This window comes from Pagrus major, chromosome 21, assembly GCF_040436345.1.
Source record: "Pagrus major chromosome 21, Pma_NU_1.0".
In the NCBI taxonomy this organism is placed as follows: Eukaryota; Metazoa; Chordata; class Actinopteri; order Spariformes; family Sparidae; genus Pagrus; species Pagrus major.
Window position 1 is genome coordinate 23,235,075 of NC_133235.1, and position 120,039 is coordinate 23,355,113.

Below are 120,039 nucleotides of genomic sequence, written 5' to 3' on the forward strand. Positions count from 1 at the left end.
GAAACCAAACCAAAAGACGACAGGGAGATGAGACATCACCGATTATTTATATCCTTTGTTTTTGCAGGGAGACCTGATATTTCGCTAAAATCTGTGATGCAATAAAAATATTTGCGTCCTAACAAAATGTAAGGTTAAAGTGATTCCAAGTTTAGTTTTTATGAAACTACCATGGAAAAGTTTTGAGAATATTTTAATGATTATCGGGATTATATCTAAATATTGTAAAATTATTTTGGACAGGATAATCCTGACTTGAAATGTTCAGAAAACACATTACTCTTCTGATAATGTCCATTACTGCAGCACCTCTATTCACCCTCCGCCTGAACACTGTCTCTTTAAGAACTCTCCCCCTAAAAGCCCAGTCTGCTCTGATTGGTCAGCCCTCACAGGCTTTTGACTGTATAGTTGTGACATCATAGCTTGTCTGAAGTTTTCATTTGCATTTCTCTGTGGATTGAATGTTATATTAAGAGTATTTATACAGCACCTCGACATGGTTTATAATTAAAAAAGGACCATTAGTACAAATTTTATCAACTAAAAGGATGTATTATTATAGATTAAAGGGTAACTCCACCAATTTTACACATTAAAGTGTGTTTACAGGTCTTGGGAGTTTTACTGCATATGTGACAAAAAGTAGTATTAAGTCTTTTGTGGCTCCAGAAGAAGCTGCATGTAATCTGATAAATAGCCTCCAGTGATGTCACTCAGTGGTTAAGTTGCATTGTGGGTAATGCAGGCGCCAGGTTTTTGAAAAAGGAAGAAGAATGTATGGAATATAAAAGTTGATATCTCTGCTTCTGCTGTACCCACGAGTTTCCTGATAATCGTGGACACTCATGGACAATCTTGGCTTCAGAAGCTTTAGCTAAGTGGGCTAAGCAATAATTATAGTCTTAGTAGTATTAACTCAATAAAGTCACTAACCTAGATCTTCATGAATGAATGATACGCTGTGCCAATCACGCTAAGAAACAGGATTACTGCTTGTTATCGTGGAAAACGTCTGTTCAGGTTAAGTGACGGGATGCGTTGCAAATCACGCACATAATTCATGCAAGGTATCACGGGGGTGAAGAAGGTGGCTAGATTTGAAATTTAGTTTTTAAACTGTCAAAAAATAGCTTTCATGGGAAGGCATTTAGGGAATCTTGAATAAATTAGTGGCTTTTATCATTTTACTCTCACTCAACTTCATCATCCCACAATGTTTTATAATCCTGTTGTATTTTTAGCCTCTTTTTAAGCCGTCGTTTGTTTTTGTTTCTTTTCATTTTCTGTGAAGCTCTTTGTAACCTTGTTTAGAAAAGTGCTATATAAACAAAGTTTATTGTTTTTATATTATTACTGGATTGTGGGTCCAACAGTGTTATGGAGTGTAATGCCAGACCGGTGGACCGCTTTTCAAAACCTGGTGCCTACATTACCCACAATGCAACTCATCCGATTAGGTGCAGCTTCCTCGGGAGCCACAAAAGACTTTACACTACTTTTTCACATATGTAGTAGTACTCACCAACACCTGTAAATACATTATCATCATCACTTTGGAGCTACAAAACAGCTTATAAAGTATTTAAAATTAGCCCCAGCTTTAACAGCTCCAACATTAAAATCATACACGCCATAATCCACCAAATTATAGATTAATGATCTGTGAAAATAATGTTGGCCTACATTATTTTGAAATGGGTCGTTCTGCAATATCAGTACTTTACTTTGAGTATATTAAGTATGTTTTAATGCTAATACTTTTGTTCTTTACTCTACACTGTGGTACTGATACTTTTACTTGAGTAAATGATCTTAGTACTTCTTCCACCACCGCTTCCTGTATGTTCAGCTTGTGTTTGTTGAGGAGAGAAACAAAAAGACAAAGTCCTCCTTCAAAAAAACAACTCATATTTATCTATGCAGGACATTCAGACATTCAGTATCAAACATAGCCCGACCCACATGACACAGCATGACCCAGAAAAACAACACTACAAAATATCCATAGAAAACCAACGCAATAGCAACACATGACTCTTCACACAAATGTACAAAACTCAGTTGGAACAACAGTTTTACATTCTGGTTGAACTCTCCAATATATATATATACATATACTGTTTACAGCAGCGATAAACGGTGGACGAGGTCAGTGCATGAAAGGCCTGGAGGAGGAGAGACAGAAGGCAGCGAGTGGAGAGGAGATGATCAGAGGAAAGGAAAGGAGGAGGAGGAGGAGGTGGAGAGAGGTCAACAGTGAAAGCAGAACAGATTGTGTCAATCAACACAGAGACATAAAGATGGACGTCACATCACATCAAGAACTCCTTCTCCTCCTTCTTCTCCTCCTCCTCTTCTTCATACCTCTCCTCCTCTTCGTCGAAGGACGCTACTCCAGAGGAGGCGCGGTCAGAAGAGAAGAAGCTTCTGCAGTGCCACACTCGGACCTCGTGAAACACGCTGCCATCTTCCTCCTCGTCCTCCTCATCGTCCTCTCCGGGAGACTCAGAGGTGGAGTAGCAGGAGTCGAACCTGCTGCTCCTGGTTCGAGGCCTCCACTCGGGCTTGTTGTAGATGTAGACTTCGCTGCTCTGCTCCTGTGAGGTAACATGCTGCTTCTCATGACCACCCAGCCTCTCTTCCTCCTCCTCCTCCTCCTCCAGGAAGGGGCTCATGCAGTCGCTGGGTAAAGTAGGTGAATTGGTCTGGGATGAATGTGGGTCATTATGAGACACAGATCTACCACAGAGCAGGCTGCTGCTGCTGGAGCCCAGGGGACTGTCGGAGGGCGGAGCCTCACTGCCATCAACTTCAGGCTGGCTTGGCGGTCCTGTGATAGGATTGGTTGTGGCGGTGTCTGAGGGAGGAGCAAAAAGTCAGAACACCTGGGGATGAATGGATGGATAATGGGGGGAGGGGGAGGGAAGATGAGGCGTTCTGTCAGTGATGATGCAGGAATGAAGAGTGAAATGAGATGAAAATGATCAAAATGGCGGCGACTGTGGATACCTGAGCTCTGGCTGGAGGTGAGAGCCTGTCCGTTGGCGTGGGATTCTTCATCGTTGAAGTCTTCCACGTCATCATCGTCCATGGACGCCCAGGCACGCAGCTTTGCCTCGGCGATGGCAAACTGCTCAGCCACTCCTAGCAGGAACACAAGACAAATAAATTCATTAATGCAGAAACGTTTTTGGGCTTGTGACCCTTTAAAATGAAGAAATGACTGAATGTGTGAAACTGACAATTTAGAAAAGAAAAGAAAAAAGCACAAATCCTGTAGTAAGAAAGTGTTTCTCTCTGCTTTTGCATCCTGCTAATCATCTTTTGACGCCTCAGACTTGTCCTGTGACTCATTAAAGGGGGGTGGGCAATGCTGACTTAAAGGTGCACTATGCACCTTTTTTTAAAGGAGACCTATTGTGCTTTTTTAGTTTCTTCACTTTCCTTCAGTTAAAAAGCTCAAAGTCCACACCAACAGAAGCTCCTCTGTCCCACAGAAAACACTGCTCCTAAAACGCCTCGTCAGTAGTCCCGCCTTTAATTCCTTGACTTCATGACATCACACTACGTCACCATGTCACACACTTGCGTAATTCTTGCCTCACTGCTAGTTTGGCACGTAAGAATTGATCTAGCACAGTTGTTGTTAGCGGTGCTGGCTCAGGCATGTGTGAGCTGACCAATCAGAGCAGACGTGGGTGTACAGGGGGGGGGGGGGGGGGGGGGGTCTTAAAGAGACAGGAGCTAAAACAGAGCGTCTCAGACAGAGGGGGAATACAGCGCTGCAGCACTGGACAGTGTTGTGTTTTTTGAGCACTAAAACATGTAAACCATTCTAGTAGTAACCCAAAATAAAATGATGAACCTGAAAATGAGCATACTGTGTCTCCTTTAAGTTACGTAGTCATATTCTTGATCTCGAGGGCTTCTAGACGGGCAGTGGGCTCTTTTTGTTCTCACCCCACTGTAACTCAAAATAAAAGCCTACAAATACAAATGTAAACACAAAGTACATCGAAAACTCACGTTAGCTCTTGCAAACTGCTGCTCATACATCAAGAGCTCTGTCTCTGTTTATAGGCCTGTAAGAAAGTTGCAAAGTGCACCTTTAATGTATCTTACAGAGACCAGTCTGCTAGTTCCAGTGTTTCAAGCAGGATATTAATAACTATATTAAATTAGGTTCAACTAATACTTCTACCTCGTCTTATACCTCGTCTTAAAAATCGCCCATCACAATTAATAAGAGCTCAGTTAGACACTTAAGTAGCTCATTTTGTCTGACTAGCAGTCCAAAATGTAACAATATTCTGTTTACAATGATATAGAGCAAAGAAAATCCAAAAACACACATTTAAGGAGCTGATTATAGCATATTTTTTAGTATATTTGCTTAAAAAGTGACTCAAAAGATTCACCAATTATCACAGTAGCTGACGTCAATATTTATTCAGTTTCTTCTGCTCTGATCGTCTCTTTGAAATGCAGGATAAAGTATTTTACTGTGGAGAATTGATCAAGATGTAAAGAAAACGATATAAGGGACAGTAAATACAAGATGCACACTCACTATGAACCCTACTTCCCTCTCTCTCTCTCTCATTCTCCCTCTCGATCAAACTGTGCCGATGTCAACCTGGCGCCAGAAAAGGATGAGTCACAGCAAAACAACAGGAGCTGGTTGTACCATTGGTGGGCAGTGAAGTGTTCTGGGAGAGTGTCTAATAGGCCACCATCTGCTGCCAAGACAAGCTGTCACCCAAGAGACAGCGCGGTGGGCGTGGCGGACCGCTGACATACAGGAGTTTTAGGGGGATTAGGTGTATGACAGAAGGTGGAGCCTGTCAGGAGATGATGCTGCGGCTTAAACCGAGTCGGTAGCAGGATGGCCAAACAAAACAAGTGACAACCAGGTCGTTAAAGCTACATTCAAAACGTGCCCTCGGTTAAAGGGTCACAGGGACAAATACCTGCAGCGAACCGAGCCTCCTTCTCTCCTTCAGTAAGGTGGCAGTAGGAGCTGAGGTGGGTGTGAGCCGGCGGCGGGTTCGCAGGTTTGGGCCAACCTTTCCACTCAATGAGGTGGGCGACCCGGCCTTGAGCCAGGGAGGTGGGCTTTGTCACATGGTCCCTCACTGCCTGAGAGATACCTGGAAACACACAGAGAGAGAGAGAGAGAGGGGTCAGAGTCCGAAGGCGCAAGATCTGAGTGTAAAAGCAGACAAAGTTGTTTTTTTTAAAAATCACCATTTAAGGAGGATCTGGCAAGTGCTGCGAACTCATGGATGCCGACACTTTTCCTGGAGTCTGCTGGAGATTTTCCTGACTTTGGAATCATTTCACTCTCCTCGAATTTCACCTGCAACAGAGAGCGAGTTTTAAAAAAAAAAGCAGAAACTGTTTTGTGTGTCCCATCCAGCAGTAGTAGGCTATTTCAATATTTCCCAAAACCCAGTAAATGTTTACTCTGCCAATATTTACACTGTGAGAAACATTCTAATAGCATCTAAATGAAAAGCTCAAAATCAAATATGAATCACAGGACAAACACGCAGCTCTGTCCTCTGTGCCAGAAAACAAAAAAAAAAGACTCTTCCTACCTCGTCCTCCATTTGTCTCTCCCTTCTCTCTCTACTCCTCGACCTCAGCCTCATGGTGGACATGCAGAGATGTTGTCACAGCGCAGCAGACCAACACAACTAAAAGTCACAGCCTGGGATCACTTGTTTAAACCACCGGGCAGACAAGCAAACAGCTATGCCCTACATTTACCGCACAGATGCTAAAGCCACGGTAAGCCGGCGAAACCGGTTTGTATGGTCGGGGGTTTAAGGCAGCGGTGACCGTCTACATGCGACCGGGCAAACATATGGCGTGTGACCAGCTTCCGGTAAGCAGCTTCAAGCCAGGCCTGCTCACCCCAAAGCTGCTGATCCCTATTAAAAGTGATAGTGCCACCTAACTAACGGCATGTCCAAAAAATAAATACACATTGTAGATCTGGTGGGTCAGATGAATCCATGCATGCTCTATATGGGAGCAGCTGGGAATATATCTCCTTTATAAGGCAGGAGAGTGTTTCAACCAGCAGGAAACGTGTTGCCAGATCACAGCTCGGAGCACGTGCATGACTTGACAGATATCCTTAAGCAGATTGGCTACCAAAGCAGCTAAGAAAGACGTGTTAAAGGCTTAGTGAAGTCAAAAATGACAGTGAATGTTTTATACTGTCAGTTTCTAACAACAAATTTGAGAAAATGCAGCAACTAAGGCTGCGACTGATGATTATTTTCTTGATTAATCGATTGTTTTGTCTATAAGATGCCCTAAACTCTGATGCTGCTTTTACTTATATTGTTTTTTTTATTTATTAGCTTTTATCTTGTTGTCTTCGTTCTACATTCTGTTTACAGTTACATGTCAGAGAAGCCAAACAAAGTTTCGTTGTACCGGCGTATAATGGCAATAAAGATGAATCCAAATCTAAGTCAGAAAATCTCCATCAGTGTTTTCCAAAGCCCTGAGACGACGTCCTGGATTGTCTTGTTTTGTCCACAAAATGAAGATATTCAGTTTTTTCAGTCATAGAGGAGACGGCTCCAAGTCAAGTGTGACCAAAGATTTTCACTGGTCGGTGCGCCGGAAATTTAGGTCTCATTAGACACAGAAAAAGTAACCTGTAAAAATAATTTTGAGGTTATCGCAATTTCTTGTTGCATGTGCTGTGATTTAAATGAAGAGACACTTTTATCTGCACCTTTACACACGTTTAAATAAAATAAATTCAATTAAAAACTAAAACATATTATTGGGTACACCTAAATTATTATGTGCTGGCCGATCTAAATGTAAAAGTTATGAGTACCAGAGCAACCAGTGTATAAGTTAGTCTGGAGCCCTGGAGGAGTGAAGAAACCAGAAAATATTCACATTTAAGAAGCTGGAATCAGAGAAATTTTTTTAAAGCATTACTTAAACCAATAACTAGATCATCAAAACAGTTGGCGATTAATTTAACAGTTGACAGCTAATCGATTAATCGTTGCAGCTCTGGTGGCATTTTCTCCTGAACTACACTGAATCTGAGCTTTAAATCTCCTCGTATGTAACTTTAGCTACAGTCATTGTCATTATTTCCTGACACGCACATCAATTCATCTTTTATTCTTTGTCTTTTATTAGTTGAACTACCCATATTTTATTGCTGTCTTGCTGAGCCTTAGTCTAAATCCATTTTTAATTCCCCATATTTTCAATCACTGTTGAAGCACTTCAAATTGTATTTTAATTTCTTTGAAATGTGCTACATAAATCAAGTTTGATTGATTTTCATATTGAATTCTTAAGCAACCTATTTTGGTTGTGTTTTTAATCTTCTATCAATGATTCATTCCTTTTCTCTTCTCCTCTCTCTTTTTCATTGAACTTGAATCTGTAAAACTGAAAACCAATAAACGCACTAAATGACAGTAAATGTGTGTCATTGGCACACTCGGGCTCGGTGCAAACAGCTCTCGGCACTCCTCGGAAGTGAAGCTTTGGCTGCAGCACACACCTGTGAGCGCCGCAGACGTCCCTCATGCTCGACACCGATAAACGCTGCGGCACATGTTCAGCATGAGGAGCCCTGCTCAGCTCCCTCCTGAGACTCCACGGACAGCTCACCTCTTAAATCGTGTCTGCAAAATGAGACTCGCTTTTACTTTGCACTATAACTGCAGGCAGTCTTAGAGGTGAGGATCATGTTGGGTCGAATACCAGTTAGCAGCATTTGTTACCAGAGTGGATAAACATGTTCTGCCAAACATTGATTTTCTTCTTCAGACGCTCTCGACTGGTTCTCTCATTTTGATCTTCTTAAATAAAAAGAGTAAAAAATTGAGAAAAGTCACAAAAAAATCAATATAAATAAATGTAGCAGAGCAATTTCTTTTCCTCTTTTCTCTCATTAATCATCTCACGACCGCTTAGATTTTTCTCGTGACGCAGCGGAGGGGTCACGACCCATAGGTTAAGAGCCACTGCTGTGGATGGTATATGTAGGTCACACATGGCGGTCATTTGGTTCGAGCTTGTGAACTCAGCTCATCTGCTGATGCAGTTTTTTTGAGTGGTTTAAAGATCAGTCAGTAGATGAGTCAACAGAGGACAGCAACAGTTTTGATAAATGATTAATGGTTTTAGTCATTTATCGAGCAAGAACGCAACATTTTTAACCGCTTCCTGCCTCAATCGTCTTTCTGATTGAATATCTTGAACAAAACATTTGCAGTCGTCACTCAGAAAAAAATGTGATGTGTATTTTAACTTTTTTTTCCTAACCTTTAAAGGCTGAATAATTCATAGGAGAATGATTGACAAATTAATTAAAGGATAAATTCAGCGTAAAAAAGGTAGCAGGTAATTATCTGCTCACCCTCATGCTGATGGGAAGTCAGGATAGCCTACGTTTCATAGTCTGCAAAACATTTCTGGAGCTTCACAGCAAAACAGCGCTGCAGCATTCTCCCTAACAACTGAAGTAGATGGGGACTTTTTTAAAACATAAACAAAACAACAACAAAACAAACATAAAATGGCTCCATACAGCTGATCTAGCATAATCCAAGTCACCTGAAGCCCCCGAGATCCCAAACTGATATTGATAAATTGTTATTTAAACCCCCTTTTCAAGCTGAAGTCTTCACTGTAGCTGCTACGCTAAAATGCACCGCAGCATGTAAATAACGCTTTCTTCAAATGAATTTGGGATCCCGTGGGATCCCACCGGACGAGCTGTATGGAGTCATTTCTTGTCCCCGTCTACTTCACTTCTTTAGGAGATCGCTGCAGGACCGTTCTTCTGTGAAGCTCAGGAAATGTTTCGTGGACTGAGACACTTCACCAGACTTCCCATTGAGCAGATAATGACTGAATTTCCATTTTTGGGTGGACTTATCCTTTAACATCCTTTTAAAACAATCATCTACCTGGTTGTTTAATTGGCCCTTCTCTGTTTTTATATCACCCTGCACCTGCTCATGATTTGGCCTCTCTGGAGCTGTTAATTGTGTGATGTTGCTTTTAAAAACCTCTCTCTTTACCATGCTGATTACCAGCCCCTCTGCTGCAGCTGACACATGCTGCTTAATTGGCATCCATCCTGATAACAGCACGTGTAGCAGCAGCGGATTGCTGATTATTACGAAGTTGCTCGAGGTGTTTGTATTTTTCTGCAGAGATCTGCCTCCACAGGACCAACAAGTGGGATCGAGTGTGACTGCAGCCCTGTGTGAGCTGCAGTGCTGATGTTTTCTGGAGGTGATTTTTTTTTGAAGCGACACATCACCCCGCCATTGATGGGTGCAGGCCTGTATCCTGCAATTATTATGGAGAGGGGGGGAGAATAAGGCGCGGATGCTGCAGCGGGTCTCCTGGCAACCTCTGAGGTCTCCATCTGCATCCCAACAGCTCCATCCATCCCTCCATCCCTCCATCCATCCATCCCTGCAGCGGGTAAACACCAGCAGCTCCCTGCCCTCTGTGTGCACCCTCGGCTCTAACGAAGCTTGTTTTCTCCCCCTCGGTACCTACCTGGATGTCGGACCGCGGCGGCTCATCATAATGCGCTTAATTGTCTCCGATCCGATCAACAGATGACACCGCGCCGTTTGTCCTCCTGCCGCAGCTTCTGCAGTGGGTCGTTAAAGCCACACGGTCGGCGGAAACATGCTCCCAACTCCAGCATCAGGTCTCCGGATCAGACGCACCATTTGTTGCTCGGTATATGGGTTACACAGGCTTGTCCAAATGTCTCCCGATGGCGAGCGTCATCAACGCAAGGCGGTGTCACATCCACCCTCCTCCTCCTCCTCCTCCTCCTCCTCATGCAGCCAAGATCAGGATACAGTAACCTGCAGCAGCTCTGGCCCTCCTCACAAAGCACTGCAGCTGATTTTTATTTTATTCTATTTTATTTTGTCTGATGTGAAGGAAACACTGCAAACATCCCCCCCCAAAAAAATCATGTTGTGATGACTCAGAAAGCCCCACATTCACTGTGACTGCTGATTTGTTAAGGCACAAATAAGTTTTAGGTAACACCCCCTCGTTTATATGTACAGAATGAACATTTAATACATGGTTATAACACTATAATGTAGTTGTGAAGAGATGTGAGCATGTTAAGTGTTTATTAATGAAGCAGTGTTGTAAAAAGTACCCAAAAGACTTAGTAAAAGTAGAGTTATTGTGTTAAAATGGGGCTTAAATGAAAGTACTAGAGTAAAGTCTTTAAATAGCTGACATTAAATTTACTTAAGTCGCCTACATCAAAAGTAAAAGTACAATTATACACGTATTTGAGCGTACGTACGGTATGTTATCGGTCAATCGATCATCGGTTCTGATATTCTTCATTTTTCTGATTATTGGAATCAGTTTTGATTTTATCCTATTGCTGAAAACTGATTTTAAAATGTCTAACTTTGGATTAGATGCAACATGCGATTTGCAAAATAACTTGTAACTAAAGTTATTTAATTTAATAAATGTAGTCGAGTGAAAAACTACAATACTGCTGCAAGAATGTGGTGGAGTGGAAGTATAAAACAGCAGACATAAGAAAAATACTCAAGTAAAGTACCTTGAAATTGTACTTGAATACAGTACTTGAGTAAATGTACTTAGTTACATTCCATCCCTGACGTACAGTGAAGTATTTTAAAACATAACTTCTGTGTAGAAATGTTACGATGACATCTGAGTTTTAATATTTTGTCATTCATTCTGTTTATGCACAAGCAGCCAGTTAACGGTGTGTCACAGCTACAGTTATAATTAAAGTAATAATTATTTTTATCTGCTTACAACTACATTATATTGTGTAGTAAACCATTTATTAATCATTTATATACCGCTTATGAATACGAAACAAGATGATTAAACAAAAGTGCACCGTGGGAGAATCTAATTTTACGACCTCTATTTTTCCTTCATATTTCATTACGTGTGAACGCGTGTGAACAGGTGAATCTGAGCTTCGAGCGGCTGCTAAGACTAGAAAAGCAGCAAGCACCACACACATGCAGTCCATTTAACACACAACAAAACTGAGGCCAGATTCCAGCAGATGGGATAATCTTGGTGATCACTGGATTATTTTAAGTCATTTATGAAGCAAAAAAAAAATCCAAATGTGAGGATTTGCTCCTTTTCTTCTGTTTAAACTCTGTATATTGAATGTTGTTGCTTTTTGGACAAAATCTGAAACCGTCTGTCTGGAATCTTCTTCCTGACATTTTACAATAAATAAAAACTCCAGATATTTGTCAGAAGCAGCTCTACAGAGGGTCAGTGGAGGGTTTAAAGCCCGTTTCTCCCCCACAACGGTGACCTAGTGGGTTATTTCAGCCATGATATCACCTATACAGAGGCTCCAATCCAACTTTTCCTCTCTATCCTCACACTTTAATGACTGAATACATCGTTTGTTCCCAAAACAACATGGCCGTTGCAGCATAACGGACCTTCAGTGCACGGTCGCAGTTCGGTCAGTCTTTTGTAAAACATCATGGTAAAGGTTAGGATTAGTAAGTGTTGTCCTGTGGAGGCTGTGGAGGAGGAAATGAGGAGTAGTATACGAAGAAGGAACCCCGTCGAGGGAGAGGTACGGGGAAGGTGGAGGGATTAAACAATTCAGGAGGCCGCTGTTTGTGTCAAGTGTGAAACCAGAAATCAACGATGAGTTATTTTAATTTACTAAACCGTGATGTTTTCCTAAACCTAACCAACCAGCCATGCGCCGGAGGTCCAGGTCGTGTTGCTCCCAATTGTGCTGTTTACGCTGCAACGGCCATGTTGTTTTGGGAGATGCTGACCACTGACCTACGCAGTCGTTTGGGTATGAGGATGTGCGAGGTCGCCGCCTGACAACAGACGTAAATATGGGACTCTATACGTATTGATCGGATACCAGCGTGTTATTTTCTCCAAATTAAAACTCTATACCTTAGTGGCTGTAACTTTTCAAAGGAGACATGAGAGTCGGGGTTGTGAGAAGCCAACGGACAAATTTGGGTAAACACTTTATAACATCATTAATAAATGGTAAATTTATAGTTTTCACTTTTAAACAAAACGCTTCGTTAATCTTATATTAAGCGATTGTAAGAATCAATTGCAACTTTATAACGGTCCAAATGTTGGTAGAGAAACTGTATCCAATGTTTAAATTTAGAAAATAAACAAAATGGCTTCTAAAGCACTTCATTGTTAAAAAAAGTGTAATTATCTATAAATTTATTAATGATGGATTTCACAATGTGTTACCCAAGTTTGTATCTAATGTTTGGTGACATCGCGGCTGACACCCACTCCCCTTTCACAAGGTCAGTATCAGTGCAGCTACTCGTCCGGCTCTTTCGACCACAACATACACAGCCATTAGGACCTGCTGGTGCCTCAGGTGACATGTTTCACACAGACTCTGCTCAGCAACTTAATAAGTCCTTTATTTGCAATGTTCCGTCACCTCATGTTTCCAGTTTCCGATGCAAAAGAAGCAATAATTTCTTAAATAAAGAAAGCAAAAAAATATTTACAAAATTCCAATACAACTAATAATCAATGGATTATCTAAAGCGCCTCTCTGCATCCGGACAACTGCGGTTTCTGTTGGAAAAGGACACACTGCAATTACATCAGCAATTTATCGTTTCTGAAAAATAAAACTGAGAAAAAAAAAAAGTTTTTGTAATTATTATTATTATTATTATATATTTACAGAACGCTCCTGAAATAAGTTTCCACTTGAAGTAGAAAAGGCTTTCGGATCATTTCTGTGTTGTTGGTTTTTTTTTTTTCCGTTTTTCTTTTTTTTAAACTTTATATATTTCATCAAGTCAATTTTCTGTAGATTTCAAGTTTCAACGGTGATTGGGTCATTAAGTGTCCTCTACGACAGCTCAGGTTAAAGTACAGAAGAGGTAAAGATGAAGAGTCAGTCAGTGTGGTACACTACTGGGGATGGGAGAGGATGGCTTAGAGGAAGCATTAAGACCACCCCCTAGTAGTCAAGGTCAAAGGTCAACATCAGTCCTCCGTGTTCCTGTCCGTCCTAAGTTCATGGTGGGAAACAGGAAGAGAAAATAAATGACCTTTTGCTTTAAAAACTCCATCCATCAAAGTCATATTAGTTCATGTACGTTCGTCTATCAATGTGTCGGCCACTGTATCATTAATAGAAACACACTTCAGTCATGCTGCACACTCCAGTAAAAGGACAAAGACATAAGAGCTGAGTTTGGATTGAACACACATGATGGCGTGACGATACCCAGGGAACCCACTACACCACACACCCCGCTGTTTATTCTCGCTAGATCACATCCGATGTTAAGCATCATCAATATCTAGAACAATAAAAAAAGCAGCCTGTTGGTTTTGTATTATTGTGTGAGAGAGAGAGAAAAAGTTTTCGTAGTGATGTGGGATGTTTCACACCTCGTTAACAAGCAATCCTGCTGAATCAGTTTTCAAGTTTATTTGATGAGGACACTTGCTGTCACAAGCAGGTGGGGAAATAATGAGGAAGCAAGAGAGGGAGGGGAGAGAGAAATGATTGTTTCGAGTCCATCCCTCAAAGGAAAAGAAAACATAATAAAGATTTATCCTCATTGAGGATTGATTGAGTCTTCCTCTCTCTGGGAATATTGTCCGTGACTCTCCGCGGCTGCCTGCAGTGCCCGCGCCTTGCCAAAGGGGGGGGGGGCGGCGGCAGCCTTCAGTCCAGTCTTTTATTCCTTGTCAGACTCCTCCTCTGCCTCGCGGAGCCAGGTGAAGAAGGCGGTGACTGATTTCAAGGCCACACCTTTGCCTGTCTGCTCCGCGGGGTCTTTGCTGGATTCCCATTTGTAGAAGGCTTCCTCCTTAATAACGTCCTCATCGTACAAGGCGTCAAAGAACATCCGCAGCAGGTCTGCAGAGACAGAATACAAAGGTCAAAACTGATTGAGCATTGGTGGTTAAACCTCACCCACAGCTTCCTGCACACAAGCCTCAGAATATAACAGCCCTGCGGTAAACTGAAGCCCACGCTGTTTAGTCTCTGCTGCTTGCTGGTATTACTACAACCACTGACTCAATATAATCAATAGTCAAGGCCGTCACTTGTACCATTTTTACATTTTTTACTTTTTAATTTAGAAATCTATTGACATCAAATCCACTGGCAGTACTAATGGATACATAAATCAGGAAGAAAAGTACCTTTACAGAGCCAAGTGTAATAATAAGAAAGACATAACACAACTATATTCATCCAGAGAGGAAAAGGTAAAGGGAAAAAATGATAATAAAATATAAATGGAGCCGTTTGGCTTTGTTCAGTTGGATAAATGTTACAATGAGACACTTGGATAACAAGGAGGATTCATTAAGGAGGGCGTTAATAGCAAAAAGTGGACAATTCTTCAATTCAGTTCTATATTAATCTTCACTGTTCAATAACATTTCCAATAGTACCTTTATAATAATCAATATTTCTGATAACATGATATTGTACATACTAGCTTTAATAATTCGTTGTTTTTTTAAATTGTAGTTTACAAATAATTGTTATTCTTGTAGGCACTGATGTCGGGATTTCCTCCTCTAACTCTTTTTATTATTAGTGTGTTTGTGTTTTATTCTGATGTTATTATATTTCTTAGCATTCTTAGGCATCCTTCGGGATTATTAAAGTTCTATCTTATCTCATCTCTCATCTTATCTTGACAAGATCAAGTCTCAAAGGTTTGACAAACTGCACTCATTTTCACAGTGTTGTGTGAAGATGTCCATCTTTAAGAGAAAAAGTGGTCCATGGTCACATCTATCCGATTACTTTTCCAAGATCCAACATGCTTCATCCATCTTTTGGTCTTTTCTCTGCTGCCAGCAATGCACCCATTAAGTATTTGTCAAAAGCTTTCTCGTCCTTGCCTCCGGAGGGATATCGCCTAAGTAAATGATTTTGAAAACTAATAGTACGTGTGTGCTAAAGATGATTTTTTTTTTCTGTATGTTCGGTATTCCCCCATCTGTACTGTTTTTAAGACAAATATCCCATCAAGTTACGTTTAGTCAGTTCAAAATCACTTATGCAAATGAACACGTCCTGTGTTTGGTGTAAGGCATAAAAACATTAAGACTTTTCCCTCATCACATTGTATTATTTTGCATTTGCAGTTGGAAAAGGGAATCGCAATGAAACTGTCAGGGAATGTGTGGCAATGAAGTTAAGAAGAACCTCAAACTTTCTGTGAAATCTCTGTCTTAAGTCAACATTACCATTCACAGATCAAACTTTTTAATCCAACACCACAAATAATGATCTTAATAATGGCTACATTTAATATTGAATCTATAACCTGAAAATGATGAGCTCCACCATCTTTACAGGGTTATTGTATTGTTAAATATTTGTCATTTTATCCGCCTCTGTGCGATTAGTCCTGACACATTACTGCATGCACCAAGATTACTAGCAGGACACTCACTTGCTGGCTGCTCCATGTGCACCATCAGAGCCTGGAGGGCGTAGAGGGCCTGCAGCTCCTTCTGCTCATCGCACAGGTACTTCTGCAGCAGACTGGCCCTCAGGTTGATCTGCCGTGCGTCCACCCTGTACGGGTTGTCACCTGAAACGAGGAGCAAAAAATGTTTACTTTCCAGGGCTGCAGAGTCTACAACACAATGTGCTTTCTACAATTTAATCATGAGAATCGATTCTGCCACTGTGAAATGACGGTGGTGACTAACAGATAAAGATAAAGGGTGATTTAAGCCCTTACTTTTACATGCTATATTAGTCATACTTACATACGATGGCAGCCTGACACACTGATGTCATCAATGCTCGTACAAACTGGTTGGAAACAGCTTGCTGCTCCTCCAAGTTAGCCTGATAAAAAAAGAAAGGAAACATAAATTACTCATGCCACTTTTATATTGAATAAATAACTCTGTGTGAATTATTCAAGCCTGAGAAAAACATGATCACTAGGACGGTCACACACCTCAACCCAGTCTCTAATTCGCTGGTTGTTGGCCTTGTCCTGCAGGAGTCTGTCCAGCTGTTTGCCGAGCTCCTCTCCACTGAGGACCTTCTTCTTACCATCTTCCTTTGACTCCGTCTCCTCTCCTGTGGTGAACTCCACTTTCTAAATTACGTAACAAACAAAGAAAATTGAAGATATTCTTGTAAGTGACAATCAACTTGGAAGGCGTTTGCTTTAAATTCTGTATTTTAATGGAAACAGAAAAACAAAAACAGAAAAAAGCCCCCAAACAAAAACTTCCATCCGTTACCCTGGCTTTTGTTTGTTTTTTTCAATGATAAAGAATGTGATTAAAGTACAAATATTCAGTGTCATTGCCTATTTTTATCTTTTTGATTTATTTAAAGGGGCGCTGTGAACGTGCATAAAGTCACAAGTCCTTTCCAAAGAAATCCACAGTCCAACAGCATTAATCAACTTAATCATTGGCAGGCTTGTATAGGCCACTATAGAGACAGGGAAGGTCTCCTTTGTCACTTCACATTACAAACTGCTCACATATGGTCAATAAAAAAGTGATGAATGCATGTAAATTGCTATTAATTGTTACACAGAGCCCGTTTAATCTTCCTCCTTACTACCAATGAGGTTCAGATGCAGGGCAAAAAGGACAAGAGGGTCTTGAAGTTGATAATATGATGCAATTAAACATTTTTATTTCTACTGTCATAATATTTAAGATATATTGGCACATTATGCGTCTTTTTTCTGAGATGTATGAAGGTATGAAGAATTTTATTATAAAAGTGTACATTCTATCTCTCCTTGTTATTTGTCTGTGAGAAAACAAACAAAAGACAGAACCAGTTGATCAGGAAAAACTTCAACCTCACACCCTCAACACAGAAACTGGTTGTTTTCAGTAGTTTGTGTTTTGCTGCCTCAAACTAATGTAGCCTACTGACCTGTTCAGTGACAAACTTGTTGACATCTTCATCCTCGGGCAGGAAATCTCTCCAGTTCAGACCGGCCTCTGTCCACATGGCTCCCACCTTTTTAGGTGTCTGATGGACGAAAAAATACAAACACATTCAATTCAGTGGATCTAAAATGTCTCATTTTCATGGACATACAGGGATTTACGTTGGACCTACCATTCCTTTGCAGAGCAACTTGAGGATCTGTACCAGCAGCACGCCAGCCTGCCCCAGAGGCACAAGAGGCTTCGAGATCTCCCTGAAGACACAATTATACTGAATTAGGCTTTCCAGTTTCTTTGAACTACATTATTATTCAGTTGCTTTATTTATTACCATTGCTGATAAAATCATAGTTATACTTGAGGGTTAAGGTTAATTTCTGACAGACCTTAATCCAAAGAAACTTGGCTTTAGACTTATTGCATTATATAATTTTTGCTGACTTCTGCTGCATGTAGCTCACCTGAAGAGCTGTCCCATAGGGATGCCTCCCTCATGGAGCATGGGGGTAATGAGTTCAGCCAGGTAAAGCCAGATGTGAGGTATATCTATGGCCGTGTCTTCTGCAGCCTCCAGGGTGTCTTCTAGCCTACAGTCCCCAAAGGAAAAAAACAAAAACAAAACACAACACTCAGCATTGCTTGAGTAAATGGGGACGCACTAGAGGTGAAAACTTTTAAAACATTGGCAACAGTGCGATGATGTTTTTCCTGTTAAATGCTCACCCTTTGTAGTACTGCTGTGTGGGCAGTGTCCCTGCCTTTACAAGGTGGTGCAGCAACAGGCCCACGTGCTCTCGAGCAATGGTGCTGCGCTCAAGCGTTGATTCCACGCTGTTCCGCACAAACACGTAGAGCAGCGAGGCACTGTTGAGTTCTGACACACACTGCAACGCCTCCTACAACACCAGAGGAAGATGATGTCCATCAGAGTGGGTTCATGCTCCAGGCATTTGCTGGTAAGCCTGATAAAATGCATGCATTCAAGTGTGAGTGTGCAGGGTGTCGTGTTTGTACCTTCAAGTCATTGATGTGGAGGTATTCTTCAATGATGGCGTTCGACTTCTTCTCCACCTCCTCCTCAGTCAAGGCAGGTTTGGGAAGAGAAGGAGGAGGAGTGGGAGCACTCTCACGTTTAACCACTGAGAAGAAAAGGGGACAATGCCAGTTAAACGATATTCCTCTTACATCTCTCGTCCTGATCTCTGTGCGTACACGTCACACCATCAGCTCATCCTATAACTCACCTGTGAGATCTTTGCTTGGACCCCTGTCCCGGCTTCCTCTGTCTCTGCTTCCTCGGTCTCTGCTTCCTCTATCGCGACTTCCTCTGTCCCTGCTTCCCCTGTCCCGGTCGTCGGTCATGCTGGCCACGCGACGCACGGGCTCATTCGTTGGCCGACTGTCTCCGCCCCTCCCGCTGTGCTCCTGCGACTCTCTGCTGAAGCTTCTCTTGCTGATTTGGTTCTGGCTGCCCCTGCCATCGCGGCCTTCCCGTCCCTCACCGCGATCGAATCGATCAAACCGATCCCTGTCGCGATCGGCCCGGTCTCTGTCGCCACCGCGCTCACGGCTGGAGCTCGACCTAAAGGTTGTGAGGAAAACAGGTCCAAATTTATTACAATGTTGTGTCAACACATTTTAACACTGGTCGCTAAGCAGATCACATGAACAAACACCAAAATGAAAATACTGCAGTTATAAATTCAGTGGATATATTCATGGGTTAACTATATAAAATGTCTAATAAGTAAAATAGTAAAAAAAAATCTTTAAGCCATTTAATCTTGTCAATAGTGAAGGAGGTAAGAAAGAAAATAGGATCAAAGCATAAAGACAGAAGATTTCACTTGGTGAGAAGTAATTGCTGATTACCTCTGAGGAGCTCTGCGATCAGAGTCTGATGAAGACAACAACGAACCAGACTGCTGCAGGGCGGAGAAGCGGTTGAGGGTGCTGGTTGCTGGACGACCAGAATCTAAAAAAGGGGAAAAGGAGAGATTAACACCCCACCTACTAAAAACAACTTAAAACCACACTAATTATTATTTATTTTTTTATTAAGTTGTCTTACCCTGCTCTCCACTTGCTGGTTTAGCTCCAGTTCCTCCACTGCTGCCTTTGCCCCAGCTGCCCCACATGCCTTTTCCCCCTGGAGCCAACAGTTGATTGCTGAAGTCCACAGCACCAGGCTTAACAGAAACATGAAAGTTACGTTTAAAAGCAAGTTACACACACACACATTTACTCAAGCCCTAAAACATTAGGTTAAACTAAAAACAGTTTGATTCTGAAGGCTCTTGAATAGTGCAGGCTTTTCTCACTGTGCACCCAAAGGAAACACACACATTAAAAAACTTAGAAACTGAAATCAAGACTCGAAACACTATATTTGACTATACTGTATATAATAGAATGAAAACCTGAGGCTGAGGGTTTCAGATACTAAACTCAACTCTGTTTTCAGCGTCTATGTCTGGATGGGCAGATTCTGAGATTTATGAATACTCGTGTTCGCCTCCTAATTGGGACTTTTCAGTGTTTGTAGCATCATTGGCAAGTGAGAACTTGGAGTATGTGTTATGTTATTGGATTATTTGAGTTTGTATGTGGACTTGATCTTATATTGATTATATTAACAAAGACAAACTGAAACTGATAATATAACAATGGAAAAGAGACATAAATGGCTACTGCCAATGTTTTAATAAAAAATTGCATAATACAGGAGGTTTTTGTGAAGACCTTCCTTGTTAGACTTTAACATTACCTTTGTGATCTTGCTAAGACGGGTGGTGTCGATGGGTCTATTCTTGGAGATGGGCACCGTGTTCCATCCCTCATCCTGGGGCTGATTTGTCCTTCCACCTCCAGGTGTGTGAGGGCCTCGGCCCCCCATGTTCCCTCCCATCCTGCCGCCTCCTCCTCCTCCTCCTCCTCCGCCTCCTGAGTCTTTCTTGGACATAAGCTGCTGCTGGACTTTGATCTGTTCCCGGTGCTCCTCCAACTCTGCCTCCTTGTGGATCTGGTCGATTGTTTTAGGACCCTGGTCTCCTCTACGAGGCACCCAGTTATTCTGTGAATCACAGGTGGAAAATGGTTATACAACAGTTTTAGTCTGACGTTTTAATATCTACATTCAGGATTCCCATTTGACTCATAATCCCTGTGGATTACTTCAAACACAGCATTAAACAATACTGCTCATCCAGGAATACTTCTGAGCATTAGTCACTACTTTAAGTGCTTGATAAAACCTTTTCATACCAATATCTTATTATAGGTTTATTAATATTTACCTTTCTGAGGTCCAGGACATCTTGCAGCATGAAGCGGATTCTGGATGAGGTCTTTCTCTCTTTGATAATCTTGTCCATCTGGTTGAAATACTGATCCATACGAGGCTAACAGGGACACAAAAAGCAGTTTTTATGAGTCACATCTACAAAAAGGTCTAGTGTAAATTAATAAGAGGGACTGATGTGTATGTAGAGAACTGTATAAACAGTGACTGATTTCCAACCGTGTCAATGCTTTGCTTTACCTTGGCCTTCTCAAAGTCCAGGTCTTTGCCAATTGTGGAGAGCAGCCTGCAGAGACACTCCAGAGACTCTTCATCATGATTCTTCAGTAGTTTCACTACACAATCGTGCATGATGGCCTCTGTCAGCATCTTGAGCTTGAAGAGCTCGCCAATAAACTTAATGTTGCCCAGAGAGCGGCGTCGGGCCTGGTCTTTGGATTCCTCCAGCTCCACCCTCAAGCGCTCACGTTCCTCTGGCTGAGGGCAGAGACAAGTGGGTGTTTGTGCTTAGTGGGTCGGGTAAAATTATCTACATAAAACAACAGAAACGGTGGTGGTTGGGACAGTGTGAGTAAATGTTTCTTACATCTTTGGCAGCCTCCAACTCCTTCTGCTTTCTCTCAAATATTTCATCGTCATCTTGGTCCTTCTCAAACTCTTTCTGGCAGCGGTTGAGCAGTAGTTTGCGGAAGTTCACAAAAAGTCCTGGTTTGTCTGAGGTGGGGACTTTCAACTGAGGGAGAAAAGCATCGAGTATTGGAACATTTTTAAATAAATTTTCATTTTCATTGTCATTAATAATTTTATGGTATAAAAACGTGATTAAATGATCAAGATTCAGACACAATCAAAAAACTTACCCCCATAAGGCAGCGGCACATGTTGGCATACGCCACAGAGAAGTTGGGCTCCAAGATGGCCTTCTCGAAGATGAGGTCAATGGCTCCCTTCAGCCTTTCCTCGGTGTCTATCGTCAGCTCTGTCACCTGCTTCATCAGCTCCTGAAACTTTTGAGGGGTCAGCTTGTTGAGAATACTGCGCAGACGCTTAAACAGCTCTTGTGTCTTCGCCTGCTCGGGATCATCGTCTACGACTTCCTCCGCGGCGCGGCTGCGAGTAGCCTTCTTCCCTGTGGGCTTCCAGGCCTTCTCAGCCTTGTTGAGCTGCACGTCGTCGCCGAGAGACATGCTGCTGATGATGATTTTCCTGGGCTCTTTCCTCTGACCCTGCTGAGAGCGACGTGGCCCGGGCGGCTAAGTGGTGGGGAAGGAATGTATATATAGAAAAGTTAGAAAAGACGCCTTATTCAACAAAACAAACACATTGAATTATGATAAGGAAAAAAGGGACAATGGTATGGTCTCGTAATAAACCACCAATTTACTCACCGGGCCTCGTGGTCCTCCTACTGATCCCCTCCCAAGGTTCCCCAAATACGAGGGCGTAAAATCAGGGCCAACATTCATCATTCGAGATGGGTCAACAGGCCGCAGTGGATTCTTGTTCACCTGAAGAAAAATTAATGATCTCAGTTATCGATACAAAAATACAAAACACTGACGAGAGCTAAGTCAGGATTCTGAACTCTGTATCCTAAACACAGAGATTTATTCACAAACTAGTTGTGCTGATGAGAAAATAAATAAACACTTCACTTCCATGCAACTTCTAATTCAACGTCCACTGACATGCGACTAACATTTTTATCGCACTGTACAGCAAAATGAAATAAAATATCACCTACCTTGTCCAGGACAACATCACTGATGCTCGGCAGGCCCTCAGGTTTGTGCATACTGGCGTTAATAAACTGGCAGCCCAAGAGGAATTCCCTGTCGTACCGCTTCTTGTCCTCAGGGTCAATCGGCTTCCAATTTTCTGAGAAACGTACGATAGACGTGTGAATGCAAGGGATTAAATACGTGAATTTTATTTTTTACGTGACATATGTTTATGTTGCATTGACATAGTTGCAGCGTAAAATTGAAGCACTTTTAACGAACCTAAACCAAAAACTTTTAGACTCTTGCAGGATTTATCAGCACATCTACATTGTTACTATGAATGCATTTGCGAAAAACAAAGTTTAAAAAAAATCCCTTGATACCTACAGCAATCAATTTATATTATGATTTTATAACTAACTCAACTACAAATGTACATCAAACACAAAAGCTTTCCAGTGTCATTTCTGTACAATCTTAGTCACAACCTACCCCCTTTGTACTGGTATTTCTGCCCAGTTGGCTCAGGTGTGGCTTTAGACCTGTCTGGTTCTGCATTCTGCTTGTCTTCTTTCTCCTCCCAGGTCTCATCTGCAACCTCAGCGGGAGGTTCAGCTGGAGCAACAGGGACGGGGTCGGCCTGAGGGGATGAGGGTTCGGGAGCGGGCTTGGCATCCTGCTCCTGCAGCAAACACAACAGGAAGAGATGAGTAAGTATTATATTAACCCAGTTACTCTTCAGAGAATGTCCTAAAACATATTTTATTGATACAGCTGAAGCAAAGTTCCCATGAAATCAAAATCGATGTTCAAGTGTTTCTATCACGTCTTGCTCTCTATCTCACCTACTCGTCAGAATCGGGCCCGACAATTGTAGGAAAGTAGTTTTCTAGGTATTCTGATTGGCATTCAAGAGTTTTAATCTCCTGGAAAAAGTTGATGACTCATACCAATTTTGTGTCCAATGAATGCTTTTGTAATTTTTATGTCTCTGCCACGGGTGTATAAAAGAGAAGGACACCACCAGAGCAGAGTGTTTCTGGGGCCTTGGCCTCAACACAACTTAATCACTTTTAGTTATTTGTTAGAAACTGGATCAGGTTTTATGGAGAAAATATTTTGGCTTTTCCCTCTGCTGTCCTCCAGCTGCTCTGCCTCAACTATGGAAAGATAGCTTTACCTGTTGCTAAAGTAACTGCTAACGGCTGTTAACCCAGCGAACAGGGTGTCAATTTCAATCTGTCATGTTTTCATCCGAGACTGATACACACCTCTGTGAAGGCATCCAGGAGGTCTCCAATAGCCTCCTTCTTGTTGATCTCCTTCATATTCTTCCTCTTCTTTGGCACAGACGTAGCAGCTTCAAGAAAAAGGACATTGACATTTAAATCTCACATTAGATCAGCATGACACATATAAAGATCATAAATGCAGGTGAGAATCAACTCCACACTACCTTGCATAGTAGTAGATTCCTCTGTAGGGCAGCTAACAGCGGTAGAAGGGGCATCCTCACTTTTCTCCTTCTCTTCTTCTTTCTTCTCCACCCTCTCCTCCTCCTCTTCCTCTGCTGCTGGCTCCTCCTCCTGGGCTGGCACTGCCGTTTTAGCCACAGGTGTGGATTCCTGAGATTTAGAAGCATCAGGCTTGTCAAGGGTTGTAGTGTCTGAAAATGCCTCAGAGAGTTCCTCTGTGTCCTGAGGGAGGCCGTTGGAGAGAAGAGGCTCTGCCGTTTCAGCAGGTGTGGGTTCGAGTTCAGGTTCGGGTTCAGGTTCAGGTTCGGGTTCGGGTTCGGGTTCAGGTTCGGAGCTCGGGGCAGCGCTCTGGGTCTGTGGAGCAGCAGGTTCCTGTGACGAGGGTGGAGGCTGAGGGACTTCAGTTGCAGTCTTTGTAGCCGTTTCTTCTTTCGCCATGTTAACGGCGGTAACCGTCGCGGCAACCTCAACTTCAGGCTCCAACTTCACGTTGGTCACTTCCTCCTCTTTTTCCAATTTCTTCACTTCTTCTGTTTTCTTTTCCTCCTTTTCTGGCACCTTCTCAGCTGGAGCTGGGGCAGCCACTGGTTCCTCCAACTTGACAGGTGCCTCTTGTGCTGCTAATGATGACGGGCCGACAGGAGCGTCTACTGTGTCACCAACTTTAGTATCGACTTTATTTTCTTCCTCAGCAGGAGGTGTTGTAGATGCTGCTGCTGCTGCTGCCGCCGCCGCAGGGAGGGAGGAGGAAGACTGCGGGTCCTTTATCAACGGGGATGGCACCTCAGTAGCAGCTGCAGGGGCGACAGATTGTGTAGCCAACTCAGCAGGTGCTGCAATCTGGTTGTCCACTTCCTGTTTGGCCTCCACCACAGGCTCTGTAATTGCTGTGGCAGGAGGTGGTGGGGTTTCAGCGCTAGAGGGAGGATCAACGTTTTCATCTGAGGAGTGAAACACATGAAATAATCACAATCAGGAAAATGTGGAATACAGTCATCTTCCTTTTTTTAAAGTAATACCTTCTGTTTCCAAACTTCACATAACCTCACCGACTCCTGGATTCATGTTGTGTGAACAAGCCAACAGAGTGTCGTAGCCAACTAGATGGCTATGCTTATTGGACTAATTACTTCACATGGCTCTTCCAAGATTGCAATTTAGATAGCAAAGCCTGGTCGCCATTAAACAGATTGCGAAATTATTTTTTGGCCAGATCCCCCACCCCTAGCTGAGAAAAAGTACTCACCTCTTCTAGTCACTGTAGTGACAGCTTGTGTAACTTCGCCATTGGTCTGTGCAGGACTGACATCTGAAATGGAGGCCTACAGACACAAAACAGCATTTAAACACTGACTGAAATGGAAACACAGATTTCAATCAACTTTAGCAGCTTTATTAGGTCATTTTCACTTTTAGTAAAAACTGTATCAAAGAAATGTTGATTAAACTCTTAAGTCATTAGTAGGCTGAAGTTTGTCTTGTTGAGTTGTCGTGTTTTGACCAACCGTCATCTCAATGAACTCTGAGGTTAAGGCAAACATGCCTGAAAAACATAACCATAGCTCATAACAGCTGTGCATATTTGTGTGCATTTGCTTTCTGCTGTTTGTTCAGTGAAATGCCATGCTAGATTTGTGCAGTGCTGATAACAAGACCCAAGAACAGCGATGTGAAATCCTGCCATTACGTCTATGAAAAATAAATTGGGAACTGGTGGGCAAGTATTCCTAAACTGTGCTTTGTCTTCTCCGACAATGTGTCCTTTGTTCATACAAACCGACCAAATGTCAGTGATAATCTGCTCGAGCTGTACGTTTTTAAATCAGTTATGTTGTTATGTGTAATTAAAGTGTATGACATCAAACTCTTAATAACACATTTTTGCTCCACTTTTGGACAAATTACTACCTTCTCAGAGAAGCTAACTAACAATGCAAGACAAAATAAAAGTAAGAGTTGCAGACTGAAACTTTTCTAGTTTCACCAGTTTGGACTCCTTGACTGTTCGCTCACTTTATTTTTCACATGAAAATTACCTGAAGTCAGTACAGAATAACCAATAACAATGTAGATTTCTAAAATAAAAACTACACCTCACCACCACCAGTTATACAGACATGAGTCATTATTAACACTTGAGAATTAAAATCAGTAATACAACCAATAAATCAATGATGTCTTTAACAATATACATACAACTCTAGTTGCATGACATCAGAGTTAAAAATCAGTTAACAGAAACCAGTTTTCCCAGAAGCATCCTTACCTGTGGGGGAGTCGGTGTGGTGGTGGACCTTCCACCTGACATGATCTCCTCTGTGATATCGCGCCCGCCCTGGTTGGGGTCTCGTATTCTTATCTATCAGGAGACAGGGTAAATATTGGTCAAGTTTCCACAAAACATGTGGACAACATTATAATACCAACAGTATGTAACGATCCAGTCACTGCTGATCTACAGCTGCCACCCAGCATAATAAATACTATTGTTATTTTCCGGTAAAAGAGAAAGTTCCACACTGAACAGACAAAACACTTTCTGTCCATTCAAAATTTTTTTTTGACCTCAGACAAGGGGTGCGTTGCCCTTTTGTTGTGACACACTACCGGTTTGCGTTCCCTCTTTAGTGGGCCTTGTGACTGCGCCGGTGGTTGCTGAGGAGGCGGGGCTTGTTGCTGTTGCTGGGCGGGGTTGATCATGACCGGTGCCGGCTGGACAGACGGAGAGTACTGCGGCTGAGCTGGATAGTATGCTCCGGCTGTAAGGTCAGAAAGAAACAGAAGAGAATTGTTGAAAAGAGGGCAAAACTGAAGTACAAGACGCAGCTTCACGCTAAAATAACCATCCATCCAGGATTAGCAAGATCATTTCTCCTGTAGTTGTGACCCAAAATGCTTTTTTTGTTGTTTTTTTCCTAAAAAAACCTCCATGATTGTATGCAATCATGATGTAATGGGATTTGTCAGTGTACTGAGAGGAGAATCCAGCAGGAACACATACAAGACCAAGATCAAGGTATAAATATGTACATATTATATACATGCAGACTGATCTGCAAGCTGATTCATGGGGTGCGCTTTCTAGAGATGCTGCCATTACTGCGGTGGCCAAACTCAAAGGTAGACAGACACTGTGGTCAGCAAACGGCCCCGCCTTCAGATTAATGTAGCCTGTGTGAGCGTTCAAGTTATTCAATCTCAAAAACACTAAAATGAAATCAGTAATGACCTTCACATCCAGACTGTTAAAGTCCTGTGTAGTAAACAAACACCCAACATTACTTACCATCACAAAAAAACTCCTCATCCTCAATTTTCATTACATGAATTGCAACATTAGGTAAATGTGAAACATATGAAATTGTAAACGTGGAATTGCAGCGCGGGACCGTGTGTAGAGTACCCAGCTAGCAAGGAACCCGCAGGCTGGCAGCGGTACACTGCAGGCAGCCATTTTTCATTTACGTAAAACTCCACTCATTTATGACACATAGAAGTATACAGTACATGTGAGTCACCAAAAGGAAAAAAAACATACATTTAAATCACTATTAGAGACAGGAAGTGCCACAGAGCTTTTTGCCACTAAAGCCTGCTGACCAACACACAAGCACAAACACTACTCACCAGGGTAGCGCTGGGAGGTGAGAGGAGCACCGTGGAGAGAGAGACGGCCGTTCTCTCGCCCGCCCCCTCTCCCCCCACCACCCCGCCTCTCCCTCGCAGCAAGAGAGGGCTCTGAACCAACGCAGCAAACGAGAGGAAGGGAGTGAGGGACGGGAGAGGGAGGAAAGAAGGAGAGAGGGCAGGAAGAGACAGATGCAGAATGAGTTAATGAGAGGATCCAGAGGAAGCAGGGTGTTAAAAAGGTCCCATGAAATGAACACCGTCTTTAACTACTTCTTAACTTGTGTTTCTGGCTGCATTTTATTGCATTATTTATTATTATTCTTTCAGGAAAGTATAAAGTTCTGTTCACTGAACCACACTGCTTCCTACTATTAGTTTCATCCAATGCCTCACATATAAAATGAAATATGTAGAACATAATTTGTCCTCACGAAGAGCATTTGCAGTAACACAGGTCAGAAGTGCGTTTGGAGTGGCATTTATAAATAAATATATATATTTTTTAAAAAGCAGTGAAATGTCTGCCTTCCATTTTGGAGCCTTTGTGCTGCATACTTTTCGAACTCTTATTAATATTCAGATTAGATCCGTGCTGACATTGAATACCACCCCAACATCATCCAGGAAAAGAACAAAACTCTTGTCTTAAAGCCATTTCATGGAACCTGTAAGGCAGTGTCAGGTGAGACTGCAGATAGAAAGAACACAGGCCAAAGCAGAATCAAGCCAGACCACATGCAACTGGCAGTTCACCACATACAGCAGTGTTTTGACCCAGAAAGACATTAAACACACCAACCAGCCAAGCAAAACCACTTAGCACCCTGTGATACCTTTTGGACAAAGGGATGTGCAAATGGATACGGCCTAAAACTAAATGCTTCAATGAAAAGTCTCATGTTTAAAATTCCCCCTGGTATACCTGAAAATCATTCATGTTTATGGTTGTGCTTGGCTGTTGTTTGTTTCGGGCAACAACCCTTACCATAAGCAGAGTACTCAGCAGGGCTAGTTCCTGGATAGAAGCCTGCTGTACCGCTGGTCACAGGATACTGCTGAGTAGGAGGCATATATGGGGCCCGGTACTGCAGAAACAAAATAAAGAGTCAGATACAACATCAATAGATTAAAGAATTGAGTTGTGAGAGCTTCAAGTCAATCTTTGCACAGTATTGGCCCGAATAAGATGACCCCATTTTCTAACATGTGTTTTTTTGGGAGACATGAAACTCCTACATTTTGTGTAGCTTGTACAAATACATTTTAAAACGCATTTATTTCTTCATTGTGTCTATCAGTCACATGCTCACACACTGGCGTGTCAGGCTCTTGGAAAGCAGTCAGAATGATTTGCAGCTGTTAGCTTTTTTTTTAGACTGTTCATTTATTGTGTGACATTGGTAATTGTTTGTCACATGAGTCAGTCACTGCTTTCAACTTTCCACTGGTCAAAAATGTAATTTCTCCATGGCAGCAAAACAAGCTGCATAAGCGTTCAGAAATTCCAGTAGGTTAAACCGGTTTTCCCCATTTTAGGGCTGCTTTAGTCCCCAAGACACGATATAACGTGAAACCTCAAGGAACCTGCTCGACTAGAAAAATCAACTACATGGTGCAACACTCTTAATGTAAGAAGCTCACTCTGTAGGAGTAGATACCCTCTCCATTGGTGGTCGTTAACGCTGAACGACTTAGTCCTTTCAAATGTAATTTCTTCCAAAATCCTATATTCAGGGTCAGTACGGCATTATAATGAGCATGTGTTCTGGTTTATGTGGCTAGAATGGTGACATGTGCGTCACTTTAACAAACTGATTATTAATAATGTGAACCAACCTGTCCAGGTGGGATGAAGTAGCCCTGAGGGGAGCCAGCGAACGACAGCTGCTGCTGGGAAATCATCATCATCTGGGAGCTGGGCGGATAGACATGAGTGGGTCCGACAGGTCGTGGGCCACTACTCGTCTGTACCCTTGGAGCACTGGTGGCCATGGCTGGTCGGTTCTGATAGTAACTCTAGAGAACAGATGAGGGAGAAGGAAGGAGGAGGGATGAAGGGCGAGTTACAGCACAAGCAAACCTTTTGCTCTGTACATTTAATGTCTCAACTACAGAAATCCTAGCCCATGTCTACGAATGTTGTCGTGTGTGTTTGTCCAGTCACAGACACTCCTAACCTCAGCTGGAAGCAATGCGCTCACAGCAACTGCCAACATGTACAACGAGTCCTGTTCTTGGGTTACAGTGAGTCTAACTTGCACTGAATGTCATGCCATGTCATGTCCCTGCTACGCTGAGGTTAGAGCAAGTTAGGAGAGGACGGAGACGAAGAGAAAAGCTGTTACCTGTAGTGCTCTGTATCCACCCTTCAGCCGCACAACACATGAGCAGAGAGCAAGAGAGGGAGTGAGATTAGGGTGAAAATGAGGACAAGAGACAATGTGGAAGGTTGAGATTACAAGGTGTGAGAAGGAAAGAGTATGAAAGGCAGCAGCAAAATATCACAGCCAGGAACAGTAAGCTCAAACAACCACAGCGGCACATGCAACTCTGCACAGGTCTGCATAGAAGAAGGATCCCCTGAAGTCCTCTGGGTCCCAGTTGAGAGATTTAAGAATCATTTACAGGCTACACATGCATGCAGGCAATGAATAAAAAAAACATTCACTTTAATTTTACACTTTGTGTTAGCTTTATCTGAAGCTGCAAAAATGCATTACCCTACAACAAAATCAAATTTTAAAAATAAATAGCAGAGTCAGTTATTGTGTCATACTGACAGCAGGTTTGGGACGGCGTCTTGCAAATTGCAGAGATTGTATGTGGGGGGTGATACTTCAGGTATGTGCAGGTGCAGGATGAACAAAGGAGGCTTGGGCAAACTTCTTTTGAAATATTTAAAATAAAACTTCCTACAGAGAATTTGCTTTCGTGATAATGACATAACTTCAGGAAATGTCATTGATTCTCAGGAAAGGTTAACTCGGCTAATAAGCACTACATCATTTTCCTCTAATTCTCCAACATATGGAACTAAAGGCATGCATTACACTACGGAGACAGGAGATGTAGGGAACAGTGAGGGGTGTTAGTACCTGTTGGTGTAAAGTACGGGGCCCTGCTGCAAACTGGGAGGACAGCAGAAGAGAGGAAAGAAGTCAAGATCGACATTCCAGGAGAAAGATGGCAAATAGACTTTAAACACGCGCGCACACACACAGATTTAGCCAAAGCCTTAAAGCAGAAGAAGCCGTGTCAGAATTTTTTGTGAAAGAGTAGGAAAGGGAGGTTTCTTATACGAGGCAAAAAACATCCCATACCTAATGCTGAATGTGGAAAAGAAACCTGCTGTGACAATACCTGTCTTGGCTGTGGTGCAGAGTTCATTTGTGGTGGAGGGGTGGCAAAAACAAGAGACGGGGGCTGTCCGGGGCCGTAGGCCGCCTTGAGAGAAAGGAAGAAATATAGATGTTACCAAAGTTTAAACTACCGAAACAACCTAGATTCTGTAAAGGTCAGCCGCTCTCACCTGTGTCAATCCGGGGGATGGGGCGGGGTTTGGGACAGACGTGGGTCCCGTTATAGGCTGTGGTGGTTTGTTCATTTCACGTTCTTTTGTGGTTCTGCATTAGGGTGGCGTTGTGTTGCCAACCTATCTGAAGAAGAGAGAAGCAAGAGATACAAAAAAAAAGAACAATTAAGCACAAGTCAAGTGTTGCTCAAAGGCATTGAGACGAAATAGCTCTCAGTTCAAATGTGACCTCTATTAAACATGATAGGTGCAGCCACACAGGTTAGACAACACTGTAAGACAACATGAACCTTCAGTGTGGCAACATCTAACCAAGCAGCGAGGGTGTGGCCTGTGGTTTCGCCTATGATAACACCATCACCTCCCACAATGTTAATCGCTCACACAGTGCATGGCTCACACATGCAGTCTTATGAGTGATTAGTGATAATAACCTTTGCGGATTCCTTGCTGAAATCAAATGGCAATGGACTCGTGTGTTTTAGCCTCCACCCAAAACAGTCGATTAAGTGTCATGGTGGCTATTAAATTGCTACAAAAAAGGAGACTTTACGTGTAAAAAAACCTCATTCCTATAATGGTTTGAACATCTACTCCCAGCTCATACTTCACTGCCACCTAATCTCTTGGACTGGTCTGGTTTTGAGTGAATTTAAGAAAATGGATACCTCAGGTCAAAGTTCATTTACTGTGTTAACTGTGACTCCAATGCCCCCTGGTTGTGCTAGCTACATGCGCAAATAATCCATTCAAATACCGTAAAGTCGATAATCATTTCAGAGCCGATTTCTCACCAAGACTGTCGTATAGGTGCTGAAACAGCTAACACATGGTGGATTTAATAAAACCGAAAATGAACACTACGAGCAGACGTGTCATGCACCATCCACCTGCTGACACAGGAACTATCGTTAGCCGCTAGCTTGTGCCATGCTTCTTTCAGACAGCGTATCAATGTACAAAGCTAACGTACGATTACACCAGGAGAGATGGCTAACAGTCGCATGGATCGTCAATAAATATGACAAGATATCCAAGAAAAGCTTTCCGATGTGTCTTAGCCAAATTATAGGATGAAAGGCATTTTGTTGGCCCGCTAGCGAGGCAGCATTCCCGGCCGAAGCAGGTTAGATCGCTAGCCCAGCGCCGGCTAACATTACGTGTCCCTCTCTACCATGGACATTTTGCTAAGTTACGCTACGTGGCTGAACGTTGAGTCCACATTTAACATTAACGCACACGGAGCTCAGTCTGATCGGTTTCACTGTGCGGATGGATGATATTGTTAAATCAATCAAAAACTCGAAAACTACCAAATAAGCCGGTCCATGTTGCAACACTTGACACCGATTAGGTTACAGTTAAGCTATTGTTGGTAATAATGTTAGCGGGTTAGCCCAGCCCCGTCCTGCGAGGTGTATTCAGTTGCAGGCCCGGCCAGCTCCGCCAGCGAATGAAATAATCACCCTGACATTTAACTTGAACCGATATTATATCGACTATGCCAATAATATTCTGTAAAACACAGCGGAGATCGTTTTTTTAAAGCGTGAAACTGTGAGCATTACGGCTAACTAGCGTTACCTCACGGAGTCTACGATGTAACGGTCACCAAATGAAGATTAGCCACGAGACCGAGGAACCCCGGCTGTCATGTCAGTTGGCTAACGTTAGCTTAGCTTTAGCTGAGCCGCTCTTGAAGAAAGCCGAGAGATTAACTCGGTAACCTACCTTAAACTACAGCGAAAACATTCACATTAATTCGGCTTTGTCCGTTTTCGTATTCTAGGCGAGATTAGCAGGCTAGCGTTTCCTAGTGTGAGGACTGACAGCCGGCCGGGCCTGTTCGACCAGCTAACATTAGCGAGCTAGCCTGTGTGCCTTTGACAAATATGAAGCCCAGATCCGGGGGGTACTTAGCTAGCATCACCGCCGTCAGTTGGTTTTTATTCTTACCAGGAATCAATAGTGAATATGTTGTAAAGATGGGAACTCGGGGAATCAGCCTCTGTTCAGTCTTCTGTTAATGAAAGGAGTGGTGTTGCAGTTTCCTTGTCCTTTACTCCAAAAGAAAAGTGATGCCCTTCTTAGCTATTGACTTAGCGAGCTAGCTAGCTGACCGGCAGATGGGGTGAGTGCTACTACTGTCACTTCGGTTTAAATCCCCGGGCGTGCAAAAGTGACAGTGCTCAAAATCAAATAATATAGTACTTCGGGAGTACTATTGACAACTCCGATGGCCCCGAAAAAAGCCTCTGGACCGGAGGTCCATGATCAAGGCGTCGATGGTGACGGATTGCCGGTTAGGTATGTACACAACTGTCGCATCAGGAGGCTCAGAGCGAGGCCATAATGCGATGTTTCTGGTCTATGGAGCCGGTGCGCCTCCGAGTCGCATGGGTAACTTCCGGGAAAATTACGACGTGATGCTGCTTCCTGGGTCACGTGATGCAGGAGCTCAAGATCAATTCATCCGCCCATGCCTCGCGATCATTTAATAATCCAGGTAGGACACTGCTCAAAATAAGGGAGGATATCTCAGTGTCACTCTTGATCGTTTATTCTGTGACATGTATGAATTTAATTTGTGTTTTGTGAATATGTTGTATGTATGTGTATATTAGCTTAAACTAAAACAATATGGCCTACACATTTAATGTATTTTACAGAAGCCCTAAAGGGCCATGCATTCATACATTTTATTTCCTCTGTTTTCCTGTGATAATGACTTAATTTCATTTGTTTTCTCGAGATCTCGAGTTATTATCTCGAAATAACAACTGCTGTTTTCTCGAGATAACGAAACTTTGTTTTCCTTTGTTTTCTTTTCCTTGAGAAAACAAAATGATAGTGTAGTATATTAAATCATTGCAGGAAACATCATTCAGTGTAGCAATGTCAGAGGAGCAGGAGCATATCGATCACAGCGTCACATATCTTTTCAATCAAGGCCTGACACAGGCTGAAATAGCATTATGCCTTGCTATTACAGATAATATACACATTAGTGTGTGTAATCTAAAAAGACGGCTAGCAAGGCGCAATCTAAGTGAGCCTGATGTCGTCGTTAACTACATAGCTGACCAGCTACGAGGTCCCGGGCGTCTCCATAATCTCAGGCCTATCATATCACAGTCATTATCTCGAGATCTCGAATTAATTATATTGTTATCTCGGGAAAACAAAGTTTCGTTATTTCGAGATAATAACTCGAGATCTCGAGAAAACAAATGAAATTAACTCGTTATCACGGGAAAACAGAGGAAATAAAATGTATGAGTGCATGGCCCTTTAGGGCTTCCGTAGAATTTTACAAGGTGTTAAGCAATATGTTTTTTTGTTTGTTTGTTTTTTCACTCTTTATTGACTAAAGGAGGTTTGATCTTTCCAACCACAGGGTCTACTGGAAAAAGTTTATATTTGAAGAGTGCCGATGTGTGTCCTTCATCAAATCAGTCAAAGTATGAGCATTGGTACATTCAACAGAAATGTTGTACTCTGCTGTGCACCTCATTTAACTCACTCAACTCATGGTTAATAGATAGGTAATTATCGACCATAGAAATAATGAGAGTTTTAAATTAGGCCCTATTTTCATAATCCAGTAATCTGACAATGATTCCTTCACTAATCAGTTCATATTTTTCTTTTGAATATTTTCAGAGCCCTTTAATTCAGTCAAGTCTAATCCAATGCCCTGTTTGTTATTTGTATAGCTGAAACAAGACTACCCTCTATAAGGACATAGTTAAATCCGCTAGATCTGGATTTTTATTTAAATGTTGAAAAGTGCCCTATCTCACAATGTTAAAGAAAGTGAGAAAAAATTGCTGGATCCACCCCTTTATCCAGATCTGCACCAAAAGCAAACAGGGTCTATTCTGGGCCGAGACCCGTTCTCCATCTGAGTTTAGTGGAAACCTGTTGACAAACCGACAAAACAAACAGACACAGGTAAAAATAATAACTAATAAATATTTATTGTTCCAACAAACAGTCCCAAACACACAGATATTGAGTTAAAAATCACATATGACTAAAAAAAATCAAGGGCCCAAAGTTCATTTTTGCCGTGGAGCCCGACAGCAGGTTTGTCTGGCCATGCCGACAGCTTCAGTCAAGAATGTGTTTGTCTATTGCAAAAGCACGATACAGATTTAATCCATGTACTTAGTGATAAATATATGTTGGAATGCATCTCTTATCATGACGAGTTACCTCTCACAGTACTTGTTATTGATCGCTACACTCCAGGAGTTTTTCAGCAAAGCTGTTTGATCATACTGTTTGTGGCACTGGAGGATACTTTGATAATATTGTCACTTTATATACTTTTCTACTACTGTGTACTTACTTTTTTAAGTGATATTCACAAATTATAAGACCATGTCTAAAAGTATGGAGAAAAATAAGGAATGAATCAGGAAAAATAAAGTGATAAATAAATGATATTATCGTAGATAGATCATAGATACAATAAAATAAGGAAGAATATACACAATATGCAAAGTGAATTATAAATAAACTAATTAATGTGAAACTAAGATTTTCTTTTGTATTTTGTTTTTGTATATTTCACCTTTTCTCAATTTCTCTTTTTATTTCCTCATTTTCTATTTACTTACTTATTCTTTTATCTACTCCTCTTTTTAATCACTCATTTTCTTCTTATTCTTTTATAGACTAATTATCTCTTTTTATGGCACTCATTTGACTCCATACAAACAATTCACAATTACAAAAGCAAACCGTACAGTCAACACAGAAGAGCGTTAAAAAGGCTTTATTTGAGAAAAGTCAGGCATGTGTTTGCAATACTAAACATTGATCCAATAACACAGGTAATGTAACATTACGTTTCAACAGCATGAAAATAACTACAATAGGAGATGATTGGTCACGGAATAGTTGATTTGTAGGTTCTGGTAATGATGTGTTTTTTATTTGTTGGTTGCGATCCTAAAAACTTCTACAACAAGATCAGAAAGAAAACACACAAGGCGATTTTTGCGTCGAGCGTGGGAAGTGTAGGTAGGGTGCTTGAATTACTGAGGACAGAATGAGGCACCACGTGGTCAATGGTCGCCACTAGTTTTTTTGCTGGCAGGAATGGAAAGTGCAAGATTTCTCCAGATCTGATGGACAGAGACAAAGACAAAAACATTCTTACAATGCAGCTCAGGAACACGTCATATTTATGGTGAGTGTGTGATGCTTCTAGGCTAAGTGAATCTGTTAAATTATTGTCCTGTTAATCTCGACTCAACCCGCAGTTGTACAAACCTGGGGTGCTGTCGGTGCACTGTCTGAGGGAAGTAATGGCACCCATGTACTCTTGTCCCAAAAACTGCTCGAAGGTTGTTCCAGCTGAGATCTCCTGCAGACACTTAGTGGAGTCCTTGAAGAGGAGGTTCTTTCCTGAGTCCGACTGGAACAGTTTGAATGTGGGATCGCTGCCACTGGTACCAAACTTGGTCTAAAAAATAAAAACAAAATTAAGGTTTCGAACAGAGGCATTCATTTTTTTGTTTGTTGTGTAAATATCTATATTAAGGTCAGAAATTAACAGGTGTTTAGGGTAAGACTATTATGTTGACGTGAGGCTTAAAAATAATGGTGTGAAAAGATTCCCCCAAATCACCCGTATGAATTTTACCCTGTATCTTTCCACCTCAGTAACAAATATTGCATGTCGTAGTTTCACAGAAATAATTATTTTTGCTTGTGTGCTGGAGTAAAACTGATTGAAAAACAACGAAACAGAATTTGAATTTTCAGCGATGCAACAACAAAAAACAACGCATCTGCTACGTTAAAAAGCAGGACAGTATGTGTCTGGCTGAGGACAGAGACTTTTCTGGGAGGCCACCTTTTACTTTCCAGCATGGGAGGAAAATAAAAATAAAAATAAAATAAAGCAAAATAGATAATATGCAGTGCAAATGTATTACTTCATAGTTCAACAAAACTTCCCCGTGCAGTAACACCAACATTCTTCTACATTTCTGATAGAGTGAAGCAAACAATAACTAAAAGTGACTTAAAAATCATCACCAACCTGCTGGTCCTGGAGAATGCGGACCACATCACCGTGGCTCTCTGGACGAGTCACAACAGCGTGTGCGGGCACAAGAGCCAGGTGGCAGGAGAGGTAATCACCGACCGGCACTGGACTCTTATTCGGGCAGATCAGCTCGTAGTCATCCTTGTTCACACCACTAGCCCATGCTGGACCATTGCCTTTGACAAGGAGAGACAGCATGGAGGAATGTTAAAGCATTGTAGGCAACAAAACAGTCACAGCTGAGATGAAAAACAGGTTAGTGTCAGACTCTTACCATTACTGTTTTCATCAACAATTGTGTGTTTGATGAAGGCAACATCGCCGGCGCCCTCAACAAGACATCTGTAGTGATACACAACACGTTAAATGGGGCAGTAAGAAGAAGGACGTTCGGAAGGAGTAATTCAAGGAATAGTTTGGTTTAATTTTTGGAAATATATATATTTTTTCACTTTGTTGCCAAAAGTTAGATGAGAAGATTGATACCATCCCGTGTTAAAGGGTAACTCCACCAATTTTACACATTCAAGTGTGTTAACAGGTTAACAAAAACGAAGAAGAAGGCTCTCTCTGTTCCTGCTTTATTGATTTTTATCATTCGTTTTAAAATCAATAATGAGCCCAACAGTGTTACAGGAATGTAATGCTGGACCAGTGGACTGCATTTCAAAACCTGTCGCCTACATTACCCAGAATGCAACTTATCCACTGAGTGATATTCATCAGATTACATGCAGCTTCCTCTGGAGCCACAACAGACTTTATACTACTTTTTTCACTTATACAGTTGCACTAATGTGTAAAATTTGGGGAGTTGGCCTTTGAGTACAGAGCTGGAGTTAGAAGGGCGGTTAGCTTAGCTTAGCGAACGGGAACAACTAGCGGTCAGGCTCACTTAAAACTTTCAAAATGATGCCTATTAGTAGCCCCAAAGATAAGTAATTAATTAATACAATTTTATCTCAACTGTTTAATCCATACAGAACGAGAAGTATAAAAACTACTCGGCTGCAACCAGCAGAAAAGCTCCAGTGAGTGGATGGATAAATTTTTTGCTATTGTAGCATGGAAGTCCTCCTAAAACTACATATTTTTACATTTCTATATAAAATGAGATGAACTCTGTTGCAGGGAGCTAGCCGTGTCCTTCTGCTTACAGTCTGTGTGCTAATCAAAGCTAACAACCTCTTGTTTCAGGCTCCACACAGACATGTGAGTGGTATGAATCTTTACTAATTCACGGGAGGAAAGCAAATGTGCGCCTTCCCTAAAATGTCAAACTATTCTTTTAACATGCATTCACATAACATTTTATGCTGTGAATAATTTAACTGTTGCATTTTACCTAAAGGCTCCAGCGTAGCCGTAGTACTGCTCATTAGCATTGGGTTTGCACTTGGACTCGTCTCCCACAGCTTTGCCACTGCCGGCACATTTATTACAGAACACAGAGGTGGGGTCTGCTCCAGGGGCACAGCCTTCACTGAAGAACTTACCTGAGGAGAAGGACGAGACACAGACAGACAGGTGGGTTAGAGGTGTGGAAAAAGAAATCACATCTCCTGAAAATTACTTTTCTTCCAGTGCAGGTAATGTAACGGTGTTCGACAGCACAGACGTTGTAGGGTGGATGTTTTTTGGCAGAATTACAAAAACACTTCAGGAAAACATCGTTGGGTAACCTCGGTGTATGAACGGCACTCAAACAGTTATTACTCTTACATAGCCACGAATAGATAGGCCTACATAACATTGTCGCTATGTGCATCCTGCAAACAGCTGTGTTTAAAACCCATTGTTTCTTGGTGCAACACCACTGTTGTGAATACAAATCCAAAGTCTGTCACAATTTGTCAGATGTGATGTAGGTGTTAACTCCAAACAAAAAGCATCACAAGAGGATTTTGATGCAGTTATTTTAAGGTAAAAAAGTAACTTAATGCTGCTTTAAAAAAAAAAAAAAGTATTTAAATACATTCCTTTCTTTCCAAAATTCACAGGCCGGCCAGATCAAGATGTTTACAACAGGATGTGGTAGTGGTCGTACCACTTTTGTCCACAGGGGGCGCCAGAATCAACAAGAAATGATAGTTGCTTTTAGCTGCTTTAACATACTTGTGATTTCAAATTAGTGGTATATGAGCAGATTTTTTAGGAGAAGAAGCATAAAGTCACTTACTGAAGTCACAGTCACCAGTCTGTTTGTGGATGAGGCCCATGGGGACGTTCCAGCCGGCAGTTCTGCCGATGCCCGTGTGGCAGGACCTCTTACCCCTCAGGCTCTCCCAGGTCACTCCTGAACCCTTCTTCACCACAGCAACAGCGTAGTAAGAGGAGGCTGTACCTACAAGAGTGGAAGTACAGAATGAGATTCAGAGAGCTATCGGACAGATAATAATTAGTTATAATTTATTTAATTTAATTTAAAAGTGATTGGATTTAAATGTATTATATTTTTCTTATAATTTGCACCAACTACATATATCTTTGCAGAACACATCCCCATAAATTATTAGGAAATAAAGTGTTTTAACATTTAATTTAGTCTACATCAATAAAACTAGAAGGAACAGAAATATAGGCAGGTTTATTACCTCCAGTGGTGCTGCATTGCGCTGTAGACACAGACAGAGAAATATTAGTCATGTAGAAAAGGTAAAGTTAAACACAGGATCGTATGTAATGGTTTCTGTGCTAAGTGTCACACCTTGATCATACTGCTCCACCATAGCAGGAATCAGACCACACTTCCCAGCTGTGTACACCTGCCCTCCGTCCACTGCCATCGCGTCAGCCTCTTTACGCTGCAGGATGATCAAGAAAAATCAGAGACAGACGCCACAAAATGTAGCTCAAGCTAGTACCAGATCTTGTATTTTCATCCAAGGGTGTTTTACCATAATCTTTTTCAGGCACTCCTCAACTGTGGCAGCATTCTGGCATTCAATGTCGGTGCCACTGTCAGTCATGCTGTTGATGCTCCATGCGTCGCACTTGTGTGTCTCGGCTTGGCCCACAGCACACCATCTGATGGCAGAGGATGTAGCGGCTGTGATCTGCTCTGGAAAGCGAAGTACAACATAACCGTAAGCCAGTGTCTGCCGTCCAATGAATGTTTTTATCTGATGCTTTATAGATGTTAAGATGTGTTTATCTGCTTATAGTACCTTTCTTGAGGGAGCGGATGGTGCTCATGTATTCAGCTCCCAAATACAGGAAGGAATCAGTGTTCGGGGGCAGCTTCACCAGCCTCACTGTCGAGTCCTTGAACATCAGGTTTTTGGCAGGTGAATAGGCTTCAGAGGAGAAGAGGTTAAACTCCTGAAAGGCAAAAAGTAAGCAGATGTTACTGACATGTTTAGTTGAATCCCTTTATAACATGAGTCCGTGTACTGCTTTCTCTCTCTCTCTGTGCAGTATAAACATGTTTTATACCTGCACTGAGTTGAGGCTTGTCCAGATTAATTCGGCCAGCTGTGGGTCCTTGCGGGTGACAACAGCATGAGCTGGTACTTTGGCCAGGTGGCAGGTTGAATAGCTGTCGATAGGCGCTCTGGTGTTATCCTTGCACAGCAGCTCGTACTTGTGCTTTTCGGACTCTGAGAGTGTGAACAACAATGATTCAAAGGTTTTTCTCTTCCAATCTTCTTGTTCTGAATAAAGCTCTTAACCCTCCTTTTACTACCACATTTTTTTTTACGTTGAAATATTTGGTTTACGCAGTCCCAATATATCAGTTACGTACAGTGTAGGAGCCGCTATAAGATGTACAAAATGGATAATATAGTCATTTGAATCATGTAACTGTGAGCTGGTTTGCCTTCTCTAAACTTGTTGAATACTTTCTTATCACGGGTAATCTTAAATTATGAGGAGCTACAGAAAAAAGTTTCATAATATTCAGATTGTGATTTGGATGTGATGATGCCTGACAACAGGACTGTTTTTTTGTTACTGACGAATATAATAATCACTTTGATATTTTGTTTTTATCCTGGCATTTTTCAGTTTAACACTCGTATATGCAAACACTGAGGTCTTACAGAAACATCATTTCAGTCTTCTCTATGTGTCCTATACATCTGGCAGAATTGACAATATGATTGTGTGATACTGACCAGGTACAGTGAGATGCTTCACAAAGGCCACATCACCAGCGTCGTCTGCCAGACATCTGTAAAGTAGACCAGTCCACAGGTGCATCAGCATTACAGGTTAGATTGTTACCAGCAGTGTACAGTCTGACTGTGACAGGTCATCACTCAGACAATAAATGTGTTGAGGTTAATAGAGGACAGTAGAAGTCATAGAAGAATGGAGAAGGATTCAATAAAGACTGATACTGACTGGAAGGCTCCACCGTAGTCATAATAAGGCTCGCTGTGGGACCTGGAGCAGTCTCCCCTGCACAGTTGGCACAGTTTGCTGCCGCTTGTTGCCCCTGGGGCACAGCTGGCACTGAAGAAGTTGCTCACAGCTGCAAGAAACAAAAAAGCAGGGCAGAGGCAAAGATTTGAGAAATACTGAGGTTTTAAAAATGTTTCTGTTTATTATTTGGATTTTTCACATTTCTGACGTGAAGGTGTAAAAGCTGCTTCAGATAACATCAACGTTGGGTGTGGAAATATTAAATGCAGTTATTTTTGTTGGCCTTAAAGTAGTCAAATTTGAATATTATGGGAATAAAAATACTGAAATCAGCCTATAAAACAGCCTCTATGGAAATATGCTTATTTTCTTTCTTTCTAAGAGTTTGATGAGAAGATTTATACCAACCCTTAAGTCTAATATGAAGCTACAGCCAGCAGCCATTTAGCTTAGCTTAGCTTCACAAATGGTAACACAGGGAAGCAGCTAGCCTAGCAACAAAAAACACCTACCAGCACCTCTAAAGCTCACTAATTAACAAGTTGCATCTAGATTGGAGTGTAAAACATCCCATTGTTTTTGCAACTTGTAATTGTTACACTTCAGTTTTATGTACAGATTAAACAAATTTAATAATGTGTGCGCTTTAGAGGAGCTTGTTATGGATTTTGTTATCTTTGGACAGAGCTGCTAGCTGTCTTCCCGTGTCTCTATCAAAGCTAAGCCAACTGGCTGCTAGTTGTGGCTTCATATATCCTCATCTAACTCTCAGCAAGAGAGCAAATAAGCGTATATTACCAAGTGATTAAACTTAACATTTTGTGTCGCTCACCTTGCTCCACCGGGCTGTCTTCAGCACCTGACCACTGGATCAAACCCATAGACAGCAGGGTTCCAACAGGAATGTTCCAGCCTGCAGATTTCCCGAGTCCAGTGTGGCAGGACTTCTTCCCTCCGAGTTCTCTGATGCCAAAGGTAGAGGTCTTCTTCACCACAGCGACAGCGTAGTAACAGGTCTCCGAAGCTGGATGAATGCAGAACAATCGTGAGCCAAAAGTTCACATGTAGGTCATAAAAAATGCTAAGACATCCTCTTTCTTGTACTGATTGGTAAACATACAGGTGCCGTAGTCCTCAGCAATAATGGGGTGCAGGTCGTAGTTGTTCAGTCCAGCAGTGTAGATGTCTCCTCCATCCAGAGTGATGGCGTCTGCTTCACCAGCCTGATTTAAAGCGACACAAACCACCAAAATGATGCTTGACCTCTCCAACAACTCCAAAAATAAATGCAGAATGTTTTGTTGCATATTTTGTTGCAGCAGTGGAAAATATTTATTCAAGTGCTGAAGTTCTGCACAGTGTTCAGATACGTGGACTTTTTCAATACTTTCATTAAATGCAACTTTATTCTTAATTTCAGAAGGAAATATTGTACTTTTTGCTCCTCTATGTTTATTACCTCCACCAAGGAAGTCATGTTTTCACCCTTGTCTGTTTGTTTGTTTGTTTGTTGGTTTGTTGGTTTGTCAGCAGGTTTGCAGAAAAACTATCAAATGGATTTCCACAAAACTTGGATTGGGGATGGATGGAGGCCCAGAATAAAAAATCATAAATCAGGTCATCCTGAACAAATAAAGGATAAATAATATATTTATTTCTAATACATTGTACAACAACTTTCAGTTATGGCAGGGGGAAACAAACATGAAATGTAATCTATCTATCTATCTGAATAAATGAATGGTGGTAACCTCAACCACCAATTTAACTTGTTTTTGGGGGGACACAATGTACAAGCCATGACTTCAGCCACAGTGACAAGGCAATTCAAAACAAATCAAGAAACCTATAAATGACTGTACGACAGGGTGCTGGACGGCTTTTATTCACCATTAGCTAATAATCTAAAAATCTTTTATCGTCCCATCCCTTTTACATAAAATGCAACTTTTTGAGTATCTTCACATTTTGGCAGTGGGGCAAACTACAAAGCACATTTATTTAAGTACTGTACAACTTTGAGATACTTTAACTTTAATTAAGTATTTACATTTTATCTGCATTACCTTTCAGAGGGAAATACTGTTACTTTACGACATTCTTATGACGTCTGTACTTTTTACTCAGATTCAGATTTTTAATAAAAAAAACCACAATCATGTTATAAAACATGATGCATTGTTATTGATTAACTCCAGCTTGACCAACTACAAGATTAAAATGTTATTTCATCAAAAATAGTTGGCTAATATTTAAATAAATATAATAAAAATACATTTGTAGTTGTGATACTTCCAAGCTTATTTTGGTGGAAATAGTTCTGTTATCTTACTAATCAAGATTGAATTGAAGGACAAGCAGTAGGCTCCTTGTAATTATAAGTATATTATATATAACTAATTATTAAGGACATGAGTAAATGATCTGAATCGTTCTTCCATCACCATCAATCAATCGATCATCATTATGAAAAATAAAATAATAAATCTGGCCTTTGCTTAAAGATTAAATCATCTCTCCTCACCTTGATCGCGATGATGCAGTCGATGGTATTTTGTCTCTTCACGCAGGAGAACGCGGGGGCTTTGGCCACGAGGTCCGTGCATTTGCTGAGCTCCTGGTCCGACTTCACGCACCATCTCACCTTCTCAGCGGGGGCCGCGAACACGGCGGCTGCAAAACGCAAACGGATTGTAAAACAAATGCAGACAAATCGAGCCTGTAAAGAATCTGTGGTGGAAATAAAAACATGAAGTCTTTACCGAGGCATCCGAGCAGCGCCACAAGGAGGAGAGTCTTCATGCTGGACTTCGAGGTCTCCAGGTCAGCAGAGCAGAGTGTGCAGGAGGCAGCTCGGCCTTTTATAGCAAAACCTCTCTGACAGAAAAAAACAAAAAACAAAAAAAAAACCCCACTGTTTGCTCAGGTTTCCTAATGTGCGCGTGCGTGGAGGCTCGTGGGTGTGTGTACTTTAGTGTGCTGGTACAGGAGATGGCAGAGAAACACAGATTGGGCTGTCCCAGATGTCCACATAATGGAAATTCACAGACTAATGAAACTATTTACATTTATTCTGAAATCATCCAGAGGAGCTGAATATGACACGATCCTCTATGTTATCTAAATGTTTATATATACAAATATATATAAATTATTAACCAATAATATTAATAATATTAATTCTTGTATTAATTAATTAATGAATAATTAATAAAACAATTAATAAGATCAAGTAATTTTTAAGCTTCACACATTCCTCCTTTGCATTTCTGTTTTCCACTGGTCAAAAATCCCACTTAAACCCGCTAAGATTGGGCTTTTGTGTGCGATGGGAATGCATAAACTCCCGGGTCAACTGACTCTGCAGTAGACCCAGGTTTTTATCACCTTGGCTCGGCTCAGATCTACACATAAGGCCCGGTTGAACAGTTAATTTCATTTGTTATCTCGAGATCTCGAGTTATTATCTCGAAATAACAACTTCCGTTTTCCCGAGATAACGGGATAATTTTCTCGAGATCTCGAGATAACGAAACTTTGTTTTCCTGAGATAACGATATAATTAATTCGAGATCTCGAGATAATGACTGTGATATGATAGGCCTGAGATTATGGAGACGCGCGGGACCTCGTAGCTGGTCAGCTATGTAGTTAATGACGACATCAGGCTCACTTAGATTGTGCCGCCAATATAGCTGAAGCCTTGCTAACTGTCTTTTTAGATTACGCACACTAATGTGTATATTATCTGTAATAGCAAGGCATAATGCTATTTCAGCCTGTGTCAGGCCTTGATTGAAAAGATATGTGACGCGGTGATCGATATGCTCCTGCTCCTCTGACATTGCTACACTGAATGATGTTTCCTGCAATGATTTAATATACTACACTATCGTTTTGTTTTCTCAAGATCTCGAATTAATTATATCGTTATCTCGGGAAAACAAAGTTTTGTTATCTCGAGATCTCGAGAAAATGATCCCGTTATCTCGGGAAAACGGCAGTTGTTATTTCGAGATAATAATTATCTTTATAAGTTATTTCGAGATCTCGAGAAAACAAATGAAATTAACTCGTTATCACGGGAAAACGGAGGAAATAAAATGTATGAAAGCATGGCCCTTTAGGGCTTCCGTAGTTTTCTCTTCTGTTACAACAGTTTCTGGCGCATTCGTGACGTGACGTCAGTGACGTACACGGTAATGCTTCAGATAAATATCAGAGACGGGCTGCCCTGCCTGCGGGAGGTGGGAATGGGATCAATAGGCAATTTTTAGGGAGTTGACCCGCGTTTAAACAAATCCGTGTAGACCCGCTAATTTTGGTGGAAAATCCTACTACACAAGTACATTTACAGCCCCTTCTGCCCTTAAATTGTATGATTGCAGCCTTAACATGACATTTACTATATGTCCTGCACAGTGTTAGGCAAGTTACTTTAAAAAAGCAATAATACTAGTTACCTTCATCTTAAAGTAATATATTACGTTACAATATTACTGTCTGCGTAGAGTAATAAATTACTTATTACACTACTTTTTAGTTACTTTAAAAAAAAAGCCCAATTAACCTATATAGAACAATGAAATAGCCGAGATCTTTTTAAATAAACCAATGGCCTTGGACACTGGGATGAGCAGGCAGACAAAGGATGATACATTATGAGATAGGAATAAATATTTTTAATTGTAGGCTTAGTCACTCTTTTTCTATGCCTTTTTATTTTAGTCCACAGAACAAGGAATGCATGGATATATGCGATTCAAGAATTTAAGTTAAAGTGTTCTCGGAAGATTATGCTTCATCATTAGGCCTTGGAAATACAGCTCAATTCAGTCACACAGAGACTTAAAGAAGAACTTATAGACTCGTATATATTAAACACACACAGAGCCTCTATTAATACGGTCATGTTGGTGTGGATGGATTCATAAAAAAACAACAAAAAACGCTTCACTCCGGTCAGTAACGTGGATTGTAACGCGTTACATGACATAACTGTAGTGATATATTACTGAAATATTATTAGTAAAGCGTTATATTACTCCTTAAGTTATTACTTAACCCTAACCCCCCTTCTACTTTATAAATGGTTGGTTCGTCTGAATTATAACTACAATTACAGCTAACTACAGGTGTCAAATAAATGTACTGTGAGTGCAATATTTCCTTCAGTAATACTTGAGTAAAAGTACTGCATTAAGAAGAAAAGGAGAAATACAGCTAAACCTGATGTTAAATAGGCTTCTATATTTGTAAGTAATTATTCAGGCACTTCATGCAGAAAGGTGAACGACGCTTTAAAATTTGTCGCCACGAATGTCAGAAGAAAAAGGCAAAAATCTGTGAAAAATTGCATTTACTGAGAAAAGCAGCAGTGACCCACATCAGAGTCGTGTTTACAGAGACAATGTTGCCCAACAGAAGAGCAAAGGTTCCTGTTGATTTGTAAATTCAACCTATAACACATCTTTCTTTGTTCCCAGCTACACCTGCCAGAACGCTTTCACAATAGATTTCATGTTTCATGAGGGGTCATGGATGGTGCAACTTCAGAAGGTCCGAGATGTGACACTGGACGACTGAATGGATTAGAGTTTACCTAACCAAACCCCCAATCCTTGTGTAGCCTGCTTACAATAGATAAGAAAAGAGGTTCCTGGAATGAAGAGCCAAAGGAAGTGAAATATAATCGTTGAAATCTTTTTATAATCCAGAGCAGAGTCCTGTCTGGTAACCAGAGGACTGCACCATCCTGCATCAACAGCCAAATTATTTCATAACTTAATAGAAGAGGCTTTTGAAAAGATGTTCCCATGTTATTTTACATTGTTCACCACTTTCTTGTGTCTTTCTCTCCGCCCATCTCTCTTACCCTGTTCTGCACACTGCTTTGTGCTCTATTTTTCTTTGTTTGTCTTTTATTTTGAATGTGCTATTGTGTCTGTAGCCTTCTGCTAACACCCACATTACCTTATACCTTACATTTTATATTTTATAGCATAATATCATATTTATTTGACTTTTTCAAAGTTTTTGTTTAGTCACTGGCAAATTAATAAAGTAGGAAATATAAATCAGTGTTAAAATAAATGTATAAATGATATTCAGGTTTGCAGATGAAGATATCAGTCACTGTGCTGTATCGCAAACTATTACTCTTATTGATTTTGCCCTGTAAAGCAAATATTTGCATGCAAACATGGAATGGAGTTTCCCAGCATTGAAGAGGGAGGACACTATAAGAAACATGGGACCGCTGGACCAAAACTCATAAAAACTGCTGAATATTTTCATGAACTCTGTACAGATGTTTCTATCTTTTGTTCTTTATTCGATAAGAAAAGTGATGAAAATAAGAAGCAAATCAATTGAGTCCTGTATTTGTCCTGTAACATCCACACAGTGTTGTATAAAGTACCCAAAATAAGTAAAAGTCAAATAAAAGTAAAGATATGGTGTTAAAATGTTTACTTACAAATATTTCTTGAGTAAAGTCTTAAAGTATATCATATCAAAACTATAAAATTATAATGTAATTAATTAATTATATCGTTATCTCGGGAAAACAAAGTTTCGTTATCTTGAGATCTCGAGAAAATTATCCCTTTATTTCGGGAAAATGGCAGTTATTATCTCGGTTATTATCTCGAAATAACTGTGCAGTTATTTCGAGATAATAACTCAAGATCTCGAGAAAACAAACGAAATTACCTCGTTATCACAGGAAAATGGAGGAAATAAAATGTATGAATGCATGGCCCTTTAGGGCTTCTGTACCAACCTTTTAAAGCAGTTAATTCCTTGTTTTTCAAAGTCAAAATCTTTTTTTTTTAAAAAAGAGAATCAGCACATTACACAACACTTGATGATTGATCAGGTGCCATAATAAATTTTGCACAAAATTCTGTTTGCTGAATCATGTAACCCTGACCTTAGTTTCACCCTGCCATGACTAAATCTTTATTTTCTCCCCTGTCCACTGACACAAACCCATACACTGCGTGTACACACACACGTTTGTGTCACATGATTCAGTGACACACACTATCAGCAGATCATGACTGCAGTGCACGTGATTTGAAATTGACATTCGATCAAGAATAGCCCTAAAAATATACTCACCGTAGGTTCTTGATTGATTCTTTAATGTTTTCTCAGCTGTCTGCACAGCGCAGCGAGGAGCCTCCAGAGGAAGTAGGTTAATGTATTAAAATAAAAGGTAAGTAACCTTTAATTTTCTGCCTTTTGAAAAATCACTCCTCAGAACTTGCTTTTTAATATAGTAAATCAGTTTTCTCCTTTTTCCTCTTTTTTTAATCACTTTTATTGTTGATGAATTGATATATTTTTATTTCAAACATGTAAAAATAAACTTTCAAAAAACAAGTCAAGAACAGCTGAAAAAAAATTGGAAAAACAGTAACCTATACAACAAATTCAACAAAGAAATTCTCAAAAACAGAAGTATACACTTATTTAATCTTACCCATTATCCAATACTTCAGTCATTCATTTATAATTTGTATACAAAATATTAACCCTTCATTTAACTCATAATTTCATACACACCTATATAGACTGACATATGCATATATACTAACTCAACTAATATGTGTGTATATATATACACATATATGTGTGTGTATATATGTATATGTATATATATCATAACTCAACTAATTGTAAAAGCAATTGTCTATGACTTGTATACATATGTATGAACTAATTAATTAACTCATTGTTGTTATCTTGTATCACACACCTACACACACCTTTCAGTTAACTCCGATAATACTTTTGTTTTATTCGGCCTGTTCCATGTTGTATTCATGTTTGGGATATTTTTTATGATTTTGTTGTTTTTATATTGACTGTGTGTGAAGGACAAATCACTGTGTAACTGTATTTGGAAAAGTGAGTTTTTCTAATTGTTACCATGTCTGAACAATAATAAAAAAATAAATAAAAGTGTGACAGGTTGTTTTCAGCTTGTTCCGGTTACCAACATCTCCTGTAATTCCTCACCCGTTGACCAGTTGTCCTCAGGATGTTTTCGGCTGCAGCTCATCACGTTCTCCTCTTATCACACCTGTTTCCAATAACAGTCATCAGACCTGCTTGACGTAGCCACTGGTTTGCAAGCTTTACGTTGTTATTGCTCTCTGACTGATGAAAGACTGTCTTTTCCTCTCATGATTGATGTTGATTTGAGTCTTTATCCCTGCGTCAGTTCCCTGAACCCTCACAGATTACTGTGCCTTTGTCAATCTGTGCTGACGCTTGACTCAGCAGCATCACTGTAATGACACCTCTTGAGTCAGCGAGCCAAAAACATGACTGTGATGTGCTCAGTGCACAAGTTGACATTTATGCTGTGTGCATTAATTATTCAGAAATCAGGCATGGTTGTTAGTCTACTCCTGTACTTAAGTTTTTTTTCTTTTTTTTTTTTTTTTACTTATCTGTGTATATTAATTTCTATTATTTTATTATTTTATTATTTGTTGTTTTCTTTTTAACACTTTTCTTTGGCAATAAAAACATCCACAGACAAGAAAACACTTACTGAATGTAAAAAAAACACAAATTGAAGTTAAGAAAAATCTCATCGGTGGATAAATTCATGTTATGGATTTATATTTGTAGTAGCCTATTAAACAAAGAACTATTTGGTGCTATTAATTTAAAACCCCTCCCTTTTTTTAATTATATGAAGAATTTTGTAATCCAGCTTCCCGAAATACCTCTGGGCCTCTTGTGATTGGCTGCACGTCTTTGAGTCCACAGGGCCGTCCTGACTCCTGACTGTGCTAAATCAGAGCGGATAAGCTTATCATCAATGATTGTTCTCCTGAAACATGCAGAGCACAGGGCTAACAAGGCGTTACAGACCGGACATTACATACAAACACACTTTTGGTCTGTGCGGTGTGGTGAGACACAAGTACATGAAAAATATGCTCTATGTTACATCATAGCAATCACCCCTCCCCTTTAGATCTACGTAATAATTGTCCACAACATAAGTGAATGTATTACATGAAAGAAAAGTGCTGCCAGGGCAAAACATTTTGTGTTTTGCACCTGACTAAGTAAAAGTTGAGTATGACTGCAGGAGATGGCCGTGACATAAAGCTTAGTCAGTGATGATTCATTGTAATACCCACACATGACGAGAGCACTCTTTGAAAACAAACACTGTTTCTAGAAAAACACACCTGGAATGTTAATCAGGAGGTATTGACACTGCTCGTACCAGTTTTTCATGCTGTTATCATGTTCAGAGTGAGTGTTTACCGTGCCTTTGTAGTGGTGGAAGAAGTATTCAGTAATCATACCAGTACCACAATGTAAAAATACTCTATTACATGCATAAGTGAAAGTACAGAAGTATTATCAGCAAAATGTCCTTAAAGTACCAAAAATAAAAGTCCTGCTGAAACATGTAAATGAAACATGTCAAATTAACAGCATCAATGCGTAGGTAGCTGGTGGAAGTAACGTTTACCTACTTTATTTACAGTTTAGTAGTTTAGTCTATTAGTTCCTAACCTCCATGATACATCTGAGAGGCCGTGAGAAGAATAATGGAGCACACCAGAAGAAACACACTAAGTTCAGAAAATACATTTGTATTAATTTGAATACAAATTCTCAATTATTATTATTTTTTGGCTGTTTTATGAAATATGGGACAGATTTATTTCTTTGGAACTTCTAAAAGTCATCATGATTAATCAATCTGAGACATTTTGGGGGTAAATATGTGTTTGGTGGAACTGCTAGTAGATCCGTCCATCCGTCTCATTCTTGTGAACACGACATCCAGCAGTTTTGGCAGGACAGGAAAGCCCACAAACACATTTGACCGGCGATTCGGGAGATTCATGTCTTCCATCTGCAAACACGCTTCTCTAAACTGCGAGATCCTGTCATCTCTGCATATTACGGGTACTCCAGTGATATAGTATTGCTGTCATAAAGTTGAGGGAGATAGATATGAAAAACAGCAGCAGATATATCCTGACTTTAGCTTCTAAAACACTGGATCCTACATTTCCCATAATGCAACTAAACAGCATCTTCCCAAGACTTCCATGCCTCTTAAATGCCAACTTCTTTTAATCTCTACACCTCCCGTTTGTGACACATGCTTTCTGTTTCATGCCTTTCGCCCAAAATAAATAATAAAAATTCATCAAGCTTAAATTTTTCAAGTTTTAGAAATTTCCTCCAGGGCCACAGAAGACATTACACAACTGTCCTCACAGGCTGAGTCGTAATCCTTGTGACAAACAAACTGAACTTTGTGTGTAGAATTGGTGCGAGTGCCCCTTTAAACTCAGGCCTGATCACACATTAACTTCGATTGACTTCCATTCTGAGAAGCAGCTGAAAGGTCCAGAGATGACTGAGGTCAACACCCGTCTTATGCAACAGACGAAACCTCAAACAGGCCAGTTCTGACGACTGTCTGCTGTCCTGGTTACCTCATCGACCTTTCAGCACTGATGATTACATTTGGGTTTGAATATTCCTAATCTTGAAAACATTGTTCCCAACATCTAAGACCCAGCAGATGCTATCGTGCAAAGAATACTGAGATATCTCAGTTGTATGGCTTGTTGTTCTGTATTTTTGGGAGCTGATCGGGGCAAATAAAGCATTTCTGTTTCTGGGGGTAAAGGGTTCAGTACTACTTTATTGAGCCCTTTGTCGGCATAATTCCTCCCGTCCATGACACCAAAAAAACAAGGTGATGAAGGAATGCCCCTCAAGTATTGCAGCACCCACACAGCAAGGACAGTGAAGCAGTCGGTGTCCTCATCTGTTTGTACAGCTGCAAGTCCTTTTCTTTCAACTCTGACCGTTGCCCCGTATAAACATGCTTACTATTATCAGTTGGGCCCCTTACTGGAAGGGGAATATGAAAAAATAATTAGAGGCTTGACACTACATGTGATCTTCAGACATTATAAATGGAGCATTAAATTGGTTGTTTCTATATAATGTAGTACTGGACACACTTCTTTTTTATCCCATCGTTGATCTTCAAGAGACAATAATACCCAAACAATACCCAATCTACCACACCAGTACTTTTCTAAGTGGATGAGAGAAATTGTGAATTGATCACAGGTTAAGATTTGAGCCCATATCCTTAAAAAAGCGTGTTTGCCATTAATTCAGTTTAGCACTGCAACAAAAAATTATTTGCATTTTTTTATAGTGTTAGAAAATTGTGAAAAATGCTCATCAGAATTTCCAAGAGCACAAAGTGACGTCTTTAAGTTGCTTCTTTTTATCCAAACAAGAAAAAAAAAACTCTTCAGTTGGCAAAAAGAGCAAATTCTTACATTCAAGACGCTGCAACCATCAAATGTTTTACAATTTTGCTTGAAAAAAACTCAAGTGAACAAAAAAATAGTTGGCAACTAATTTTCTTTTGGATCGACAAATTGTTATAGCTCTTACTCAGTTATAAAGGTCAGTTATATTGCTATTAATAGTTACCACCAGCTCATTTCCATTGTCGCCCTGATTGGCTTATTCACCATGAATAGGTTTGTGCTAACTTAACTTTAACTGTAATCAGAAAGGTATCTGCTTGTGATTCAAGCAGACATTGTACCAAGGAGCTTATTCGGATACCAATGAACTGTCATGGTAGCATACATCACCTCCATTCTTCCAGGGCTGGAGCGTTTGGTAAAAACTTTTAAATACAAAAAAGCTGTACAGAAAAGGAAAACATCACTCCACAGGACCAATTGCAACAACTTAAAACGTACACAGTTATCTTGTGAGTTTGTCACTCAAAAACATTTTCAAGGCTGAACAAACCTCCTGTATTAATTTCCAAGTCCATCAAACATTAGTAGAGCTAATTTTAATCTTAATTATTTACACTGGCTGGTGGTCATCTTCGTCACCTTGTTTACTGAAGAATTGTTGTCATTTAAGGCACATTACTGCCACCAGCTGTCCATGTGGCATCCTATATAAGTCAACATGATTTCTCACCTAAAAGCTCTATGATCATGTATTCCAGACCTCATCATGTCTCAATTGAGAACTCTGACGTTGCTAATGAACTGTTGTCATCCGTTTCATTTACTAAACATAGTCAGTCTTTGATATAGGCCTCAATTCTAACACATCTGATAATCTGACATGCAAGACTAAGTAGCAGTTTACGATATGAAGTTCCTATGAGTTTAATTTTCATCATCTGACTAAAAAAGGAGCCTACAGACACAAATGATCAAATTTGTTTAAAATGCACTCCATCTAAAGCGCATTATCCATTCGCCTTTTAAGTTGTTGCAGTTGATTGTCAGGAGTTGCTGCTTATCGCTTCTTCTAACATTTTTTCTGTATTTATTTTGATATCATTTTTGGTTGTATCCTACACAAAATGTTGGCAGTTAACATCTCTGCAAACCACTGATATGTTCACATTTGTGCGTCAAAGGCTACGTACCATATTGATAATTGTACAATAAATGTCATATCACGTTCCGATTGCATCTTTATGACCCGACTTTCAGATCAGGAGGTGGAGGGGATGGTTGTTGAGTTAAAAGAGAGAAGGCTGCCAAGCCAGTGACAGCAGTCACTGAACATCAGTACACGTGAAACCTTGGGATATTTTTGACAGGGGACCGTGGCGTTTTAACATTTGTAAGGATAACTATACCTAAGAAGACCATGGGACAATGTCCAGCTGTCCTTGTGGTGACAAAAAAACTGATATTTTTGATGAGAAGTTGGGACATCTCCAGTCATGTGTGTTTACTTTACACTGTGTGGCTCCACCCAGGTGCAGTGGTTTGATGGCACAAGCCCAACGAGCTGCTACTCTTCTTTGCTGCGCTGTTTGTCTTCATCGTCATTGGTGGATTACAAACCAACTTCCAACTTCACAGATACTGAGAAATGGCTGATGATATAAATTTCCCCAAATCAGGCTGAAATTTATCAGTCCGATATATATCGTGCATCCCTAGTTTTTGTGCCTTAAGCTAACCAGATCAGAAGCACAGTGTTGTGAAAAAACAAAATGAACCTAAAGAAACTCAAAGTTTCTACATAACCGTGGTTTACAGAAGCATACACTGCCAACATTTATTCTGACCACTGGGTAGATCCTATACCTGTCTCATCACATCATGTCTTTTGAGTTTTATTTAGAGGACAAACCAAAACTGGAACAAAAGATCAAGCAGAATCTCCCTTGGTTTTGGTGGTTATATTTCAACATCAGCATATTTTCTTGGCAGCATATAAAAAAAAGAAAGGAAACGACGACTACAGCTAAATATCAGTCTCTCTAAGCCATCTCTGTACAGTGTAGGTCCGACTGATGAGATGTACCACCCTTCATTCATTCCCTTCTGTATCAAAAGTTGAAATCCAAAAACAATCTACTAGTCTCTAGTTAGCCGATAGAAACTCGAGTAAAAATGTGCAGATCAACTCGAATCCGCTCAGATCTACATGTGTGTGTCACAGGGTCTGACACATGTTCTTGACTTTTCTTTTAGTGCCCCCCGTTCCAATAATTACAACTGTTCAAACAATGACCGTGTGAGACCAAATTTGGGTCAAAATAAACAAGAATGAGCCTCCCTTTATCTGTCCCCAGGTACAGAAAATAACAAGAAGAGCTAGAAAATAAACTCTGACATTTAACGTCCTTTATGGGAGGTAAAAGTCTCTTTGTACAAGTCCCTGGTGCCTCATCATCAACTACTGATCCATTGTTTTGGTATTTTTTATTTGAATATGAGCTATATTGTATATATTCTGTCCTGATGAGCCTCAGTGTTCAGAACAAAATGAAGCCTGCATCAGAAAAGAATAAATCACATTATAAAATTAAAGAGTGCTGGCATCCGTAACACCTTACTGGCCAACTGTAGAGCACTACAAAGGGATTAGGCTGTCAGTAGAGATGTCAGTATTCAAACTAGTGGAGTGGCGGGGAAAGTAGTCCATCCACTACGAGTGGTCTTGGCAAGAACCGGGTCCTAATTCCATGAGAACAGAAGGTTATGGGATCAAGGCCAGTAACATCGTCCCAGATCATTGGTGAAAGGGTGAGGTCTATCAGAGAGATACAGACAAGCAAAAAGTGAGTGTGTCTGACAAGGCTAGTTCCTCTCCTGCACAAATACAGTCTCTTGTGGACAAAGCCCCGCCTCCTGCAGCGTGATGTCATAGTCCAAGTGGGCGAGCTTCCTTCTGGGGAAGTTGGTGACGAGTTCGAAGCGTTCGTTAGGGTAACCCTTGGACTGGACGTGTCTGACCAGGGCCTTGAATTAAGAAGATAACAGAGGTTAGACATTTTAAATAACAATCAGTATTCATGTGATAATGTGCACTGTCAGCTGGGCATAAAGAGGAAATGCTCACATTTATTTTACTTAAAGCAACAGTTTGACATTTTGGGCAATAAGCTTAAATATGAAGCTGCAGCCAGTAGTCAGTTAGCTTAGCTTAGCACGAAGACTGGAAACAGGGAAAAAGATCTCACCTAGCTCTGTTCAATGTGAAAAATCCACCTAACCAGGCCCTCTAAAATTCACTGATTAACAACAACAGAGTTGGAAAAAGCACCCAAATGTCATTGTGTTAAAATATTATTTTAGTAATTGTAAAAGTCACCAATGTTAATTGTTCTTTAGTAAAAGTCTTTAAGTATCTGATATTAAGTGTACTTAAGTATCAAAAGTACGAGTACTTTTTTTTTTTTTTTTTACATATATTTACATGTATGTAAATACTGTGTACTATGGGTCGACTAAATATCCACCTGGCTCATTATCTGATCCGATACTCAGCATTTTTCTGATTGTTGGAATCAGCATTTATTTTTAAATTTGATTGCCAATAATAAAAATTAAGTTAAACATGTGCTGGATTGGCTCTGATACAGGATGCAGTCTGCAAAGTAACTAGTAACTCAAGTTATAAAATAATCATAGTGGAGTAAAAGTACGATATTTGCCTCCAAAATGTAGTGAGTGGACGTATGAAGAAGCTGAAAATTAAAATACTAATGAAGTACAAGTACATATATTGTGCAAAATAGACAGATAGATGACACCCTGTAAGTTGCTGAACTGTTGTTTAAACAAACATTGATCAAACAAACAACATGTAATGTGTTCATTAGCAAGCTTCAGAGGTGCTGGAAGGCAGATATCTCTTTTTTACTTTTAGGCAGAGCAGGCTGGCTATTTTCTATCAGTCTTTATGCATATTAAGCTAAGCTTAAATAAACTAAGCTAAGTGCCATACGTGTACATGTTGAACTTCTCCTTTAAAATAGTTATTATGGTGTTTTCTCACCAAAAGTTTTGCTCTAGAAGACAAGGAAATTTGCTCTCTCTGTCCATCTGGGTAGCGGAGCATTAACCTGGCTTTGGGACCTGCGGGAGACAAAAAAGAGAAGACGTTAGTATCTTTCAGAAATGATGCAGATGTTCTATCTAATCAGTAAAAGGAAGTAGTGGCCATGTGTAGAACAGCAGCATAATTTAATGAGGACTTTGTTGGGCTAATCACTGACAGCACACATCCTTCTATACTGTAAATTAATTGCAGATGAAAAATGCAAAAAACTAAACACACAACGAAGCTCTATTTGCCCAGTACTAGTATTACCAGATGACCCCATGTGTTTGGTGCGGCGCATTCACATGGGATAAGCAACATCTGTATTTTACTCATATTGGCTGACATCATCTCCTGGACAGGATGTCAAAGCTCCATGTAACATCCACTCTTCAAAGTAAAGCATCTGTTCTTCAGCAACCACATTAAGACAGATGAGAGTTGATTTGCCTACTTTCTGCATGTGCTAGAAGCAGAAATACACATTTGCAGCTCTAGATTAAGTAAAAGATCCTTTGTGGTTGTACTTGAGTATAAAAACCTTTGGTTGCTCCTAACTTTCTCTTTCTTCTTTTAAACGTCAATATAGCTGAGAATTGTTCAGTTGTCTAACAACAGCAAACATATTTAAAATGAAATACAACCCCAAATCACCAACATGCTGATTGGCACAGACCTATTATTACCTGATGTCCTCTAGTAATTTTCTAATAATTGCGGAGGTTGTCTGTGATATTATTCTCGTGCAACTCTGCCATGTCTGTAATTTGTAAATACTCCACTGCATATTATTTACTACATAAAACCAAACACAGAGGTCATGTGATGATATTTTTTTGGGTTGTATTTCTTTTTAAACATCCGTTTTCTGTTGTTAGATGACTGAACAAGTAAGACATTTGATTGCAGCTCATAATATCTTTAACAGCAGCCAACAGCTATGCTGTGATAAAAGGTATTAAAGTACAGCCACAAAGCATCCGTTACTTGAGCTAAATGAGCTGAAATGTACATGCAAAAAATGAGCAACACAACTCTAGACTATATAATTAATGTGGCTGCTGATAAACAGAGGCTACGCTTCTGGAGTGTTAATGCAACGGAGCCTTGACATCATTATCTGGGGAATAATGTCAGTAAATTTAAGTAAAATTGTCTTTTTTTTTTAAATCACGTAGGCACCATATGAAACACAAACATGGAGGAAATTTCTAAATCACATGAGGTCCCCTGGTAATACTTGTCCCGTGCAAATAGAGCTTTAGTCTGAGAATGAATTGTATGTGCAGAGCAAACAGGCTTCAGTTGATTCTTGACATTCTTCATCCTGCAGGGCGATAAGTGATTTAGCAAACTAGCCAGTGATAGTGTCAGATAGATAGAAGTCTTCATGAGCGTTCCGTGTACACCTCTAACAATGGGTCTTTGACCTTCTATCATTGTCCCTTGAAAACAGTGTCCATAGTCAGCAGTATAGAGCTAGAGGTAAGTGAGATCTCACAGTGAATGAGAAAGTACACACAGTTGAATACAGTTGTTGAGATCTCATATGATTATATCTGTAATGTCCTACCACATACATGTAGTTGTAGTTCTACTTTGAATATCTATGCTGTGACCTCTCAAATCTAAATTTGTGTTTCTCACCGAGTACTGCTCAATGCTGCTTATTAATAATCATTTTGAGAGTGGTCTTTCTGCAGGCTGGAGGAATTTACTATAAAACACACAAACATCAGTGTTTCAGGTGTATGTTGACGTACCATTGTCATCAGGACAGTCATCGTCACAGGGTGGGGTGGTGCTGGTCCTGGATGGTCCAGCGCTTTCTGCTGATGTGGTGCAGTGGTTCCCTCCAGAATCTGCTTCGGGCTGAGGATGACGAGGACCAGCAGCCGAAGGCTCCAGGTGGTTCTTTTTGCTCTCCTCTTTCTTGTGACTGTGGTTGTTTTCTTTGTACGGAGACTTTCTGTGAGAGGAGGTCGAACTATCGGGATGAAGACGCTGCTGGGCTGCAGTGGCCGAGGGGAGCGGGGTGTGTTTGCTGGTGGAACTTTTCTCTTCGTGGGGTACTGGCGTTTCGCTGTCCGAGCCATCGACAGAGATAGGACCCTCGCTGTCAGAGAAAGGCTCTGCGTCTGATTCGTCGTCTGATCGGGGAGAATCGGGGGCTTCCGGGGCATTTGAGGACTCGTAGTGGGTCTCCTGTAGGGAGGCTCGGATTGCTGCCTCAAGCTGACTGTCTTCACTGGCGTCAATCAAACTCTCCTGGAACAGAAAACAGAGTGTGCAGCTGTAGAAAACAAATTGAAGAGTTGGAAAAATCACAGAGAAGTGTCTTAAAATAGCCTACTAATAAGTCAGTATTTATGATAATATGACGATCTTTGGAGGTTACTAATGAAGCCCTCAAAGGATAATGTGCAAATTTGGAAAAATATCATCAGTAAGTCTGTGATGCAGCCTCCGAACCAGGAAGAGACAACAATCATGTAGTATCACGACATATAATAACGAAAATCCCAGATAAAAACCCTACAATTGATAGATAATTCTGAGTTGTGACAGAAAAAATCCAACAGAGTCACACAGAGACAAATGTGAGAGTTAGAGATGACACATGAGATGAGAGACCCACAGAGCGAGCTCGTTTGGCAGGGGGTGCATGGCACGATGGTCCATCAAGCTGCCCATGCTCTGCCAGGAAGCCAGTCGCCTGCTCCAGGAACGATGCCACGTCCAGCTGGTTCCACTCCACCATCTTTTGACCTAAAGTGAACACGTTTCCAAGAGCACAGGTCAACAACAAATCAGCAAAAGCAGATATTCTGTGGATGTAAACAGCTAGGGCAAGACATCTTCTAACAGATATCTTCATTTTTTAGTTAGTCAAAAACCTATTGTTGGCCTCTATTGATCCCATCAATTAATCATAAAAAGGATCTGTTGCTCTTTATTACTTCCTGAGTGATACTTCGTAGTATTAGGACCTCATCATATCTCTTCATCATGTTTATCTTGTTTATTTTCCTCATCATATATTTCTTATTTATTTATTTCTACCTTTTTAATTTCACTTTCTCTTGTTTTCATCTGGTTTTTATTTGTTTTACTCTTGTTTTAATAGTGTTTAAGATATTTTCTTCTTATCTGGCTTGCTCTTGTGTTCTATTGCTGCTGGTTTCAGAGGACGACCAAACATAATTTTGTTCTATGCCTATGATGACAAATACAGTGTACTATGTCTAATGCTGTCTTGTCCTTTTAAACTGGTATGCATGCGGGATGGATATGATGCCCTCTCTCTCTCATAACTCCACCCAAGAAACAGCAGATACATGGTGTCACTGGAGATCAGGCATCAGAACTGTGGATAATGCTGTGACTAACTTCCCACTCACCTGTGCGGGGATCGAGGATGGAAATATAGGGGAACTTGTTCAGCTTATAAAACTGGATGTATCTTTGTCCCTCTTCACTATCGTGATATACCTGTAATGAAAGAAAATGCACATTACAATACATATTACACGAGATATTCTTGAAATGAGTGACTTGTGTGTAAATATAAGCAAGTAAAGGTTTGGACTTCAGGACAAAGTGGGATATTCTGGCCTTTTACAAGGCTTTTTCCACAATCAGAAAATCTTTCCTTCAACTGTTTTGCACTGCTACACACTACTTTAAGTACCATTTCTGTTGCTGTACGAGCTATGGTTTCTATTTTTGCATCACATGACCTTCCCATTTAATCAGTTTTGCAGTTGGACCCTTGCAAAGACCTCAACACAAAGTTTTCAGGAATGTGAAAGCACTGTAGATCACGTGTGACCATGAGTTTTGAGACTGCATACCTGCCAGAATATGAAGTGTTCTCTGATGATGGTCTTCACTGCGTCATTACTCCAAACATCTCTGTTCAGACACTGGCAGGCAAAGTCCTGAACGTTTTGTATGTTGATCATTAGCCACTTGTTCTCCAGCTGTCCACAGTCTTTTGCCTGAAAGCACAATAGAGGAATATAGAATGGATTTAGTCATTAGTCATTATTGGTAAGTCTGGATAAAGACCAAAAGGACAATTAACTCAATCCACTAAGTAAACATGAGTCTCTTTATGGAAAACCAACTATGTCATGCCATTACATGTCACGTGGTTATGCAGGTTTCCATTTTAAACAGTACACAAGCCCATTTCAAACACTGTGAGAACACTCAGGGAAAAAGCATCATCAAAAATGACAACCTGCATGCTCGACACACCTGGTGTCCCACCTGAGATCTACATGGTCACCATCTGAAATTTCACTAAAAGTTCACACAAACAGAATTAAGACGGGAGGTGTAAAGTGTCCGCTGAGTGACTCCTCACCGTCTCAAAGCTGCCTTTGTGCATGAGCTCAATGGGAGGACGGAAAAGGTCTGCCAGGGTGCTCAGTTTCTTATCCACCGTGCCACCGTTACGCAGCTCCTGTTCCTGGCGAACTAAGAAAAGAACAGTTATGGTCATTATAGGGAGTAAAGACACAGTGAAAAAGGCTGACACAGAGAGAAACGTGGCAGATTTTCAAGCTTAAATGTACTCACTTGTTTCTGTTTGGAAGTCTCGGAAACCATCAAATATGGATCGAGCAGGTCTTCTTCGCTTTGGCACTGCATATGTAACAGACACAACAACAGTCACATTCAGCAGATGACTGAAACAGCACAGCTAAAAAAAAAAATTTAGTAAAAGATCTGTTTGCATGAGGTTGAAAAAGAAAGGAAGCACCGTAATACCTCCAAACAAAGGTTCTGGCTCCACCAGTATGTCCTGCTTCTGGGGAATGGGTGCTCGAACTTCACTGAGACAAAACGCAACATATATAGTGTTATTCTGAGATGCAAATCAATCTACAGCAGCCAATCTTTCCTTCCAGCTCACTTAATAACAACTGTAAATTAGGAGAGAACATTAGGAACACTATAAAAATAATCAAGAAATGTGGAGAAAAAAGACCTAAAGCATTTTAGTTTTGTCTGACACAAGTTTGTGAGGAGAAATATCAGCTTACTCTGAAGGGGGAGCTCTGCTGCTTGAAGCTGCTGAACTGGAGCTGGTGCTGGGCTCCTCTGCAATTCCACCTCCGTCGAGAAACATGGTCACTGCCATCTCCAGGTTGTTGTTGCATGCTTCCAACATATGTTTTCCTACACTCTCTGTGGCCCCTAGAAGAGCGTTGGACACAAGCATATTGATATTGTCAAATACCTTAGACAAGAAGTGTAATGCAGATGTGTGTGACAACTAAAAATTTCCATGTAATTCATGGGGGGAAAAAAATCTATGATGGAAAGCTGTACATACTCTGTAACATACGAGAATTTGACCTTCAAAGATCCTCTGTTTTATAGTGAAATAAGCTGTTTAAAAACCTGTCTTGATTTTTTTGTGCATGTTTTAGCTTTTTAACGTTACTTTTATAAAACAAAGGGATTAAAAACAATATATAGTGGTCAATATTCAAATTTTAATATGAACAAAAATGTTTCATACGGCTCCTGTAATTTGGATAAAGATTCATGTCCATAATATGTCCTAATCAGGACTTGTCAGTGCTCTCTGGGCTGGGGGTACAAACTATGTACTGGGGAAAATGTTTCTAAATTACCACAAATATATTTGTCATTTCTGTTCTTTAATTTCCTGTTAGTTATCTGCCAAAATCTACAGTGATGACACATTTTATAGTAACATACATTACTTCAACATCACTTATACAGTAGTATATGTTTGCAGCCCTTCTATTGTTTATTAAATTGATCAATTTAAAGTACAATACTTCTTCATGCATGCTACAATCTGTTTACTTTTTATCATGTATACATACTGCCAAAACGTTTTTTTTAATTAGTTGTCTTTCAGAGGGCCACTAGTTTTCATTCATTCTGCTATTTTGTGACAATGCATACTTGGACACAATTGAAACAAATACCTGGTCAATGTTAACATCCCGTCTAGTCTTGTTTTTTGTCAAAAGTACTTCCTCATTTTGTTCAAATGCAGAATGAAACTTTCCAATCATGGGGTGTACGTGCAGCAGTAATCTAACTTTACCATCAGGGATAACCATATCTCCAAATAGTGTTTGCTAAGTTAAACGCTACAAAATAAAGCCAGAAAAAAACCTCTTAAAAGTGGGAGGGAAAAAAAGCATCTAGTTTAATAAAAAGGCTAAAAGGTATGGCAGAAGTGTAGCTAACGTGTATGCTAAGTGATTGACAGGCAAAAACGTGAGAAAACACCAGAACTGTGGCGAGATGCTTTAAGATCGTGAACCGCCACAATGCATAAAATTATGAAAAAAAATATTTTGTATGTGATAAAACACCAGATTTAAGCATTAACGTTTGGTCTTTTTATGAGTGTGCAGCTCCGTTTGGCTACAATGATCTTTCCGCCTCTACTGCGCATGTCCGTTTCACTTTCCAAGTCCAGCAGCAGCCCCCGAACTGAGTCTCTCCTCTTTTCTCCGCTAAATAACTTAAAACTTAAACACTGTCCATCGCGTCAAAGCACAAATAAACAATTAAGGAGACCTCCACGAGTAGTCAGAGACGTACACGCTGCTCGTACGAGTGCTGTTCACGTTACAGTCTGAGTGAAGATGACAGTAACACCACACGAAGCCTGGCTGGTGATGAAGAAGGGAAATGTTGCACAGCCGACGTCCATTCCACATTATCAAACAACATGCAGGGCAAAAAGGAGCAGGGAGTCAGCTCTAGGCTGGCGATATGGTGTCTTTAATGAGCACCACAAGGAATATGTGATATTTTTAAGTGCCTGTGTAATATCGTATTCAAAGCAGGTGGTTTAATGAGCCCTTTTCTGAGTCTTTCACTGGAGTTTATCAGATAACTGGCTGTGGTTTTTCCCTCTGCACAGCACTGACAGCGTAGGGGCCAGGGCAAGACTTAACGTCCATTTTCTTGTCTGCTCTTACTGTTTCTTTCTCTCCTGAGCCTTTCCTGTTGCACAAACCAAACCTACTTGATAGACCAAACCCAAAATAAAAGGCTATTTTTACCTGTTATTGCTGTGAATTGTTGTATTAACCCATTCACCCCCGGAGCTGAGGTGTCTCCGAGCGCCGCCATCTTACCGCCACAAACAACAACATAAATGTGGCGCATGCGCTACGCCGTCCTTTCCCCCCTGTCTGGCGCGGCGCGAGCCCCATGCGTCACCAAAGGATTGTGCTGCATTGTGGGTTATGTAGTTCAGTAACTACAAATGGCGTGTCACTGGCTAGTTCTTTGAAACAAGTCGGTATTTTATTTTGTTTGTTTGTTTTAATACAGTTCCCTTAAGTTTTTAAATAATTTGATTTAATTGTAAATATGGATATTAAGATTTAAACCAAGTAGTAACAGGAACAAAACTATTTTGGTCTTCTCTGCATTTGGTGGTGTGCATTGGAAAAAGGTTTAATTGCAATAGGTAATAAAGTCAAACAACAATATAGCTGGTAAGAAAAACAAAAAAGAGAAATAAACTAGTAATAAGATATAGAGATGAAATATAAAGATTGAGTATTATAAAATAAAGTCTTTTTGTAATGTATTTGTAATACATTTGTAAGACAGATTCATAAGAGGAATACACTCCTTGCACCAAGTCTCTGTACTGTTTTGGGCCACTGTTGTTGTATATTATTGTTGTAAATAAATAAAGTTAAAATCAAAGATGAGGAATAACTGTGACTGTTCAGTTCAATTTCAAAATTCAGATCAGTCATGACAAATATTATACATAATAAATGAAGACTACACAGATTTGCGCTTTAAGTAGTGTAATTTTATTATTTGCATAATACATTCAGTTTCAAAACAGCTTCAACCAAGTCCAAAACCTGAAGAATCAGTTCTACCAATGACAAGCTACCAGCAATTTGAACAACTGCTCGTTCAGTGACCAATCAAGGTCGTTAAGATCTTAATTACGTTATTTCACACGAATCTGTTGTCCTGCCTGGCATAAACGAGAAAAAGAGGAGTTCAGTTTACAAAGGGAAAGTGGTGATGGCACTGACTTTCTACATCATTGATATGTCCAAACTATATTTACAAATACACAAAGTGACACTTCTAATCCCACTGGCCAATTTTAATTATAGTTAAAGCTGAATATAAAATAAGATTACATTCATATCAACAATAATAATAATAATATGCACAGTGTCCTTCAGTTTTGCTGATAGTCTGAAACGGCTCATAAATGTTCTAGCTTTCTAATCGTGAACAATTGTTTTGAAAAGGTTTATAATCTGAATGTCAATTCATTTGAAAAAGAGCAAAACACCAATAATACAAACCGGCATTTTAAGCTGTTGTCTTTTTGCTTACAAAGGGAGGTTGGATATTAACTCAGGCCACTTTAATAATTATAGTCCCACATGAAAGGAATTAGACGATAATGGTCAGCATCTTACGTTGCACAGAAAGCACTTATCTTAAATTCTCCATGTAAACCCAGAAACGCACTGAAATCTGATGCGTCTGCTCTGTGTACACACGTGACCTTTTAGCCCTGAGGTGGGAAGTTATTATTTCATAGAAAAGATGCATCACGTTATAATTGTAAGAGGGAATAATTCAAGTGCACTCAAGCATTATATACAGGGGACAATAGGAATAGGTCACTTAGTTTTTGTTGAAGGTCATGTTAAATATACATGAATATCTATTTTTAAGCAATACTGAAGGCCAAATGAGAATATTGCAGAATGTGTCACTGTCGTGTCTTTACACATTTGAGCGTTTTAAACCTCAAAATGTGTTTAAAAAATTGTCTGAGCATCACATTAGTTAACAACACTTTTACTCACCACTGGTAAGTAAATTCACTTCAATACAACCTACATTTTACCGTTTTCCGTTAAAAACAAATAAAAAATTACGAACAAGTTTCCCAAAGTTGTTAGACTTTGGGAATTGGCTGTAATCAATGATGTGTTCAAGGTACCAAAAGAAAAAAAGGGAGGGATGTCATGGACATACTTTAAATGATTTTACATTCTCATGAGGTCAGTCTTATTAATAACAAAATAACACAGGGCGTACGAGCTGTAAAATATCTAGACAAGGAAGAGACGAGGCTGCCGGACATTAAAATTTGCCCTTCATCGGTTATGATACCAGTTTATTAAAATGATTCATCAGATTCTGCCGTTTTCCTGAAAAACACAGATTTGAAGAGGATCTGCATGGCGTCACTCTGGCTTTAATTTTATACGTTTCTCTAAAGTTTTTGTTCAGGACAGTTTTGAAGCACGTTGGAACCAAAGGAGAAGATAAAGAGGTATTCTTAAGATTAAAATATGTAAATTATACTTTATTACGGACTTTCTCTTTGAAGTTGAATCATTCTTCCATCCGCTGTGAACCTTTGTGAGAACAGTCTCATCCTGTCCAACCAAAAGAAATGAACCCGCAACAAAATTCCTCAAATAAAAAGAATGCCAGCCTTTCCTCAAACGTGACAGCAGTGCAACTTAAACAGTGTGATAAATAATCATTTTCCTGATGGGCACTGCATGATGGAGGAAAGAAGAGGTCTCCATACTCTATCCCACATGCAAAACAATAAAAGGAAAATAAGTTCAGAGGAGAACTGAAGAAATGGGCTTGGGGTACTTTCAGGGGGAATTACCTTCACAGTTCATATCCTGCTTAATAAATAAATAAGCGTCCATACAATAGCATAGATCAAGGTGTGAATGAGTGCATACATGCATACATGTATGTCGAGTGAGCCGTGGGTGAGTTTAGTGTTGGAATGTTTGTTTGTGTACGGAGTGACTACGTGATTTCAGTGAGGCCAGTGCATTTTAAAATGAAGTTTGTGTTGTGGGCAGGCAGGGCGGTGAGGGCGAACACTGAAGGTGGCAGGTGAGCTGTACGCTGCAGTTTAGAAGCGGATGAAGGTAGCGTCGATCTGGCGTACGCTGGGCAGCGCCAGCATGATCTTTCGCCGGTACTGCGGGTCCTTCTGTAGAGGGTTTCTTTCAAGGTAGACCGTCTCCAGAGACTTGGCATTCTTCAACTCATCCAGATCTGACCAGTTATCTATCTGATTATCGTTCATCTGGGGAGAAGCATACGCAATGTAGCTAATAAGAGGACAACACAGACTGGTGACATACAGTATGGAGGAGGTGGAGTACATTTAAACAATGACTGAGATTTACATTGTTAATAAGAAGAACAATTCATAAGACTTTAAAAATGAATAGATTAACATTTCAAATCACTAGATCAATAAAAATGCTACATAGCAGTATATAAACATTTAATGAAAAAGGGTTATTACACTCTATAATGTTGTGAACGGAGACGGTGTGTTCAAACAGATAATAAATGACATAAAATACAGCATATCTTCATAAAATGGCTGGCACCGGAAGAAGAACTTTACATGTCAAAGTCATAACAAGCTATCGCCAACTATTCTCATAACTGATATGATTTTTCAAGAAAGAATATTTTCTGCAGTTCGGGCTGAGTGACAAAAATAAAATATCAAAATAGTTTGGTACTTTCCCAAAATATTTACACAATGTGATTTTTGATAGATGACCTTGATATATTGTGGGTAAAGTCAAGTATTAGAACAAGTAGAGCAGTCTGGTAAGTTCAGAAAATGACCTGACTTTACTGTAATGCAGCCTTTAATATCAAGAGGACAACACTTATGTCATGATATAATGCTATCCAAAATCTGAGACAATATATAGTCTCATATCCCAATATAATACTGGTTCATTACCCAGTTGTACTTGCAGCCCTTCTTCATTCTATTAAAGTAAGCTCTGCTGTTGTGCATGTTGGCTCTTTGGGTTACTGAGACTTTAAATGGATCAGAGACACTGTTAATGTAATTGTTACACCTGTGCTTCTCCTGCTACGTCGAGTCAAGATGTCTGCGGGGAAAAGGTGAGCTGGTAAAGCTATAGGTGCTCATTTATTAAAAGACCAACATATTACGTTCTTGTTAAACCTCCCAAATCATCCTTACCCAGAATTCCTGCAGGTCTGTTAGATGGCTGATGTTTTCAATTTTCTTTACTCGATTGGCTGCGATGTCCAGGGTTGTTAGCTTTTTCTGTGAGGGGAAAACAAACGTTGTTGGAATGTACAGAACAAACTTTGTTGTGCATGTTTGCACAGTTAGCAAAATACATGATGGACAGTTTGGCATTCAGTCCTTTCAGAAATAGGCTGTGGAATTTCTATAACTCACATTGTTTTCCAAGCCCTCGATGACCTCAATGCCATTGTGGCTCAGATAGAGCTCTCTCAGGTTGACGAGGTTCTGTAGGCCCTCAATTTTAGTAATCCTGTTACTCTGCGAAGAAATGTGCTAATTATTAACCAGTGTTTCCAGAATACACACTTCAATGTTTCTTCTTGTAACCACTCAGACAAGTGTTGAAAAGATTTGTGTGACAATACCTGAATGCTTAAAACAGTCAGGTTGTGTAAACCGTCCAGATTCTGAAGCGTAGTTATTTTATTGGTGCCAAGAAACAAACTTTGCAAAGAGGAAAGTGTGTCCAGGTTCTCTATGACCTGTGAACGAAACCAAATGAAAGAGACACAAATAAGCTCAACGTCATGATTCCATAATTATTTCACACCAAAGACAAAAAGAACAAAATGTGTCGTATTGATTTTCCAGGTTTGAACAACATTTCTCAAGAAATTGCCCAAGAGACCCTTGTTGTCCTACCCGTATGCGATTGGAGCCCAGCTCCAGCATCTCCAGGTCCGTTAACTGTTCCAGGTTGGCAATGCTGCCAATTTTGTTGTGGAGCAGAAAAAGTTTCTTCACCCGAGTCAACTGCTCCAAACCCTCCGCCTTCCTCAGAAGGTTAAACGACACGTCGAGCTGCCTGTGGGTCGGTAAAAACAGACATGCTCATTGCTCAAATGCTATTATGCAGAAATTGGATTTGCCATGAATAACTTGACCCGTTGTCTTTTTGGATGAAATCTCTACACTTTTCTTACTCACTCCAGCTCTGTGAGGTGGTGCAGGTTCTCCAGTTTGCGGATCTGATTGTCATAGAGATCTAGTTCCCGCAGTGAGCACAAACTGTCGAGGTTTTCGATCTTTTTAATGAGGTTCTGTCGTAAGGAAAGTGTCTGTATGAAGAGACAGATGAAAGAAAAACAATTAACAGATACAATCAATAGCTGTACTTTAATACTGAGCCCATCCTTCATTTATGTTATGATTTAATGAAGAAAATATAACTAATTCTTCTAGTACAAATTCTACTTGAGGTTACTTACTTTCGCCTTCTGTAGCACCTCCAATCCTTCAATCTTTCCAATACGACAATGAACAAGATCAACATCCTTGGGAGAAAACAGACAGCTTACGATGACATACTGTCTTTAAGTAGTTATTAAGGTTTGTTGTGTCATGTACACACAAGTGCCCAGCCCACACATGGACTTAACGGAAAACAAAAATACAGGTGAAGTGGCGAAACATTTATCAATAGAGGACATGGCATACAGCACAGCACTGAAAATAAGTCTCCACTCTCAAACTCTACAAACAAAATCTACCACAAACAAGCTAACTCCCTAAAACACAACTACAGCTCCAACCAAAGCACGTCATTAGACGAGAAGGACATTTTACTAACAGTAGAGCTACAACAATCAATCGAATAGCTGTCAACTATTTAACTGATCAGCAACTATTTTGCTAATCAATTAATCGAGTATTTTTTTAAAGAAAAGAGTGAACATTCTCTGATTCCAGCTTCTTATATGTGAATATCGTCTGGTTTCTTCTGTCAAAGCAAACTGAATGTCTTTGGTTTGTGGACAAACCCAGACATTTGAGGACATTATCTGGGGCTAGGGTTGTATGTGTTAGACAATCTTCCTACCTCTTCCTCTGGGTCCAAGGTTATGGTGTCCATGTCGACAGGAGACTCTTCTTTACCTTTAATGAAAGCAAGACTAAATCAGATAAACTAATATGGGAATTACACCAAGGTAGAGTATTAATAGACATGATACGGACACAAAAAGCTTAGTTATGTAATGCGGCCATGCTGTCTCACACTTTTTGATCATTCGTGTTGAATTACATCACATCTGACAGTCAGACTCGTGTCCCTTTCTATGTGGCAGACATGTTGGAGGTGTGCAGATTTACTTGTGTTAGAGGGCTGATTGGGATCCACGTCGCCATTGATACTCCTCCTCCTGGTCTCATCATCACCAGACTCCTCGGACTCACCCCTTCTGTCCACTACAGTCAGCAGACAAAGAGAAGAGAGAGCTACGTTACACCATGCAGATGCAGAGCTGCTGCCTGATTTTGTATCAGTGACACATTGAGCTGATGCACGTGTAATATGATGAAACGATTAGATAGGCCCAGCTCCACCTCGCCCACTGATGAGGCAGGGGATGTCATGTGGAGCATCCTGCCTCTGTCTGGATGAACAAACCATTAATGCTAACTAGATCATGTTTCTGCACCCTGTTACGTGAATACATCGCTAAAACACGTGTGCTGAATCGAGACTAAACTTCCTATCTAATTAAATCTGTTTCAATTGCTGATGTGATGCTGTTTCCAATCTTACTAGTTTAGAGACAACTAGCAAGCTAGGGTTAGCTTTCTTACATTGACACAGGCTGAACACTAGCTACTAACCATGTTAGCTAGCAGGGTAGCTGATTGGACCACAGTAGACACGTTTACGAGCCAAAATTGGTAACGTGTTGTATGGGCAGACAAGCTACATTAGCATATAAACAATTTACAAACCATTAATACGACCAAGAGGGCAGAGAAACTGGGATAGATATCGATTACCAGGACAGCATGAGTTAACTGATTAACGTCAGCTAACAAGGGTTGTTGTTAGCTTGTAAGCTAGCAAGCTAAGGATGGAGAGCTCTGGTGAGTAACAAGGAAAACAAATCGCCGGATGTGCTCATATAAAAATAGACACGTTTCTCTATATTAATACCGACTCGTCCAGCTAATATAATCGTGGCTCGGGCGCATCTTTAACATATTTACCCACCTTCCATTTCTTGAAGCTCTCCAACAGACCGGGAAGCCATGTTTCCTGTAAACAGTCCTGACAACCGCCCAGCCAATCCGGTGGAGGCTCATACTGACGTCAGACACAAGAGGGCGCTGCTGCAGCACACTGAGAAACAGCTGAGAGCCAGAGGAGTGTACACAGTGTACCGAGCTCACTGTAACAGGCAGGGTGGAGGGAGGACCACACTCACCAGCAGGGTCACAGCCAGGGTTTAGACATGAGTGAGTTGTTTTTTCATGCACTCAAGTGGAAATAAAGCTAGTGATCAAAATAACTATGTGTGAGTATGAACGTCCTTGAAAATGACTTGTTGTCAGTGATTAACGCCACGAATAAAAAGGAAAAACACCAAACGCACTACTGTCTGTTATTTGATGTGGATCTGACTGATCTGATCGTGTCTTCTTCAGGTAAAGGTAAAGAGGTGAACAGATATCTGCATTTATTTGTGATGAAATGCCACATATACACCAGGACAATACTCACATTTTGTATCTCTCAAGTATGAACAAAATATTACATTATTATTGTACTGATGATGATGATGATGATGATGATGATGCCACACAGACACTTGAGGGACTGACAGACAACTTAACTCTTGCCTCGATACAGTCTTCAGCCTCAGCTTTGTTGTTTTTCTTCTTAAGCACCTAGTTGAGGAAACAACAGTCAGATCCACCATAAGTCAAGTCATCCTCGTGATCATGAAAAGACAATTGATCACAGTGACAATGAAAGTTACTTCACACTTCCTTCCTTCAGATCATAAAGAGATTGGAAGTTGAGGCCTTCATCGTCTCTCTGAACGTTACGAGCGCCACATTCTGCAGGTGTCTGAAACAAAGGTTCAAAGTGTTTGTATTAATGTTCCTCTAAATCAGTCTGAATGATTATGATATTGTTAAATATCTGGAAATGTCAACATGTTATGCTGGCAAGAAAATATTCTGATGAAAGATTAAATAATTTCTGTAGAGATCAGAGAAGGTTCATTGTGGTACCTTGAGCTCCCAGCTTCATGACTCGGTCCTGTTAGAGTCACACATGTCCACACATTTCAGGTGATCAAGAGTACAATTTAAAAAATGATCCTAACAAACAAAGTATACACCAGTTAGACTGTAACTGCTTCGTTAATCAGCCTCAGAGACACTCAGGCCTCTGCGGTCAGCTGTGAAGCAGACAGCCACCCATGCATGTGCACACATAGTTTGAGAAACCTGCAGTTTTGACCCTGGAGAAAGAAAGTGCCATTTGTCTGGGGTGTTTTCTTTCTTTCTTTCTTTTTCTTTTGTTTTTAAAGTAATACAAGAAGTAACATATTGTCAAATATTTTTAAATTTTAAAGCACTTTTTCAGGTGTTTTTCAGTATTTTTTGGAGGGAGGGAGGAAAGGGATAAAGGAATGTTAACTGTTGATATCTTTATCTTTAACCAATAAAAAAACCTAAATGAATAAACCAGTGTCTAATATATGTTTACTGTCTAATAAAGACCATATTCTTTTTAGTTTTTGCCTAATTTAACACAAATTATGGATTATTGTGTTTTATTAGTGAAAAAAAAGACAATGAATTGAATTTGTATATGATTTGATATTCAGTTAAATAATATAATAATAATCTTATAACTGTCTTTGCTTACTATCTAATAAAGACCATATGATTTCTAGTTTTTGCCTAACTTGACAAAAAGTACAGCTTATTACATCTTATTAGTGAAAAAAAAGACAATGAATTGAATTTGTATATGATTTGATATTCAGTTAAATAATATAATAATAAAAAATAAAGAGCTTATTTCTTCTTCATTTCTTCTTCAATAACAAAATATTCCATCTCCATTACTTTCAAACAGCGAAATACTGGCAGTCAAACTAAACAAATGTAAAAAACTAAACTTAAAACATAACATGAACACAGACAAGTCATTCAAGTCATCGTGTCTTGAGTCAAGTCACAAGTTTTTAAGCTCAAAGTCCAAGTCGAGTCTCAAGTTATTTATTCTCAGTAACTTGAGTCCACTGGAGTTCAGGTGACAATGACAGCGTCCACATCTTTGTTAATCCCAAAGGCGGAAATTCAACTTTGTCGCTCATCTTAACAGTCAACACACACACATGTGCACCCATAGGCTCGAATATAGACATGCACACAGGACCAGACACGCAATTAAGGGAGAAATCCCATAGATTGAGCACCTAAGGGCTCTGTGCCTTGCTAAAGGGCTGCCAGTTCACACTCAGTCCGTGCTGGACCTAAGTAGTCCGGCAGGAGAAATAGTTTTCCATGTACCAACGTGGAATTTTTATAACGTCTTATTTTGGGACCCTGACGTGTCTAGTGAAGAATTTTTCATGCTGCTAAGGTCAACGTATGTCCCATGGGCTTCAATTGGCGGCCATCTTGAATTAATGTTCACATGAGTGGAAAATAACAGGATAATTACATAACAGGACAAATGAGCCCAAATAAAACTGGCTACACGGGATCGCAACTCACAAACGGGGAAACTTGTGCGTCACAGCAGCCAAAGGACAATTATATTACAATAAACAATAATAATAGTGAAACAATAAACAATATAATAAAATGGTGCTGAATGTAGAGTCTGACAGCAGCAGGAAGGAAGTACCTGCGATATCTCTCCTTCACACACTTGGGGTGTATCAGTCTGTTGCACAATGAGGGTGACGCAGGGTTTATGCAGTGTCACAGCTCACTAATGCTATAAGAGCTATATAAGGAAGGCAGATGTACATTCAAGAAACCTGAAAAAGGAAAAACAATATAAAGAAACATATAATTTCAACTGAGCAGGATCACATGCTTGTGAAAGGATCGTCTAAAAGTGTGGTGCAAGTCATTTCATTAGTACACTGTATATCACTGCGGAGCCATGTTGGATGACAGAGCATAAAACAGCCCGACTCTTAAACTCCCCTCCCTCCCTCTCCCGGTAAAGTCCCCTGCATTCTCACAGCAGACTGTTTATACAATCACATCCAGACTATCTTGCATACCTTCCTGTTTAAGAATACGCCTGCAGAAGATTGAGGCACTTCACCTAAAAGGCTGCTGGCGACATCAGTGCCCAAATAATTATCCTTAAGTTTTATCAGAACAGAGCAGAACATGTGACATTTTACATGTGCGTAACACATACTGGAGATACTCGCTAAAAAATGTTATCATTAGTATACTCATGTCAACATCAACTATGTAAATGAATAATCATCCGGATAAGAGTAGGAACACAGCATTCATGGTGGACCTGCTGTAATTTTTTGATAGGCGGACTGAGAGACAGAGATGAACAAAGTGTTCCTCGTTATCAGACAAATTAAAACCACAGACTGTGTCAGACAGGACAACCCTAAGAAACAGTTTTACATTAACTGACATAATGCAGGATCACGCTGTAAAAGAATCATTGACAAGGTAGATAACAATTACTTATTAACTCTTAAAAAAGAATAAAAACAAACAACAGAATGTTTTTTTTTTTTTGTCTGGGTGTTATACAGGCACAGAAACAATATAACCTCCCGTATGTTATTGCACAGATAGTCCAAACAAACCCTTTTTTATTCCTCGGGAAATTTAAAAAGGTGAAGTCGGATGAGCAACAACTGAATACCATGGATGAGCTTTAACACATGCAGATCTAAATGCTGTCCAACCATTTCAGAAGTGACCTGCTCTGACACAGTGACGAGGGCCCTTTTCCACAAAGTGTGTTTGCCAGAAACTCTTGAGTTTGTTAAGATTTACATCAACTAACCCTGAGTTTTTTTCCCCTCGCTCCTGAAGGAGTTTTTCTGACTGTAAGTTGACAGACTCTCTTCATTCATTTCTCTTGAGTCTTCACTAAGCTAGTTCTGTGCAGAGTAGTAAAAATACATGTGAAGAGTTTGATGGTGTCTTCCCTCTCCTTGTTGACCCATGACCAGTGAACCCACAGCAGGGTTATTATGTAACTGGGCCAAAACCAGCAGGCCATGATGCTCAATCTCAACAACAAAGATTACAGCCAACGAGAGAGTGTAGGACACTAGACATGTACTACAAAAACACAATGTGTGTGACATAATAACATGAAACATAGAACAAAACATACTAGTGTCAGATTATCTGAGCAGAGCCACCAGAGAGAGACATTAACTACATAGACTCATCGACACAACCTGACAGGGAAAGCCACAAGGCGTTAGAGACAGAGCGCCATTTCCTGCTCGACAGCAGCTGAATAAACAGAGAGGAGCCGAACACTTGTAAACTCCACCGACCAAAACAAAATTCAAAAGTGTACTTTAGTAGAAAAAAAGTGCAAAATATATCAGAGGGAAAACCAGCGGAAGGACTCTGTGGCGGTACTGGCAGTAAAATGCTTACAGGCCCGACCTACATAAAAATATTAACAAAAAACATGTAAATCTAGGGGGAACGCCCCAGTGTCCGCTACTTGGACAATAAGCCAATAAACAAATGCCTCGTCCAGGTATAATAAACAAATGTGCTCCTGCAAGTCCCAGAGAAATAAAATATCAAACTGAAGGTGTATAGGGGTTTGGGTTTCAAGGGGTTCCCGAATAAACACAGTTTCCTCACTAGAATGATGTGGGCAGCCAAGAAAACACAACAGGGCCTAAACAGACCAGGGTTTCTGGCTGGCAAGCCAAGGGGAATGAGGCTCTCAATGGGTCAGGGACAGATTCAGACTGAGGGTGATTCCCCACCTCTTTTAAGCCTTCACAAACAGGGTGTCATCACACCATGATTGGCTCGGAGGGAAAGCTGCTTCCACTTCCCAATCAGGAGTCAGTCTCCCCACCCTGCGCACAGGAGATCTGAATCCGCTGCAATTAGTCATGAGGGATTTTGGAAAATCAGCCCAAAACAAATACAGATAGCAAGTCTCAAACAACGGGACTGCTACAACTCCACTTTTACATTCGTTTGCTTCTCAGCATTACCTTTAAGTTAAAGTTAAACCAAATCTCATCTTATAGTGTATATGTCTTTGAAGTAGTTATCAGTGATGGTTGGAGCATTCAGATAATTTACTTAGGCAAAAGTAGCAATACTTAATTACAAGTAAAACTGTCAATACAATCCATTTGTCAGGTATATGATTGGATTTGTATTAGTATCAGTGATGCATTATTAACGCGTACGCCATGTTTTAATGTTTTAGCTGATGATAACTTTACCTGTCAGATAAACGTGGAGGAGAAAAGCTTTGAAATGTAATGGAGTAGAAGTAACAAAATGGGAATACACAAGTAATGCCAAAAGTGTACTTCATTTGATTACAATTTTGATCATTTTTGATTTGGTATACAGGGGGGTAGAGAGGGTCGTCCAGTCCGATTGGAAGGTCGCTGGTTCGATTCCCGGCTCCCCTGGCTGCATGTCGAAGCATCCTTGAGCAAGATACTGAACCCCAAACTGATACTGATGGGCAGGTTGGCAAATAACATTCAAGTCCCTTTCCACACTAATGCATCAGAATTAAAGCTTTAATTTTCCCATATAATTCACAAGATTTTGTTTCTACTTTCATTCTTAATTGGTTTTACTTTCCTGATCATATATGACATTTTCATTGCAGGACTTTCACCTGTGACTGAATTTTCTCTCCTCACACCTACACGACCGGTTATGTTAGTTTTTACCCTCAGGTAGTCCGTTTGCCCTCAGGTGTTTGTTTGTTTGTTTGTTTGTTTGTGAGCCCTGACACGCAGGACGTGATGGGCGAGGACCTGCTGGACCACGTGTGGGCTTCATCAGCCAATCGGAGGCGAATCAGACGGACATTTAAACAAAGCTTACTCAAAGTGAAACCGAGATGACAGAGAGAAGAAGAGAAGGAAGAGGAGGAGGAGGGCTGTGCTGAAGTTATCGTCTTACACAAAGTCTAGGATGTATTGTAGCAGCACTGGTTCGTTTAAATGGCTTTAAACAATCCGTGCTATTTATAACTCTGAGGGGGTTTTCCTTGACGGTTGAACGCTGCTGGATTTAAAGCCGAAACAAGAGACGCTATGATGCATTTTCTTGCCTTTCTTGTGCTGATGATGAGCGAGCTGTCCCTGGGGTTTCCTGCTCCAGTAGGTAAGAAGATTGTGTCTTTGAATTGCTTTGCGTTACAGCAACAAGAAATAATGACACTAAGAAGAAGACTAAGACAAAAGTGGGTTATGTACGTTGACTTGGCCTTTACAAACAATTCACATTACCTGTTGCAGCTTTTCTGTGCAGTCATTTTAAAGGTGCATTATGTAGTTTTGGGGAAGAGAAAGCTCTGCCTAAACAAACTGATTGGATAAACTGAGCTTAAAGGACAACCCAGTTTCACGCTGTTTTACATTGTTTATATTTGGCGGACCCCGCCACCTTTCTAGCTTCAAACAGTGTTCTGGGGACCGTGTTTATTTATTATAAAATAAATATTAACAGCTTGTTTGTTCAGTTTACGGAAAACATAAATATCTCTCAGTTTGTATTGTTACCTCATTCATATTGTAAATATGAAAATTCTGAGTTAGTGCCCCTTTAATATTGAGATTCACACTTATACGCCTCTTCTTTGCACAAGACGGTAGGTTATTGTGCAGCTGATTTACACAAGTGTCATCTTGCTACACCTGCACAATGTCAACACATTAACCCTGCAATAAATCCTGCCGTTGGGAAATTTAGTGTGCAGTTTTTGTTGACACTGGCGTTAGTTCCACTTTTAGTTATCGATGAGACCATAGTTGAATGAGAATGAGTACTTTTGCTTTTGCTTTTGGTTTTCTAATCATGTTTTCTACAAAGAGCTTTTTTATTTATGTATTTATTTTGATTCTGGCAGCACCTGTGGACAAACAATGATGATGGTGAAACAAAGCAAGCTTTATTTTAGTGCCAGACTGTTGCACCAGACTGCAGAGCAGCTTCTTTCCTCAGGGTGTGACACCGCTCAATTCATCGTCAGCGCTGCGCCATAAAAATAGTTTGCACTTCATGACTTATATAACCCATGACATGGTATAAACAATAGCTACTTTAATGAAACAGGATCAACCAATCTCCTCGCTGATTGTCCTGTTTGCCGATAGAGACATCAGTATTAAATTGAGGCTTCATCACCAATTTAAAGTTCATTGTAGTCCAGTTCATTTTCGCTTCTTTTGCATCTCCTGTTACATGAAAACTTTCCTACAGGGACTTGCAATGTACTGTAACATTTGGAGTTCCCTTTTCTCAGCTGTTAATGCATCTATTTTGGTTGTCTCCCATCAGATACCATCATCGTGCAGGTTCAACAGTGGGGAGTGGTGGGTTCTCAGCGGGTCGTGGACCAGGTTCTTCTCAACGGAGTCTCTCTCACTGGGACGAGCCAGGAAGCTGACCGAATCATCCAAACCTTGTCAGCTGATGCACTCCTTCCAACTCTTACAAGTGCCAACCAGACTTCAGCCATGAGTAAGAAAAACCTTAATGTAACACTAATGACTGGAATGGCTGTGTAAAATGAAAAATTGTTTGTTAATAGCTTTTATCTCACTTCATAAGGAAACCACACTGTCCTTCGGTCCCGGGAGTGCATACTGGAGGGTTCTCAGCTGCACTGGACCGACCGTGTGTTCTACGATGGGACGGTCTACTTGAGTCTGGACCACACGGACACGTGGACAGCCCAAGTACCGCAAGCACAGGCCCTTAAAGTGTTGTGGGACCAGGAGCCTCAGCGCACGAGGACGGAGAGGATCCGCCTTCAGGAGGGATGCATCAAGCTAATGAGAGAATTGAGGCTTTCTGGAGAGCCGTCAGGTAAATATTCTTTCTGTGTCTGAGTGTGTGTTACCTATCTTTTTTTTTAACTTAAAGGGCAGGTGTAGGATTTAGGACTCGTTGCCTTTATATCCACAGAGTCCGCCATGTTTTTACAGGAGCCCAGCACCATGAATGTATTATTAAGACCTGGATGCTGTGACAATGTTTAGCTTTTCTTCTAATTTTGCCTAGTGGCCAAAAAATTTACCTGTGGCCCAAAAAGCATTTTCCTCATAGACCGCCATTAGAAGTGAGACGTCTGTTGACTGTTGACAGGACCCGTCGAACTGACTTAAAGGTCAATAATGACCGTTTTTATTATAAATTTTGATTTATGGTGGTTTTAATTTTCATCAAACTTTCCTTGAACCAAGAAAAGTGATTTAAAAATCTGTGCTGCCATCAAAATGTAAAGTCTATGGGCAGTGCCAGCTGCAGAAACTCTCCAGCGCTTATTCTGTGGGCCGCATAACCAGGAAGTAAACCGTGAAGCTAGGAAACTTTTTGGCGTATGGCCCAGGCAAGCAGTTCTCATTAAACTAAATGGATGCCATCTTTGCGTTCACTGTCTAGCTCTATTTAAAATGTATGCCTAGAGAAGACAAACCAAATACTTTCTTGTTTTTTTTTTGTGTAGGGGAGGGTGATGTGTATTTTGTTGGTTGCATTCTACAACCTCAGTGCTAGATGCCACTGAACCCTACACACTGGACCTGTGACAATAGCTGTAACTGTATATTGGAGCCAACACCAAGTTGCAAAATAATGACATCATCAATAAGAATAATATGCAGTAATTCCCTCCACAATGGCATTTTGATTTTAGCTCTGATTGATGCTTTTGAGACGTGAATGACCGTTTTCAACTTTAACCTCAGGCTGTAGGGCGCATTCTGTATTATTAATTAACTGATATTTGAGCTGCACAATCAGTCAATCAAATTGAAATATGGCTAAGTGCAATATCCAAATCACAAGAAGCTGCAATTTTTAATAAAGGGTATATACTGTGTGGCGAACAGATTTATAATGTAGAACTGTAGAGCTGCACAGAAACCTTGGCATAAAAATCTTGTTCTTCAGATGTAAGAAAACATGTTTCTTTGGTGCAGAATTCAACAAAATGTCACATCATCATGGTTTTCAGTTTTGTTTTTAAAAGTGAAAATGAAAGTTTCAATGCCACCATAACCATATTGTGCAGTCCTAACTGATATTCTCACTGCAAGGTGACTAATACAAGATATAATTAATCACAATATTAGATAACACCTTTTCTGGGTCCATTGCTGTACCTGTCTGGTAGTTCTGAATATTTCTAGTGTTAAATCAAGAGAGAAGAAAGCCTGAACACTGTTGCTGGCTGTGGATTGTGGAGGCAGCTGATGGCATTTGACTGTGGGTCATATGACACAATGGGTGCTACAAAGTGAAAGCGTTATTCTACAGTGAAACATCAGTTTTCTCCGAGTGATTGCAACAATCCACCTCCACATACAGCACCAATACATTTGATGGTGACCAGTTTAGTTGACACTCTGTCAGGTTACTTATTTCTGGAATGTTTTCTAGCTGCAGGGACTCCTTTGCCTCAGTTTCTGATCCCAGTCTTGGCACTCACGGCGTTTACTGGACTTATCATAATCAGCCTCCTCCTCTCCAAAAGGCTCGGTGAGTAAATAAGATTTTATTACTTTCCGTTTGGATAATAGTAAAACAAGTTGTACAGCCTTTAATCACAGTTAGATTCCCAAAAGCACCCTTACATCAAAAATATCTTATAATATGCAGTAATCAAACATTCTTTATATCTGCTTTACTTTAGTGCCTCATTTACCCGCATGAAATGCAGCATAACTTGGGTTCATTTTCACACATGTCCTGTCACATGATTTTGGTATGGGCTCTCACACTCACGGGGAAATGTAAAGCATAGTCATGTGTTTTGTCTTTCTCTCACTCTCTGCCTAGGTCTGAGGCACCCTGGAGGTAAGACAACAACACTCCCTATGTTTTCTCTGAGCTCACTGCAGACTGGAGACTTCTCTGTTAACAGTCATGGGAGAAGACAGTCAGAGAGTTAAATATTAAATCAAATCCAAACAATATCCCCCTAGGATGGGCATGTTCTTTTCATTTTCAAGGTGTTGGTGTCATTCAGGGTTACTGTGTATCCAGTAAGACCTCAGTTTTATTATAACTGAGTATGACTGCAATTGCAGGTCAGCTGTTGACACAGGGATGACTTTGTTAATGTTCAGAAGATTTTTATAAGTGATACGCAATAATCTTGAACAGTGACCTAGAGGTAGGCTGTTCACATTTGGTATCAACATAAGTCCTGAGTGATCTGATTACAAGTGCACAGCTGTAAGTAAAGGTGTGAACACCCCAAGATGCATCGAGGATGCATTTGAGATCCGATCACTCAGACCACGTTTGGAGGTCTTCTGGGCCGCATGTGACCACATTCTTTTCGCAGTGTGTACCCACACGTGTCCCGGGCCACATTGAAGGACCGCCTACTCAACTGATGTCCTCCACTAAACAAGGAGAAGTCACAACAACAGGCAAACTAACCACTGAACTAGTGACAGCAATATCCCCAGACTCCCTATAGAAATTGCATGATTTTAAGAGTTGTTGAGTGAAGAAAAACTTGACAAACTTTGCAAAACTTTGCCACGACAAATTCAAAATCATTAATGCCTTCTTTTAAATTTGGCGTGAAATGGAATACATTAAGTTTTTTCTTTCCTTGTGAAAAGTGTCAGTTTGTCACAGCAACACTGTCCCAGCCCCTCTGCTTCTGTGTCTGAAGTGCATCTTAACTCCCACTGATTTTATCCATTACACTCAATTTATGGAAGAAGACAATATTTTATTGTAGGTAAACATGTCATGTTTTACGAATACAGTTAACGGTAACTAATATAGGAAACTGTGGAGAAAGTCCCCAGACTCCCTTTAAAATTCACTCAATTTTGTGAGTTGTGGAGTTAGGAGAAACTTATAAACTTTGTGAAATGCTGTCCACGACTAATTATTAAGTATTTGGGCCTCCTTGTTAATTCGGCAAATCTTTATTTTAAAAAAATATTGTATCCGTTTGTTTCATTGATGTGCGTGTTTATTTGCATATAGAGCGGTGCGTGAGATCCGTTCACAAGGGGTCCAGACATACGCTGATCAGGCATAACATAATGACCACCTGCCTAATATTGTGAAGGTTCCCCTTGTACAGCCAAAACAGCTCTGACCTGTCGAGACATGGACTTAAGACCTCTGAGGGTGTCCTGTGGTGTCTGGCACCAGGGTGTTTTATAGTGGATCCTCTGGGTCCTGTATGTTGGGGGGTGGGGCCTCCATGGATCAGACCTGCTCCGGCACGTCTTACAGATTGGGATCTGGGGAATTTGGAGGCCCGGTCAACACCTTGGGCCCTTTATTGTGTTCCTCGAGCTGTTCCTGAGCAGTGTCTGTGTGTGTCAGGGCACATTGTCCTGCTGGGGGGCCACTGCCATCGGGTAGTGTTGTTGTGATGAGGGGGTGTACTTGGTCCACAACAGTGTTTGGATGGGTGGTGCGTGTCAAGTGGCATTCACATGAATGCCAGCACCCAAGGTTTCCCAGCAGAACATCGCATTGTGATGAGATGATCAATGTTATTCATGTCACCTGTCAGTGGTTTTAATGTTGTGGCTGATCGGTGTATGTCGAGACGCGTGTTAATGCCAGGTGTGAACTGATGGGTGTTAAGCTGTCTGCTTGTGATCGGATCACTCAGGACGCATGTTGATACCAAATGTGAACAGCCTCTTAGAGTGTGCAGCTCATTATGTTAGCTTTCTTTTTTCCTTTTATGAATGTCAGCCTAATCTCTTTGATTTCCTTGCAGGTGTTATTGGCTCTGTTATACATTATCCGAAGGACATGACTGAAATGGCTCCAGAGGTAAAGGCCAATGGTTACCGCACCCTTTAATTAAAAAAGTTCCAGCTGGTCAACGGGGTCACGTTTGAGCTTGCTGCTCCATTTCTACTGCTGAATGTCTTCTTTACTGATTCAACACAGTGAGTTTATAGACTGTGTTGCTCCATGAATGTGACCAAACCTTTAGCTGATGTTTCATACAGTGAGCTGTTGGTACATCTGTGACCAACATTATCGTATGCACTTTAATGCATGTATCACACTTTATATGGTGTTTTTATTGCATATACTTTCAAAACGTGCACATATACACATACAGACACACACAAAGAAATGTAAATATATTCACCAGCTACAGCAATGTACAAGCTTCTTTTTGCACTGTAACTGTAAGGGCAGACATTTTCATGGTCTTAATTCCTGGAGTAAGCAACGCAAGTAAACAAATGTACAATGGACATGTTCTCTTTCAAGCACACACAGTATCTATTGTGAGTTAAGACATACAATTTCACAAACTGTCTTATCAATCTGTAGATAAAGCCCTGCTGAAATCAAGTGTTTTGCCACGGATAGGCCATTCACAGAGAAACTCTGCCAAACACTGGATTGACTAAGTCTGTAGTTATTCAAACAGTCTGACTGTTTTGGTAAAAACTGGTTAATTTGGTAAAATATATTTCTCTGTGATACTGTACATTGTTGTGAGTGTCTGTGTTTTTCCCTGTTGTTTGTTCATGTAAGATGTAAAGAAACTGTTCAATTAAAGATACTTTTATGGCATGTTTGCTTTATATTGTCAGATTTATTATTTCACTTAATATCTGCGATATAAGGAAAACTGATTTTAAGGCAAATTCCAAAATTGACTTTAAAAAAAAAAAAAAAATTCTGGACAGTTAATTTATGTTTTGGTAGCTCAGTCTCTTAACCATCTAATTAAAAGGATTATCTGAAATGAAGCACTTGTTACAAGCAGTTTTAGTGTTGCCTAGTTCTTTTGTTTAGTGCTTTACTCACCCTCGTAAAATACTGATGAGGTGGTTTATAACCAAAGGGAAGTGAGTAGGACATTTGCACCTCATCAGTGATCATTGAGTTATAAAAAATGTCAGACTTTCAAGTGTATGTAATGGTTTCATGGTGGTTAAGAAGTTTAGACTTTTGAAACTCATACATTCAAGCATCTAATTTGTCCGTTCATGGTGATCCCAAGATAATTGTGCCTGATTACACCTTTAATGCCGAAGTTAATGAATGAACGAATGAGGTTTAGTAGAAATCCACTGGTAATGAATGCTGTCAATTTATTTTCGTTCCAGGAACATATGCTTCCTGGTTGATGCAGTCACAACATTTTATGTTATTGCAGGTCAATAATCTCCAAAACATAACTCTAGTTGTATCTTTTTGGGCTTTGATCATATTTTAGCATTAGAGCACACCATCCATATTATGCATGCGGTGAGATTTTCACTTAATTGATCAGTCGTTTAATCCCATTAATGTAATTTAACACAAACATTTTGGGTACAGAATCAATCTTTGCTTCTAATCAAAGAGCAGTCACGCAATTATTACTTTGATAGGAAAATTTAGCATTAATCAACTGTAAAGGAAAAAGAAGAATCCAATATCAGTATTACTACCTCTCCAAAAATCACATTTTCAATCGCTGACAATACTTCATGTGGAGTACTATTAACAGAAAGTGAAATGGGAGTGAATTTTATTTCTTTTTACAACTGATCAGCTGTGAATGGCTCAACCATTTGCTTTGTTATCTTATCCTGCAGATTGTGAGAAGTCTTTTATTTTCTTAATCCAATCAGACTACAGTATGCACTACAGCCTATGTTATATTTACATTTAAAGATATATTCCAGTATAAAATGAGTCCTCTATTGACGTATCCCTTCAACTTTATAATATAATATAATATAATATAATATAATATAATATAGTATAATCAGACACACATTTGTTTTACTGCAGCTGTGCACGTGATCTTAACATTGAGTTTTTCTGTGATTATATGGCCTTCAAATATATTATATATAAGACATTTAATAAATATCTGTCTGACATTTCAAAGTGAAGCAACCTACACTGCATTTTCCTCAGAAAATGTTTTTCCTTCGTCATGTATTTTGATTTTTACTACCCTAATATCCTCTTGTGGCCGGCAGATGGCGGTAGATTTTTGGGGCGGAGGATTGTCTTCCGGCGTTGAGCTTTCAGGAAGTTCCCTTCAACCAATCAGATAACCGCATTCGTAGGCGTTACCATAGGAATGCCATGGCGATAACGGTGCCTCCTTGAATGAACCAATCACAGGGGCGCTTTCTGGGATTTAAACGGTGTGGCGTCATCGGCACCAAATTCAAACTTCGGAGAGCGACGAGAGAGAGAAAGGCCAGTGCTGCTGCAGCGTACGCCACGTTTTCTGGAAGAGGAGAGCTCATTTTGATTGTTGTGAAGTGTACAAGTGGCACATTTTGTTTCGGTTAAACATCGCAGGTATGTCTCAGATTACTACATACTGGTAATTAAACTTTTAAAGCGGTTAATGCTACTGAATCTTATGCTAACTTGTGCTTGTTTACTTTACGTGAGGTTAACTGCATTCGTACCTAACTAACTAACTGAAGTGGGAACGTAAGCTGTGTCTGAAATGTAGTTTAAGTTTAATTTAAGCTAACTCTGAGACCCTCTCAGCGGTGGCTTATATTAGCATGTTGCTGTTGCACATCGGACTCACTCTTCATTTGTCCTGATGTACAGGTCGTGTGAAAACCTGGACAAAATGGCGCAGTTTGGTTTCGAGAATGACATCCACAGTATCTTGAAGCTGGACATGCCCATCACAAACGCTCCCATGGCGAGGTGGCAGAGGAAGGCCAGCTCATCAAACACATCCGCCCTGAACGGTCTGTCGCCCGGTAAATCTGCCAATTCGTCGCTGAGTTCATCAAAAACACCGAGCAAAACACCAGGTAATGTGTGCCCAGTGCAGTCATCCAACTTGAGGCTTAAAGCTCAAAGGTCGGGCCCTTCCTGTATTTTGTTTTTCATGCAGCAGTCTAGCAAGTGTTTGATTTAAGTGAACCTTAAGTTTCAGTCTGGCTCTTTAAAATCCCAATTTTACGTTTGTGCTGTCTGAGAGTGGATTAATTGACTTGAATTTTAATGTTGTGATTGTTTTTTTTTTTTTTTAAAGATCTACTTGGATGTTTTAAAGTTTCAAATGAATTTATGTCAACATCTGACCTTTTTTACAAAGCAGGTTTCATTGTTTTCATAGGCAGTTTTCTGTGGAAAAATGGGTGCGATCTAATATTTCAAATGTTAAACGTTTGTTTGTTTGTTTTTTTTTGTATCGTAGGCAAAAATAAAAAACAAACACCCTCTAAGATGGGAGGCGACCGCTTCATTCCCACCCGAAACGGCAAACAAATGGATGTCGCAAGTTTCCTGCTGTCAAAGGAGAATGAGCCTGTGGACGCAAACAATCCAGGAGGATCATCAGTAAGTTATTCTGATACATCCACCTTTTTTTATACATTTTGTAAATTGAGAATTTAATTGATTAACGCTAAAACTCTATTTTTTAAAGGAAAGCCAGAAGGCCTTGTCTATGTCACTAAATGGATACAACATTGAAGACGCAAAGATCCTGCACCTTGGAGGGAAGCCCCTGAATGCTCCGGAGGGTAAGGCTGTTTGAATGCTTGGCAGGAATATTGCATGACTACAGAGAGCAAGTCTTTAAATTTATTGTTCGCTTTTTTGGGGTCTAATTTACAGGCTATCAAAACAACTTGAAAGTCCTCTACAGTCAGGCTATAACGCCTGCCTCTATGAAGAAGACCAGATATATATCTTCAACTCCTGACAGGATCTTGGATGCTCCTGAGCTTCGAAATGATTTTTGTAAGTTTGCTTTTCCTGATGACATCCATTCATGAAAATATTTTATACTTAACCAACAGCTATGTATGCATAACTTGTCACATCTTGGATTTAGAGCAATCCAGTGAGGCTGCATGTTAGTACAGTGTTAGTCTTTGTGTTTGAATATAAAGATTTTATGTGTATTTTTGAGCTTTATGCCACAAAGCACTCCTGTAAACCTAGCAAACATTTATTTGGTGGTTTTTCTTCCAGATTTGAATTTGCTTGACTGGAGTAGTCGAAATATCATGGCTGTGGCGCTTCATAACAGTGTTTACCTGTGGGATGCCACTCAAGGAGACATCATTCTTCTCATGAAGCTGGAGCGAGAGGAAGACTACATCTGCTCACTGTCTTGGACCAAAGAGGGAAGCTACCTGGCCATCGGCACCAGTGACTGCAAAGTTCAGGTCAGTGTGCTAATGAACACATCAGCTCCGTTCATAGGGACGCATGGAACTCAAAGAACTGTTACGTAATTGTTTGTATTCATACATATTTGTCTCCTTTTTTTTTTAGTTGTGGGATGTTGAAAACCAGAAGCGTTTGCGCAGCATGGCCAGCCACACGGCTCGAGTTGGAAGCCTGAGCTGGAATGACCATGTTCTCTCCAGGTACAGTTGTTTCTTCACCTGTTTATAAAAGATTAAATTTCCAGTGTTGTGTTTTGGACTCAAATGTAATGTTTCCTTCTTAGTGGCTCGAGATCAGGACACATCCACCATCATGATGTGCGGGTGGCAGAACATCACATCTCCACGCTCACTGGTCACTCACAGGAGGTTTGTGGGCTGCAGTGGTCCCCCGATGGCCGATACCTGGCCAGTGGAGGCAATGACAACTTGGTGTGTGTATGGTCCCGTGCGCAGTCGCAGCCGGTCCGCTGCTGGAGTGAACATCAAGGAGCTGTGAAGGTGAGGGACTTCATACCTGAACTGGCAGACATCATCAGAATGCAAATTAGACATTTTTAAAACTGCCAGGATAAAGTGATAATACTTGTTCTTCTGCTGTAGATCGTGCTGAGTTTGAAATTCACTTTTGGATATGTTGTCACTATTTCAGGCTTTGGCCTGGTGTTCGTGGCAGCCAAGTATACTTGCAACTGGAGGTGGGACCAGCGACCGTCACATCCGCATCTGGAATGTAAACAGCGGCTCCTGCATCAGCTCTCTTGACACTCAGTCTCAGGTAACTACACACTTTTAGATCGTTTTTAGGTTCAATGCTTATTCTAGTTGAAAATGTACTTAAAGATATAATATGTAACATCTCTGGATTAAAATGTCTAAAAACAACTAGACCTCTTTTGTATATGTTGTTGAGTTGTGTACTTGCATTATCCCAAATGTTTCCAACAATGTTCAAACATCGAAAACCCTATTTTATTAAAGCTAATGGTGAATTTCGTTTGGTTGCTATCACTTTGTGAGGGAGGAAGTTGGATGTGAATAAAACTTACGTACGTACCTAGTCTGTGAGCATTTCTGCTCAGTCTGTAGAATTTCATCGGCAATGTTGGTGGTTTTAACAACGAAGACGGCAACTCCCACGATGCCACACTGTTTACGTGTATTGTTTTGATTGAGAGACCCCATGGTAGAGATTATAAACTGTTTAATTTGGAAATTGTTTTAACTTGGAGGTGACGATGAAAGTCTTTCCTCAAATCGCATATCTTTACTTTTCAGATCTCGTCACTGGCTTTTGCGCCCAACTACAAGGAGCTGGTCTCTGCCCATGGCTATGCCCACAACAGCGTCGTTATCTGGAAGTACCCCTCTCTCACCAAGGTTGCAGAGCTCAACGGTAAGTACTTATTATTTTATTTTTGACTGGCTCTGTACTTCACACGTAATTTACTTTAAAGGGAACATTCAGTGAAGTGCTGTACATCACGTTTTCTTGTATTAACACAGTTAATGCTTTTTATTTTAGGCCACGAGGACAGAGTCCTGAGCCTGACGATGAGCCCAGACTGCTCTTCCATTGCGACTGTCGCTGGAGACGAGACTATTCGTCTGTGGAAGTGCTTTGAAGTGGATCCCGTAAAGAAGGCAGCCAAAGAGAGGATGGTCAAATCAACTAGCGGTGTCATCCACCAGTCAATCAGATAATTAGGTTTTGAGGTTTTTTGATCTATGAAATCAATTGTATGCAAAGGTTTTATTTATCTACAATAAAGATTTCCCCCCAGTGTTTTCGCCTTTAAGTGGCAACTTTACTTCTCTGATCAGTGGTGTTGGGGGTTGTTGGTCTCCGTTGTACTTTACCACATTAGGCCTGTATAAACAAGTGTTTAGTGTTGGCTTTTAAGCAGTTCTGTTTTTTGAAGTGTATTTATGACCTTCACTTGGCTTTTATTGTAATTCTGATGCATTGTATACAGTAAGATGGGTTATAAATAAATGGTTTGTTCCCCATGTGTGGTTTGTCAGTTTAAAGGCATCTTTTTTTTTTTTTTTTTCTTCCGTGTTGCAAACTGTAGGACTAGGGCAAGTAATAAGATGTAGCGAAAGACATTTTATATTAATCGCAGCATCTTCACACCTGCCAGAATAGAAATGGTGTGCTTATCCTGCAAACTGTTAAGTAATAGACCTGTGTTGGTGGTAGAGAAGCTGTGGTCTAAGACTGGTTTAAAACCTGTTTAGTGTCACAATGACTGAAACTGCAGTGCTGTACTTCTGATAATTTTGCATTTGTGGTTTAGTCTGAACCTGCTGAGTCCCGTAGACGGATCGTCTGAGGTTTAATTTAAACCTGCTGCAGACCCAGGTTAAAGACGTTTGACACGAGGACAGATCTATACAGCTCAGTTTTTTATGGTTTACCAGGTATGTTCTCTTCAAGTTAACACTACATTCACACATCAAATTTCATTTCAAATATCATTACAACCATCTAGTGTCGCACACATTCATTTTTGATGCTAGAAACAGGCTTTTTGTTTAGATTATTTTTTTTCCATCAAGACTGATGTCTCTTTAGATGGAGATGGAGATTCAATCGCAGATGTTGGAGGCCGTCTAAAACGTTTTTTCACCTGAGCTCTGATGTTCCCAACACTTTTCAACACGAAATGATGCCCTTGCTTATTTACCATTATGTTGCTTACAACAACAGGATTTTAAAAAACTACATTCTCATTTGTTTTTTCCTGTCTTTTTTCTTGTTAGCTAATTGTGCCTGTGCACATTATTTTCAGTCAAGTCTTTCATTGGGCCTCTATTTGCCTGTTTGGACACACATGGTGTAGAAAATCCTAAAAAACCTGGATCAGATTTATGTGAGGTGAAACATTTAGAAACAAAATAATAAAATATTTAGAGTTTTTATTTCTGTTTAAGTCAGAAACAAGTTAATCTATTGGACATTGTGAGGGGTTAACCAACATTTAAACAGCTTCTGGATACATCTAAACATCCACTCATTCAGTTTTTATGAATAAGATCAATTTCTAAAAAGGCTAGCAGTGCTTCAAATCTTCATCCTCCCTCCTCTGCACATGTGTAAACAACAACAGTAGAAACCTCGTACATTTATCAATCTTAAGACACATTCTGCAGTGATATTCAGAAACAGACGTCTACAGCACACTTTTTATTTTATCCTAATTTAATAGAAAAGCACTTTATTTCTATTATCGTTATGCACACAGTGTGCTGCGAGAAAAGACCGTACAGTCTTGCAAAACTCAGAATGGATTCATATGGATGAACATTCAAAGCAGTGTATATGTCACTACCTAATTATGCAAAAATGCAAAATGCATCAATACTGTAATATACAGTATAACATTTCTTTTCCACAATTCTTAAAATTGAAAAATTGAGGTGTGGTATGTGTCTTACAAAGAGCACACCACAGTTGCTTTCCAAATGACACAGACCTTTATCTAAAATGTATTTTATTTGAAAAGATAAATAAAGAAAAAAAAACAGAAAAAACTAAATATTTGACATTTACAATGTAACTTAGTAGCAGTTATTTAAATGTGCTAGCCTTCAGTGGAAACTGTGCGATTCTCCCAAGCGACAAAGTCATGCCAGCCAAACAGCGGTTAGTGTAAGTCGAACTTGCGTGGGTCGAAAAATACTATCAGTGAGAAAACGAGCACCAATTGTCGTCATACAGTGTTCATCACAGTTAATAGATTTCGCAATAACTAACAAACACAATGTGGCAAAGTAGAGATCACCGGCAAAACACGACATGCCATTCATATCCCAACAAGTGTGCTTAAGAAAAACTATGATTATATACACAATTATGAAGTTTAGAAGTAGCATATTGAAATCTGTGCAGTTCCAACGTGCTCCTGCATATGAATGACATAGCTCTCCAGAGCCTCCTTCTCATTTCCAGAGTCACAAAGTTAGATTTCTTTTACTTTGCCCAGGAGGATTTTGCCATTGGTGTGGTGGTGTGCAGTCCCGTTCCCATGGTGTTTCCCATTGGCCACCACAGTGATAGGTTCACTGGTCGAGCCGTTCGTTTTCGGCTTGTCGTTGCTTGGGGGTGGGCGCTTGCCCTTAATGTAGGCCTGTAACCAAAAGTTGGAGAAGAGCAGGAAGAAGAACGTGCCGTACATCCAAATGAGCAGGATCCAAAGGGGATTCTGGTAGTCACACTTTTCCATGAAGTAGTACTGGCTGATGTGGACGGAGATCAGAACAAACTGCGTCTGTGAAATGACGGGGAAAGGACAGATTGTTGTTAAAAATTTAATTTGCAACCAGATCCATAGTAAAATTAAATAATAAATAGTTAAGGGACAGTTCACCACAAAATCAGAAACAGATTTTTCCTCTTATTCCTTCTCTCAAATATGATGGAGCTATCGCACTCGGCTTGTGGTGTTTAAAGCGCCAAAAACAAACACTTGGAAAACTCAACATCAGTGTATCTTTCCAGAAGTCATGACCCGGTTACTCAAGATAATCCACAGACCTTGTAATGAGCAGTTTCATGTCAGAACCATTTTAACTACACCCACTTGTAGTTCCTACATAAAACTGCTCACAACACAAGCATTTTTTTTTTTGCCTATTTGAGCACCACATGCCAAAAGCCATCTAGTCCCATTATATTCGAAAGAAGGCAGACCTCTCTGAAACTTGGCAACTTGCACCAAAACGATCTAGATGTCTAAATCGCGCTACAGGTAAGAGGAAAAACTGCATTTTTTAATTTGGGGGTAAACGGTTTCTTTAAAATGGGGACCTACCAGCTGGATGGCGGTCATGTACTTCTTCCACCACAGGTATTTCTGGAAGCGAGGTCCTGCAGCAGAGAGTCCGTAGTAGAAGTACATGATAACGTGGACGCATGCATTCACCAAGGCGTGGAAGGAGCCCATTCCCCCTACTTCAGAGGGGAAAAATACACAGAATTGTGTCATACAACTGTACAACTGTTTCTTTGGATGCAAAGTAGTGTGAAAGTAACTGATATTCCTTGTTTCTTGTGCGTAATGTGTGCATGTACGAAGTGTTTCACATTTATATCACGCTCAGTAAACCTCACCAGGAGTCAAGGTGATGCCCCACCACCACGTCCAGGGCATGAAGGAGTGATGGAATACGTGGAGAAACGTGATCTGGCTTTGTTTCTTCCTCAGCACAAAGAATACCTTAAATAAATTAAAGATCAAACTTAAGTTAACATGCAAAAAACGGTTAAAAAAGTCACAAGGTTGAAAATTAAAATGTTGGTAGATATGGAAATGTCCTTACTGTGTCAAGGAGTTCAATGTATTTTGAAAAGTAAAACAACCAAGCTACTTTGATCATCTGAGGGAAGAAAGAAGAAAGGTTCTGTTAAATATCTGACTGTAGACAATCCTGCAAAGACAATAATCTTTCTGTCTAAAGCCACTAGAGCGCTGTGCCTAAAGGTTTGTGTTTTTTTAAAAGGTTGAATAAATTGAACCAAATACACTGTCACTGTTGTGTGCTTCCAGCCACCAGTCAGATTGATGCTGAATAACAGCCATTTTTCCCAGAACATCATGATGTCACAGTGAAGTTGACCTTTGAGATATAAAATGTCATCACTTTATCATTTTGCCGCCGCTGACTCTCTTCAGACACTTAGCTCCCAGTTAACACGGCCAGACCGTGACAGAGCAGCTCAGCCTCCGAGCAGACGGAGGCTCTGTGGCCGGGCTGAGTAAGCAAGGACTGCTCACCATGCCAATGGCAGCTAACTACATTTAGCAGCAGTACAGCGCTTACTTCAGCAACACAGCTACCAGTAAGTCTACCAAAAAACTCCATAAATGACCTTGTTACTGTAACTGGCCTCTGTCATCGTTCGTTTGCAGTTACTCTAGCAACAAGTAAAAGTATTTGTCTAGAGTCATTAAATAACCTAATAATAATAATAATAATAATAATAATAATAATAATAATAATAATAATATATGTGGAAAAAAACGCTTAAAACAGCAATTTTGACGTCATGGTGGACATTGGTGCCAAATTTGTAGAAAATTCTCTCAATGCATTTCTGGGATATGGCGTTCAAGAGAATGGGAGTCCATGAGTCACAGTGACCTTCGACCTTCGACCACAAAAATGTAATAGGTTCCTCCTCGAGTCCAAGTGAACATTTGTACCAAATTGGAAGAATTTCCCTCAAGGCGTCAGTTGAGGTATTGCGTTTACAAGAGTGAGACGTAGGTCACAAAAACATAATAACAAACTAAAGTACTCGAGTAGAATTACTCGTTACATTCCGTCAGTGCAAATTACTCAGCCAAAAGTTAAATCACACATGTAAGGCAGCAGTTTTAAACTATTTTGGCCTGTTTCAACTTAAAAATGTCAGTTCCAGTGTAGGCAGAACAGTTCAGGGACTTACCCGAAGAGCCTGCGGGCTACTTGAGTAGTCAATGAGGTCACATCTCCACGTGTAGGTGGTGCCCCATCCAGCCAACATGAACTGGGTGTTAGAAACACATCAGCAGCTGTTATCAACATTTCACAAACACTCTGGTTTATGATGAAAGAAACAGGAATTTTCCATCAGCAAATAACTTGTCAATCATTTTGTTTACCTCACAGACTATGTAGGCATTAAGTAAAACCATGCTGAGGTTGTAGACGATCATGGCTACGTTGAGACGGAAAGGCTTGCGGTTTGCCATCAGGCGAGGTCCGACGTACACCGAGAAGAAGACATAGCCCAACAGGATGCAGGTCATCTGTACCGGGCTCTGCATCAGTGGGTAGTCTCTGACTCGGGCATCTGGTGGAGAAAACACACACAGTCCTCATTGTCTAACATACACACATCTGGGAAGGTCAACAGTATATGCAAATTATACACGGCTTTGGGCAAATTCAAGAAAAGAAAATCTCCTTTTACACAGTATTTCACCAGTTATTCATTCATATTTCAACATAATCACAGGTGTAAATCTACAACAGAGACAAAGACACTTACCAGTCCTCGCCTGTACATAATTGTGGAATTTTAAAATGTTTGACACAGCGTCTTGCAGCATGGTGACTGCTCGTTTCTCGTCCTATTAAACCCCTGAAAAACAAAAATAAGAGAAGAGAAAGAGTTGGAAACCGGGGGATGAGGCTGAGCTGAAAGTGAGGTTGGTTGGGCAGGTGAGCTACAAAGCAACCTGTCCACCTGCTTTCCCACTGACTGAGCAAACAGGAGACAGCTGCACAGGCTCATCAAACACCCCTGAGTGCCCTTGTGTACAACCTTTGAAAAAAATAATACAGCACCTTTTACTGCCTAACCCAAGGTGGAGCATGAAATGACTCAAAAGCTTTAATTTATTTAGAAAGTCAAGGAGAAAACTACAATCTATGGATGTTTTATGAAGGATTGTGAAACATCTGAGCTAGCTGTCACTCTAAACACAATGAAATACTCTCGTGCTGACTAACAGAGCAAGTCAAACAGGTGAGGCAAAGAACTTGGCCCATATACGGCAAACCCAGTCAAGCTACCGAGATCAGTGCTCAGCAGAGATTTCCAGTGGGGGGGGGACTACAAAATGAACAAAAGACCACACTTCATTCAAAGCATTAAAAGTAACTAATGTTTTGTTTGTCTTATTTTACCATGTAATGGAAGTTGTATCTGACAAAACACACCAGTCATTTCTAACAGTAGCAGCACAAATGTTACATGATCTCTGCTAAAATACCTGCTTTTGTGAGTGACTCACCTGCTGAGCACAAGTCCTCAGCACGCACACTCCTGTTTGTGAGGAAATCAGCTGCACAGCCAAGGCAGGCAGCACTCAGTCCAGAGGATCCAACACCAGTGAGAGGGATCAGGTAAAAGCCAAGCTGCATGCAAAGCTAGTCCAGTGCTGGTAGCCCCCAGCTGTCCTTTAGTGTCTCTGATTGTTTACTTGATATCCTACAAGAGCTGAAAGTCTCACCGGTAACAAAAAAGGAGAAAGACTGAGAGAGGAAGCAAGAGGGCGATGAGTTGAAGTGAGTGAGAAGCCGGCTGTGCTAAGTATGGGACCGGGATCATTCAAGTCAATTTAAACCCCAAGGCACTACTACAGAGCTCGCTAGTTTCAGAACCACACCCTGTTTCAATGCTAGGCTCCACCTTCCTGGCCTCACTTTGACTGCTTGTGATTGGCCCGTCTCAATGAATGGTGGTGAAGGAGATGAAGGCCCAGGTTAAAGAAACCAAGCCCCCAGGGATGACTGGTTCCAATAAAAACCAATAAAAAAGCATATAAGGTTTAAAAAAAAAAAGTTTTTATTGTGAAAAGTTAAACTTATATGAGGAAACTGCTGACTTTAAAGTTACAAGGTGAAAATGTATAACATGAGAAGAGTTTTAAAGAAAAGATGACATCATTTCACGTGATTTGGGCCAAAGGTGAGACCACATATCAGACATTCACAAGCTGAACGTAACATTTTCCCTTCACCCATCCCTTCCAGTGGCGTGGCACCGAGGTTGGGTTCCAGTCCAACCCTCCTAGCTATGACGAGCTCCCCTGCACCTCTGGTTTTACCTGTTCCCCGAGGACCGGCAACACTGGGCGTGAGGAACCATAACTACTCCTCCACACGTATGATCGGCTGGAATGAAAAGAATCCGTGCACGAGAGACTGGGAAGGAGGCAGGAATCCTCATTGTGTTTACATAGCCTATTGTATGACAGTTTAGCACATGGTGTCTCTTTGATGAATTGCAGGAAAACCCCAGATATTTAATCAGTTAAAAATAATGTAAAAGTAAATATGACATGGTGAATTTCCATTGAAAAAGATAAAGGGATTAAGAAGTGACCCACATCAAAGCAGAGCCACACGTTGGTTTTAACATTTTAAGTATGATATTAAGAGTCAAACGCACAGCTTGTCATTTCTGCTGCTGTGGTCTCTCAGTCAAAACAAAAAAAAACACTTCAGTATCATGAAAGCGTGGCGGTCGTTGTCTTCTTTCTTAAACAACCACCATAGACCGTACTCACACGGAGGCGGTATTCCTGGAAAGCTGGAATGTTGTACCGCTGTCTTCAAGGGTACAAGTCATATAACATGGCAGTCTGACAAATTCTTATAATTTCACTGCTTCCTGATTTATTAGCGACTGTAAAGACAATGAGTAGTTTAATCCGGAGGGACGTTGAGCCATAGTTCAAGGTAAAACCCGTCTACCAACGCTACTGTTTGACATGATGCTGTTTTGATGCGATACGATTAGGAAAGGCGTAAATCATTTCAGAAATATCTACACATGTCTTGGAGACATTTGTCAGAACCTGAAAGTGAAACAGACAGGATGTAATCAAACGGTAATGCTAACACCAGCTAACGAGTTACCAATATGTTGTTTTACCTTGAAATATGGTCGAATATGTCTCCAGAGTTTCACTGTCCATCATCTTTTCAGTTGCTGATAACTGTCAGATTACCTACATTTCTACGACTTGCAACAAGGAACACAGCAGAATTACATTTTCCCAGAATTCAACTTTCCCACCCTAACCGTGAAGTTGGAGGAAAATGGCCTCCATTGTGAATATGGTCTATTGCTAATGAAAATCTATTTACATGCCATGTTCACGGACGAGATAATGTTTTAAAGTTTCACTCATGTTACGTTTGCTCACATTCGCCAACTACCATGTGATGTTTCCCCAGAAATTCTCGTGACAAGCGACCAATTAAACACACCGTTACCTTGAATAAAATGATGGATTTCTCTGGGTTTGAACCTTGTTGGAATCATTTGGAACAAACAAATAAAGTTGCGTATATCTTTAAATACAATCCCTGTGCTAGACAGCTTGTCACAAAGTAAATTTTGGGGAAAACGAAAGCAACAGTCACTGCATTTGATACTTTCATATGTATTCTTGGAGGTACATGTATCAGAAAAGGCCTGAAACTTGGACAGTAGCACCTAAAAGGCCACTTGAAGGTGTGGCTCTCAGCCCCAGTTGCACTAGGTCATCAAAAACTCCAATGGAAGAGAAACTGAGCTTGTTAACATATTCAAAGATTAAGTTTCACTCATTGACCTCTAAAGAGGCCTGCTTGTTTCTGTGAAGGAGAAGCTGCACTGATTTCTTGCAAAGCTGCCAGTGTCATTAAATACAGAGAAGGATCTGGATAGTGAGTTAGTCCATCTATGAGTGGTTGGCAATATGATAAAGACTTGATTATACCAAATATATACATTTTAATAAATTAAAAAATAATTCTGTTTATACACTCGAGATTTATCTATTAATTGGATTGTGCATTTGATTGGGACAGGGCACATTAAAGGTGCAATATGTAAGTGTCAAGTTTATACTCAAAACAAATAGTTAGCTCAGTTAGCCGTCGAGCTAGCAGTTGGGTGCTTAGGGACCAGGCGAGTATAAATGTTTACACTGCTAGCAAAGGTGCTTTGGACCAGGATTGGCTGGGGCTAGCTGGTTAGCATGCTAACTTAAGTAGATTTCTCTATCATATAGTACATAGACGTCATGGTGTCAAAACTGCTATTTATTCACATTCTCTTGATGATTTTACTTTATTTTTTAATGTTTTTAACTAAATTTCGTACATATTGCCGCTATAATGAACATCTGTGTAGAAAGACACAATGTAAACATGCCAGATTTAGCAAGAGGGATAATTTGCATCCACGTTATCCTTGGCAGTTAACAAAAACAGTAACATTAAAGATAACAATAAACAAAGATACAAAACACACAATACTAAAACAAACCAAACTTTGTCTTTCAGACATTTATCATTATTTCTCTCATATGTTTGTGAAAATAAACACAAAAAGAAAAAGAACAAAGCAAATTAAAACATACAAATAAAGACAAAACAAACAAGCAAACAATACAACAAACAGGGAGGAAAGGTTGGGAACAGACTGGAATAAAGACAACTTGTTTACTGCACAAAAACATCACATTCATTGATTTCATTTAGATGACAACGGTAGTAAAATTATTCATTCCAATATTTACACTCTAAAAATTGTAAAATAAAATAGCTGGGTTCAAAGGCACAAAAGTATTGTGGCAATTCAACCCAATATGACATAAATGTGTTTGTTGACAACTTTAAGAAAAAGTCTCCAATAAAAAAAAGTTTTCTTACTGTACACTGGATTTTAACACAATAATTCCTGTTTGTTCACAAAAAATGTGCAGAAAACAACAAAGCATGACTCAAACATGTCAGCATTTTGCACACGGACATGTTTGTGAATGTGCGACTTGGTGTCATTGTCTCCGACCGCACAGTCAGCTGTTTTTCATAGCTGCCACATTACTGCACACTACAACATGCTCCCTGTTCTAACTTAGTCTTGTGACAGTTTAACATCGACTTCATCTTAGGTTTGGCTCAGTAGCATGATTTATCCCATAAGTAACAAAAAAACTGAACAGCATAACATTGTCTGTGGACTGTCTGCACAACCAGAGAGGGGACAGCAGCCTCGAGACACACCGGTCGTCCCCAATTAGCCAATTGGAAAGAAAGAGACAGGAGAGATTCCTCAGGATGAGACAGAATGAATGGATGTGCAGAATCAGAATCAGAATCAGAATCAGAAACAGATTTATTGCCAAGAAGGATTTTACACCAACAAGGAATTTGTCTAGGTGAATAAGGTGCATACATTGAAGACAATAAACATTAAACAAACAGTGACTATAATAAATATTAAAAAGAAAAAATATTTTTTTAAAAAATATTAAAAATAGAAGATGTACAAATTCTGCATTAATGTAATGCAAAGATATCAAGGGCGGTGATGAGTTTGAGTGCCAGAGTGCAAGAGTCAGTGTCAGTTTCAGTGTCAGTGGGGGTGGGGGTCCCGGGACTTGTTAAGGATCCCAACTGCAAAGGGGAAGAAACTGTTCATGTGGCGGGAGGTTTTGGTCCTGATGGACCGCAGCCTCCTGCCGGAGGGGAGAGTGTCAAAAAGACTGTGACCGGGATGGGAGGAATGTGGACGAGCTTTTCTCCCTGTGAGGAGTTCGTGAAACTTAAGGTGGCCAAATACAATATCACCAAAGATCATAAATTCATCTTTTGCATTCTTGCTGACACTGACGTATTTGGAATCTGACAAGTATCACTCCGAGACAAAACAGGATTCCTAGTGGTGTGTTATCAGATAAAGACTGTGCTTGCTCGCTGTGTTACATCCATTTCTTGACAAGCTATCGGGTCAAAAACATGACAATAACTGTAATCCAACCTTTACTGACAACTGTTATACACTCTGGATCTGACAGCCATGAAACAGGGTCAGCTGTGATCCTGTTTAACAGTTCGGGTTTCTCATTTGAACAAATGAACGCTGACTCAAAAGGGGGGCGAGGTTTTCTCCTCCAGCCACGCTTTCCTTTGAAACTCACCCTCTAACATGCTAATGACTGAAACGTCTCCGAGAGGAAAAAACAAACGGGGCCTGTTTTTGTCTTGTAGTAACACGACTGTTTTGAGCTTCATTCAATCAGACACTTTACAGTTAATGATTAATTATAGCAGTTCAATTTTATGGAGAAATATCAGCAGCTAATCGGCCTTTAAGATCCAACTTAAATAATGGACCATCCAATAAAGAGATTCTGGGTTTAACCTCATTGATTTTATTCACAGTGAACACAAACATGTTTATTTTTACTTTATTTTCAACAACAACAACAACAACAATAATAAAAATAAAACACTGTGGTGGGTTTCTTTCACAGACAAGCTTGTGGACAAACTGCTAAAGGTCATTATAAAATAAAATGTTCTTTATAACATAGCAGCAGTAAAACATTTTTTGTAATTTGATTTTGTTTATAAATCACTCCATGATAAATCAAATTATTATCTGCACCACTTCCAAATGTCATCGTGTTGTATTTATTTAGTGCTGTTGGGCTGAGTCTGCGCCTGGTTTTGAGAAAAATGTCACACCAACTCAGAAAAGTTCAAAATGATCTCAAGTGCGTAACAGCGACACTTAGAGGCCAAACAGTTAACTACAACAAAAGAGCTCAACAGACAAGAGGGAAATCAAATGATAAATGTTTGATTTGTTACCTGGACTGAGTCCTCGCCCATCTTCGGCCATCTGCATCTGTGTAGTCTCTGTTTAAAAGAAAACCATCATCAAGTTTAATTCATGAAGTCTATTTTTTTCTTGTACGTTTTTTTCTTTTTCCTTGTATTCATTTTTTAAATATTTTTCTATATTTTTATTGGATCATCGTCTATTGATTTTTTTTTGTTTATTTTGTGTTTTTTGTTGACATTTGGCACAATTTTTCCAAATTATGTTATATACATTTTTATTGTTTTTTGTGTTTTCTGACACATTTAATCATCTGATTTTTTCTTATCTTATGTGTGAGCAAATACAGACTTTTATTAACTTTCTTAATTGCTCTATAAACTTTTAACACATTTCTTGTGAGGGCTAATAAATGTATTATAATCTAACAACAAATGTATTTATTATGCTATTATTAACACTTATATAGTCTTATTAATGTTTATAAGCAGCTTATGCAGGCTTACAAGGGTCTGTGTGTCTTATTTGTCCCATTCACTAATACAATTCAGCATTGGTTTGGAGTCACTGGGTCACATGACATGGAAGCCATTGAAAAAAAAGCCACTGTCTTATAAAAATATTTTTGCTAAATAAATACATAACACATTAGCAATCAAAATAAGTGTGCTACATAAAATCAGTTTACTATAAGTTTTTTAAATCACAATTTTCACTAATATCATCAAGTCAGCATGAAGAAACATTGTTTTTGTGTAAATCAAACAAACAATAGGGTCATTTATTGATGGTCCCTGAATCAGCCTCCAGCGCAGCACGAGGCTCTGGGAGGCAGCTAACCGTCCTCCTGCTGCCAACACTGGCTGAAACTGAGAAAGAGACGCCGCTGGGTGTCTCCGGAGTGAATGTCTGTCCAATATCCAGCCTAAAACTAACTTCACCGCGGTCAGAAACCATTGCGTAATGTTACTCGTGACAACATAGAAGTTATCTAAGTACGGATTAGAAACTTCCTGCTTGCTTGGTGCCCCACTGGATGCACTTGGTGCCCTCTTGTCTTTGTGTTGCCCCTGCCCCTCAGACAGGCTGAGTCCTCCCCTGTAAACACAGCCTGTCTCCTCTGACTGGCCTGTTTTCTTTGTTTAAAAACAAGCTTTGGCTCTGACTTCACTGTATCTTGATATAGGCCTGCTAATAAAAAGTTAACATTTAAATATCACACAACATAACCTCATCTCTGAGCTGTAGAGCAGAGACCTCACCTATATATACCTGCTCTGAACGGGATTAAAGGTGTGTCACCTTTTGCCTCAGCAGGGAACACTTACATAAACCTTATCAGCTGTGGAGTGACACCCTTGTTGGCTACACCTGTACTGGGGAAACCCCAATTTAATTAGTCACACGTCAGATTGGACAACATCACCACACACTTTAAAGTAAAGCTTTAGTGGAAGAAAATGTCTGGTGAGGTCAATCTGCCCAGATTTGTGAATGGACATGCAGCTGCGGTTGATTTGTCTCCCTCTGCCTGCCGTAGAGAGGTTTTTTTTCTTGGTAAGCAGGCGTCTAACTCCTCCTCCGGGCTTCCCCTCACAGTGAAACCAACGCGTCCACGGGAAGGTGGAACAACAGGTAGGCGTCCTCCAGCTGCGTCCCGCGGCTCAGTCGGTGATTCGCGGGGAAACAAGTGGACCGAGCAGCACACCATGGTCTCCCCTGGACATGAGACATGAGACACATCTTCGCCTTTTGTGGGTTTTCTTGATGGTCAGGAAACGCTTCTTTTGAGAGGAGAGACTTTCGGGCTGTTTTTAAAAAAAAACAATTTTCCGGCTTGGAAACACCTCAAACACACTGACAGGTTCCCTGATTAATTAATTAATTAATTGATTGGAGAGGACATCTCAATGTGGACACGCCGTTGAAGGTAAGCGTGGCTCTTTCTGCCTAGATCTTTATTAAATCTTTATAATACTCTACTCTTTATCAGGCGACTTCATGCTGCACTGAAAAACGGATGCATTTTTTAATCTGAAATCACGATAAGACTGTTTCTGTCCTAGCAGCAAAAAACAAAACAAAAAAACAAACACAAAATATATATTCCCCTTGTCATCTTGTGGTATCAGCTTGCTGTTGCATAATCCAAGAAGTGTAGCAATATCTTGACTATCCCACCATGTGACTCACAACAATAACGCCTCCATCATATTCTTATGTAAGTTCCTGCTCAGTTTTAGACTCCGGGTGTCTTTTATATACCCAAAGTATGTATGGACAGCAGGGATGGTTGTTAATTTAATCACTGAAGCTGCTCAAGCACCTTTCAAGATAAATACTGACCATTTTGCTCAAGCTGCCTCTAACTAAGGATTTTCTCTCCCTGCAGATTTTGTCCTCGGTGTTAAACTTGGCTCCTCTGGGATAAAGAGAGGACACACCGAGACTTCGCTGATCCCAAGAGGTCAGACAGCTCACTGACCCAGATCCCCTGCAGGAGGACATGGAGGTCCTGCGGCGGTCCTCTGTGTTCGCTGCAGAGGTCCTGGATGTGTTTGACCGCTCGTTGTCTGAGAAGGAGCTGGTGTCCCAGTCCAAAGCCTTGTGCAGGGACTACATACTGTCCAGGCTCAACCAGACTGGACTGGGATGGTCCAAAGCTGAACTCAACCTCTCTCCCTCAAACGCAGCGCTCACTGAGGTCTCTATGGTTCTTCTCTGTCTTGGTAAGAGAAACCTGAACAAACATCAGTTAAACGAGGGACTTTGTGGGGCAAAATCACATCTTCTAGCAACATATGCACACATTCAAGGGCATGATCATTATTTCCTTGTGTACTTTGAACCTTGTATATTCAGCGGAGGATAGCTCGAGTAAGCTGAAGTGGCCACATTACAGTTTCTGTACTATTTCAGTCCTAATACTTAACATAAAGGTCGACATAAACATGATTAAAACATAATTCTTTAAACTAGAAATGTCTTGTGAGAGTGCAGGCCCTGTCAAAGGCTGCAGAGTCTCAAACTTTATTATTTATTTCATTTGATAGGGAAAGATGAAACAGCTGTCTGATGCAAGTAGCATAATAGTCATGTCAGATGCTAAAAGGGGGTTTATGAGAACAAGAAATTAAAACAACGAGATAAAAAGGAAGTAAAATGATCTTTTTGTAGCACGTATCGACAGTAGAGAGACCACAGAGGATGTTGCTGTTGTCTGTGTCTTAAACCTCAACTTCGTATTTACTAGACAGACAAAGATAGAAAGGACATTTTTAGTCTGCTGTGGATGCTCTGTATTTTCCGTTTGGGTCTCAAAATACACCAAGTGATGGACAGTGATGGAATAAATGAGCCAGATGTTTGTCATGTTTGTAAAGGCAGCAGTTCATGAGAAAATATGGCGTGGCATTTATTGATACTGTCGCCATCTCGTATAATATAAAATCCTGGAAAATTCCTCAGCTGGATCCAAATTTGTGCCAGAAACTAATTACGGCTTAACTTTTCATCAGATGCCAGCAAAAATATGTTGACACAGATTTGAGATAAGCTAGAAACTAACAAACTGATGGAAATTAAAAGAGAGCCCCCTGTGTGGACTAGAATGACACTCAGTAGAGCGCATACCTCAGATTTAATCAGTCAAGCTTAATCCAGTATCAAACTTGACAGCCCCTCTAGAATTAAGACCACCCTTAGCTGCTTAAACAAACTTGAGCTTGTCCTGTCTCACTCTTACTCCCAACTTGTCAAATAGTGACGCTCTGGGTTTCCCAACTCAGAGCTTTGGGATGGCAGCTGACCAATCCGACAATCCCAAAGCGTCATTATTTGATGAGTTGGGAATGAGACTCAAAAATCAACTTTGCTTACAAATAGCACCTTTTTAAAGAGAGTGAGAAAAAAATTCCTTCATCCGGATCCACACCAAAAGTTAACAGGGTCTATTCTGGGCCGAGACCCATCTTGCATCCAAGTCCCGTGGAAATGTGTTCAGTTGTTTTTTTGTAACCCTGCTGACAAACCAACAATCTAATCAACAAATGGACATGGATGAAAACAAAACCTTAGGATAAATGATCAATTGTTAGTGAGAGCCAAAAACAACAAACTCTCAAAAGAAAGCTTATTGTGTCTGTTTCCAAGAGCATGTTAAGATGAAACGTAAATCTTCTTTTCAAGGTTTCAAAATTAAAAACTTAAAGCAACATTATGTAGAAATCGCAGGTCCGTAACAATTTGTCAGACGTAGGTGCAGACTACAAACAAAACTCATTACGTCATAACAATAATATGTGTTGAAAACTTGTATTTTGACATAAACATGTATGTAACGCTGTGATCCAACCCTCTCACTGAAGTTACATAGTGTAGAAACAAGTGATAGGCTGAGACAGAGACATCATTCACCCTATTACAAGACACTGCACCATCAGCATGATTTTGTAGCTGTTATTTTAAGATAAAAAAAGTTACATAATGTTGCTTTAAGTTCTGCTTACTGGAAATGAAACGCTCTGCGACCCGACACAGATTGATAGATTGATTACCTTCAAAGCAATTGGTGTACTTCTCAATATGTAATGTGGCTTAAGCAGGAAGTCACTGAGAGCTGACTGGTGTGACACTGATATGATCACTGCACTTGGGCCTAAAAACCAAAGAGTTGCTGCTTTCAAATCTACGTTAGATAAAAGGAGAGCTGACGACAGAGATGAGTCAACAGAGCTGGAACCTAAGAAACTCGACTGAGTAACTCTCCAGAGTTGACTCTTTAAATGGACTAAATATTGTATATTTTATGCTATGATGAGCATGAGGGGCGTGAAGATGGGAGCTTAAGTGCCCGGCGTCTTTTTAAGAGATGCCAGCAGAGAAGTACATGATGTACCCTAACATCCTGACAGCTCTCCAACAGAATAAATACTCTGCATCAGTTGAATAGTTGAACGATATGATAGTTTGTATGATCTGTGTTTTTGTTTCTGTCTCTTTCATTCAGGTTAACTGTGATACCTCGAGCAGACTTCTGATGCTTCTCTCTCTTTTTTTGGTCTGTTACGTAGGCGATGAACTGGAGAGTATACAGCCCAGCTTGTACAGGAACGTGGCGCGGCAGCTCAACATTTCTGTTGCCATGGAGAGCATGGTTTCAGATGCCTTCATCGGGGTGGCAACAGAGATCTTCTCAACAGGTACACGGCTGCTGCTGACGTAGATGATGATGATGATGATGATGATAATGTATGTTACCCGAGGGAGAAACCAAACATGTAGTCCTCCGCCAGCGCACGAAGTGATTTACACTTCCTCAGTGTCTCAGGCTCCTGATGAAGGCAGTGCCTGTGATTAAACAGGTGTGCCTCTGTAGTTTCCATCAGGCTCTTTTGGCTCGGACGTGCCTTTCAGAGAGAGTGAGAGGGTGTGAATCATACGTAGGTGGAGTGAGACTTCATCTAACACATAATTGCTCCTACAGCTATCTGGAGTCACTAAGTTTAGACATAATGGTGTTTCCTAAATGGATGGCATGGATCGGTTGGTAGCTTGGAGGTTTGGATCAAACGGTGGATTAAAGGAGAATATTATTCCTTACTTTTAGTCTTGAATCTCTGCATCGTATGGCAAACACACCAGAGTTTCTCAGTGGTATTATTGTTGGCACCTCTGTCACAATGACAACTGGACTGTTTGCTCTTTTCTCAGTGTAGCAACCACCAGCGAAACACGACGAAATGTTGGTTGATTCATCCATTAAATCTATAATGGAGGCGTGAAAGCATATTGAAGAACTTGTCCTTTGCCAGTTTAATTAATAAGAACATAAACATTGATGTAGATATTGTGCTATACAAATACATCAGGCTGTCTGATCGCCACTCTTGATAACGAATCAGGGTTAATGTCTTCTTCTAGGTTTTTGGACTTCGTTGCATGTTGTCTCGGCTCCTTGTGGTCCTGTGCTGTGACCAAGCACATTAGGAGTTTTTAGGAAATTGTTTTTGCAGACTGGGACAGTGATGTCGTGTAAAGATGTATCCTGATGTGCAGCAGACTATGGAAGGTGACGGAAAGTGCAACACACTAGGTGGTTTGTATTTACGACTTATGGCTATAATATCCGAGGGTAGTAGTTGGTCTGATATCAGGGTTAGTAGTAGTGATACAGTTACTTCACCATACTACAGAATAGCCACGTGATATCATGTTCATGTCACATTTAAAACTGATGGCCTGTCCTGAGTGAATAACAGAACAGAATGAGCATAAAATGGTTTCTGGTTAAATGTTTATTCTCTTCTTTATTCTTGGACTTGAGAGAAGACTTTGGTTTTGTCAGTCCAGCTAGGTCACGACCTGACCTGACAAGTGTTAAGACCCTTTTTAGTCTGTTCTTGTTTGTGCTGGCTCTTGGCCTTGTCCTACGTTGTCTTGACAACAGATGTGCTTTGTACACTTTTCAAAGCGGCGCTGACATTTTGAAGCATCCAAATAAAAAGGCCAACTTTATGTCCTTTTGTGTGAGCCTCCGGGGAAGATTAGATGGTCTGACCGCGGTGTGATGCACGACTGCAAACTGGCACATTCCCAGGAAGGATCAAACACGGACTGACTGAATATAATTTTCATGCCTGTGCTCTGGAAAAAACTTGTGCTTTTTTTGACGTCACGGGGATGCAGTTTTTGGAAACAGCGTGGGATTCCTCCTGTAGAATAACAAAGCGGTGAACCCGGGCTGCCCTAGCCTTCTGGGACGGGTTAAAACCTGGATATAAATAGAAAAGAGCATCTAAGTTTGTTTTTCCTGCTTGGCTTTTTGTCATTCCTAATTATGTCTCCAAGTGCTTTACATGAATCTAGAGACCACAAAGGAATGTTATGTATACTTTTTTTGGAAGTGGCCATCTGTACTGTGGTCTCCCTCAGTAAAATCAACATGGCTTGTCTGTCCTATCTATCTTTGCCTGCCTCCCACTCCTGTTCTTTCTCTTTCCGCCCTCCTCTCCTCCAGCTTTATCCCTGACAATCTTACATCTATTCTTGGCCTGCTTCTCTGTAGGGAGTGAGACGTGACGTACTCTGACAGCTTCCGTGGACGGTTATCTCATTTAAGCTTGCCCAGAACTCTAGCTCCTTATAGCCTCAGTCAGACGCTGTGGGTCAGCTCTGAGAAACAGTCATGAAAGTGCAAGCCGGTCTAAGGAGGCTAATGCCATTAGGCCCTGCACTCCATCACTGGCGGTCGTTATAACAATCCCCGCTGCCCTGGAAACTGTGCCTAGAAATGGCCGGATGCCCTTAATTATCAGAGCGGATTGTTTAGCTAGAAACGAGGACAGATTTTTTCATCTTTATGACTCTTGTGGTGGAGACGAAATCATTTTCAGAGCCTGTTGACGCACAGCAAAAACTGCGTCATCGTTCACCCACCTTGCAGCAAAGGCAACACAGTCTCACCCTCTTTGATTTACAGCCGGCGCTGTAAGACGTGTTATCAGCTGCATTAACACAAATGCACCGGTTTGTTGACTTAAACCTTGTATTTACAGTTTATTTCAGTACAAGGTCCACCGACTGCCCCACATGCGTCGCGTCAGGTCACAGAATATGTAACAGGCTTTGAGGAAGGGGAGAAACCATCGAGGAGATCGGTGTTAGTGTCATGAGGACAGGAAAGGAGTGTTTATGCTGGGATAGATGTGGCAGTTTATCGATTCCAGACGGGAAATTCTGCCACCGTGGAGGCTTGAGGATTGATTAGGGTTTTCAGAATAAAGTGTGATTTTTGCTTCTCACTTATCAAACAAGTGCTCCGTGACTGCAAGACAAAATCAACATCCGCTGGAGTTGGTGAAGCTGCTGATCCACTCCAGACGTATTAAATTCTCAGCTTTGACTTATTTGTATCTAATATGATTTTTCTTAAACTTAAACATCTTCTTCTTCTCCTTCATTGATAAAACTAGAGTCAATGAATATGCAAATTAGGGATCAACTGATTGGCGTTTTTTTGGGGGGCGGCAGATGCTGATCATTAGTAATCAAGGAGGCTGATAACCCATGTTTGGAACCGATATACGTACATTCACAGTGAAAGTGACACGCCACAACATTTAACTCCACCACATTTCACCGTCACTTTGCAGATTCAGAATATTACGTTTTGATGGGCTATTACTCCTGATGTGTAACCAATCAGATAATGTTGTGGGTGGGACATGGGTGAGACCAGTCTGTTAATTGGTCCAACCCTATTGTTCGCTTCCAAAGTTAAACAGTTTAACAGTTGATGTCGCCTACTTCACTGAACAGTCTATTCTCCGTGTGTGTGCTCTGGAGGTTTCAAGATTTAGCAACATATTTGTGTAAGTTGTATGCTGGACCATGATTGGCTCTAAACTAGTAGTGATGTCACAAATTCCTGTTCGTATGTACAGGTCTTAAAGTCAGAAGGAGCTGCAACAAGTTTGACGCCGTCTTGAGACGTCTTGTTGAATCTTTTAGGATATTCACTTTGCAATCATACAAGAATACGAAAAATATCCTGGAACCACAGTTCATCTTGTTTGGTTGCCTGTCACTTTGACTTCCTGGGAAACATCAGATAATATGTCAGAGAGTGACGAAGTTGGCAAAGGTGACTAAACGTAACGTGAATAAAACTTCACTGGCAATGGTGGTTGTTTAACAATGAAGGAAACGCCTGCTATGATCCCCCATTACTACATGGCATCATCAAACTCCGTCTTTTGTTTCATTGTTTTGATTGAGACCCCAAGCGGCAGAAGTTACTGTGTGTTTAACAGCAACATTTTGTTGGCTTTAGCAACACATTAATGATGAGCATCAGGGCTTGTAAATCTTTCTATAGACCTTAATAAAGACATGAAATGTCTGTTTTTCTGGCTGTAGGTATAACGTGGGGTAAGGTGGTAGCCATGTATGCAGTAGCCGGAGCCCTGGCAGTGGATTGTGTCAGACAAGGCCATCCGACCACCATTCACATCATAGTGGACAGTCTGGGCCAGTTCGTCCGCAAGTTTCTCGTCCCCTGGCTGAAGAGACGAGGAGGATGGGTAAGAGACTGCTCTTAGACATGTAGAAGGTGTTTGTGATAATGTTTAAAGCGTATTTTCCCTTTGATTTCTATATGATAAATGCCGCTGTGGGATTAGTGTCCCTGTGACATTTTGGGGGAAACATGACATTTAAACTATTTGATATTTGAGACGGCAAGAGGGGAAAAACACTGGCGACATTTCTGTGTTCTACATGCTTTTGCTGAAGCTAGATGACTAATTTATCTTGTTATCTTGTTTATGGATCAGAGCTGGGTTTGCTTTCATAAGCTCCGAGTCCGAGTTAGTGTAGTTACATAAAATCTGATGGTGGCTCGCTCACAAAGCTCTTCTGAACATTCTGTAGCTTCCTGTTAGCTGATCTGAGGCAAAGATTTGCAGTGGTAATATTTGTTTCTGTGGCCGTCTCATGGGTAAAAGACAGCAAAAAAAAAGCATTTTTATTAACCATTTGTTATGCTTGATTTAAATAAGATTTATTTTTTAAATGCTAGTCTGACATATTTGGGGTGTGTTTGTTCTCTCAGAGCAAAGTGAAAATGCGGCACCCCACTGGTTAAAATGAAGGGAAATGATACATTCGGTGAAGTAGAAGGCTCACAACATTACAGACTATTTCAGTGTGAAGCTTTTATCAGAGCATACAGTATGGCATACATTTCACCAAAATGATCAAAACATGAAATTATTTTTAAAGCCAAAATATACCTCAAGTCAAGTACATTTAAAAATTTGAATTTTGGCGGCAAATTTTGGAAAGACCGTGTGCACTGTGTGCCACAGGAGCGTTATTATGGATCCCGCTGCACTTCTTCTTCGACCCGCCCTATTCCGCCTGTGATTGGTTGGCTTCATTGACTTGACTGAAATTGTTAACTCACTCAGTCGCTCTGGTTGTTTCTGTCTTTCTTGCGGTTCTGATATGGCGGTTTATGAGCTGTAGTTTCCTGGGTAAACCCCCTGCCCTTCTGCTGCTCCTGTCGGGGTTGCTCATCCTCCAGAGCCGCTCTTCTCTGCAAGAGTGTCTCTGGGCAGACAGGCTGGCTGTCTGCAGGGCGGGCTGCTGCCAGGCTGCCCTGCTGCTGGTCTGCCACCCAGCTTTCCCACTCTAACCACCACTGGAGTGCTGCAGTTTTCCTGAATTTCCTGAAAACTAACATTTGGAATGTATTAGGCTAAAAAAGTATAAGAATTAATACTTGATGTTTCATTGTAGTCTAATTTAATAAAATTCAAATGTCCTCTTATCAGGTGGAGATCTCAAAATGCGTGGTGAAGAAGGATCTCGCGCCTGAACACAGCTGGCTGTCCTCTTCCATCGAGTCTCTGAAGTACTTCCTCACTACAGTGTACGTCTACATCATGAAGGAACCGTGAACAGCCGCACACAGGAGTCGTCGTCGTCATTATCATCATCATCATTGTTGGATACATGAGATTGAAATCTCAGACTTGTCAATAAACGATGGAGTGGAGGTGGTCGCTGTGCTCGATGGAGACTGAGCCTGTCAGCAGATATCGGTCTGTTGCTGAATGGCCATCGACAAATGTTTCATCAGCATCATGTTGTGTTGTCAGATAAGTCTGTAAGTGATTACCCTTCAGTCAAAGAGTAGTCACGGTGATATTTAACAGCATAAATTACAATGGAACAAGTTTGTGTCACTCCACCTCTTCTACACATTTTCATACTGCTTACACCAACCAGTGCTTCTCCAGTGTTGTAACTGCAATGTATGACAGTGAATGTGAGCAATAGGAGGCTGTTTGCACTCCTGAGATAAACTGTCTGATGCTTTCATGTGATGTTTGTCTCAGAAAATGTCCCTGAAGGAGTAATGAAGGTGTGTAATGACAGTTGATGCTCAGCTGGCTGGATCCTGTTAGTTTTCTGAGTCTGAAAAGATATCAGACGATGAAACAAAGGTGTCTCTCTTCACAGCTAAGAGTGATATCAGTTGGTATCAACTATATGGGTTAAATTCACACTATTGTACTTAACCAAAGCACAAAAGTGTCTCTTACCAAAAATGTTGTGACCTACTTAACTTTATTGCTGCAATTTAAACACCACTGACCGAGAAATGTTGGGTCTAATTTTGCCCATTTTTGGCCAAAGACCTTGAGGACAGAGGAATGATACGTACTGCATCCAGGTTTTGTAGGTACCGATTCCTTTTTAATCTGTAAATAGTTTATTTATGATTTTATTTTTTTATTTAGATTGAAGCCACTGCAGTATAAAGGCCGCCACGACCACGGCTCTTAAGGATGATTGTGTGGTATGCTTGATGGTTGTCACTTTCACAGTGTTAATTTATAAATGTGTGTATGAACATTTTTTTTAAATATCCATAATAAACTTGACAAAATCTTCACCCATGTACTTTGTTATTATGTTGATTATTTTATGATACTTTATCCCACTGATCTTGTACACAGGCAGCTTTATTATGAGACGATCTTGACAGTTTAAAAGCAATGAACTTAAAGTAACTCAAACAAAAATGGCAATAAAACTGCTTCACTCTGGTTTAATGGGTACAGGAGTTTGAGGAAAGCCTGGTAGACCACATAAAACATTTAAAGATGGAACAAGAGGCTAAGAAACAAGATATCAATACAAAGAACAGGTGAAATAACTTTCTCTTAAAAAGGAGACGTATGCTCATTTTCAGGTTCATAATTTTATTTTACTACCAGAATAGGTTTACAGTCTCAAGGGGTCCCGTTTATTGGCCCAGTGTAAGAACAACTGAGTTTTACACACAAAAAGCACTCAAAATTCAGTGTATTTAATCCAAAAGGACAGCAGCTACTTTAGCGTTCAGTCTTATGATAGTGCAAGTACAGGTAAAGATAAGAAGACAGTGCTTAACAATAATTTATCAGTGCTTTATAAGCTTTACAGCTAGAAGATTAAATAACTAGACAATAACTATCAAGATAATGGAAGCACCCATGCTTAACTGAGGCCATTAAGTGTAACAGCTTAATAAAAGTGCAATATGAAGTCTTAATGTTTTTAGATTAAAAGGTTCCCTGTGGAGTTTTTGCCCTCTTGAAGCACTTTGTAGCCATTTTTCTATGAATGTGTTCCCTTCATTTATCTTGTTTGGTACACATTGCTGCTGATATCTCACACTATTCGACTGCTCTACAGTGCATGTGGTGGTAATGTGCCAAGTTTTGCAGCAGTGTGGCAGAGAAGGCAGGGAAGAAGAAAACTAGCAAGCTAGTAGACATGGACATAAATAACGCAGGGTTTAAAATGTCCCGAGTAAGGAAATGCACTAGACGCATTTCTTAAGACCTCGAGGATACATGCAATGTGTTTTGGTGGGCAACAGAACGTAAACATCACTTTTGTTTGTTTACAAGAGAACTCCACAGGGCCCCTTTAATCTTTTTAATTTGACTGACATTAACTCTGGGCGGATTTGTCTCGTTGTAGTGCCTAAACACTACTCAGTTATATTATTTTAGTACACAGATACTCTGATATGGCACCATAACTCCTCTACCACTTCATATATTATTATATTGCTGTATATTTGTTCATATGATCTGACTCAGCTGTGATTATTGATCGAGCTCTTTTTTTTTTAGCAACTTTTATCGTCCCTGACCGAGGCATTTCTTTGTTCAAGAAGCCTGTTGGGTCAAGATGACCGACGGTAGGTGATGTGCAAGTGCTGCATCAGCTCCTGGTTGTCTGTTGCCATGGAAACTGTCTGCTCCAGCTTGCCATCAGGTCGCAGCTGAAACACTCTAGAAATCTGAGAGATGGGGAAGAGCAGGCGAGGTCATTGCTCAGAAGAAGCAAAGAAGTTGTTTTATTGATCAAAATAAGTTCCAGAGAAAAGCTGGAGTTGATGTTTTGTGGGCAGTAATATTACACAGAATTGATTTTAGCAAATACATGAAGTAACTAATATTGATGACGAGCATATGATGATTAATTAATATGATGAGTTTTACCTGCTGAACATGTGGCTCCCGGGCAAAAGAGATTCTGGCCACAGCCTGGCTCTGCAGGCTCAGCTGCTGTGCTGTCAGCTCTCCCTCCTCAATCTCCACTAAACCTGCACAAAAAGACGCACAAAAAACTCAGTACATGCACATTTTAATTTCAATTTATACTAGTAAGAAACTAATGATCTATATTTCATTATTTTATCTTCAATCCTGGTCCTCTGGGCCCCCTGTCCTGCATGATTAAGATGTTTTCCTGCCCTAACACACCTGAATCAAATGAATGGGTCGTTATCAGACTTCAGCAGAGCTTGATGACGAGCTGATCATTTGAATCAGGTGTGTTGGAGCAGGGAAACATCTAAATCATGCAGGATAGGGCCCCCGCCCCCCTGAGGACCAGTGGTGAAGAACAATAAACAATGGTTCATTTTACAGGGTCTATCTTTAGGGTGTAGCTTGTTCCATTTTTCTGTCTGATCTCTGATTGTAAAAGTAAAATTTTCCATGACCAAAATTTGTTCTATCATTGATTACCATGTCTCTTTCCATGTCTTTGTCATCTGCTTCATGGCCATCACACACAATATACCGAAGAGATGTAAATCAGCTGATCTTATCTTTCCTAGTAGATTAATAACCCAAATATTTTCTAGTTTCAGAGGTTATTTTTAAACCAAACATATATTTTAGCGTTTTCTCTCCTCATCCTTACTACCTGAGTTCTGTGCGATGATGAATGCCACTTTGTTTGTTCCGGGCTGCATTCGTATGAAGCCGCACTCCCTGTGCATTGGCTTCTTGCTCTCTGCGTGGAAGGCATTAAACCTGTCAAAGACAGTTACAGTGAGGAATCAGATAAAGTCTGTCAACATAGTTTCTAAACGACAGGAATCAATAGCAGTTCTCACTTTAGTACTGACGCACACACCAGTGATTTAGCATTGCAAATCTAGTTCATCTATATTAGGGCTCAGGATGACTAATGCATCTATTTACCATAATAACATTTAATACCAGACACTCAGTGTTTCCTGGTCTGGTATTTCTCTGCTTGCACTGTTTCTGCTGTGTCCTGAGCACAATGTACATTCATCATAAACTTGACTTGAAACCTCTTTTGTGAGCTCATGCACTCATGACAGAGTGACAAAGACCACAAAACACTCACAGTAAAGAAAATCCTAGCTCTTCTCAAACTCACACTCTTTCAATCATTGGAGAGAAGCTCATGTGACTTGTTTGAAAACGTAAAAGCAAGGATCCATCCTCTCAATGAATATATCTAACATCATTGAGGTATTTTTTCCACCAGCTTTCCAACAGCAACACTCCCTGAAAATCTTGCTTTTGCTGACCTCCAGTGGTTTAACTTCTCACCTTGCTGCAGTGATGTACTCGAGACCTGCTGTGACATTACTGCTGGGTGTGGTTATAAGTGCATCAAAGTTCATCTCCAATCACACCCAGCATTGATGCAGGGAGTGGTTGGAGGTGGTGAAGTGTGATTGCTCACAATAACGTACATGAAGTTGATGACTGGTTGTCCCACATGGCTGAAGTTCAGTTTCTCTGTGTAGTGGAACGGTTTTATGGACGGAAAACAGCCTTCACCAGGTTCATCTGACTCCCAGGCACCCAGAAGCCAGTCCAGAGGGAGGAGGACTGGGTTCAACTCCACTGATGCTAAAACACACAAACAGTTTATGCTGTATTATTGTGAAAACAGAGAAATGGAAATATGCCATATATACTGTATATACAAATACACTGGTATTACTTTACATCTGAAGCAAGTTTGAATTTAATAAGAAAAAAGAGATAATTACATATATTTTGGGTAATACCATGTGACAGAACAATTTACAAGTCAGCTGACATTACAGGCACTGGAGATCAGTTTTTGAGTACTAAATGTTGTAAATTAGACACAAAAATGTTTTTATAGTGGACACGTTGACTTGTCATAGGACCAGGACACATGTTTCTACAATATAATGGTGTTGAGACGCCCTTTTTCACCTTTTATCCTAACAGTGGTCCTATTCTTTATCTTGCCATTTCTTTCATTTCAGTTTACCTTTATTTTACTCTGAATAAGGGCTAAAACAATTTATCAAAATATTACTAAAATCACAATACAGCCTTGTGCGAAATCCAAATCACAAGAGCTGCATTTATTTTTGGATAAATGAAGCACTGTGGTGTTACAAATCATATTTTTCGTAGACAAAAGGGAACATTGCCCTGTTGGTAGAAATCACATTAACATCTTTTTTATTGATTTTATTTCAGTGAAAATAAATGCAAAATTTCCCACTAAAATCATGACTCATTCAACGCATTAAGTGTTTCATTGTGCTGTTAATTTTTGAGGTCATTATATTTTATCATTAAGGCAAGGCAAGTTTATTTGTATAGCACAATTCAGACACAAGGCAACTCAAAGTGCTTCACAGGGGCATAGAAATTACATTAAAATACATTAAAAACAAGTAGGGAAATAGGAAAGTAAGCTAAAATAGAAAAGGTTTAAAGGGGCAAGACTAAAGAATAAAAGTCACAGTGCAGTTCAAGCCTTGAAATTGCTTCAGTGAAAGGCAGTGGCAAACAGAAAGGTCCTCAGCCTTGATTTAAAAGAGGTGAGAGTCGGAGCAGACCTGCAGTTTGTTCCAGATATGTGGCGCATAATTAACATCGACTGTTACGTAAAGCATTTTATGTTGCGTTTTAAGCCATAGAAATAAAGATTATTATCATTATTATATCTAAATATTGCCTCACAATGAAGTAACTCACTATTCACTGAAAAACCAACACAAGATCAGAGGGTTTGGTGCTTTTTCATCTCTCTGTGGCTGTGAAGCAGCAGAGTGTGTCAACCTCTAGGTGGCAGTAATGATGAAAAGGAGAAAACCAAAAACTAGAAGAAGACATTTCTGTGAAACACACAGGGAGGTGACTGTCGTACATCGCATTTATGAAAATCTGAACTTTAAAACAAGACGCAATTATGACAGCATCCTTTATGCATCGAGCACCGACTGCAACATGAGGACTCAGCGCACAAACAGCTGAACATGTCCGGCCGCTGCTGTGTGTTTGTCGTCATGGCAGCTGATGTTAGCTACTTTCGTTTTGGCAGCTAGCTAGCTTAAATGAAAACTCAACAGTCAGCGGTAGGCTCGAGTTGGACGTAAAAAAAAGGGCCACGGAGATACTAAAGGACACATTTTACATTTGGACTTTCATAATATAATGTACATTATTCCGTTAAGAGCTACTAGATATTTAATAAGGAGCTAACCTGATGAGCAGAGTTGGTAGTTGGTTAGCCTGTGGTCACCGTGACATTGGAACTAGCTAGCTAACAAGTTGACATTAGTTCAACATTTCTTACTCTTCATTAAAAATGTAAATATAATCCTACCTGTGTGGTTAAAAGGACACGCCATTACTGAATGAAAGCGCAGTCAAACGAGTAGAAATGCATAAAATCTGGCGGAAGGAAAACAGGTAAACGTCACTAAATTAATAGTTGCGCTGCACGTTGTTGATCCAGTGTGACGTAGTTTTACGGCCGGTCCAATAAGAGCAAGGAATCTTGGGAAATGTAGTTAAGACAGCAAAACACTATTTGTTAGATAACCTTGGATAAATGTACATGTAGTTTTCCACAGAATGGTTTCCCAATATAGTAGCAGTAGTGGTAGTATAATATAGTTTCTCTTACAATTAAATCAGATGACACATGTATATGCGTTTTGCTTGTCTCGTATGCAAACAAAGGGACATTTGCATCATCTACTGTCTCCATACACACACAAAACATCACACACCTATACTATCTGTAGTGATGGGACCACAGGAAATACCCTGTTCTATCACAGAGTAACCCCCCTGTCCACTGTCACACCAAGTTTTAGATCAATCACAGCTTTCATTATGAAATAACACAAGCTCAGGTGTAAGATATATCCCTTTGGCCTATATTTATCTGGCACTTCCTTCATGTATGGGCTGTGAAACAATATATGTTGATTAACCCTATTGTGCAGGCAAATGTTTTTTGCAAGAATTTACTTCATTTGTGGGAGACCTTAGTGAATATGACAAACATTGTTGTACTTGGTTCTACATCCAGGAGGGGAACCTCAAAAGCTAAAGCAGTTTTGGGGTCCTTCCTCTAGCCTATTTCATCCTACATGTGTGATGCACAGGACATGCCACTAATAAATCAAACTGGTATAAAATCAGATGATTAAATGTCACTAAATTATTAGTCACTCTGCAACAATGTGGCTCCATTGAGATGTACTTTTATAGACGGCACAATCAGAGCAGGGAGTCTTGGGAAGCTGTTACCGCACATTGAAGCAGGAGAAGAGTTTGATAAAATAAAGCACACTTTATTGAAATCTTTCAGTGCACTCAGCATGACCCATATGACAATATTGGCTTTTTCATTTCAAAACTCTTACACAATAGTGGCTTGTGGCCTATGTTTTATAAAGTCTGTGCAGTCAAAAGCACAGACAATTTTCAGAAGTGTTTGTTCTGGTCTCTTAAGCCTTGCTCTTTTTGCAGGTCTTGAGAGCGTCTGCCAGGGCATGCAGTGCCATGTCAGCGTTAGTTTTCTCGCAGTTGTATCCCATCAATCCGATCCTCATCACCTAATGAAAAGAGAGGTGGAAAGTACAGTGCATCAGAGCCTGCAGTGACTCAGCAGCATGATTCAGACCGCTGTAAAGACACCGAACTGATGGCGCTGCTCCTGTTATTACATTTCACCTCGTCACAGTGGGAATGAGGTGACTATTATTTCTCATGGAAACATTTCTCCATACAGGAATGATAATTTAGCTCATGAGCACAATGTAAAGGCATTAATCTGTCCACTGTACAGGCCTGAACTACCAGCAGCAACTTACCATGCCGATGGAAGGGCCCAGGCCTCCAGTCATCTCCATCTGGTGGTGTTTCATCATGTAGGTCAGCAACTCCCTCCAGTCATAGCCGTCAGGGATGGCGATGGTGGTGACGGAGGGAAGCCTCAAATCCTGCATGACACGTCACAAAATGAGTGGTCACAACACGGATGAAGTATCAGTTATAGTGCAACATAAACAGTCCGTTACAGGGTCTGCCTCACCCGTTCAGGGACGAAGAGCTTGAGGCCCAAGTCCTCCAGTCCTCTGTACAGGTAGGCCGCCACCTCCTTGTGTTTCCTCCAGGACTCCTCGAGCCCCTAGAGGGAGACAAAGATTAATAGAAGTATGTGATAATCAGACATGAAGTTAGACGGGAGCTGCGCCAACAATACCTCACACAAAACAACTGCACTATGAGAGGCAAATTCAGAGCGATATGTCCATTTTAAAGAAGTAGACATCGATCCCAGAAATGGTAATTAGCTAAAGGGGGAAAAAAATGATGATGAGCCACAGCCGACAATTTGAACCCCTGCCAAACTCCCTGCTGTAAAATTAAGAGTGTTTGAAGAAGGTGCTGAAATAAAGAGGATTTCGCTTTATATTTAGGTCCTTGTAATAAGAGTGGGTTAATACATAATAAGGCCTTTACAAGTCCTTATTAGAGCAGATCTGGATTAATGGACGGATCCAGGAACTTTTTCTCACTTTCTTTAACGTTGTGAGATTTTTCAGTATTTTCATGAATTCATCAGGGAGTAATGAATGGATCTTGATGAAAAAAATCTGCCATATGCAGGTGGCTGGTATCTGTGAATATGACCACAGCACTCTACTGAGTGTCATTGTAGTTGACATTATTTTGTGTGATTAAAAATATTTGTGTTATTGATAGCATAATAAACAAATGTATTCTGCAAAGTCAACTATTAATGCAACCTTAACTGCTAATAAATGCATAATAAAGTATGTCTTAATCATAATAAAGCAAAAAAAGCTTAGTAAAGGTTTAACAATAACACTTATACCGTCTTATTAACATCGGCATATTATAAGGACTTATTACACATTAACTAGTGCTTAGTACACAGACCATAATATAATTTGATACCTTGATACATTTTTGGTTAACAAAAATAATTGGAAAGACGACATAAATAAAGGCTGTGAATGTCTTTCACTAAAGTAACTATAAAAAGGGGTGAAATGTCCCTTTACCTTCTCAGCAAGAATTGCCAGACTCTCTCTCAGGGCAAAGAAACCAGACACTGGACCAGTGTGGTGGTATCTAAAGCCGAGAACACACATGATCAAATTTTATTCACCGAACACTGATGTTTAAAATTAATAATAATAACAATAACAATAACAACAATAATAATAATTATTATAAAAGTTAATCACAGTTAAAGTGAGATTTAGGTGGTATGAAGGGAATCATAATGCACTTACAGCCTGGCTGGTTGGCCATCACAACCCCAGTAATTGGACAGATGTGTCATATCAAAGAGGTAGGATACTGGTTTTGTTTTCCTGTTAAACATCTTTTGGCTGTGAGGGGTAACAGAGACAAAGAGATGCCTGCTTTAGTCACTTGTTGGCCTCAGATTTTATGCAGTTGGCATGGAATCATGCATATGGAAACACACCACAGAATCCCTCCTTACCATGCTCTCTCATTAAAGGAGATGGGTGCTGTGCCAGGAGGTGCGTTCAGAGCCTTCTGAGAACCAGTGTACAGGATGTCAATATCTGGGGACACAATAACAGGGAGATTATATCACACATCAGCTCATGGTAGCAGTGAACAGAATTGAGTCCTTCATCAGTGTCTTACTTTGCTTGTCCATAAAAATTGGTGCTGCGCCGAGCGATGCAACTGTGTCAACCAGGAAGAGGCAGTTATGTCTGCGGTAGTTTGACAGTAAGCAGTGAGAAATGTGACAAAATATTTTGGTAAACACATGAAACTGCGCATTTTATGGGGAAATCGAGGCTCACTTTCTGCAGATGTCTCCAATTCCATCGACTGGGTGACAGAGGCCAGCAGAGGACTCTCCGTGTGTGAGGAAAAACAGGACAGGCTTGTGTTTTTGTACGGCCTACAGAAATATATGAAAATGAGTTTAATGACATGGTCTCTGACTTGTAACTGATTATTTTTGT

The 120,039-nt window shown here is 40.3% G+C and overlaps 11 protein-coding genes across 12 annotated transcripts in view; 3 read left to right on the forward strand and 8 right to left on the reverse strand.

Moving 5' to 3' along the window:
• Positions 1 to 1,890: 1,890 nt before the first annotated feature.
• Positions 1,891 to 6,193, reverse strand: fam131aa (family with sequence similarity 131 member Aa). Its single transcript, XM_073491370.1, has 5 exons — positions 5,604 to 6,193; positions 5,251 to 5,362; positions 4,974 to 5,153; positions 3,013 to 3,147; positions 1,891 to 2,860 (listed from the first exon to the last, which is right to left on the reverse strand). Exons 1-5 carry the CDS (start codon positions 5,664 to 5,666, stop codon positions 2,316 to 2,318), a joined length of 1,035 nt encoding a protein of 344 aa, XP_073347471.1. The 5' UTR covers positions 5,667 to 6,193; the 3' UTR covers positions 1,891 to 2,315.
• Positions 6,194 to 12,476: 6,283 nt separating this feature from the next.
• eif4g1a (eukaryotic translation initiation factor 4 gamma, 1a) lies at positions 12,477 to 33,048 on the reverse strand. 2 transcript variants are annotated; one of them, XM_073490629.1, is made up of 30 exons: positions 32,623 to 33,048; positions 30,664 to 30,790; positions 30,495 to 30,578; positions 28,971 to 29,150; positions 28,120 to 28,219; positions 26,112 to 26,263; positions 25,771 to 25,863; positions 24,751 to 24,826; positions 23,486 to 24,445; positions 23,301 to 23,389; positions 22,522 to 22,711; positions 22,050 to 22,183; positions 21,694 to 21,813; positions 21,166 to 21,558; positions 20,892 to 21,038; positions 20,546 to 20,782; positions 20,301 to 20,405; positions 19,772 to 20,077; positions 19,076 to 19,193; positions 18,877 to 18,979; positions 18,249 to 18,586; positions 18,019 to 18,143; positions 17,728 to 17,900; positions 17,466 to 17,591; positions 17,177 to 17,258; positions 16,988 to 17,086; positions 16,041 to 16,184; positions 15,844 to 15,925; positions 15,522 to 15,662; positions 12,477 to 13,960 (listed from the first exon to the last, which is right to left on the reverse strand). In XM_073490629.1, the coding sequence occupies exons 2-30, from the start codon at positions 30,736 to 30,738 to the stop codon at positions 13,779 to 13,781; spliced, it is 5,154 nt and encodes a 1,717-aa protein (XP_073346730.1). In that variant the 5' UTR covers positions 30,739 to 30,790; positions 32,623 to 33,048; the 3' UTR covers positions 12,477 to 13,778. The 2 variants fall into 2 exon arrangements, with proteins under 2 accessions (XP_073346730.1, XP_073346729.1); XM_073490628.1 differs by having other exon boundaries at positions 26,070 to 26,263.
• A 2,385-nt stretch (positions 33,049 to 35,433) lies between these two features.
• Positions 35,434 to 49,373, reverse strand: tfa (transferrin-a). Its single transcript, XM_073490630.1, has 18 exons — positions 49,127 to 49,373; positions 43,861 to 43,975; positions 43,623 to 43,771; positions 42,219 to 42,321; positions 41,931 to 42,122; positions 41,078 to 41,207; positions 40,849 to 40,904; positions 40,166 to 40,329; positions 39,898 to 40,051; positions 39,628 to 39,791; positions 39,438 to 39,534; positions 39,325 to 39,345; positions 38,910 to 39,074; positions 38,076 to 38,226; positions 37,005 to 37,072; positions 36,725 to 36,906; positions 35,950 to 36,142; positions 35,434 to 35,801 (listed from the first exon to the last, which is right to left on the reverse strand). Exons 2-18 carry the CDS (start codon positions 43,898 to 43,900, stop codon positions 35,755 to 35,757), a joined length of 2,076 nt encoding a protein of 691 aa, XP_073346731.1. The 5' UTR covers positions 43,901 to 43,975; positions 49,127 to 49,373; the 3' UTR covers positions 35,434 to 35,754.
• Positions 49,374 to 54,338: 4,965 nt separating this feature from the next.
• ubxn7 (UBX domain protein 7) lies at positions 54,339 to 63,679 on the reverse strand. The gene is made up of 11 exons (XM_073491480.1): positions 63,574 to 63,679; positions 61,558 to 61,711; positions 61,283 to 61,347; positions 61,091 to 61,156; positions 60,876 to 60,988; positions 60,358 to 60,504; positions 59,905 to 59,995; positions 59,142 to 59,272; positions 58,267 to 58,771; positions 56,459 to 56,538; positions 54,339 to 55,419 (listed from the first exon to the last, which is right to left on the reverse strand). Exons 1-11 carry the CDS (start codon positions 63,677 to 63,679, stop codon positions 55,258 to 55,260), a joined length of 1,620 nt encoding a protein of 539 aa, XP_073347581.1. The 3' UTR covers positions 54,339 to 55,257.
• Positions 63,680 to 64,321: 642 nt separating this feature from the next.
• ppp1r7 (protein phosphatase 1, regulatory (inhibitor) subunit 7) lies at positions 64,322 to 70,679 on the reverse strand. The gene is made up of 10 exons (XM_073491866.1): positions 70,609 to 70,679; positions 69,726 to 69,821; positions 69,454 to 69,509; positions 68,843 to 68,908; positions 68,562 to 68,692; positions 68,277 to 68,439; positions 68,000 to 68,116; positions 67,788 to 67,892; positions 67,563 to 67,649; positions 64,322 to 66,632 (listed from the first exon to the last, which is right to left on the reverse strand). The coding sequence occupies exons 1-10, from the start codon at positions 70,646 to 70,648 to the stop codon at positions 66,456 to 66,458; spliced, it is 1,038 nt and encodes a 345-aa protein (XP_073347967.1). The 5' UTR covers positions 70,649 to 70,679; the 3' UTR covers positions 64,322 to 66,455.
• Positions 70,680 to 76,483: 5,804 nt separating this feature from the next.
• LOC141016908 (uncharacterized) lies at positions 76,484 to 83,177 on the forward strand. The gene is made up of 6 exons (XM_073491490.1): positions 76,484 to 76,751; positions 77,928 to 78,110; positions 78,201 to 78,458; positions 80,034 to 80,132; positions 80,433 to 80,450; positions 82,360 to 83,177. Exons 1-6 carry the CDS (start codon positions 76,682 to 76,684, stop codon positions 82,443 to 82,445), a joined length of 714 nt encoding a protein of 237 aa, XP_073347591.1. The 5' UTR covers positions 76,484 to 76,681; the 3' UTR covers positions 82,446 to 83,177.
• Positions 83,178 to 84,785: 1,608 nt separating this feature from the next.
• cdc20 (cell division cycle 20 homolog) lies at positions 84,786 to 88,771 on the forward strand. The gene is made up of 11 exons (XM_073491432.1): positions 84,786 to 84,914; positions 85,179 to 85,390; positions 85,780 to 85,922; positions 86,011 to 86,107; positions 86,202 to 86,327; positions 86,562 to 86,758; positions 86,868 to 86,962; positions 87,046 to 87,262; positions 87,414 to 87,539; positions 88,040 to 88,157; positions 88,287 to 88,771. The coding sequence occupies exons 2-11, from the start codon at positions 85,201 to 85,203 to the stop codon at positions 88,463 to 88,465; spliced, it is 1,488 nt and encodes a 495-aa protein (XP_073347533.1). The 5' UTR covers positions 84,786 to 84,914; positions 85,179 to 85,200; the 3' UTR covers positions 88,466 to 88,771.
• Positions 88,772 to 90,226: 1,455 nt separating this feature from the next.
• elovl1a (ELOVL fatty acid elongase 1a) lies at positions 90,227 to 94,869 on the reverse strand. Its single transcript, XM_073491368.1, has 8 exons — positions 94,549 to 94,869; positions 93,801 to 93,893; positions 93,412 to 93,602; positions 93,216 to 93,296; positions 92,087 to 92,143; positions 91,878 to 91,983; positions 91,579 to 91,718; positions 90,227 to 91,035 (listed from the first exon to the last, which is right to left on the reverse strand). The coding sequence occupies exons 2-8, from the start codon at positions 93,859 to 93,861 to the stop codon at positions 90,727 to 90,729; spliced, it is 945 nt and encodes a 314-aa protein (XP_073347469.1). The 5' UTR covers positions 93,862 to 93,893; positions 94,549 to 94,869; the 3' UTR covers positions 90,227 to 90,726.
• A 6,655-nt stretch (positions 94,870 to 101,524) lies between these two features.
• On the forward strand, positions 101,525 to 111,345 carry bokb (BCL2 family apoptosis regulator BOK b). The gene is made up of 5 exons (XM_073491387.1): positions 101,525 to 101,811; positions 102,274 to 102,610; positions 104,954 to 105,082; positions 108,801 to 108,964; positions 110,219 to 111,345. The coding sequence occupies exons 2-5, from the start codon at positions 102,388 to 102,390 to the stop codon at positions 110,342 to 110,344; spliced, it is 642 nt and encodes a 213-aa protein (XP_073347488.1). The 5' UTR covers positions 101,525 to 101,811; positions 102,274 to 102,387; the 3' UTR covers positions 110,345 to 111,345.
• A 289-nt stretch (positions 111,346 to 111,634) lies between these two features.
• Positions 111,635 to 116,482, reverse strand: thap4 (THAP domain containing 4). Its single transcript, XM_073492027.1, has 5 exons — positions 116,373 to 116,482; positions 114,469 to 114,628; positions 113,661 to 113,770; positions 112,949 to 113,052; positions 111,635 to 112,746 (listed from the first exon to the last, which is right to left on the reverse strand). The coding sequence occupies exons 1-5, from the start codon at positions 116,395 to 116,397 to the stop codon at positions 112,630 to 112,632; spliced, it is 516 nt and encodes a 171-aa protein (XP_073348128.1). The 5' UTR covers positions 116,398 to 116,482; the 3' UTR covers positions 111,635 to 112,629.
• An 848-nt stretch (positions 116,483 to 117,330) lies between these two features.
• agxtb (alanine--glyoxylate and serine--pyruvate aminotransferase b) overlaps positions 117,331 to 120,039 on the reverse strand; it is a 4,044-nt gene continuing 1,335 nt past the window's right edge. The window contains exons 4-11 of the mRNA XM_073492026.1: positions 119,875 to 119,975; positions 119,711 to 119,781; positions 119,541 to 119,625; positions 119,326 to 119,424; positions 119,092 to 119,161; positions 118,095 to 118,190; positions 117,874 to 118,002; positions 117,331 to 117,615 (exon numbers count right to left, since the gene is read on the reverse strand). Coding sequence (XP_073348127.1) covers positions 117,508 to 117,615; positions 117,874 to 118,002; positions 118,095 to 118,190; positions 119,092 to 119,161; positions 119,326 to 119,424; positions 119,541 to 119,625; positions 119,711 to 119,781; positions 119,875 to 119,975 — 759 coding nt within the window. The 3' untranslated portion in view covers positions 117,331 to 117,507. The remainder of the gene's footprint in view (positions 117,616 to 117,873; positions 118,003 to 118,094; positions 118,191 to 119,091; positions 119,162 to 119,325; positions 119,425 to 119,540; positions 119,626 to 119,710; positions 119,782 to 119,874; positions 119,976 to 120,039) is intronic.

Coding starts and splice junctions, on each gene's coding strand:
- fam131aa (XM_073491370.1), bottom strand. CDS start 5,666: ATGTCCACCATGAGGCTGAGGTCGAGGAGTAGAGAGAGAAGGGAGAGA. Junction 5,363..5,603: donor AGAGACAAATGGAGGACGAG/GTAGGAAGAGTC, acceptor TCTCTGTTGCAG/GTGAAATTCGAGGAGAGTGA. Junction 5,154..5,250: donor TGCCAGATCCTCCTTAAATG/GTGATTTTTAAA, acceptor GTGTGTTTCCAG/GTATCTCTCAGGCAGTGAGG.
- eif4g1a (XM_073490628.1), bottom strand. CDS start 30,738: ATGAACAAACCACCACAGCCTATAACGGGACCCACGTCTGTCCCAAAC. Junction 24,827..25,770: donor CCACACCGACTCCCCCACAG/GTAAGGATGCTT, acceptor TTGTGTCTGTAG/GCCTCCATTTCAGATGTCAG. Junction 19,194..19,771: donor GTCTTAGCAAGATCACAAAG/GTAATGTTAAAG, acceptor GTTTCTGTTAAG/CCTGGTGCTGTGGACTTCAG.
- tfa (XM_073490630.1), bottom strand. CDS start 43,900: ATGAAGACTCTCCTCCTTGTGGCGCTGCTCGGATGCCTCG. Junction 40,905..41,077: donor GACTACGGTGGAGCCTTCCA/GTCAGTATCAGT, acceptor TCTACTTTACAG/ATGTCTGGCAGACGACGCTG. Junction 39,075..39,324: donor GCAATGCAGCACCACTGGAG/GTAATAAACCTG, acceptor CCACTCTTGTAG/GTACAGCCTCCTCTTACTAC.
- ubxn7 (XM_073491480.1), bottom strand. CDS start 63,679: ATGCGCCACATTTATGTTGTTGTTTGTGGCGGTAAGATGGCGGCGCTC. Junction 59,996..60,357: donor AACACTTCATATTCTGGCAG/GTATGCAGTCTC, acceptor CTTTCATTACAG/GTATATCACGATAGTGAAGA. Junction 56,539..58,266: donor TGACTGTCCTGATGACAATG/GTACGTCAACAT, acceptor TGTCTCCCGCAG/GTCCCAAAGCCAGGTTAATG.
- ppp1r7 (XM_073491866.1), bottom strand. CDS start 70,648: ATGGCTTCCCGGTCTGTTGGAGAGCTTCAAGAAATGGAAG. Junction 69,510..69,725: donor CAATCAGCCCTCTAACACAA/GTAAATCTGCAC, acceptor CTTTCATTAAAG/GTAAAGAAGAGTCTCCTGTC. Junction 66,633..67,562: donor CAGACCTGCAGGAATTCTGG/GTAAGGATGATT, acceptor GCTTCTCCCCAG/ATGAACGATAATCAGATAGA.
- LOC141016908 (XM_073491490.1), top strand. CDS start 76,682: ATGATGCATTTTCTTGCCTTTCTTGTGCTGATGATGAGCGAGCTGTCC. Junction 78,111..78,200: donor CAACCAGACTTCAGCCATGA/GTAAGAAAAACC, acceptor TCACTTCATAAG/GAAACCACACTGTCCTTCGG. Junction 78,459..80,033: donor GCTTTCTGGAGAGCCGTCAG/GTAAATATTCTT, acceptor AATGTTTTCTAG/CTGCAGGGACTCCTTTGCCT.
- cdc20 (XM_073491432.1), top strand. CDS start 85,201: ATGGCGCAGTTTGGTTTCGAGAATGACATCCACAGTATCTTGAAGCTG. Junction 86,108..86,201: donor GCCCCTGAATGCTCCGGAGG/GTAAGGCTGTTT, acceptor TCTAATTTACAG/GCTATCAAAACAACTTGAAA. Junction 86,328..86,561: donor TGAGCTTCGAAATGATTTTT/GTAAGTTTGCTT, acceptor TTTTTCTTCCAG/ATTTGAATTTGCTTGACTGG.
- elovl1a (XM_073491368.1), bottom strand. CDS start 93,861: ATGCTGCAAGACGCTGTGTCAAACATTTTAAAATTCCACAATTATGTA. Junction 93,297..93,411: donor ATGCCTACATAGTCTGTGAG/GTAAACAAAATG, acceptor TCTAACACCCAG/TTCATGTTGGCTGGATGGGG. Junction 91,719..91,877: donor GGGCATCACCTTGACTCCTG/GTGAGGTTTACT, acceptor TCCCCTCTGAAG/TAGGGGGAATGGGCTCCTTC.
- bokb (XM_073491387.1), top strand. CDS start 102,388: ATGGAGGTCCTGCGGCGGTCCTCTGTGTTCGCTGCAGAGGTCCTGGAT. Junction 102,611..104,953: donor TATGGTTCTTCTCTGTCTTG/GTAAGAGAAACC, acceptor TCTGTTACGTAG/GCGATGAACTGGAGAGTATA. Junction 108,965..110,218: donor TGAAGAGACGAGGAGGATGG/GTAAGAGACTGC, acceptor TCCTCTTATCAG/GTGGAGATCTCAAAATGCGT.
- thap4 (XM_073492027.1), bottom strand. CDS start 116,397: ATGGCGTGTCCTTTTAACCACACAG. Junction 114,629..116,372: donor GTGTCCTTTTAACCACACAG/GTAGGATTATAT, acceptor TGTGTGTTTTAG/CATCAGTGGAGTTGAACCCA. Junction 113,053..113,660: donor CATCATCGCACAGAACTCAG/GTAGTAAGGATG, acceptor CTTTTTGTGCAG/GTTTAGTGGAGATTGAGGAG.